A 144179-nucleotide genomic window follows, 5' to 3' on the forward strand; every position below is an offset into this window, starting at 1 on the left:
TTTGAACAAGAAAGATGTATCTGCTTCCTCTCCAAGCCACTCCCCACCCTCGTTCAGCTCGGCGATGCCTGTCCATTGACATAGTGTCTGGAATACTTTCCAGTACTACCTTTTTATGTAGCATAGTTGAGACGTCTTGCGTTACAAAAATTTGTCATCTTCAACCCCCAGCCTTGACGTACAGATCGACAGAAAAGCGAGTTAATGTTCCATTGTCATCCAGTTGTAATCTATGATTAGCACTTCAGTTGTCTAGCTCATTTTGAAATTAGTTTATAATCAGTTGCAAAACTGGTATTCAACAAACAGAAAGGCATGAAAGTGACCTAATAAATTATAGCATAATGCTTGTGCCCAACCACTGCTCACATACACTGAAAACAGCCCAACGGAGTCAGGAGTAGTAATGTGGCAGCTGTCTTTGGCTAGCCCACCTGACATTTTTACATACTCGATCACAGTAGTATCACTATGCTCACGAGACAAAGTAGCAAAGTGTAGGGTGTACAGGTTTTTATTCACTACTGCTGGAAAAGGCGAAGAGGCCAATTTCACTCGGCAAGGAGACTCTTACAACTAAGGTCTCGCCAAGTTTTTCAGCTTTGGAGAAATGTCTCGCACTGGAAGATGAATGTACAGAGAAAGAGTAATACGTTAAAAAAATTTCATGGTCGCTGCCTTGATGCGAGGCAGTAATTCTAGCTTTTTTACTACCTCTCGTATCCTTGTCGGCCACAGAATCCCTACTGATGGGGATCTAGCAGGGTACACGAGAAATGTTTTCCCTTCATAACAGAAATTGAATCAACGATGGACTAAGCTTGCCCTCTGTGAAAACTTTTTTTTAGTGTCAAATGCAGATAGTAGAGATGAGGAAGCTCTGCTTTGCTGAAAAGGCCCCCATTTCTTCCTCACTAGTGCTGGGGAGCTTTTTGGCACAAAATGTGTCAGCGTTACTGTTCTTTGTTTCCGAAATTGCGAGTCTGTAAGCGGAAACGGCCGACAGCGCTGGGCGTGCTGCTGTATTTGCAGTAATATTCGCCGAGGCTGTGTTTTAGCGGCCGGCGCGTCCATCTCTACCCGCCCGTCCTCTTTGCTGCACTCTTTCGTCGTCCGCTTCCGCCCGTGCGCCGCCTCAACTTATTTCGCTGCGCCACAAGTGTGTAATGGCGTGCGCTGCCGCTCTGAGTAACTTGCGCTGCATCCACGGCTCGGCTTGGCGTCAGCTACCTGCGAAGCATGCCACGGCGCTCCTCTGTGAAAACCAGCGCTTACTCCTGGCTGCAACTCGCCGAGAGAGCGATGCATCGCTCATCACCTCCCGACTGCTGCTGTTCACTGAATACGTACCAAATTTTCTTTCGTACTTTCCTCATTTAAGACAAAATCAAATGTGTACAACGTAGGTCACCTGCCTGAGAGTCATTCTTCTATTTGACAATGCGGACTGAATTAAATTATCTGCTCCTCCCTCCCCCCCCCCCCTGCCGGCCGGAGTGGCCGAGCGGTTCTAGGCGCTACAGTCCGGAACCGTGCGACCGCTACGGTCGCAGGTTCGAATCCTGCCTCGGGCATGGATGTGTGTGATGTCCGTAGGTTTATCAGGTTAAAGTAGTTCTAAGTTCTAGGGGACTAATGAACTCAGCAGTTAAGTACCATAGTGCTCAGAGCCATTTGAACCATTTGAACCCACACCCCCGTTTCCGAGCCTTCAAGCAATTACTCAGTTCTAACTCAGGCGATACATCCAACAGCATGGGACTACAGCAGGGGATTGATATTCAAATTCCCGAATATGTGCGGCAAATATTTTACTGCAACTGCATTTGTCCTTAACCTGGACATGCAGGAGTTGGACAAAAATATGGAAAGATCGCGAGAAATTCATGCTTGAACATAAATACAGATGCCAGGAAGGCCTGACCGTTGCGCTGTTGTATCTGAACACGAACGGCGCCCTGTCCAAAGTCATCAATACGTCGCAGGTGTCAGTCGTGGACAAAACATTGTCCTGTGTACGGTACTGCAGTGCCTGTGTTGTTAAAAAGAGCGATGCAATGATCTACATCCACATTTATACTCCGCAAGCCACCCAACAGGGTGTGGCGGAGGGCACTTTACGTGCCACGGTCATTACCTCCCTACATACATGCATGTTCGAAGGAACGGGCAAAGTGGCGCCAATAGCCGTTACGAAATACACTCCTGGAAATTGAAATAAGAACACCGTGAATTCATTGTCCCAGGAATGGGAAACTTTATTGACACATTCCTGGGGTCAGATACATCACATGATCACACTGACAGAACCACAGGCACATAGACACGGGCAACAGAGCATGCACAATGTCGGCACTAGTACAGTGTATATCCACCTTTCGCAGCAATGCAGGCTGCTATTCTCCCATGGAGACGATCGTAGAGATGCTGGATGTAGTCCTGTGGAACAGCTTGCCATGCCATTTCCACCTGGCGCCTCAGTTGGACCAGCGTTCGTGCTGGACGTGCAGACCGCGTGAGACGAAGCTTCATCCAGTCCCAAACATGCTCAATGGGGGACAGATCCGGAGATCTTGCTGGCCAGGGTAGTTGACTTACACCTTCTGGAGCACGTTGGGTGGCACGGGATACAAGCGGACGTGCATTGTCCTGTTGGAACAGCAAGTTCCCTTGCCGGTCTAGGAATGGTAGAACGATGGGTTCGATGACGGTTTGGATGTACCGTGCACTATTCAGTGTCCCCTCGACGATCACCAGTGGTGTACGGCCAGTGTAGGAGATCGCTCCCCACACCATGATGCCGGGTGTTGGCCCTGTGTGCCTCGGTCGTATGCAGTCCTGATTGTGGCGCTCACCTGCACGGCGCCAAACACGCATACGACCATCATTGGCACCAAGGCAGAAGCGACTCTCATCGCTGAAGACGACACGTCTCCATTCGTCCCTCCATTCACGCCTGTCGCGACACCACTGGAGGCGGGCTGCACGATGTTGGGGCGTGAGCGGAAGACGGCCTAACGGTGTGCAGGACCGTAGCCCAGCTTCATGGAGACGGTTGCGAATGGTCCTCGCCGATACCCCAGGAGCAACAGTGTCCCTAATTTGCTGGGAAGCGGCGGTGCGGTCCCCTACGGCACTGCGTAGGATCCTACGATCTTGGCGTGCATCCGTGCGTCGCTGCGGTCCGGTCCCAGGTCGACGGGCACGTGCACCTTCCGACGACCACTGGCGACAACATCGATGTACTGTGGAGACCTCACGCCCCACGTGTTGAGCAATTCGGCGGTACGTCCACCCGGCCTCCCACATGCCCACTATACGCCCGCGCTCAAAGTCCGTCAACTGCACATACGGTTCACGTCCACGCTGTCGCGGCATGCTACCAGTGTTAAAGACTGCGATGGAGCTCCGTATGCCACGGCAAACTGGCTGACACTGACGGCGGCGGTGCACAAATGCTGCGCAGCTAGCGCCATTCGACGGCCAACACCGCGGTTCCTGGCGTGTCCGCTGTGCCGTGCGTGTGATCATTGCTTGTACAGCCCTCTCGCAGTGTCCGGAGCAAGTATGGTGGGTCTGACACACCGGTGTCAATGTGTTCTTTTTTCCATTTCCAGGAGTGTACATGCGCTGTATTCGCAGTGGCGAATACGAACAACCATTAGCTGTATAAGGAAATGACGGCAGTGAAAATCAGTGCCGGAGGAGGCCTCGAAGTTGGATTTCTCATTTTACTCAGGCGGTTGTCTTAACCGGTTTGGCTCTCCGTACACGACCAGAACCCAACAACCTGGGAACGAAGACATAATGAAGCCTGGGGTCTTCTAATGAGTCATGCACGGACGTTTCATGTTAGTGTAATAAACCGAAACAGTCGCTACCGTCGTTTCGATGTATTTTATTATATTGCAATCTGTTTCGGTGACTCAACACAACATCTTTAGCTTGTAACGTGTGGTGGAATTGTGCATGTGTTGTGTGAGTTTTCAGCAAGATTACAATAAAATTAGTTACTCATTATTAATGTAACATTATATTTTATTTAATCACTGCTTTTCTCGGCTAATTAACGATATTTTGTTAAAGAAATCTCCACCTGGGAACGTGTAGCATTGTTATCTGTCAAGCACCAAGTTCATTCACAAAAGTAATCATTTCTAACCAACAAACAAGCTAAATCCATGATAAGTAATCTGAACTAAACAAGATTAACGATTTTTTGTAATTTCAGTGACATTATTTAAAAGACTGTTTGCCAGTTGCAGACCATTTATCAAAACTAAGGCTGCTGTTATCTCGAGGAGTCAACATTTTCCTTCAACCAAAATTAACAGTTTTGTCACACAATACCACACTTACACAACACTACTGTAGTTTCCTGTCGATATATTTCATAAAAGTTGTTACGAAATTGCCAGGCTTCATACATCAGCGGTTAAGAATTTATATCAAGTAAGATGCTGTTTGCATTCGTAGAAGTTCCATGTATTCACAGTGTAACTGGAATTTATTACTTCAGGGTTGGTCATCGGCCATCAGTACACAATTATTATTGCAAACATAACCAACAACATTTAAGTCTGTATAGAAAATCAATTTAAAACTGCCTCTGCAATATTTCACTAAGACGGCGGCTAACATAAGACGATTGCTTATTGTTGTGCTCCAGACTGTTTTACTCGTAATAAATAAAATACATTAAATCTTTCCTCACCTTCATTACATGCATTAATATTTGAAAATATTTCCCAATGTTACAAGACACATTAATATACCCCATTTACCAATAAACTGCGCTGTAGATCAATAGCGCTAATGTCTGCACACTTTGCTATCTGAGCAGAAAACTTAACATTTATATAGGCTGGGAATTACAACTAAATAAAACTCCAGACAAACCAGCTTCATTTCAATGACACATAGACTCGGTTAGCCACATAACAATATATTAGTGCAGTTTCTTACAGACCTCTGTGTTACGAGACATCAATCACATCCTATGACAACAATAGTTCGAACGAGAAGAAGAAGGATTTTTCTACAGAATCATAGATAACAAAAGATTAAGATATTTCATAATATTTTTACATGGGTATTGTCTGAGATTCAACTTTTTACAGAATATTAAATTATGTCGTTGACAATAATTATTTACTGTTTTATTAACGGTGAAGTTCTTTTAATTAGTATTACGAGAATAGTATCAAAATTCAGTCATACTCCTCATACAATGCTGCCGTGAATTTTATTTTGAATAAAATATAGGCATGGACTGACGCTGAGGGGTTGAAGTGCAACAGCATACACTATCCCACCACTGGCCAACATCTATGAACAGATTCAGTTGGTAGTTAATGGTTACATACACCACATCACTTTTACAGTATTCTACAGAAACTAGTTCATAGTTGTTAATCACTGATGTGGTCGTGTATACGATCGGAGTTCAACCCCCCCCCCCCTTTCACCAGTGTGTCAGTTAATGCCTAAAAGATGAAAAGATGGTGTGCAGAATCATCCAAGCTGGTTGCAATATAATAAAATACGTTAAAAAGACGTCTGCAGGTGTTTCATTATATCACATAAGTTAACGGCCGAAGTCCCACAGACCATCAATCGCAAGGATAAACAGAAAAAAATTCATATAAGGGTTATTGTAGTCGTGTGTGAATTCGAAAGTGTGCAAATTGTTGGTGCTTGTATGGTGGATGTCCCGTAAGCAGAGGAGCTTAAATGTCTGGTGCTTCAGGAGGCATCGTACCGAATATCTATGCCGCACATAGGGAAAGCAGAAGAACATCACCCGCTAAGTCACAGTGAGGACGAAATAGTGTGTTGTGTGATCGTGACAGGTGGTCATTGATGAAGACCAAAAGTAAGAGGACAACATTTGCCAGTGACCGCAGAACTGAATGTCGCACTCGCGGACATTGTTTGCAACACGAAGGGAGTTCCAGAAGCAGGGAATTTCGAGGCAGTCTGGAGTTCGAAAGCCACTCATGAGTGATGCAACTGCCCGCAACGGGACAACATTCTGCCGAAGCCATAAAACCTGGGAAATGCAGTAACTTCAGAATGTCATTTGGTTCTACGAATCTTATTTTACACTGTTTCCGACTTCGCGTTTACGACCGACGAGTGGAACACGGCGGGAGTTCGGCGACGATTTGGGCAGCCATTTCGTGACATTCCATGGACTCTATTGGTACTCTGCAAGACCGCATTACTGCCAAGGATTATGTGGCCATTTTGGCTGATCGTGTCCACCGGTTTGTTCCCCGTTGGTCATGTTGTGTTCCAAGACGTAAGGCCCCTGTTCACACAACTCGCATCGCCCAGGAACAGTTTTGTGAGAGCGAGGATGAATTGTCACATCTCGATGACATGAAGCTCTTTTGAATGCCAATGGGTCTCCACACTGTATTAGGCACGATCATGTGTTCTTGGTGTTTCCGTATTTCAGTCCAATCCCTGTTCATCTCATTGCGTACTTGGATAAATACACTCCTGGAAATGGAAAAAAGAACACATTGACACCGGTGTGTCAGACCCACCATACTTGCTCCGGACACTGCGAGAGCGCTGTACAAGCAATGATCACACGCACGGCACAGCGGACACACCAGGAACCGCGGTGTTGGCCGTCGAATGACGCTAGCTGCGCAGCATTTGTGCACCGCCGCCGACAGTGTCAGCCAGTTTGCCGTGGCATACGGAGCTCCATCGCAGTCTTTAACACTGGTAGCATGCCGCGACAGCGTGGACGTGAACCGTATGTGCAGTTGACGGACTTTGAGCGAGGGCGTATAGTGGGCATGCGGGAGGCCGGGTGGACGTACCGCCGAATTGCTCAACACGTGGGGCGTGAGGTCTCCACAGTACATCGATGTTGTCGCCAGTGGTCGGCGGAAGGTGCACGTGCCCGTCGACCTGGGACCGGACCGCAGCGACGCACGGATGCATGCCAAGACCGTAGGATCCTACACAGTGCCGTAGGGGACCGCACCGCCACTTCCCAGCAAATTAGGGACACTGTTGCTCCTGGGGTATCGGTGAGGACCATTCGCAACCGTCTCCATGAAGCTGGGCTACGGTCCCGCACACCGTCAGGCCGTCTTCCGCTCACGCCCCAACATCGTGCAGCCCGCCTCCAGTGGTGTCGCGACAGGCGTGAATGGAGGGACGAATGGAGACGTGTCGTCTTCAGCGATGCGAGTCGCTTCTGCCTTGGTGCCAATGATGGTCGTATGCGTGTTTGGCGCCGTGCTGGTGAGCGCCACAATCAGGACTGCATACGGCCGGGGCACACAGGGCCAATACCCGGCATCATGGTGTGGGGAGCGATCTCCTACACTGGCCGTACACCACTGGTGATCTTCGAGGGGACACTGAATAGTGCACGGTACATCCAAACCGTCATCGAACCCATCGTTCTACCATTCCTAGACCGGCAAGGGAACTTGCTGTTCCAACAGGACAATGCACGTCCGCATGTATCCCGTGCCACCCAACGTGCTCTAGAAGGTGTAAGTCAACTACCCTGGCCAGCAAGATCTCCGGATCTGTCCCCCATTGAGCATGTTTGGGACTGGATGAAGCGTCGTCTCACCCGGTCTGCACGTCCAGCACGAACGCTGGTCCAACTGAGGCGCCAGGTGGAAATGGCATGGCAAGCCGTTCCACAGGACTACATCCAGCATCTCTACGATCGTCTCCATGGGAGAATAGCAGCCTGCATTGCTGCGAAAGGTGGATATACACTGTACTAGTGCCGACATTGTGCATGCTCTGTTGCCTGTGTCTATGTGCCTGTGGTTCTGTCAGTGTGATCATGTGATGTATCTGACCCCAGGAATGTGTCAATAAAGTTTCCCCTTCCTGGGACAATGAATTCACGGTGTTCTTATTTCAATTTCCAGGAGTGTACTTCTCAACACGATGGCTCTGAGCACTGAGCGACCTAACTTCTGAGGTCATCAGTGGCCTAGATCTTAGAACTAATTAAACCTAACTAACCTAAAGACATCACACACATCCATGCCCGAGCAGGATTCGAACCTGCGACCGTAGTGGTCACGCGGTTCCAGACTGAAGCGCCTAGAACCGCACGGCCACGCCAGCCGGCTACAGTTTCACAAAGTGTCTGCAAGATGGGTGCCACGGCAGATGACTCCTGAAATGAGAGAACGACGTGTTGATGCTTGTGAAGAACTTTTTCGGTGCTTTGAACGAGAAGGAGATGGCTTTCTTGGAGGAATCGTTACTGGAGACGAAACCTGGGTTCACTTCCACCAACGGGAAATGAAGAGAGCGAGCAAGGAATGGCGCCATTCCTCATCACCAAAGCCAAAGTAGTTTCGAACAGAACCATCAGCAGCGAAGGTTATGCTGACTCTTTTTTGGGACGAAAAAGGCATTTTGGAGCATTACATGCCTAGGGGGACCACTGTCATCAGTGCATCTTACAGAGATCTCCTAAAAAAATCATCTGCTGCCTGCAATCAAATCAAAGTGATGTGGATTGCTGTCAGAAGGTGTCCTTTCGCAACATGACAATGCAAGGCCTCACACTGCCCGGACAACAGTTGCAACCATCACAGACCTGCATTTTGAGTGTCTTCCTCATCCACCATTCTCACCAGACCTTGCCCCAAGTGATTTCCATATGTTTGGATTACTCAAAGACGCAATGGGAGGAAAGAAGTTCCGTTCTGATGAAGAGGTAACCCACGTGGTGCATGAGTGGTTGCGCGGACTACCAAGATATATTTTACAGCTCAAAATAGTCCAAATGGCTCTGAGCACTACGGGACTGAACATCTGTGGTCAGCAGTCCCCTAGAACTACTTAAACGTAACTAACCTAAGGACATCGCATATATCCATGCCCGAGGCAGGATTCGAACCTGCGACCGTAGCGGTCACGCGGTTCCAGACTGAAGCGCCTAGAGCCGCACTGCCATACCGGCCGGCCGATATCTAAAGTTAAAGTTCTCAGAGTTATTGTTAATTCCAAAGAATAAAAGTGTCTTAGAGTTTTCGTAAATAATTTTGAATTTGTTCCAAGTTGCACTATATACCCTTATTCGTTCTATCACCCAAATATCTTCAAGCTACAAGTAACAACCGCAAAATACTGGGCATTGCACTTAAAATATATATATATTAACAATATTACAAGCACTGCGCCACGTATTACGCAATCTTAAATATGAATGTTCTATTATCAACTGTTTTCTTTTAAATCGTTTGGCCTTGTGTAACATAAGAGTATTACGTAAGTCAGAAAATGACATAAGCCAAAGACCGACTACGGCAATGTCGACTCCACTGTACATGGCGGCCGGTCTGATACTGTCACCTTGCCGTCAACGAGGACACTGACACAGCCTGGTACTTCTTTCCAAAGCGTTTCAGCCTACTCCATGGCGGCGTATCAATCTCGTACTAGAACAAATTCAGAACAGATAAATACACGGTTTATTCCCCATTTGTGCCGGCCGGAGTGGCCGAGCGGTTCTAGGCGCTTCAGTCTGGAAACGCGCGACCGATACGGTCGTAGGTTCGAATCCTGCCTCGGACATGGATGTGTGAGATGTCTTTGGTTAGTTAGGTTTAAGTAGTTCTGAGTTCTAGGGGACTGATGACCTCAGGTGTTTGTGAAGTATTACAGACGTAGTACTAGAGGTGAAGATGTTATGGGAATTTATTTGGTTAAGAGCATTACCTGCGAAATGCAAGGTTCTGTGATCGAGTACCGACGCGTTTCACCGTTTTAATGGGCCAGCATGTTAAAAAAGCTCACTGCACGTATTCTGCAATTGAAGTAACGTCATTCACCGACTAATCCAGTATGTGTGCAGGAGAAAACTGTTCATTATTGCAGCGAACCGTTTGCGCAGGGTAAAGTAGCCAGTGCGGGAAAAATGTCCATCGCATATTGTTTGCTTCAAACTATGCTGTTGTCACAGGAGCTCTAATTTATAAAACCACTGTCGTCAGTGAGTTTGACAGAGGAAGGTTGTTCGGCTATTTTATTAGTGAAGACTTTTCTGATTTTCAGTTCTCTTATGTAAGGTAAATTATCTGTACTATTCTCGTTGCACCACTCATACGTAGTATGAAATTTTTTTACCATGTAAATGTGTAAACAATGTGAATTTCGACGTTGTGTCCGATAGGGAATTGCGGCCACACTACTCGTCTGGAAAAGTTATCGAAGTGTTTAGGTCAATATGAGTCCGTAGCATCCATATTTCGTGCATAACATTACAGATCATTTTCACTTCACAACCCTTTCATATACAAAGCTACCATCCGTCAGTCTATCCCTTTGTGATGATTTTCAGTTAATTTGTATTATTTAAATCATCTCTTCCTTGTCATATTTAGCCCAATATCAAAATCCGGTTGAAAACGGTCTGATGCATCCGCATGGTACGAACATTGTGTCGGTATTAGGGCACTAAGATTACTAGAAAATATGTCCAGAAATCAGGACAACAAACATGGGATATTTTGCGATGGCACGGGCCACATGACCCCAGTAGGTAGGGAAATGTGACCTCGGAGTAAGACTTCAGAACAGGGCACATATAAGAGACGATCAGAAGATTTCCGTTTGAGAGCGTTGCTCCAAGGTATACGCACCGTAGCGCGACTTCGATGCAGGTATATAATAACGACATGTAGGCAAGGAGCTAGTGTGTCACTCGTGTCCCCTCAATGTGCGTACGGTAAATTTGGAAACGTGGACTGTGTCGACTTTATTACCAAATGCGTCCAACAAACGGGAACAACGTGCTGCCATTGTGTTATTGGCTGCCGATGGGCAGTCAACGGAAGACACCCATCGGAGAACGAAGAATGTGTATGCGGCATCATACCTGTCGATAACCAGCATTGTGGAATGGTTTCCCAAGCCCCATCAATTTGACAAAAGGCGCGGGGCGATCTGGGAGGTCGAATTATGCCAACTCATGTGGCAGACATTCGAGCATCCGCCCTATTGTCGTGATTTCTCCCCATGCGGCTATTGCAACTTCGGTCTCTTGATAAAGACCTTGGGGTGCCGATGATGTGCAGCAGACAGTTACAGACTTCTTCACGCAGCAGGACACGGTGCTTTACCTACAGGTGTCTTAAACCAGATACATAAGTGAGACGATTGCATTAATGATCACGGCGATTTTGCTTGATCGACATATCGATTCTGAATTTCGGGAGCTTGTTGATCGTCCCACATAATTGCTATGTATTATTTTTTTCCTCTTCCCGCTGGAAATACTTAGCGTGGTATCCTGTGAAATGTAGATTCAAAATGTTGAAGAGAGAAGCTTCTACCAGTAACTATGGTTTGGTGAAAATTCAATTTCCTTTACAGTGGCACGTTCACCCTACCTTGTGTATCGGTTAAAATTCCAAGCTCGTTGTGAATTAAATGTTTGGGCGAGGCTTTGAGTTTACAGCGCACGAGCTGGCGTAAAAGCACGCGTCTGAAATAGTAGGAAAGAAACGCTATTTTCAGGACAATAGAGCAGAGACGCCGCTCGCTGCGAAATCGTCGAGAGCTGTTGCGTCGCTGGCGGAGGCAGCGTGGGAAAGGGGGGAGGGAGGAAACTCGCGAAACGTGACGTGAATCGAAATGGAGACAGGCTGGGCGGTTAATTCGCCGCCTCATTGTGTAAGTGGCTCTGCCGCTTGGAGTCCCGGCTAAGCTCTGCATAGAGGTTTCCGCCACTGATCGCTGTATAATGCACGCTCATGCATACTTACCGGGCGTCCGCCTGAATATGCAGATCGGCCCGCTGTTATCTTTGCGTTCCTGAGTCCGAGTCCCAGCGCGCGGACCGCCTGACATTTTGCCTCGGCGTTCCACCTGCACGGACACATGACTTATGCTTCCCTTCTCCGACCTTGATAATTGCAGGCGGAAGGGCTGCCAAGACAACGGCGTTCCGGTGTCAAGAGAAATGGCGCGTGGAAATTTTCAGCTACACTTGCTGAAACTAAGTTTGTAAATGCAGCTCATGTTGGAATGAACTGTGCTTTTAAGGAACAATTCCTCACCGGCCGGATGGTCTGTTACCATCAGTGGATGGCGGCCTGTGGATCGCCAGTTCAGATCCAACCACAAGCAATTATTTGTTATTTAACTGATACGGTTACTCAGCGTGTTCATCCAATGGACAGGCCAGCGTGTGCAATAACAATACTGAGCGAAGTTCTCGTCGGTGAAGTATGAAAGATGTTACGCAACATCCACCAAGAATCACTGACGAGAAAACGACGAAGAAACAGACCGAAGGAAGGAAGACAAGAAAAAGAGTCGTCAGCGCGGTTGGCTGCCATGTAGGAGTCCCTGATTCGACTCCCGGAACAACCAGGGATTTTTCCTTGTTAGGAGGACTATAACGCTGAAAACTACGCCTCGTGCTGCTAATGGAGGAACTATTCGACAGAGTAGTAGTGGCACCCGACGGCGCACAATGGGCCAGAATCCTGGAAACCTGGACAAAACTACAGAATCTGCTCCACTGTTGTAAAAATGGGTGCAATGGGATATCTGACCCTTCTGGTAACATTTTTAGTGAAAAATGAGAAATTCAAAATTGCAGATCCAATATTGTGAAATGAATCTGGAAAAAATTAAAGCAGTCCACATAAATGTTTCCGGTGAACATTAATAGGCCGGCCGAAGTGGCCGTGCGGTTAAAGGCGCTACAGTCTGGAACCGCAAGACCGCTACGGTCGCAGGTTCGAATCCTGCCTCGGGCATGGATGTTTGTGATGTCCTTAGGTTAGTTAGGTTTAACTAGTTCTAAGTTCTAGGGGACTAATGACCTCAGTAGTTGAGTCCCATAGTGCTCAGAGCCATTTGAACCATTTGAACATTAATAATTTTAACGGTAAACTTTGTTACAAAACTAAATCTACTTTCAGTTTTCGTTACTAATATACATTTTTATTACAAAAATGTATATTAGTTACAAAAACCGAAAGTTTTGTAAGTCCTCTTAATCTTCTTCCTCTTGAGCTTCCCCTGTTCTTCATCTTCATTCCCTTCTTGCGTCCTCGTCGACATCCTCACCATCCGATTCCTTGTAAACCAATGCAGCAAGTATCAAGAATGCAACAGCTTCCGATGACAAAGCTTTCACTTTCCTCATAGACGGTTTCCGCAAAGAAGATATCCGCTGAAGTAAAATGTAACTTAACAAGATTAAATTTATGAAGGAAATATTGTTGTTGTTGTGGTCTTCGGTCGAGAGACTGGTTTGATGCAGCTCTCCATGTTACTCTAGCCTGTGCAAGCTTCTTCATCTCCCCGTACCTACTGCAACCTACATCCTCCTGAATCTGTTTAGTGTATTCATATGTTGGTCTCCCTCTACGATTTTTACCCTCCGCGCTTTCCTCCAATACTAAACTGGTGATCCATTGATGCCTCAGAATGTGACCTATCAACCGATACCGTCTTCTAGTCAAGTTGTGCAACAAATTTCTCTTCTCCCGAATTCTGTTCAATACCTTCTCATTAGTTATGTGATCTACCCATCTAATCTTCAGCATTTTTGTGTAGCACCACATTTCGAAAGCTTCTATTCTCTTCTTGTCTAAACTACTTATCGTCCACGTTTCGCTTCCGTACATGGCTACACTACATACATATACTTTCAGAAAAGACTTCCTGGTACTTAAATCTATACCCGATGTTAACAAATTTCTCTTCTTCAGAAACGATTTCCTTGCAATTGCCAGTTTACATTTTACATCCTCTCTACTTCGACTATCATCAGTTAATTTTGCTCCCCAAATAGCAAAACTCATTTACTACTTTAAGCGTCTCATTTTCTAATCTAATGCCCTCAGTATCACCCGATTTTATTCGACTACATTCCATTATCCTCGTTTTGCTTTTGTTGATGTTCATCTTATATCCACCTTTCGAGACATGCTCATGGATGTGAAATTAAAAAAAAAATGGTTCAAATGGCTCTGAGCACTATGGGACTTAACATCTATGGTCATCAGTCCCCTAGAACTTAGAACTACTTAAACCTAACTAACCTAAGGACGGCACACAACACCCAGCCATCACGAGGCAGAGAAAATCCCTGACCCCGCCGGGAATTGAACCCGGGAACCCGGGCGTGGGAAGCGAGAACGCTACCGCACGACCACGAGATGCGGGCGATATGAAATTACATAATTATTATATTAAGAGTGCGTTTTATATTTTTAATATATTTAAAATATACAATTAGTTCAGAAATTATGATTTTATTTTATTATGACAGATGGCCACTTGTTTGGACTTCTGCAGTACTTGTTACGCCTACCCGCTACTTGTTAGCAGCAGACACAGTGGCTGCTCCAAAGACTGAGACGGCGTGGAGTTTTACAATTATTTATTAAACTTTCTTTACAAGTTCTCCCTCGTCGTCGCTTCCCACACATGCGGATCCCTCCGCCTGGCTGCTGCTGTGTAGCTTCTCCGATAATCCGCGCAATGCATGCCGCCGATCGTAGCCCTAGGTCACCAGTGCTCCGCTGAAGTCAGGATGCCCTGTGGCTGAGATGAACTCGTCGCCGCTCGGCGGCCGCGTCGCCGTGAGTTCAGCTGCCGACGCCTGCTGCACCGGCGGCTGGAAAGGCGCCAGTCGTGATGTCTGCGAGGTCCCGTCATGGGCGGCCCAAGCGGCGCGGCCGGGTTGCGTGAAGTCCGGGCGTCAGTCCCTGGCAGCGCCTGTGACCAAGACCGCGCTGTGGCCGGTCCTGCTGGAAGTTCTCGCTGTAGTTAGTCAGCCACGGTGCCGACCGAACTCGGGCCGCCCCCAGAGCCGTAGTTGACATCTGGCGGCGAACGGATGACTCCTGCGAGCTGGAACAAACTTCCGAAATCGTCACCTACGAAGATTGAACATTCGGACACGGACCACTTCTGTCCTCAGATCCGAACTGCTTCCCAATGGCTTCTGTCTATTGCTGCCTATATCCGGCAGGAGGACGTTTTTTACCCTCAGTGGTAGCTTTTTGTTATTACTCCCGCAGTATATTGCAGTGCAACTTAGCGTACTGGCCTCACTTCCCCTTACTCAGCAGTCTCCAGGCTTCGCTCGGCGCTCGGACTGCGTGCGTCCTTAGCCGTTGGTAGACTGCAACTGTCAGCAAGGCTACCTGTGCCACGCTTACTTAGCAACGCCTCGATCGCCGGCTGCCTCTGTTTTGCCATTCTCCACTGCGTGAAGCAACGGTTACTACATGTGGCCGCAACAATTTTGTAATAGCTTATTGCCAGTGTTACAGAAATAACAGTTGTGTGATTATATGTGCAGATATATTTTATTCGTATTTTAGTAAAATTCTCAGTTCTGTTTTTCATTGTAAATAACGGCACTCCACAACAGTCGCTTAAAAAATGACTCAGCCGGAGTTGCGGCTTGTAGGTGGGTTTTAAGGCTGATTCTCGAAGATAATGGTTCATACTTAGGGATGGAATGAGAAAGAAAGTGGAATGTCGTGAAGTCTTAAACTTGTCTCTTTTTTTCGCTCTCGGTTTGCCGTTCTTTTTCTTGGACCATGCACTCCAATGAACGAGTAATTAAGAAATTCGAATTGATAATTAACGATTAGATAATGAAAGAAGTGTTGGTAATAAAGTAAACACGTTCTGGGACAGCCTCCATTTGAAAAATTCGGTCTAATTACATTGAAGAAAAATATTTCATCCGAACGAAGTTTAATCCCTCGAAGAAACAGCTGGCTGCTTATAAGACCGGCGGTCAATAATGCCGACATTAGCCAACGAAGCTTCTTGACTCCAAACTGGTTACTTTTTCGGGATGGTGACCAATGTGCAGCGGTCGTTTATGGTCACTGTGGCCAGAACGGCGGTGTTTAATTATTTCACATATATCATGGACTGACAGTAACTGTAGTAAAATTTTTACTAATGATATGTCGTCTCAACGAAGTCGTTTTACGTTTCAGTTTAAGTTCAACGTGTTACGGAGCCATAACTATTATAAAGAACTACTTTAACTGACTGAATCTTTCACTCTGAAGTGGAGGGTGAGTAGTTTCCAAATTTACTGGAAGATCAAAACGGTTTTTCGGAAAGTAATTCGAATTCATAAATTCTTACCAACTTAGCTCTTTGCGCCAGTACATTTCTCACACCTTATTTCACAGAAGTTCTCCTGCGTACTTTATAGGGCTCTGCGAAAACAGCGGACATTCCGCTGCCGGGTGAAAATTTCGTTCTGGGTGCAGTTCCCTAGGTTGCTGGGCAAGACTTTTCTCCCCATCATACTTTCTTAGTAAAGTTAGTTCAATAAGGTTATGCAGAATAACAACTGTGAATTTGGGAAAGTGTGCGACAGGTTCTATCGGAAGCTAAGCTCGAAGGGGGTTCGCGATTCGTGCATACGTAGCTTAGTCGGTATTAGCACAGCTCGCAGGATAAGTAACAATTTCGAGTCTCTCTTCGACTGCTTTGGCGTTCTGGTCATTTTCTGCTTGACTATATCACGTATCATCAAATGAACGGGCACTTCCTGGATTTACAAAAAAAGGTCTCGTTAGGGATTAGCAGAATAATAAAGTATTGTTAGTGGTTATCTAAATGGTTGACATGTGCTGGCGGTACTAGTTTTCAAGGTATATAGGGACCATTTCCGAGTAAATCATTAACTTCATCTACGTTCAAATCTATACTTCGAAGCCACCTCATCGTGTGTGTCGGAGGGTACCTCTAATATCAATATCTCCTCCTCTGTTTCCCTGTTCCATTCGCGAATGGCGCGTGGGAAGAACTTTTTTCAGTAAAGTTCTTTATGAGCAGTAATAACCCTGATATGTTCGTCCTGATTATTTCGCAAGAGCCATGTGCGAGGAATAAATATGTTGCCAGTAAATTTTGTGAAGTTATGATCACAAAATTTTCACAGAATCTCTCTCTGCGCTGCGCAACGCTTTTAACATCTGCCACTGGTAATTACTGAAAATTTCAGTACCGCTCTCGTGAAGAGTAAACAGTCTCGTGACGAAACAAATCACTGCTTGACTGGTTTTGTCTGTCTGCTGTGCTAAACCTACTTGTTCCTGTTAGAAGTAGTTTGTCATGTAGTGAAACTGAAGTAGTTCATTCCTGTGGGATAGTACGCCCGGTAGAGCTTTTTCTTAGCGATCGGAATAAAATAATAATTTGAGTCTTTTACCGACCTCCTAACTCAGATGATAAAATTGTTGAAAGGTTCAAAGTAAACTTGAGTCTAATTTGAATCAATTACAGTTGGTGGTAACTTCATTTTCCCCTTGATATGTAGGCAAAAAATACATGTTTAAATCCGGAGGTACGCACAAAAAGTCATCCGAAACTGTGCTAAATGCTTTTTCTAAAAATTATTTCGAGCAGTTAGTTCATGAGCCCAGTCCAACTATCATGGCTGTGAAAACACCCTTGACCTCTTACGAACAAATAATCCTGAGCTAATAACGAGCATTAAAATGGATACAGCGATTACTGAACACATGGCTGTCGTAGGGAGACTGCACGCCGTAACTTCCTAAACTTTCTGAAAATATTGGAAAAATTTACCTCTTCGAAAAAGTAGGCAAAAATTCGATTGAGAGACAATCCCCACACATTAAAAATTAACAATGTAAGTGCGGACCAGATGTGGCTTGAATTCAGAGAAATAGTGTCGACAGAGGTTGAGAGATGAATACCAAATAAATATCAGACGATGGAGCTGATCCCCCATGATATACAAAACAGGTTACAACATCGTTACAGAAACAACGGAAAAATCATGCCAAATTTAAACGAACGTAAAATCCCCAAGATCGTCGTTAATTTTCAGAAACTCGAAATTTAGAGCGGACTTCCTAGACATTCAGGTTCTATTTATAGTATGATACAGCAAAGCATAATCAATGTTTTCTATGCATGATAGCAAAGAAAATACTATCGATGACAGAGCTACAAAATCAGAGTTAGTAAACACGGTTTTCCGAAATTCCTTCACCAAAGATGACGAATTAAACATTGCAGAATTCGAATAAAGAACAACAGCCAACGTCAGTAACTTAGAAGTAGATCCCTTAATAGAAACAAGTGTTTCGGTCCAGAGTGCGTAACAATTAGCTGCCTTTTAGAGAATACTGATGTAATAGCTCCATACGTAACAATTACTTACAATCGCTCGCTCGACGTAAGATCCGTACCCAAAGACTGGAAGGTTCCACAGGTTACGCCAGCATTCAAAAAAGGCAAGAAGAGGAATCCACTAAATTACTGGCCAATACCATTAACGTCGATATGCAGCAGGATCTTGGATCATCGATTATGTTCCAACCTCATGAACTGGCTCGAAGAGAACGACCTATGGGCAGATTGTGGACACATATTTAGAAAACATCATTCCTGTGAAACACTACTAGCTCTTTACTCACACAAAGCGGTGAGTGCTACCTACAAAGGATTTCATATCGATTCCGTATTTCTAAAGCACCAGAAGGGTTTTGACGCGGTACCTCACATGCAGCTTCTAATGTAATTGCTTGTTTAATTAAAATCGTCTAAATTATGAGACAATCTGAGCAGCCATCTAAGGTTGTTTGCAGATGATGCTGTCGTTTATCGTCTATTAAAGTCATCAGAAGATCAAAAACAATTACAAAACGATTTAGATAATTTATCAGTGCGGTGTAGAACTTGGCAATTGACGATAAATAATGAGAAGTATAACGACATACACATGAACGCTAAAAGAAATCCGTTATACGTCGGTTACACGAGAAATCAGTCAAATGTAAAAGCCGTAAGTTCCACTAAATACCTAGGAATTACATTTACGAACAACTAAAATTGGAAAGAACACATAGAAAATAATAAGTATTTTGCTAGGCCATCGTCCGCAGCAAGCACAGAAATATTTGTTTTTTGAATAAAACTGCCTTTTCCTTGATGCGCCGGCCGGAGTGGCCGTGCGGTTCTAGGCGCTGCAGTCTGGAGCCGAGCGACCGCTCCAGTCGCAGGTTCGAATCCTGACTCGGGCATTGATGTGTGTGATATCCTTAGGTTAGTTAGGTTTAATTAGTTCTAAGTTCTAGGCGACTGATGACCTTAGAAGTTAAGTCGCATAGTGCTCAGAGCCATTTGAACCATTTGAATCTTAATGCACTGTAATTTATTTCTCCCGAACGCGTTTCGATTTTTTTTCTCTAAAGCACCTTCAGTGAGATCTAGAACGATACAGCTTTTGTTTTGATATTTGTTAATTGTATATTATCAAAGATTTCACGTCGATTTTTTTATGTAAATGAGTATTACGTAGCAGGAAGGCTTCATAGAACGGAGAATAATCTCGTCTCACAACGTATATGCCTCACTGACATGCAAGATACACTCTATATTAACAACTGCTGTCTGAATATCACTGCCAATGAAAAGGCCATGCATCGGGGATCAACAGAATACTGTTCTATCAGATCTCGTAACAACGTAACTGCAATCAGAAGCTATCGTGCTACTTGAACTTGAATGTTTAAGGAAGGTACCATTCAACGGCGAACTACTCTTGATTACATTAGAAAGTAACTGAATGTAATTTAAATTTAGTAATCACATGAGAGAAAGAATTTAAACATGAACTGGCCACACGATTTATGTCAAATATACCTCACTGTCAAAAGTACATTAAATGTGCGTGTTGTTCTTAGATTGGTTCAAATGGCTCTGAGCACTATGGGACTCAACTTCTGAGGTCATCAGTCCCCTAGAACTTAGAACTACTTAAACCTAACTAACCTAAGGACATCACACACATCCATGCCCGAGGCAGGATTCGAACCTGCGACCGTAGCGGTCGCGCAGTTATAGACTGTAGCGCCTAGAACCGCTCGGCCAACCTGGCCGGCTGTTGTTCTCAGAAAATTTACTTGTATCTTAGATGGGCTGCCACCAGTATTTTGAAATTAAACTGAAATTCAAGCTCATAAAATAAGCAGTTCACCACACAATAATGATAGCATAGTCAAGCTGCAGTGGTTCTGATATTCGCTGAACTGCTATGGCATCCTAAACCTCTGTTCAGCGTATATACCCACATTTAGCATACCATGTGGTGCTGCCACCCACCACAAGGAGAACATGAAAAGTAATCGTCATTAATCAATTCAAATACACTCACTAGTCTGCTGTTTTCCTTAGCTATGACTGAAAATTAATGAAGAACGTTCGCTACTGATTTTTGCCCACTGAGAACTGTCTCCCTAACATAGTGCCAAACACGTGGATACAAAGTAAGTACAAAGGAAACGATCACAAATTCGAGAAATGATACCGGGGAATTATTTCATGTCATCCTATCCATGCAATAATTGTTTCTTCAAATACTTTAACATAGTTACAGCGGTTTCTCTTTAGTTAGTCTCCCTTACCAACAGGGATGTAAACCATTATTTATCTCTTGAGTCAGAACTAAATGTTAAAACTGATCCTGTTAGACTATTCCGATTAATTTTTTGACATATAACAATTATTAGTGGTTGGTAATAGACCGTAAAACTTTGAAATTTTAAAGCTAAAGGCTCCTTTACGTTTGAGAAGGGGATCAAGTGAAAGCGGTAGACAGGCACAAGCATTTCTGCAAAGTGTTAGGAGCCTGGTTAGGAACAAAGACCTCCCACAAAAAAAGCAAACAAGTAATACATAGAAGTTCCTACATCCCAGTGCTGACCTACGCATCTGAAACATGGGTAATGAAGGAAAGAGATGTAAGATGATTATAGGCGTTTGATATGAAATTCCTCAGAAGTAGGAGAGGAGTAAGAAGGAGAGATAGGATGAGACGTGAAAGGGTAAGAGAAATAGTGAAAGAGGAGCTAATGCAGAACAAGACAGAAACATCAAGGCTAAAACGGTGTGGGAACAAAGAGAATAGAACACAAGAGGAATGAAATGGAGATGCGAAGGAAATAACCAAGAGGAAGACAAAGGGACGGATGGCTGAAGGGTGTGTAGGAGAGTGTTGGAAAAAGAGGCGAGGGCTGGGTCAGAGTGAACACAAAAATATGGTGGATTCAAATGGTTCAAATGGCTATGAGCACCATGGGACTTAAATTTCAGGTCATCAGTCCCCTAGAACTTAGAACTACTTACACCTAACTAACCTAAGGATATCACACACATGTATGCCCGAGGCAGGATTCGAACCTGCCACCGTTGCGGTCGCGCAGTTCCTGATGAAGCGCCTAGAACCGCTCTGACACAGCAGCCGGCTACATGGTGGGAAAACAGGTCTAGACGGCCAGGCCTATGTTTCAAGTATATCCAGCCTGTGTCTTGAATGTGTTCAAGATAAATGATGATTCTCTTCACAAGTAGTAATGGTCTTGGCCTCTCTATCGACTAGTTATTTCGTGGTCATGACACATCTAACAACGAGAGATTTATGGAAAATTTTTCAGATTCCAGTCATTTCTGTATCAGCAGCTGGAACATTAAAATGGTTTTCGTAGGCTTTTATGCTCCTGGGCCATTTCGATACGTTAAACAAAATATTCTCATCACTTCCACGTCCTAAACATTACTGGTGCCAATGGAACTGACAGAATATATACCACTGAGAGATATACTCTCATATTTCTGCAATGAGACACTGATGAACGCCGTTATCCGTGGGGACATATCTTCGCTGCTTTGATTGCTGCTATCTCAGGTTCTTATTTCGTAGATATGTCCCAAAGGGTCTTACACTAGAACCAATTATTTTTATTGTAAATTAGAAACTTGTAGGGCTTAAGGAGCACCGAAAACTGTAAAAAAATGTTTCCAGCCTGCAAGCCTTTATCTACTGGCTATTGTCCCTCCATGAAACATGCAGCTAACGTCGTTAAATTATATGTCGTTACCGTTGCTTGAACTGTATCGTTAGGCACATATTCGTCTTTTTTTCTTCTTCCTTGTCGTGAATATTCTTAACACACATGTGTTGATTTCTCCCATATCCGGTCCTAACCTTCTTCACTCTCGGTATTATCTTTTCTGGGAGAAGAGGAACCCCTACAAAAATTCACGTGTGCAAAGAAATAAACGAAACAGAACTCCTTCTCGTATCACAGAACGACTATCAAGTGTGAGCTAAAGAACAGGCTGCGAAGTCATACAAGTAAAAATCGAGGACTCTTACATCTCGTGGAATGCACACTAAATAACATTTGTTCAAACTTATAATGATACGAAAATTGATATGCCACTGGAAGGATAGTACATTGGAGTTATGTGAGTATCTTGGAAAATAATCGGATGTGTATGAAACGAATTTCACTTCATAAACCGCAGTGTATTAGAAATAACAAAAACCAAATTTCGAATTTTGTACTCGATTCTCTCGTCTTCTGCACTGGTATAAAATTCCTACGTTTGAAGTTACACTTCAACTGATTCACCATCGTCATGACTCAATGACTCTAATGAGAGGATGTAGCTTGCATTTGTAATGAAGCAGAAATTGTTTATTTATTTTAGCACACAATCAGCGACTCCATTAAAGTGGAAATGATTATCTGTGAATAGATGGAGATTTCATTAATACAGACGCCAGTGCTTAATTTATGAGGACACCACACTGTATACACTCCCATTAGAGTCATTTGTAGTCAGCATATATACTTAAAACACATGTCATACCGCGTGGATACCGTCCATTACATGTGGAAGAAGGAATCTATTTCCTATTTGGTGGCCAAACAATTACTCAGGTACTTCCAGTCAACATTGCAGTAAGCCTGTTTCTATCTTACATGCTGCAGAAATGAAGAATGTATCGAAATATTACTCGCAATCTAAGTGTGACGGTATACGAGTAGTGATAGGGCATGCGTATCTCAAATCATGACTGAAATAATACAGACCCAAAACATATTATTTACTCCACAGCGAGTACCACTTCATTTTTATTGACCTCTCACTTATACAATTAATACTGCTCAAATAATTTTCTTAAAATGAAACTAAATACTCGCTAAAACTCTGATGAACCTTTTTTGTTTGTTTCTTAATTTATTTTTTGAAGTTGATCTTCGTACAGGGAATCGGATGTTAGTAACCATTATTTTCTGTTTTAATAACATCATATTAAACACCATAAGCAGTCACTTGAGTTTCAAACTCAAATATCTCATTTTGAAGTACATAAGGGCTACAACATCAAGATTGATGCTCCCTCGGATGCTGCTATATAAATGATAGAATTTACTGTTTGCAGTTGTTAGGTGAGGTCTAACGAGCAACATCATTATCGCACACATTCACTATGACAGCACATTATTTCTTGTATTTGTGCATTACCAATGAGTGAGTCTTCTATTTGCTGTACCCGACTTCCACATACATTGCTGTACGTATAATCTCATCAGAATATCAAGTAAAGGTTATTTATTGTGTAATTTATGCAGTTAGCTGTTATTCTTCGTTAATATCATGAATAAACAAACAAATAAGTGTGGATAACACAAAAAAGAAATTGTGGCATGGAGCAGGAGTTAAAAGCGGTAAAAATTATTTCAGCCAGTATAAAAATGATGTTACTTTGATAATGGTGCAGGCTCAAGATAGTTGTTTTCTGATATGCAGGAAGCGAGTATTAATGTGAAACGGAAAACACTGCATCCCCCCATGTTTTGCTCTCCACGTTAATGCTTCGTGCAAAACAAGAGCGCTAACGTCCTTTTGAAAACACTTTTATTCGTTAGCACACGTCAAGCATTGTATTATCATCGCAGGCCATTGTAGCAGCAGCGGGCAGCGGCGGCAGCGGCAGCAGCAGCAGCAGCAGCAGAATTCGCGCTTTCAGGGCGCAGCGGATGCATGGGACCACGTTCCAACTTGGAATTGCAATTCCGGCTGCGGCTAGTTTTATGAGACTCAGCAGCGCCAATCGACGGCGCATAAAAGCGGCTTTGTAGCCGTGAATGCACAGAGCCGCGGGGCCGGACGCCGCCCCGCTCGCGCCAGCTCCTCCCCCCTCCTTTTCCTCCGCCTCCCCCCCCCCCCTTCCCAATCATCCAAGCCATCCTCCCCTCTCACACCCTTCTACATCCCATCCCATCAGACGCGGCCACCGCAGCGGTACTCAATGGTGGCTGCACTGCGCGACCCATTGTTGCCACCTGCAGCGCTCACACAGCGGGGAGTTCCCGGCTTTGCGTCCTCTTCCTGTAGAGGCGCGAGGTGGGCAGACAGCGGAGGTTACATCAGAGCATTCGTTCTGTTCCACAGTTCTAGATGTGTTCGTTCAGTGGTTAACAAAGAAATGAATTTCTATAAACTCTCAGTAACACTTGGCTGAACGTATCCATTGTGCGTACAAAGGAGAACCTACTATTCGTTGAGAAAAATCGACTGAAATTGGGAAATTTACGTACATATTTCCGAAAAACTGGCGGCACACCTGCCTGTGGAAGGTTAATGAAAGAATCCACCTAATTCCTACCGCTGGTCAAGTGAAGTTGTGAAAAGCCACCAAATGTCAGCTTCCCATAAATTATGGAAAATACTAAAACTCAACTACTTGGTTTGTATAATTATAATCGACGAAATTGTCTGCTACACTAACAGTACACAGATATATAGTTTCTTTGCACTATATTCCATGTAGTAGCAAACCGATTCACACACAAAGTACTCCCTACCAAAAGTATAATAATGTTAATATGCAAACGACATTATCCCTACAGTAACTATCATGATTTCCCTCAAATAATCAAAATGCTGAACTAAAGTTCTGCCTCGAAGTACATCCTAATAGCTCAACCTAAAGGACTCTTCCTCCAGGTCTCAAGTGACCCATCGGGACCATCCGACCGCCGTGTCATTTTCACTGAGGATGTGGACAGGAGGGGCGAGTGGTCAGCGCACCACTCTCCCGGGCGTTATGATGGGTTTTCTTTGACTGGAGCCGCTACTATTCGGTCGAGTAGCTCCTCAATTGGCGCCACGAGGCTGCGTGCAACCCGAAAAATGGCAAAAGCGCATGGCGGCCTGGATGGTCACCCATTCAAGTACCGGCCACGCCCGACAACCCGACAGCGCTTAACTTTGGTGACCTGATGGGAAACGGTGTATCCACTGCAGTAAGGTTCAACCTAAAGAGTGCCCGAAAGACAGACCTGCTCTTCCAAAGTCTCGGTGGAAGTGTGTCTCAGATCGGACGTGGTAGAACTGCCCTACTGTCTCAATCAGGGAGAGGACATCCACCAAAAAGGACCACGGTATCCACTGAAATATAGTTGACCAATCATCTGTTCTGACAGTACCGTTAGTGCCCTCTACCTTTCCTCCTAAACTACAACTAGATGTAAAACGTGCCATAGCAGACTGGAGGTACCATCCAACGCTATGAAACTCACATTCACTTGTCTCCCTTATGTATACTACTTTAAATTATAAGTAAACGATACAGGAAATGCACAGGTCCTAAAATATCATGTAAACCCTGCGAATAAAGTCACTATCTTCCTTCCTTAAGGCTTACTATCACCGCATGTGCGTAGCTAGTTGCAACACAAAACCTGAACTAGTGCAGCATGAAACTACAGGAAATGGATTTGACGAATTCGTCTCAAAGATAGCATCATACCCAAAAAACTTCATAAAGAAATAACATAATCTCCCCAGACACTGCAGACCACTGTTGGAGACACTCTTGGTGCGAACAGACCTCGGAAGGCCCAACGGTACCGCCTCAGCTGATAGGCGTCGCTGGATGCGGATATGAAGGGGCATGTAGTCAGCACGCCATTTTCCCGGCCGTTGTCAGTTTTCATGAATGGAGCTGTTACTTCTCAGTCGTGAAGGTTCTCAACTGGCCTGACTGCACCCCGCTTGCTAATAGCACTCGGCAGCCTTGGATGGCAACCCATCCAAGAGCTAGCCAAGCCCGACAGCGCTTAACTTCGATGATCTGGCGCTGTCTCACTGTCGGAGAGGTATATAAATATCACTGACTCCACCGTTTCCTTCAGGTATGTAGCTGAAGACACCCACTGGTGATCAAATACTGTAGAGTTACTAAACTATGGGGACGTTAATTGCTTTATTTCATCCATGTTCCCGAAAGGTCCTGAGTGGCTTAACGTGCCAATCGAGGTGTGGTAGGATGCTTCATTGTTCGTCAGACCTCGAATGTACTACGTGTGGAGCCCTGTGATGATTGTTGTCATCGTGATAATACAGAAGAAGAGGAACACTTTGCCGGAGAGGATGTTCAATTGAACGTCCCGGTTGATATCCGCCGAAATCTGAATGGATGGATGCAAGTGATGGTACGAAAAACCCCTCCAAAGCATTGCAGAACCGCAGCTTTTGCACAGCGCAGGTTAAAAATCTCATTGGTCCATTATTGCACTCGACGCCTTGCATCACTTGGAAAAAATTCGGATCACACTACACGCCGCCCGTCCCGTTGTGTCAAGTTTGGTCCACTGATGATATGCAGCCCAATGTTCCGCTGTGAGCAGTGCCCTTCCGTGAGGTACTCGCCAGCAAATGTTCACTGCATGTGGTCACCATCGCAAAATTCGCTCGGAAATTGACTGACAGGGACTTACTGTCACTAACAGCAGCAACTGCAGTCGGATTCAAAATCAACTGGCCTTGGCAAGGCGCGATAGTAGTCTTCAATCCCTGATAGGTGGCATCTCTTTACGTCAGCTGCTTTCCGTATCACATTTTTGTGCCTTGATTCCATACAACCACCGATAGCAAACATAACATTGCACAGTCATAACTCACATCGGCGGTGATGCGTTCCGTGACCACCTGGTACCAGTTCGGCACTCTCTAGAGTTCTGCAATGCGATTAGTGTGCCCCTTTAAGGGGAGCCGGAGGTGGTCAAATCCAAAAAATTACCATTTTTTTTGCTACCGAAAACTAATTGGAACATTCCTCTTTAATGTAAACTTTGAATTATTGTTCTACTCGCTCTAGAAGTGGAGTTATTACCACTTTCCCCCACGCCTGCAGAGGAAATGGGCGGCCGCTGAATGCGTCTAACACCCTCTCGTGACTTCCTGGCGAACTGCTTGGGATTTTCTCGGCCTGTTACGCATACAACGCCTTATGTTACGCATACCGCGAATGTGCAAGGGTTGGCCACATTGTTTTATGTGACAAATATTACCCGTATTTCCTTACAGCTTACTCCTATTTTCCTCAGAATTTCGAACATCTTGCTCCATTTAATATTGTCGTACACTTTTGTTCTGGTTACGATGCCACGTTTTAGTAACCGTGTATATAAGAAGAGGAAGAACGTAGGGAAACGAAAATTAACAGTAATACCACTACAATGAATAAGAGCGCGGAACATCGTCTCTTTGCTGTTTACCGTTTCGAATTAGTTCAGTGTTGTGCCTGTTGTTGGTAGTATTATACTTCTTGTGTAAAGCGGGTACTATGCAGTATGTACAAGAATCAGGAGGGAACAATAAAACCAATTTTTCATGACTTAGTACTTCCAGAACTGTTACACAAATGTCTACACGGAAAGACGCAGAATCCTAATGAGAGCGTAAACAATTTGATTTGGAAAGTGATTCCTAAAAGAGTGTTTGTAAGCATAAATACACTGCACTTTGGCATTTATGATGCAATAGCAACCTACAACCAAGGGAACAGTGTGAAGTGTGAAGTTCCGAAGGCATTATGATTTACAGCTGGGGTGAACACTGTACGAGCACTAAGAAATATTGACAGAGAAAGGATAAGAGGAGCAGAAAGAAGAGAAAGGCATATGAAGTATGATGGAACAACAGGCCAGAAAAGAAGACAGAAGAGGAAGCTTTTGGAGGATGAAGAAGAAGACCCTGATAATTGATCCTATAGTGCAGGAATGAATTGAGAAACTTTGATAGCCATTTCCCGTAAATTATAATTTTTCGAATATAAGGAACATTTACTCAAAATCCACTCAAGCTAGAGAGATGAAATTTTTATACAGCACTCCTAGTGGTCAAACTTACATTGTAACACAGCCATTTGGCAATATGTTCAGTAGTTTCATTTCAGTTTAATTATAAAGCAATTATTTGTAAAAAAAATTGGGTCATTAATAAAAAAAATAATTGCAAGGAAACTAGAAAAGATACTCCAAAATCCCTCTTTCATAACTGCAATACTAAACCACTCTATATGTAAAAATTTCAAATTTTTCTATTTGGTAGTTTATTCATAAATGTTCCTCAAACTTAATGATTTTAACATGGGCAGCATAGGCACCTCCGGCTCCCCTTAAGGGCAGCGTCCTACTCTCAGGTGACAAAAGTTGTAGTAGCACAGTGATTTGCATGTATATAGATGGCGGTAGTACCGCCTGTACAAGGTATACACCGGCAGTGCATTTGCGATGCTGTCTTTTGTACTCAAGTGATTGATGTGGAAACGTCTCTCCGACTTTCAGTGCAGAATAGTAGTTGGAGACAGACACATGGAACATTCCATTTCGGGAATCGTTAGGGAATTCGTTATGCCGAGATCCATAGTATGAAGAATCTGTCAAGAATGCCACATTTTAAGCATTAGCTTTTCACCAAGGAGAGCTCAGTGACCAACGGCGTTCATTTAGCAACCAAGAACAGCGGCGATTGCGTAGAGCTGTCAGTGTTAATAAGACAAGCAACACTGCGTGAAATAACCGCAGAAATCATTGTCGGACGTACGACGAATGTATCCATTAGGCCAGTGCAGGGAAATTCGGCTTTATTGGCTTTGGTAGCAGACGACGGACGAGAGTGCCTTTGCTAGCAGTTCAAGATGGGCTGCCGCGGCTCTCCTGGGCCCGTGACCATATCAGCTGGGCCCTAGACGACTGGAAAACCATGGCCTGCTCGGATGAGTTCCTGTTTCAGATGTTAAGAACTGATGGTAGCGATAGAATATGGCACAGGCCGTACGAAGCCATGGACCCAAATTGTCAACAAGGTACTGTACAAGCTGGTGGTCGCTTCATAATGGTATGATCTGTGTTTACGTGGAGTGGACTGGATCCTCTGGTCAAATTGAACTTATCATTGACTGGAAATGTTAATGTTCCGCTACCTGGAAACCATTTGCAGCCATTCATACCCCCGGATTCCTAAACAACGATGGAATTTTTGTGGGTGACAATTCGCCATGTCACTGGGCCACAGTTGTTCACGATTTGTTCGAAGACAATTCGGGACGGTTCGAGCGAATGAATTGGCCAACCAGATCACCTATTACGAATCCCATCGGAAGTTTATGGGACGCAACTGAGAGATCAATTCGTGCACAAAATTCTGCTCTGGCCAAACTTTCGCAGATATGGATGGCTATAGAAGAAACATGGCTCAGTATTTCTGTAGGGGACTTCAACGACTTTTTGAGTCCATACCACGTGAAGCGGCTGCACCACAACGGGCAAAAGGAGGTCCAAGTCAGTGTAATTTGTGTGGTGAGCTCACCATTTAATCTTAGCAACCAAACTAATTCGATATGTTGATTAAGAATTTTGCCAAGCGACCTATGCAATGTGTGCTTAGTGCTTCTTTTTCTGGTATGACACTTCCTTCACGAGAAGAGGGGTGGTGGACTGTTACGTAACGGTATTTGTAGTGCATGGTGTCTTCCTGTGACATTTATGCCATAGTGTGTGTCAAGATTTAAGAGGGCATGAGGAAAAGTTGTACCTCAGAAATATTTGTGCGATGATTTTGGCGCTTTTTACGTACAGCAAACGTTACTAGCATTCTACATATTTATTATTCATTTCTACATCTCTGCTGCCTTCTCACTCTAGAGAGCTCCGACGTGTAGCGTGGAACATGGTGGTGTGTTACGCAACTATATCGGCGTGTGAAGGACAGCCTGCTGTAATCGAGTTCCGAATTGGAAGAGTTCGTCCACACATGGAACACCCTCTCCTTTAGCAAGATAACGCCAGACCACACACGAGAGCCCCACTGCAACATGCGCAACAATCCGCCGCCTTGAGTGTATTGTTCTCGATCATCTTCCATACAATCCCGACTTGGCTCCATCCGATTTTTGTCTGTTTCCGAAACGTAAAGAACACCTTCAAAGACGTCACTTCGATAGTGATGAAGCGTTGCAAGCAGAGGTGAGATTGTGTCTTTGAGAAATGAGTATCTAGAGATGAAGAATAAAGAGATAAGATGTTAATAAGGACTGTTTTATTTAAAACGTTTTAAGCGATTTCACATAAATGATTCGAGGCCATTCGTTTTCAGCACGCCCTTGTAATATCAGTACAGAACTGCAGTCACTACTCTGTGTCAGAAGAAATAATCAGGTTACGTCTTCCACAATGAGAGACGGACTGGACCTAGAGGGTGGAAAAGTTTCGAAACCAGTCATTCTCGCTTAAATACGGCAGATCGTGGGAACTCCTATACAGAACTGGTGGAAATTTTTATAACTACCGGTGACGATAATTAAAAATTAACACATTAAAACACCAAGCTGACTATGTAAGTTAATGCAGACAAGACCGTGTTACGTTCGTATGCAGTATTATAGTTGGAGTCATGAACGATGGCGGTCGAGTGTAGCCTTGTTCTGCGCATTTACGTCACGCATTCTCCGACAGCCAACTGTGTTTCAGTAGTGTCCCGAGAGCACCACTGCGAATGTCGTAGCCTATGGGAGCATTAAACGTGATCGTAGAGAATTACTTAGTGAATTTTTATTCCACTTCTACATAAGCAAGCGAAAGATGTAATTTTCAGGATAAAAGCTTTTTTGAAGCGCAAACCTCGTGTACGCACGTACGGCAACTACCGCTTGGAGCCGCGAACGATGAAATCCCCCGCAGGGCATCGACCTGCACGAACCACCATCGTTCGTGAATCGGTCAGAAGTGGTGTGCTGCATGTCACTATCGTGTCGATTAAATAGCTGGGCGTAACGTTGCAAAGCGAAGCGATATGAAATAGAACGAGCTCGCAAGGACGGCAGCGGGGAAACCGAATGGCCGACATTGGTTTATTCGAAGACTGGGAAAGTTTAGCTCATCTACAGAGGAGACGGCGTGCGTTCCATTCATGAGTACTGCTGGAGATTTTGGAACACCACTCACGTCAGCTCGAAGGAAGACATCAAAGCATGGCGTGCTGCTTGAGTTGTTACCGGTAGATTCGCTCAACACGTGAGTGTTTCGGTGATGTTTCATGAATTCAAAAGGGAGACCCTGAAGGGAAGATGCCTTTCTTTTCACAAAAGACTAGTTTAGAAAACAGACATTTGCCACTGACGGCAAAACGGTTCTACTGCCGGCAGCTTACATTTCGCTCAAGGACCACGAAGACATGATAGAGGAAATTGGGGATCGTGAGCAGGCATACGGACAGTCTGACTCCCTTAGTTCTATTTCCAACTGGAAAAGGAAAGGAAGTGAATTGTAATCAACATGTCTCCTTCTGTCATACAACGTGCGGTGACCTGTGGAGTATGTGAATAGAGGCAGATACTAGAATGCTTACTGATACTGACATTTCACAGTTGCAAAATTATTCATTAAAAATAAGTTTTGTAATAGAACTAATGAATTAGGTTAACGTAGCGATTAGATATGGAGACAGCAAATGTCTGATGAAAATGTGCCTTAGATACACCAGTGAGAAACTTTTGGGTGTGGTCACAGGAACTTGAGCCCAGTCCTCAGTGATGTGAATTTGTAACTGACTGCGGAACGTATCAGTGATATTTTTTGTGGTTGAAATTGATATAAATATCAAAATTTCCTCAGGCAGCTTTTGATTAGATACTGATTGATTGTCAAGAAAATACAGTAGTATCAGGTACAGCATACGGTGTCGTCCGAAGATCGTGGTGTCAAAGCAAGGTTGGTAACTTGCAACACAACCACAGCTGCATAGGCGAATGAGCGATATACCTGTAGCCACGCCCTGAAACGTTTCTCTACATCGTCGTAACGGCTCTTTCACTTAAAGCCGAGCACAGGATAGTGCAGCCCAGTCCGCGCTCATCGAGTAACACGACTGCGTCATCTTCTAATAGGCCAGAGGTGTGTATTCGTACAAGGCAGAGTACTACGTTAAAGTCATTGTTAAAAGTACTCTGAGTGGGAGTATTGTGTTTGGTCTGTAACAAGCGACACGCTAACATTCAGAGACAGTTGTAAAGACTCATGACATTCCTGTGGAAATGGATTGTACTAAGTTGATTAATTCTTCTTATCCATGTTGTAATAACTAATGTTTTATGTGTTATATTAACCACTCGATCTCCTCCTAGAGCAAACCAAGAAGCCTCCGCTTTCCCAAGGAGTGTATTTTCGACCGGTACAACACAGTAGTTGCGATGCTCGATATTCTGATTGGACATCACAGTTGTGACACTGACTAACGGATTTTTGCTGGGTCTTACACTGCACTGGTTTTATCACATCGACAGATATGTTTTTGTTACATATCTCTGTTGGAAAAATAAATAAGCTGGCTTCCATTTTTTGTTAAATTAAGAACTGTGAGCGTTTTTGTAGTAACAGTAGTAGTGATACCCGATGAACAAACTTTGTTTCATTGTTGTAAATAGCTGTGTTAGATGTCATGTCCTGGATAGAATAATTCATATCAAGAGAATGAGACTTTAGAAGGCATGTGGTAAGCAGTGATTTGTTTGGACGAGCTGCTGACGTTAAGGTGGACTTGCATGTGAATGGAATACCCAACCAGCGTCCTCACTACATGGAACGTGCTGGGTAACGTGATTTGCGATTGCAGCGCTCTCCAACGGCATCCGCCAGCTATATGTGATTCGAAAATCACGCATTTCTTTTATGAAAGGGACGTGTGTAAAATTCCTACATTGATTCTTTTGAAAGGTACACTTTCTCCCTTGTCCATATTCTATTCAAGTTTTTCTGACTGTGGTATAAATAAATAAAAACTTCAATAGTTGCGAGCATGTAACACGATAACGAAAATTACTTATCAAGTCAGTAAGGACATCAGCTTATGAAAGTTCACAAAATCTAAAGAAACATTTGAGAGACCGGACTTACATCCATATAACATCGAATACTGCAGAAAATATTTCTGTTAAATTAATAAGAAAGTCTTACAATCTTTTGTAGAAAGCGAAGGTGAAAAAAATTTGAAAATAGATTTTGGGTACAGCTAGACACGAACTGACTACACATTACTTCGTAACTCTGCGCTTCTGCCCACTACACTACACTGAACATCGGAAAATATGACCTTGTATTTTTTGCTACGATTTTCTGAAGACTTTAATGGCCAGTAATTTATTAACTAAAACTTAATGGCTGGAAATCCTACCAAAAACAACGATTCTTGATGACTCCTCAATGTGACGTTGCCATAAAACGGCATAATGGTAGTTTTAATACGAAAACAACTAAATATGAAAATTCATTAACCATCAATATGACATTTCTCATCTTTTATTACACGTCGTATCAGATTCACAATGTGTTGGTGCTCCGAAACAGCATATATTCACAGGACGTTAGGTTACAATACAAGTTAAATCAAAACGATAGAGATGAGAAAAAGTAAGTTATGTGTTTGTTATGTCAAAAGTAATCGCCATATTTGTTAATAAATTTATCCCACTGCAAGAAAAATATCTTCGTGGACATGCATTTGCGACTGCCTACGGAACAATGACTGTACTCCGGCGTGCACCTTTGAGACCGATACAAATCTATGGCTACGAATGCCGTTCTTTAGTGCTCCAAAACCATGTAAATCACATGGGGAGGGATGTGGACTGTATGGAGAATGTGTAAGGATATCCCAGCAAAGCTGCTGCAGCGTAGTCTAAATAACTTTGGCAGCACGTGCGACCGCCCATAGTTTCGGCGGGAAGCCCTCACACATCCTCTAGACTCTCCCAATCGCTCCCAAATGTGATTTTCATGTCGTTGGAGACTTGAAAGAAGGCATTTTTGGCCACCGATTTGCTTCGGACATAGAAGTTGATACCTGGGTGTAATCATGGTTTCGTAGATAACACCAAACGTTCTTTCCATGAAGGTATTGAGTGGCTTGTATTAACAGATATGGCGATTAATTATGAACTGGAAATGGAAATGCCGTGTGGCTAGGGCCTCCGTCGGTTAGACCGCTTGCCTGTTGCAAGTCTTTCCGGTTGACGCCACTTCGGCGACTTGCGTGTCGATGGGGAAGAAATGGTGATGATAAGGACAACATAACACGCAGTCCCTTAGTGGAGAAAATCTCCGACCCAGCCGGGAATCGAACCCGGACCGTTAGGTATGACATTCCGTCGCCCTGACCACTCAGCTACCAGGGGCGGACATTTTTGAGAATATAATCTATTTACTTACTTCCATCCTTCCCATCTCTCTCGCTTTCATTTGACTTTCCATATTAAAGTCAGCAGCTGCCGATTTCAACTGAATACGACGAAATCCAGTGTGCGGCATCTCAAGTTCAGACGTGAGATAAATTCAATGTGGAGCCTCTCAGGTTCAGATCGAGACGTGAGATAGCAATCTTTCGAGACACTTTGCTGAAATATAGCAGACTTATGTTGTGTTACATCCACATCTACATGATTACTCTGCAAGTCACATTTAAGTGCTTGGCAGAGGGTTCATCGAACCACATTCATACTATATCTCTACCATTCCACTCCCGAACAACGCGCGGGAAAAAACGAACACCTAAACCTTTCTCTTCGAGCTCTGATTTATCTTATTTTAGTTTGATGATCATTCCTACCTATGTAGGCTGGGCTCAACAAAATATTTTCGCATTCGGAAGAGAAAGATGGTGACTGAAATTTCGTAAATAGATCTGAACGCGACGAAAATCGTCTTTGCTTTAATGACTTCCATCCCAACTCGCGTATCATATCTGCCACACTCTCTCCCCTATTACGTGCTAATACAAAACGAGCTGCCCTTTTTTGCACCCTTTCGATGTCCTCCGTCAATCCCACCTGGTAAGGATCCCACACCGCGCAGCAATATTCCAACAGAGGACGAACGAGTGTAGTGTAAGCTGTCTCTTTAGTGGACTTGTAGCATCTTCTAAGCGTCCTGTGAATGAAATGCAACCTTTGGCTCGCCTTCCCCACAATATTATCTATATGGTCTTTCCAACTGAAGTTGTTCGTAATTTTTACACCCAAGTACTTAGTTGAACTGACAGCCTTGAGAATTGTACTATTTATCGAGTAATCGAATTCCAACGGATTTCTTTTGGAACTCATGTGGATCACCTCACACTTTTCGTTATTTAGCGTCAACTGCCACCTGTCACACCATACAGCAATCTTTTCTAAATCGCTTTGCAACTGATACGAGCGGTAAACCCTCCTCAGTGTGAAGTAACAGGAAGTGACGTTGCAAAACTTCATACAGATCAACGTAAGTGTCAGTGAACTCGTTCTCCATGAGGACAGCCGTAGGGTTTACTCAGTTTTTCCATCATAGCCAAAAGCATCTTTATCTGAAGGACAAAATATGGAGTCGGTAGATGGAGATGCTGTAATGTTTCGTGGCAGAAAGAATTTCACATTATTTTCACATTTCAGAGAAATCGCTATATTAGCTACTAATGCCAGTTTCGTCCACTAATTTCTTATACCCGAGAACGAAAAAGTGAAAGCGGTCGCTAAGCTCTTATTTGATGTTGATAGATGCGAAGTAGAGCATTTTCCTACACAAACAACTCACTGTTTGCTAGACTGTACATAATTTTCTAGGTGCTCTTCCTCGTACTGAAAGGAGTATAGCGATGAGTTTCGCGGCGGAAGTAGCTGGCTAGCTACCTAGCTACCTCGGTGCGGCAGCCGCCAGCAGAAGGGCACGGGTGCTGAACTGCGCCTAGTCGCTTCGCGCATTATTCCGGCGCGCCACGGCCGTGATTTACTGCTCTTCCCACCCATACCTGGGCTGGCGGCAGCCGCCAGGTGGAGAACACCGACTTAATTAATTACTTTTAATTCAGGATTTATAGGACAGTCCGGCGCAAAGTAATGTCTCCGCTCGGAAGCGCGGCGGAGGCGGCAGCGGAGGTGCATTCTCGCCAGCAGGAAGTCGTAAGAAACACGCTGCGTATTTCACCGCCTCGTTGTTGGGTGCTCCCTTAGTGCCAAGGCACGGAAGGTAGACGGAAAGAGACGCCTGCTGTCTCTGCGTGTATGTGTGTGTGTGTGCGTGTGTGTGGGTGGGGGTGAGATGCTACCCTAGCAGCGTTTCTGGCTTTCTTCCGACTCCCCCTCTCTCTCTCTCGACAGCAGCAATTCTACCTTAGTATACTCCTTTACGAATAGGAGGCCGCATTCACAAGTGAACGAGTGATCTATGTATTTGTGTATCTGTGTGCATGTGTGTGCGCTTGTGCGTGCGGACTCATGCGAGACTGTGCCTGGTTTTGCAGGTGCGTAGAAGGATGTGTGTGCGTCCGTCTACAGTGTCTCTGTGTGTGCGTGAGGGAGGAGGGAGAACGTGCGTTTGTGTGTGTGAGTGTGTGGGTGCCTAATTTCCTGCTCCAACCCCATCCCACTGTGCCCCACTTTCTTCCTCACATCTACCCCAGCACCCAGTTTGCCTTTCGTTATCGTCCGCGCTTTCGCCTCGCGCAACCGGCTATACTGCCGCTCCTCTTCTCCGTTTACACTCCCACCCCACATTCTTTCGCGGGCCCGCACAACCTGCGGCGGAAGATGAATTGTGCGAGATAGCGCCAGCGACGAGAGGAAGATTCGACCTCGCGACCAGGGAGATAATTTTGTCCGCAAGAATTTACAACATCCTGCGGAGTTCTGCTCTCCATGCACTCAGCACCCTCGCATTCAGCACACCGACCTGTTTTCAGTACTATCTCCCATCTACATACGAAGAAGCACGTGGGTGTCTTGTTCCTAAACGGTAAAGAGAACCGTGTACAGCTGAGCTAGTGGCCAATGATATGCAACTTGAAATACAATGATTACCCAGAACGTTATGATCACGGTCCACGCAGCGTTGGATGAGCATGGAGGCATTACAGGCACATGACGTGGTAACGAAAGTATGTAAACTGAGCAGACACGAACGGGTGTAGCGAAGATATGGTCTGCAAATTGCAAAATCCATTGAGATAAGCGACACAGGGCAGATTATTATTACCAAGATCCTGTAAACCAGTATCTCGAAAATGACTATTCTGGTCGAATGTTCACGTGTTACTGTCTTGAGCACCTACGGAAAGAGGTAGAAGACAATAAAACCACCACTAGGACTGGTGGCCGAGCGGTTCTAGGCACTTCAGTCCGGAACCTGTGACTGCTAGGGTCGCAGGTCCGAATCCTGCCTCGGACACGGACGTGTGTGATGTCCTTAGGTTCGTTAGGTTCAAGTAGTTCTAAGTTCTAGCGGACTGATGACCTCAGATGTCAATTACCGTAGTTCTCAGAGCCATCTGAACCATTTGAACCACCACTAGGCGCTAAATGCTTCGACGTCCACGACTCTTCTTAGAACGTGGGGTTCGAAGGCTTATCTGCTCTGTAATGTAAGACAGATGGAGATTGGTGCCATCTCTGCTGAAAGAGCACGCACAAGTGTTTCGGAGCAGGCCGTTCATCTTACATCATTGAACATGGAGCTTCGAAGCAAACTAGCCCTACGTGTTCATATGTTGAGCCAATGATGCCTTCAATTATGATTGGAGTGGGCGCAGGACCATCGGGATTCGACCGTCGATGCATAGCCCTTCTGGTGCACACTACGTCGACGGTCTTTTCCACAAACGCTGTCATCCAAGTGAACGGTGGCACGCCACTCCTAGGACGCAGGCTGATGGGAGCAGTTTAATGCTGTGGGAGACATTCTCCTGCACTTTCGTGGGACCTGTGTAACAATCGAGGACACGCTGACGGCTGCGAACCACCTTCATCCCTTCATGCTTCATGTCTTCCACGATGACGGTATCATCTTTCAGCAGTATAATTGTCTGTGTCTCGGAGCCAGAATGGTGCTACAATGGTTTGAGGTGTATTTTGGTGAACTCAAGTTAATGTCTCGGCGACCAAATTTCTCTGATGTGAACACTGTGGAACCCATCTGGGTCGCTGTTGGGCGCCATTAATGCGTACGCATATTAGCAGCCCGTTTTTTACGGGTAATTACATGACCTGTGCGTAGAATATAATGCAACGAACCTCAAAAAACCTAGTAACAATCTGTCTGATCCCTGATTAGCAGAATGAGTGATGTATTTCGTTCCACAGACGGACAAACAAGGTAGTAAGCAGGTGGTCAAATGCTCTGGCTTATCAGCTTACCAAAGAAGCCTTACACGATATACACAGAACACACTTACTGCCACAGGGGATCACAGTCATAATCTTTTATCGCACTTTCCACTCTCGGGTCGTGTAACTTTGATCAAATCTCTAGGCGTACTTCATCGAATTATTATGTAACTGTTTGTGATTTTCTGATGGATGGGAGTAGAACTAGTTTCTTTTTACGCAATTGGTGTTTCGACTCCTCTGCAGAATTCTTCTTTAGGTGTTCCGCCTAGCTGAACACAGTCGAAGACAGTGTCGCGTTCATTTATGAAACGCTGTTTTCCGGCATGCTTTCTAAATAAATGTCGTTATTGAGTAATATTTTCCTGGGTGCTCTTGGTGGCCCATCGTAATTGAACAGGCAGCGCAACAAGAAAAATTGAACAGACGGAGTGTCTATTAAAAACGTTATTGTCGTGCTGCGGATATGGTTTTTTGGTAGTTGTTTATAAGGGAGCTTCCTGGTAGTTGTTAATATTCCTCACAGCCCGTGGCTTCATAATTACGTTCTTGAAGGCGAAGAGTCATGCAGCTGAAAGTCTGTTAAAATGAAATTCGTTACTAGGAATGTCAACCCTTCTCGGTCTCTTCTTCTTCTGCGAACCCAGTGTTAAGCCTTATGTAATGATTCGCTCTTACCATTTCTTTCTCGGCCTCCTACAATCCCTCTTTCAATAGAATCGCCTTCAGTCGCTTGTCGATGGATTTTCTCGGGTAACATACGCTTACCCTCTGTAATCAATTCTGCCTTAGTTGGATTGTTTTTTCAGTTAGTGGCTTTACCCCGATTTCTTTCGTTAATTCTTCATTTCTTATTTTGTATTCTCTTTTGCAGCCATGCACTGACCTAAGGAATTTAATTTCTGATGTTCTTTGTTATATTAGATATTTTTATCTTTATGTCCAACTTCCTGCACCATATAGCACACTGGGTAGTGGGTTTGTCTTCTTGTTTCACCCTTCAATGTTTTTCTGATAGTGTCACATGTAAGTTGATGGCTATTAATTTTCTTATTTAAGTCTTTCCCTTCTTCAAAAATTGTCACATTTTAGGTTCATAGTCGGTAAATTTGAGATGCGTTCCCAATTTGGAAACTCGTCTTTTTTAATGATTTGTTTCAGTGTGAGAAAATAGTCGGCACAGTATCTTCCTTTACGGAAACCTGCTTGCTGTTCTAACGAAACTGAATCAGAGATGTTTCGAAGACTTCCAATTGTTATTTTAATGTAGGTCGTTAAAAAAACATTCAGAAGTCTGATTCCCCTGAAATTATTTGTGTTATTACTGTCCCCGTTTTTAAGAAGTGAAATAACTGTAGTGCTTATTCATTCATGTGGTATTCCACCCGTACGCGAACATTCAGAGACGGAGTGTTCTGATTTCTAAGACTTATCTTCCATAAATATTTCACTCCTTGGCTGGTAATAGCACGTTCTTGAAATAAAGAGTTCTCTTCCCCTGTCGTTGTATTACTGCAAATTTCACACTTTTTTTAAACTGAATGTTGCGTACGTGTTATTCAATATGTTGTTTTACTTTCCTTCCAGTTCGCCTTTATAAAGTTTGTGTAGCCACACGTCAGTCACTTCACAGACTGCTGCGAAGTGGAGGTGATCAGTTGCGTCAGTTTTGTGCCGGAAAAAGTATTTTATTTTATTCTGAACTAAAATGTGGTTTTTACTCCATCTTTCGAAGAATTCTGTTTATACGGTCAGTAACTTTGGAAACTAACGGAGCTGTGTTCATTTTACTAGCGTAAATCATAATATTTCGTTTGAGCACTCTGTCTATGGATATGGCTTTATAGCTGTTGCCATTTAGTGACTCCTTTAAGAGGTTCAGTGACTACTGTCACTGATACGGACGTCACGCGAAGATAGTGTTGTGCGGGAAAATTCATGTGACAGAATTGAACTAACCAGTGACACCGGAATTTCATGAAGAAGATACCATCAAGATGTAACTAAAAGGTCGTATGACACGGTCTAACAACCTAGAAGGTTTCACATTCAATCTCAATGGCCACGGAAGCTTGCACACATGTAGCACATCTGATGATGAGCTGAGAAGCTGGAAGGAAGGATTGAAGCGAAGATCGTAGCACATATACACGGAGGAAGCTTCGGATAAATAAAATATTATGCAAATCCTGTATGTTAGTCACTTTCCCTTTGTGCTTCACACTGTTCCCAAATAATCCCGCAATTTCGATAGAACCTGTCACACCATCAGATAGGAAAAGGACAACAGCTCATTATTTTTAAAGCCACTTCCGGTCAAAAACATGCCACCTAGAGTTTATCGGGATTTCGTGCCCGAATCTTATATTAAAACATTGTTTCAAATTTCTCCGTTCAGACTCTGGGGGTTACTGAAAATGACTTCCTACAATCCTTCTTAGAACTCTTTTTTTTTTTTTGTTACAGCAGTTACGGAGAATACCATAGCATCATTGTCAGTACGTTTCCAGTAAAGCGGCAGCATACCGCTCCACTTGCAGCCGAGAACTGGCGGTTCCGAGTGTACTTCTAACACTGTTCTTTTAATCAATGGCTATAACGTTCCTCTACAGATTAACGAAGACATTTGTTGCATTATTGATGCAACCACTATTGTAATCTGTGGTTTCTCGGCGGTATTAGCTCCATGAACACCTAAGACATGCTATCATTCCGTCACATATCTCAGTATGTGATCTGCAACGCTCTTTCTCACAGGAAACACATCAGTAAAGTTGAAGCCTTGGTTCTGCATATCTTAACTTCCGGATGCCTAGCTTGATGGCGCAAATGATAAATGTGCTACATTTCCCGGCGCATTCGTGCACATGGGAACTGTGTGATTATTATTCGTTTCTGTAAGGAAATGTCTGCCGAGAGTTTTTTTAAATAGAATCAGGAGATAATTCATGAAACCTGACACCGTTTTGGGGAGGGAGGAAAAGGGAATGTGGAAACTGGGGAGGGAGTGGGGAGGTTCAAATAGTTCAAATGGCTCTGAGCACTATGGGACATAACTTTCTGAGGTCATCAGTCCCCTAAAACGTAGAACTAATTAAACTTAACTAACCTGAGGACATCACACACATCCATGCCCGAGCAGAATTCGAACCTGCGACCGTAGCGGTCGCGCGGTTCCAGACTGTAGCGCCTAGAACTGCTCGGCCAACCCGGCCGGCGGAATGGGGAGGGTGGGTGGGGGGTGATAATTAAAGGTTACAGAAAAATACAAGTTCATTGTTCCAACAGAGGACGCGAAGGCAATTTGCTGCCCAGTTTTCTTGCTGCTCGTAGGATTGTTTCGTTTGTAAATCACTACGAAAGCATTCTGCCAGATATAGCAAAGGTAAGAAGAAAATGTTGTTCACAGTAAGACGTAGAATCTCGTTGCTATGGTCTTAAGAGTTTGCCTTTGTGGACTATACTCAGCTTGCAAACATGGTGAAAGCAAGTTAGATTCACACTGACTAACTCATAAGAAAGGGACCTTTACAGAGCTGTGATGCGAAATGGGTAGCTAAGTGAAGAAATTATCCCTGAAATTTACCAGAACTGAGTGGACAGCAAGAACCTGCGGGTCACGTAATACAGAATATCAAAAGAAAAGCAACGCTTTTCTATAGTGATTCCTTTAGTACAAAATCACAGAAGTATCGCGGAAACGCTAACACAACTACAGATGCTTGAGGGTCACGGTACGTTACACTTCTGAGCGGATAAGTTTCCAGAAGAGTGGGCGAACACACAGCAGTCTCCCACGTCAGTCTGACGAAACGAGCGGGACCACAAAACCAGCGAAACCAGAGCTGACACGCAGGGTTGTTACCGACCGTATTCCTTCCCACGCACCATTCCCAGAGGAACAGCGAACGATATTGCCTACCGCGCCTCTGGCGAGACACGTCTGCTGCCTGCGCTGAAGCCTAGGCTCGTATATGGACTGACTCCTGTACGCAACAGCTGACACGTTACAAGAGGAAATTAGCTGAAGACACAAGTACAATATTCTACACTATCGCTGGGTTGCTAGAAGTGTGAACTCTCCCGTAAATTCTGTCACTAGATATATTTAAGTTCGTTAAATCAACTCTTAAAAAAACACATAACACTTTGCTGTCTATAATACTTTAATTTTCTACCGGTTTCGGTTCTGAACCATCAACAACGGCTAAAAGTTATCACAGATGTATGACATGTCATACATGCTTTGACATAAGTTACCACAGACGACATGGTTATGATGGCAGAGAGTGCAAGAGAGATGGAAAATGTCAGATGATCTGACCACAAAATTAGAAGAATATGGAATGAAGATTAACAAGAATAAAATGAAAAGCATGGTAATGGGAGGAAAGAGGAGAAAATGCCACATGAAAATAGGGGGAGAGGAAATAGAGCAAGTGAATAACTTCAATTACTTGGGAAGTGTAATAATGGATGATACGTATTGCTCAACAGAAATCAGGAAAAGAATTGCAATGGCAAAAAGAAGGATTCAAGAGGAAACTGAAATTACTTTGTGGCCACTAAACAAAGATCTGAGGAGAAGACTTGCCAAATGTTACATCTGGAACGTTGCACTATATGGTGCGGAGACCTGGACATTGAGGAAGGAAGATGAAAAGAAGATTGGAGGCACTAGAGATGTGGATATGGAGAAAAATGGAAAAAGTGAAATGGGACGACCGGGTAAGGAATGAAGAAGTATTAGGGTTGGAAAAGAAAGAAACATACTGAAAGCTATCAGAAAGAGAAAACGGAAATGGATTGGACGTTGTTTGAGGAGGGACTGTTTATTGAAGGACGGAATAGAAGGAATGGTGGAGGGAAAAAGGGGAAGAGGAAAAAGAAGATATCAAATGCTGGACAATATAAAAGGAGACAAATATTCAGAAATGAAAAGACTGTCTATGGACAGACAAAAGTCGAAGAGGGTGAACCCACGACAAGACCTGCCGTAAGGCATAATATCATACTACTACCAGAGAAAACCAAGTTGCTAAGAAACAGAAACTGTGACAAGATTAAAACATTATGGGACATTAATTTGCCATCACGTGACAAGATTAAAATATGATGGAACATTAACGTGTCAGAGCAGTCGAGGATAGGAGCCAGGAACATCATCGATGAACCAGATTGCCGCGCAGGATTAGCCGAGCGGTCTAGGGCGCTGCAGTCCTGGGCTGTGTGGCTGGTCCCGGCGGAGGTTCGGAATCTCCCTCGGGCATGGGTGTGTGTGTTTGTTCTTAAGATAATTTAGGTTTAGTAGTGTGTAAGCTTAGGGACTGATGTCCTTAGCAGTTAAGTCCCGTAAGATTTCACACACATTTGAACATTTTTTTCATGAACCCGATTAAAACAAGTAAGCAAATCAGCTATCGCCGAGCGCTGCCTGGAAAATAATCATGGAATAAAATACGATAATTGTGCTAGAAACGTCAGTCCTCTCATGTAGCGTAATTAAGAAGTCTGTCGTAGATGTAAAGAGGTTTGTAATTAAGAAGTCTGTAGTAGATGTAAAGAGGTTTAAATCTAAATAACTCTTGGGGCCCCACACTGATTTTATTAAAATCTTACTCGCCATGACACCCACCAGAAATGGAAAACGTTGAGAGAAAATTTACGGTTCACGGAATATCGGTACCAGCTCTGAAAAACAAAATAGCGACAAAAGGCGAGGTGGATGTCGGCAGTCAAACTTGTCTATAAATAGCGGCGCGAGGCCAGCACTAGTTCACAGTCTGTATTTGGAGGGCAGACAGCGAGTGTATAAGAGCAAAATTCGCAGCATCTGAAAAAGATGATCGTCCAAATATTGTGCATAAAATGGAGGCTACTCCCCGCTGAACTCATGAAAAAAGATTATTTATAAGTAAAATAAAAAGTAATGCTGATTACGACGATAAATTTTTATGTCTTGTACTTTTGTCTTTAAGAAATCATTTTTGACCCCATCGGAGCCTCCTGTAACAGCTGCATCAGGTGGAAAGGCTAAAACAATGGTCATCGGCGTGATTTCCCAGAGTCCTTTTACTGTAACTGTAACAAAATGATTTTGTTTAAGTTATTTGCAATATTTGTTTTACAGCATAAATAGGATAACAGAAACGAAATGGTGACGTGTCAAAACAAATGTCAGTTTCATCGCTCACAAAATCGAGACAAAAGCATTCACTGAAAATAAACTTTTGAAGACATCGCGTACACGGACAGAAAATTGAATTTAAAATGATGGCATCAAATTCCGATCAAAATCGTATGTACAGTTCTCAAGGTGTGTTCCCTCCACATTACTTTTTTGTAGTTGAGTTAAACACACCTTCAGTCAGCTGTTCTTGAACCTTACAGCAATATTTACAACTATAAAAGGATATGTGACTTTTGTGGGCCTCTTTGGCAACTTCTGTCATTCGCTGCTCTGCTCACTCGATACGCTTTTCGTTCGTCTTTCATCCGAAACTGTTGGTCCGACCTCAAGTTCGAGCAAGTTCATAATCTACATCTACATCTACATCTATACTCCGCGAGCCACCTTACGGTGTGTGGCGGAGGGTACTTATTGTACCACTATCTGATCCCCCCTTCCCTGTTCCATTCACGAATTGTGCGTGGGAAGAACGACTGCTTGTAAGTCTCCGTATTTGCTCTAATTTCTCGGATCTTTTCGTTGTGATCATTACGCGAGATATATGTGGGCGGTAGTAATATGTTGCCCATCTCTTCCCGGAATGTGCTCTCTCGTAATTTCGATAATAAACCTCTCCGTATTGCGTAACGCCTTTCTTGAAGTGTCCGCCACTGGAGCTTGTTCAGCATCTCCGTAACGCTCTCGCGCTGACTAAATGTCCCCATGACGAATCGCGCTGCTTTTCGCTGGATCATGTCTATCTCTTCTATTAATCCAACCTGGTAAGGGTCCCATACTGATGAGCAATACTCAAGAATCGGACGAACAAGCGTTTTGTAAGCTACTTCTTTCGTCGATGAGTCACATTTTCTTAGAATTCTTCCTATGAATCTCAACCTGGCGCCTGCTTTTCCCACTATTTGTTTTATGTGATCATTCCACTTCAGATCGCTCCGGATAGTAACTCCTAAGTATTTTACGGTCGTTACCGCTTCCAATGATTTACCACCTATGGCATAATCGTACTGGAATGGATTTCTGCCCCTATGCGTGCGCATTATATTACATTTATCTACGTTTAGGGAAAGCTGCCAGCTGTCGCACCATGCATTAATCCTCTGCAGGTCCTCCTGGAGTACGTACGAGTCTTCTGATGTTGCTACTTTCTTGTAGACAACCGTGTCATCTGCAAATAGCCTCACGGAGCTACCGATGTTGTCAACTAAGTCATTTATGTATATTGTAAACAATAAAGGTCCTATCACGCTTCCCTGCGGTACTCCCGAAATTACCTCTACATCTGCAGATTTTGAACCGTTAAGAATGACATGTTGTGTTCTTTCTTCTAGGAAATCCTGAATCCAATCACAAACCTGGTCCGATGTTCCGTAAGCTCGTATTTTTTTCACTAAACGTAAGTGCGGAACCGTATCAAATGCCTTCCTGAAGTCCAGGAATACGGCATCAATCTGCTCGCCAGTGTCTACGGCACTGTGAATTTCTTGGGCAAATAGGGCGAGCTGAGTTTCACATGATCTCTGTTTGCGGAATCCATGTTGGTTATGATGAAGGAGATTTGTATTATCTAAGAACGTCATAATACGAGAACACAAAACATGTTCCATTATTCTACAACAGATTGACGTAAGCGAAATAGGCCTATAATTATTCGCATCTGATTTATGACCCTTCTTGAAAATGGGAACGACCTGCGCTTTCTTCCAGTCGCTAGGTACTTTACGTTCTTCCAGCGATCTACGATAAATTGCTGATAGAAAGGGGGCAAGTTCTTTAGCATAATCACTGTAGAATCTTAAGGGTATCTCGTCTGGTCCGGATGCTTTTCCGCTACTAAGTGATAGCAGTTGTTTTTCAATTCCGATATCGTTTATTTCAATATTTTCCATTTTGGCGTCCGTGCGACGGCTGAAGTCAGGGACCGTGTTACGATTTTCCGCAGTGAAACAGTGTCGGAACACTGAATTCAGTATTTCTGCCTTTCTTCGGTCGTCCTCTGTTTCGGTGCCATCGTGGTCAACGAGTGACTGAATAGGGGATTTAGATCCGCTTACCGATTTTACATATGACCAAAACTTTTTAGGGTTCTTGTTTAGATTGTTTGCCAATGTTTTATGTTAGAATTCGTTGAATGCTTCTCTCATTGCTCTCTTTACGCTCTTTTTCGCTTCGTTCAGCTTTTCCTTATCAGCTATGATTCGACTACTCTTAAACCTATGATGAAGCTTTCTTTGTTTCCGTAGTACCTTTCGTACATGATTGTTATACCACGGTGGATCTTTCCCCTCGCTTTGGACCTTAGTCGGTACGAACTTATCTAAGGCGTACTGGACGATGTTTCTGAATTTTTTCCATTTTTGTTCCACATCCTCTTCCTCAGAAATGAACGTTTGATGGTGGTCACTCAGATATTCTGCGATTTGTGCCCTATCACTCTTGTTAAGCAAATATATTTTCCTTCCTTTCTTGGCATTTCTTATTACACTTGTAGTCATTGATGCAACCACTGACTTACGATCACTGATACCCTCTTCTACATTCACGGAGTCGAAAAGTTCCGGTCTATTTGTTGCTATGAGGTCTAAAACGTTAGCTTCACGAGTTGGTTCTCTAACTATCTGCTCGAAGTAATTCTCGGACAAGGCAGTCAGGATAATGTCACAAGTGTCTCTGTCCCTGGCTCCAGTTCTGATTGTGTGACTATCCCATTCTATACCTGGTAGATTGAAGTCTCCCCCTATTACAATAGTATGATCACGAAACTTCTTCACGACGTTCTGCAGGTTCTCTCTGAGGAGCTCAACTACTACGGTTGCTGATGCAGGTGGTCTATAGAAGCATCCGACTATCATATCTGACCCACCTTTGATACTTAACTTAACCCAGATTATTTCACATTCGCATTCGCTAATAACTTCACTGGATATTATTGAATTCTTTACTGCTATAAATACTCCTCCACCATTGGCGTTTATCCTATCCTTGCGGTATATATTCCATTCTGTGTCTAGGATTTCGTTACTGTTCACTTCCGGTTTTAACCAACTTTCCGTTCCTAATACTATATGCGCACTATTTCCTTCAATAAGAGATACTAATTCAGGAACCTTGCCCTGGATACTCCTGCAGTTTACCAATATTACGTTAACTTTTCCTGTTTTTGGTCTCTGAGGACGGACGTTCTTTATCAACGATGATAATGTCCTCTCTGGTAAGCCGTCAGGTATTTTATCGTTTCGCCCAAGGGGGGGTCCCTCTAACCTAAAAAACCCCCGTGTGCACGCCACGCGTACTCTGCTACCCTAGTAGCTGCTTCCGGTGTGTAGTGCACGCCTGACCTGTCTAGGGGGGCCCTACAGTTCTCCACCCAATAACGGAGGTCGATGAATTTGCAACCATTATAGTCGCAGAGTCGTCTGAGCCTCTGGTTTAGACCCTCCACACGGCTCCAAACCAGAGGACCGCGATCGACTCTGGGCACTATGCTGCAGATATTAAGCTCAGCTTGCACTCCGCGTGCGATGCTGGTTGTCTTCACCAAATCAGCCAGCCGCCGGAAGGAACCAAGGATGGCCTCAGAACCCAAGCGGCAGGCGTCATTCGTTCCGACATGTGCTACTATCTGCAGCCGGTCACACCCAGTGCGTTCAATAGCTGCCGGAAGGGCCTCCTCCACATTACGGGCGAGACCCCCCGGCAAGCACACCGAGTGCACACTGGCATTCTTTCCCGACCTACCCGCTATTTTCCTGAGGGGCTCCATAACCCGCCTAACGTTGGAGCTCCCTATAACTAATAGGCCCGCCCTCTGTGACTGTCGGGACCTTGCCGGAGAATCGGCCACTGGCCCAACAGGCGAGGCATCCTGTGGTGGCTCGGGAACGATGTCATCACCACTAATTTCCATAAGCCCTGTTTGGCCGTCTTTCAAATTACATGTCAATTATTTTTTTCCCGAAGTGAATGATTTTCGGAGGCACGTATTTTAACAGATCGCTTTGTAATTCGTTAACGAAGTTTCCAGGGGACTTGGAATAAATGTTACAGAAAAGTAGAGACCCCAGATAACATTTTAAGCCGAAAACAGATAATCGTTTTTTTTTTTTAAGTTTTCGGAGAGAACTGCCCTTTAGTCAGTCGCTCCGAGAAATGCTGAAAGATTTGTTGCCCAAATAAAATAGTAAAAGAAGCTGACACACACGATGCATAAACACTAAGAGATTCTTATACTGCAGAGTAAATATCCAAAAGTGACCGTTACTTGACCGTGTGCGAATTACATTAAAAATCTCATATTGCAATATACTTGTATTAAATTCTTGTTCACATTCCTCAGTCAATCTTGTCTTGATCTAAATGCTGCCATCTCTCTCGCATAACCACACAAATTAGCCACCCAGAAAAGCATGATTAGGTATTCTTGCCGCTAGGAGAACCTCATCTGTGTCAATGTTCTGGCTTCCATGGCGTTCTGTTTCCATAACTCAGCAATATCTTTGTTTTAAAAGCGATGCTGCTCACTCACTAAGTCACCCCGCACAATTCACAGAGACCTCAAAACACAAAATACCTGCGCCTGGCATTTTCATTTTGAATACCAGCACACGAGTACAAGAGGCGAAATAGTGTTACCTGATGTTCCCTCTCACCACATTCCAAAGATTACTCATGGAGTATAGATGTACCAACGGATAGAAGCTCCGTGCACAAGAGGTGCGAATATGTTCCTGTTTATTTAAAAGAATCTGACTGAAAAGGATGTTACCAGCTGCTCCATTCTACCTTCCTCTGCACCTTTAAAAACGTTCCCAAAGATTTTGGCATGCAAAAATATTCGCCGTTTTTTTTAAACATGCAATTCACATAAAACTCCCACAAACTCTGCTAACAGTTAATCATTCACACCCACTAGTTCATCGCTTTAAGCCGCTCGTGCCTATCCTCTCCCAGTTGCCCTTTCTCAGTCACTCATTCAGCCCAAGTCATTGTCATTACCTTTTTGTGTCTCTCTGTCATTATCTCCTGTGTCGCAGCTACAGTCGCCACCGTTCTGTCATTCGACTACAATCTACTCTTATTACTCCCGCCTCATACCATCTCCCTCACTCATTTCCTAGCACTGTTCATTCACTGTCAACTATTTCTCTCACCTTACCGTTGTTCCTATCGCTCCTTCTATAACTACCTTCCAGTATTTGTTACTTTTCTGTCTCTTTGCCACTGCCACTGTCTTCTTCGCTCTCTGCATAAAAAAGCCGAATTTGTTCGCACGCCAGAGTTTTAGGGGGAACTCTTAAAGCTGCAGAGGAAGCTAGAATGAGACAGCAGGTACCCCATTTTTTAGTCAGAGTGTTTTAAATACACGGGAATATATCCGTATTCTCTTGCTCCAATAGAAGCATTTTGCCACTGCTTCTGTTAGTTTCCCAGTTGCTGCAGAGCATGTAACTCATACTGAAAGGAATGTATTGATACTAAAATTTAGATAGTTTACGTATATGAAATTGAAGTAACACAGAACTTAGGAACATATCGTTAAAATTTCAGCCATTTGCTGTGCATAGCCGTCTTGGAACCCACGAATCGGATATTTAAAAAAAAAAATAAAAAAGGCACAACCTGTTTTGGTTTTTTTTTCAGGAACCGCCCGTGAACTAAGCGAACCTCCGTAAGTCCCGCCTAGCGCACTGTAGACCACATCAAATGCAAAAAGAACCAACCGGTTTCCTTCATTTGCCTAAGCCAGAGGAAGTTCGTAGTATTCATAAAAAATGGCTCTGAGCACTATGGGACGTAACATCTGAGGTCATGAGTCCCCTAAAACATAGAACTAAGTAAACGTAACTAACCTAAGGACATCACACAAATCTATGCCCGAGGCAGGATTCGAACCTGAGACCGTAGCGGTCGCTCGGTTCCAGACTGTAGCGCCTAGAACAGCACGGCCACTCCGGCCGGCCACACACATCCACGCCCGAGGTAGGATTCGAACCTGCGACCGTAGCGGTTGCGGGATTCCAGACTGAAGCGCCTAGAACCACTCGGCCACAGTGGCCGGCTGTAGTATTCATACTTTGACCCTTTACTGAAGGATACCTGTTTGTGTATACAAACGGTCACTAGGCCAAGATCTATCAAAAACATTTGGTCCTACCTTTTACGACCAACAGAAGCTGAGGTATGGACGTACTGATTCATCAACGTAGCTACGTGCAACATCATCGTGAATCCCGACAGAGGAGGCCTTCTCTGGGTTTTTATACCTTTTTAGCTGCGCCAAAATTCATGCTCTGCGCCACCTTCAGATTCTGCTATGTTCTTGCGCCCGTGCATTGTACTCTCCCAGTTTACGACGAAGATGCTTCAGCTAGGTGACAGATACCCCGGTGCCCTTTCTTGCTGCGACCAGCGGATTGCTGTTCCCGCAGACTGGAGCTGCGTCATTATGTACACTCTGTGGAAGCGGCAGCCCCGGCTGACGCAGCCATTAGGCTAGCGGTAGCAGGTAGCTGCGCGCCCATTTGCATATTGCTGCAGCCGCGCCTCTTAATTGCCACGGCACGGCCGGCGCGTGCGTGTGACCGGCGCGCGAGGCCACGGCGGGCGGTCCAGGGCGAGTGAATGCGGTTTGCGGCCTCCCCTAAATCACTCGCATGTGGCCGCCGCGCCTCCTCCACTTCATAAATTAGCCGCGATCCGCCAGCAAGTGGTCGCTCCGTACCCCCACCCTGCGTTATCACGTGTGGCGCCCGCCGCGTCCCGCATAAATATTGGGCTTTGCCCGAGTTCCGTGGATAAAGGCAAGTTAATACGCCCCCTGCCGCTTCGTGGAAACGGGTGTATACGCCTCCCTTTGTGCATGAAAGTCTTATCTCTCTTATCCGGCTGCGGTACGATCACCTCTTTTGAGGAGTACATGTCTGAAACCAGTTCACCAGGCAACACAATATGCAGGGGTTTGACAAAATTATGGAAGCATCAAGAGAAAGGAATGCTAGAACAGAAACTAATGTATAAACATGCCCTTTCGCGGCCATTGTCACAGTCAATGATATTTTTCTGGGTTTGTGACCGCATTGTCAATACGTAAAACTACCGACGTTTCGGCCACTATTGCAAGTGACCTTCTTCAGTGTGTTTTTGTTTACACCCTGTAGAAGGTCACTTGTAACAGTGACCGAAACGTTGGTAGTTTTACATATTGACAATGCGGTCACAAGCTCAGTTTTACTTCGTTGACTGAGAGACTAACGTGACGATGTAATGACAAATGGTTCTTGGCTCTGAGCACTGTGGGGCTTAACATCTGAGGTCATCAGTCCCCTAGAACTCAGAATTATTAAACCTAACCAACCTAAGCACATCACCCTCATCCATGCCCGAGGCGACCGTAGAATGTCGGGGCATAGCGATATGCATATATACAAATGGCGGTAGTATCCCATATATTACGTGGTAGTAAAGTATACACAGGGTATAAAATAGCGTTGCAGCGGCGGAGCTGTCATTTGTACTCAAGTGATTCTTGAGAAAAGGTGGCCGCACGATGCGGATTAACAGACTTTGAAAGCGGAAAAATATTTGGAGCTACACGAATGGGTCATTCCATTTCAGAAATCGTTATGGAACTTAATGTTCAAAGTTACACAGTGTCAAGAGTGTGCTAAGAGTACTAAATTTCAGGTATTACCTCTCACCACGGACAAAGCATTGCCGACGGCATTCATTTAACGTCCGAGAGCAACGGCGACTGCTTGGAGTTGTCAGTGGTAATAGACAAATAAGACTGCATGAAATAATAGCAGAAATCAACATGGAACGTGCGACGAACGTTTACCGTAGGACAGTGCAGCTAAATTTGGCATTAACGGGCTGTGGCAGCAGAAGAGCGACGCATATGCCTTTCTAACAACATGACATTGCCTGTAGTGGCTCTCGTGGGTTCGCGACCATATCGGTTGGGTCCTAGATGACTGGAGAACCATGGCCTGGTCAAATGAGTGTCGATTTCAGCTGGTAATAGCTGATGGTAGGGTTCGAGTGTGATCCTAATTTGTCAACAACGCACAATGCAAACAGGTGATGACTCCCTAATGGTGTGGACTGTTTACTGGGAATGGACTGGATCCTTTGGTCCAGCTGAACCTATTATTGTCTGTAAATGGTTGCTTTCGGCTACTTGGAGACCATCTGTCACCGTTCATTGTCTGCCTGTTCCCACACAACGATGGAATTTTTATGGATGATAATGCGCGGTGTCATCGGGCCAAAATTTTTCGCGGTTGATCTGAAGAACATTCCGGTCAGCTCGAGAGAACGATCTGCGAACCCAGATCGCCCGACATGAATCCCATCGCACATGTATGAAACACAATCGATAGGTCATTTCGTTAAAATATCCTATACCGGGGGCCCTTTCGTAATTATGGACGGCTACAGAAGCAGTATAGCTTGGTATTTCTACAGGGAGGTACTCTACGACTTCTGTCACGTCGGTGTAAATGCAGATGCTAGCCAAACCTGCAAGCTGCACTTTTGTATTAGACAACAAACTTCATCTGTGCAATGTCCTCGGTACGTTGCAAATGTAGCCCTGGTCAGAACGGAGATCTGTTTAGCTGCTGGTGCATTATGTCCGTATGTACACACACGGGGAAAGCGTAAAAAGGTCATCCGCAAAATCAAAGGCGGACGTAAATTTCTATTGAGTGATCGTACAATATGATTAATGAAGACGATTTTGACGTAAAATGATGCGACAGCTACAAAAATAAATAAATAAAATAAACCACGAAGGAATCTCCAGAAGGAGGGAACTACAGGGCGAGCTGAAATTCCAAAACAGTTAATCAGTGATGGTAATGTCCGTGCCTGAAAAAAGTGGGGCCAAAGCTATAAAACGGGGGACATGGAGCAATGGACGACAGTGATTGGTCGGATGAGGCTTCTTCCGTAGTGTTCCCAACTTCTAGCCGAGATTACGACCCAAGAGTGATATATTGCGAGGAGGGGCGGGGAGGAGGAGGAGGATTGTTCAGTGATAATTTGAGCAACCATAGCGTGGTATCCTGTGGGCCTCATGGTTACACCGCTAGGTTGCATTACTGCCAAGGATTATGTGGCCATTTTATCTGATCAAGTCCACCCCATGTTACAATGGTTGCTTCCTAATGGTGATGTTGTGTTCCAAGATGACAGGGCTCTGTTAATGTGCAAGACCAGTTTTGTGAGCATGAGGGTGAACTGTCCCATATCCCCTGCTGATCCTTAGTAGTCTATTCTTGGTTGATGGGTCAGTGATCACTTTCCACCTCTATCACTGAAATTTACATTATTTTGTAGGAGAATGGTATAAGATTCCCTTTAAGATCATCCTGGAGACAAATTTATCCTTTCCGATATGACTGGAAACTGTTTTTAATGCCAGCAGATTTTCTACACCGTGTTGGGAACGGTATTGTGTCGTGTATTCGGTGTTTCCATATTTTTGTCCATTTATCTATTTACAGCCTTAGACAAGCAGGTGAATGTAGTACACCTCGACTTTCAAGAAGTATTTGACTAGCTACCACATCAACACCAGCTGCCAAAAGTACAATTACAAAGGGTACCAAACGAAATCTAAGGCTTGAGGGTTTCCTGGTAAGTTGGACAGAGAGTCACTAGCAGATGTAGAGGCAACTACATGACTGGAGGACAGCATTAAATAGTAGTAGCAGCGTTTTTGCCTATGACTCGCTATGTGAACGGAACAGCGGGAATACCCAGTCGGACCCTGATAGGATTTCAAATCTATGTAAAAGACAAATTTCCTTTCCGTGTTCGGAAGTTACGCACGTAGAGAAACGCTAAAATGTAATATCTTATTACCACACTTGTTATGTCAAGGTTCACATACCTCCGTCATGACAGTGCTGTACCACGAGTGGCCCATGTCACACGTCGCGGGGGCTACAACGAGGAACACCCCCACTAGGGCTCCGACTACTGTCTTGACGACAAGCGGCATTATCATCGCTCCAAGAGGACGCAGTCTGCTAGCTCCGTCATGATTAGGAGGTGCCTCAACATGGTCGGCACTTGGTTACGGATAGTCAGTTCCCCAACGGCGAGCTCTCTGGGCTTTACACCAACCATTGCCACGTTTCCTCAACCAGAAACTCTACTTGAATCCTCCCGTGACCTGTTGTTCGACGCCAGTCTAGATGTCTCGGATCACTGCCTTCGACATCACGTGGAGCTGCCAACGGTTGTTCTCGAGCTATGCCGAGACTTGGCCTCCACAGCACGAACCTCCGGGTATTTGGTATTTTTGCCCGACACGGTATCTGTGTAATTAGAGACCACCAGTTCCTCGTGAACACGTACTTAGGCTTTAGTAGTTGTGATACAGTTTCAGTGGTTGGCAGTCCAATAGACTAACATAATTCAGCTACTTCCAAGGCAGAAGCTTAATTGTGATCTACTTTCTGTTTTTGGGTAATTACTCTCCGAAGAACTGAAGTTTAATGTTTATCTCAAAAAATTTGCTTTTCATTGTTACCTGTGCTTCACTTTCTCTTCGTTAAACTTTACGTGGTCAACTGAAACAATATAAGTGCAACACAACTGGGAAAATCATATAGATTTGTAACAATTGGTGTTGATATGAACTACAGTGAGAACATAGGCACAATACAACAAAGCAGGTGGCAGGTCTACCTTCTTGGCTATGATACTGGAAAATGCACTCAATCTACAAGGGTACTTGTTTATAAAATATTTGTACGACACATCCCGAGATATTCCCTTTCTAATTAGAAGTACAGGACATTTAAAAAGAAGGGCATCACAAATGATCACAGTTTTCTTTCAGTAACAGGATCTAATCACGTAAATACTGAAAAATTTGAACCGTAAGTAACTGGCACATGGAAGTCAGCTATCGGATGAAAATGTTACAAAATTTCATGAACCAATACGGAGAAATCAAGGAATTTACTGAACCACTACATGTATCGCTCTCGTAGAGACAGGAAAAATAAAATTTGATTAGTTACACCATGAACGGAGTCCTTCGTGGATTCCTTTCTCCCGCACTGCATTCGTGGGAAGAAAACATAACAGTGAAAAGTACCCTCTGTCATCCACGTCTCTTCGATTTGCAGAATGTATGTGCTGCTGTAAAACACTCACTGATGAACGCGAGCTATAGTAAAACCTTCTTAATAGTGCCATGAAACGTATTCCTAAGTTATTAGCAACAAATGAAAATTTGTGTTCGAGCAGGATTCGAACCCGGATACCTCTCTTTACGTGATGGTTCGCCTTAACAGCATGGAGTATCCGAGAACGCTTCACAAGCAGACCCAATCTGGTATATGTCACAGTATCTGCTACCCAAAGTGACCGCAAAATTACGTGAGTCCCGCATAGGGAAAGAGTTACGCATCAGACTGCCTTAGGTCGATGAAAATTAAAAAAAAAAAAAAACGTGCGGGCATGTTACCAGAGGTCTTTCGGTCGTGTACATTAATAAATTAAGTTCGGCCTCACACAGCATGGTGTGACTGCAACTCCAAACGCGGCTGTCCACAACCACGAGGCAGTTGTAGGAACAGGAAAAAACAGTATTTGTCAAACGCCGAACAGCTACTGTCCTCGTGTTTGTTTTCTTCGTACAACATAACCGGAAGACAACATTTGGATAACGTCGGGCGGGAAATATCATCAGGAAACAAGAAGAAACACGAACTGTGACTTTGTAGTCGAAGGAATCGGTAATGCACACAGCATTGGGTGGCGAGGATTCCGAAGCACTGCTGCCCGAATGAGAGAACGTCGTCGACCAAAGTCAACTACTGGAGCGCGTGACGGCTACATAGTGGAACAGACAAAATGCGATCCACGTCGAACAGTAGCTGCAGTTGCAACGGCATTCAACAGGACTCCAAAACTAGCAGTCTAATGCTCCGCAGAGCCATTGGTGTACTCTCTTTGGAGGACGTCCAGTATGTTGTATTCTGTTGGCACCAGCACATCAGAGGAACCGTTTGCGATGGTGCTCTTCTCGAATGAGAGCAGATTCAGTCTGAATAATGTTTCTGGGCTTAACCTCATACGGCGAAAGGTGGGAACACGTAGCACGCCTAGGAAGAATGTCGAACGTAATGGTTTTTGTGGTCCAGGTGTTATGGTGTGGGGAGGTATAATGTTGCATGGACGTGCTGTACTCCAAATCTTCGAACATGGTACACTACCGGTCAACGTTATTATGGCAATCTACTCATTTCCCAGATTCTTTTTATTCAGGACTGCATTCACCCCCGATTTCACTTTTATGCACGACGACGCGAGACCACGTCGAACGGAGCAGGGGAGGAGCTCTTCAAACGAGAGGATATTCGGGGAATGGACTGGTCTGCCCGTTCTTCCGACGTACTATTGAGCACGTTTGGGATGCATTGGAAAGATGTATTCCAGCACGCTCACCCCCAGCAACGATCATCGAGCAGTCGTCAACGGCGCTAGTGGAGGAATGGGAAGCCATGCCACAAGAACTGCTGACCACCATTGCTGCTAGACCAGCTGGAGAGCTTCTTGCAGACAATGTACTGCTGCCTTGGTGATCACGCAGCCTATTAAGATGTCGAGAGGAGAAACATAAATGACTATGATTTCAGTGTAGTTATTTATTTAAATAAAAGTATCGCTTATGTTGGTCTCCTTGGTAATTTCTTTCAGTTTTCTTCTGTATATACTGTAGCAGTATGAATGGTCGGTGGAGTATCATCGAGCTATGTTATTTGACTGTGACATATCATGTGAAAGTTACTTTTGTCCTTCAGTTTTACTCACTGAGGTACTTTCCTTACCGTGTAACTGTGTGCAACACCACCAGGTCGTGTTTCGACGCTTAAGTTCGAATGGTTCAAATGGCTTTAAGTACTATAAGACTTAACATCTGAGGTCATCAGTCCCCTAGAACTACTTAAACCTTACTAACCTAAGGACATCACAAACATCCATGTCCGATGCAGGATTCGAATCTGTGACCGTAGCAGTAGCGCAGTTCCGGACTGAAGCGCCTAGAACCACTCGGCCACAGCGGCCGGCTGCTTAAGTACACCATTGAAGTAAATGAGGCAGGCGTTTATCCACACTAAGCGTCTCGCATTGCCTAAAAGTTAACTTAGAGCGTACCCTGTACGAGAAACGCACCCCTAGAATCCAGTTAGCAAAAAAAAGCGACACTGCCCAAGAGCAGAGGTATAGCGTGTGCCTACGATAGATAATAATTGGTCAACCCTACCTACCGTCAAACCCGAGTTGCTTCACCTTGCCAACCACTTGCCATGAACACCGTAGTTTCCGCAGTGAAAGATTTTGCGAGATTCTCCTACATCTATGTCTGTGTCTCCATACATACTGTGGAAGCTACTGTAGGGATGCTGGGGCAGGGTATCTTATACCTGTTCCATACGCAAATGGAGCGAGTGAAAGACGACTGTCTATATGACTCCCTACGAGGTCTAACGTTTTACCTAATCTACGTGGTCCTTATGCAAAATGTGCGTTGTCGGTGATAGGATCGTTCTGCAGTCAGCTACAAATATCTGTTCCCTAAATAATCTCAGTAGTGTTTCTTGAAAAGAACGCCGCCTACCCTTCAAGAATTTCCATTCGAGTTTACGAAGCATACTTGAGTGTTGATCAAACCTATCTTTAAAAAAAAACCAAAAAAAAAGCCGCCCGGTGTGGCCGAGCGGTTCTAGGCGCTTCTGTCAGGAACCGCGAGACCGCTACGGTCACAGTTTCGAATCCTGCCTCGGGCATGGATGTGTGTAATGTCCTTAGGTTAGTTAGGTTTAAGTAGTTCTAGAGGACTGATGACCTCAGATGTTAAGTCCCATAGTGCTCAGAGCCATTTGAACCATTTTTTTCTTTTAATCTAGCAGTACACTTCTGAATTGTTTCGATGTCTTCCTTTATATCGTTCGGGTTGGGATCCAAAATAGTCGAGCAGAACTCACGGATAAGAGTTTTCTGTGTTGATTTGTTTATAAATTAGCTACGCCTTCTTTCAATAAAATCGAGTTAATCATTCTTCTACCCTAACACCGACCTAACCTGCTATTTCCATTTCCAGTCGCTTTGCAACGTTAAGCCTACATGTTCAATCGATGTGACGGTCAAGCAACTCGCCACTAGCACTGTATTGGGAGATTACGTGATTGCTTTACCTGTTCACCTGCATGAAATATTTTTCTACATTTAGCGCAAGCTGCCATTCGTCACACCGAATATACATTCTGAGTCATCTTGTATTCTTCTGCAGTCATTCAACGACGATACTTGCCCTTATACCACAGCATCATCAGCATACTGTCGCAGATTGCTGCTCACCCTGTTCCTCAGATCATATGTGTATGCAGAGAACAAGAGCAGTCCTTCCACACTTCCTTCTCTCAGCGTTTGACGGTTAGCCCCGTAATACTGTTACACATTAAATCTACTGTGTTCTTCTGCTCTCACTACTCGCAAGACCAGAGACTGAATAATCTGCGGACAAACTAAGGGTTGACACTGTGCTCTTTTGACAAGCTCATCGCACCAAACCACAAGGAACGTTGAGTACTATCAAGTCCTGCCACGTGAAGCAATTTCTAGGCACTAACCCCCGATCGACAAGTGAGTGGAAGGACGGGATGGGGGGGAGGGGAGAGTAGTAGAGCGCCCAGATGGTTCAAATGGCTCTAAGCACTATGGGAAAATATCTGAGGTCATCAGCCCCCTAGACTCAGAACTAGTTACACCTAACTAACCTAAGGACAACACACACATCCATGCCCGAGGCAGGATCGAACCTGTGACCTTAGCAGCAGCGCGGTTCCGGACTGAAGCGCCTAGAACCGCTCGGCCTTAGCGGCGGCAGAGCTCCCACACATCTTGCGAGATATCCACCTTGCACAAGTATTACATATTTTTAAAAGTGTTACTGTAAGAAAGGGGAGTTTATTTAATTTTCAAATTATATGGAAAGAGAGTACCATCATTTGTGGTAGTGAGTAGTGAGAAAAGATAACATCAGCCATTCGATTAAGGAGTGCTGTTTTCTTCTGTTGCTGAGTCAGTCTGTATTCCAGTTTATTAAGCTCGTTTATATGTGGCAGAGCAAAGGGTGGGAGACAGAAGCTGCTCTTTTGTGTCATCTCAGATCTTAAGGAAATACTGAGTTGCTTTAAGAATATTTTGCCTTCTCCTAGGGTTTATGTCTAGGATCATAAGGGTGTTTGGGACGTAAGAGACAATAAGCAATGTTCTAAAACAACGCAAAATATATTACCAGTTTTAGAAGTACTTGCCACTGAACTGACTTCCTCTTGTAAAATAAAATTTATTGATGTAACTGACTCATTTGCAAACAAAAAAGAAGGGCTAGCTATTTGTGAGCGTAGTGATTTATGATGTTTACAGTTATGTTACATGCTTTATCATCACTCCAACTCTTGAGTTAATAATCGAAATACACCATTGATTTATAAGATTGTACAGCAATGCGTTACGATTTAAAAATTTAAACACTGTGCAATGTTACATCGTATCATGGAAAATAGTTTATCCCTTAAGCTCCACATGTTTTCTTTTTATTTGAGAATTGCGTGAAGGGCATGTATTGCTGTTATTAGAAGACACACAGGCTGATAAAATCCAACATATTTTATCAAATTTATTGTTTTGTAACCAACTCATAGGCCTTAAAGAAATAAAAAGTATATGATCTGAAATAGAGGTAGATGGCCTGAAGTGACCTAACCCGGTCATTGATGGTATTCTTCTTGTGCCTGTATTTACCCGAGTCGCAACGTATTCTTTATGGGGAGGCTCCTGTCATCATCCTTGGTAACTTGATGGTGAGGACGCGTTACGCCCATTTTTGCTGTTAGAATAAGTCTCTAATAATCACACGAGGTACTCGGCAGTCCACAGACATTCTTACGGATGAACAGGATGCCTTCTGTCCCGTAATTGCATTGTGGCTCCACTGAGTATTCCAGCCTGTACTTCAGTATGGAATAAGAGCATAGTAGCCACGGATAGAGTATGCATTTACGACTGATTCCAAATCTTTAGGGATTGAAAGGAAACAGTTGAATAAGCAGTTCATGCAAACAAACTGTGACAGCAAATAACCTCCAATAAGCGTAGCATAAGAATCCGACGAGCGGGACTGACATTGATATCAGAGGAAAAAGGAAATAGCAGCAGAGTGTTAAGGGCGTCATTCACAAAGATTTGTATCAAACGAAAGATCATGTAACATATACCCTCCTGGTGCCGCTTGTTCTCTGTGAAACGGAGACCTGCTTCTAGAGTCCTAAATCGGCCGGCCGCGGTGGCCGTGCGGTTCTGGGCGCTTCAGTCCGGAACCGCGGGACTGCTACGGTCGCAGGTTCGAATCCTGCCTCGGGCGAGTGTCTGCAGCTCGTGGTCGTGCGGTAGCGTTCTCGCTTCCCGCGCCCGGGTTGCCGGGTTCGATTCCCGGCGGGGTCAGGGATTTTCTCTGCCTCGTGATGACTGGGTGTTGTGTGATGTCCTTAGGTTAGTTAGGTTTAAGTAGTTCTAAGTTCTAGGGGACTGATGACCATAGATGTTAAGTCCCATAGTGCTCAGAGCCATTTGGTAGGAACCTGCCTCGGGCATGGATGTGTGTGATGTCCTTAGGTTCGTTAGGTTTAAGTAGTTCTAAGTTCTAGGGGACCCCCCATGAACCATGGACCTTGCCGTTGGTGGGGAGGCTTGCGTGCCTCAGCGATACAGATAGCCGTACCGTAGGTGCAACCACAACGGAGGGGTATCTGTTGAGAGGCCAGACAAACATGTGGTTTCTGAAGAGGGGCGGCAGCCTTTTCAGTAGTTGCAGGGGCAACAGTCTGGATGATTGACTGATCTGGCCTTGTAACATTACCCAAAACAGCCTTGCTGTGCTGGTACTGCGAACGGCTGAAAGCAAGGGGAAACTACAGCCGTAATTTTTCCCGAGGGCATGCAGCTTTACTGTATGATTACATGATGATGGCGTCCTCTTGGGTAAAATATTCCGGAGGTAAAATAGTCCCCCATTCGGATCTCCGGGCGGGGACTACTCAAGAGGATGTCGTTATCAGGAGAAAGAAAACTGGCGTTCTACGGATCGAAGCGTGGAATGTCAGATCCCTTAATCGGGCAGGTAGGTTAGAAAATTTAAAAAGGGAAATGGATAGGTTGAAGTTAGATATAGTGGGAATTAGTGAAGTTCGGTGGCAGGAGGAACAAGACTTCTGGTCATGTGACTACAGGGTTATAAACACAAAATCAAATAGCGGTAATGCAGGAGTAGGTTTAATAATGAATAGGAAAATAGGAATGCGGGTAAGCTACTACAAACAGCATAGTGAACGCATTATTGTGGCCAAGATAGATACGAAGCCCACGCCTACTACAGTAGTACAAGTTTATATGCCAACTAGCTCTGCAGATGACGAAGAAATTGAAGAAATGTATGATGAAATAAAAGAAATTATTCAGATTGTGAAGGGAGACGGAAATTTAATAGTCATGGGTGACTGGAATTCGAGTGTAGGAAAAGGGAGAGAAGGAAACATAGTAGGTGAATATGGATTGGGGGACAGAAATGAAAGAGGAAGCCGCCTGGTCGAATTTTGCACAGAGCACAACATAATCATAACTAACACTTGGTTTAAGAATCATGAAAGAAGGTTGTATACATGGAAGAACCCTGGAGATACTAAAAGGTATCAGATAGATTATATAATGGTAAGACAGAGGTTTAGGAACCAGGTTTTAAATTCGTAGACATTTCCAGGGGCAGATGTGGACTCTGACCACAATCTATTGGTTATGACCTGTAGATTAAAACTGAAGAAACTGCAAAAAGGTGGGAATTTAAGGAGATGGGACCTGGATAAACTAAAAGAACCAGAGGTTGTACAGAGATTCAGGGAGAGCATAAGGGAGCAATTGACAGGAATGGGGGAAATAAATTCAGTAGAAGAAGAATGGGTAGCTTTGAGGGATGAAGTAGTGAAGGCAGCAGAGGATCAAGTAGGTAAAAAGACGAGGGCTAGTAGAAATCCTTGGGTACCAGAAGAAATATTGAATTTAATTGATGAAAGGAGAAAATATAAAAATGCAGTAAGTGAAACAGGCAAAAAGGAATACAAACGTCTCAAAAATGAGATCGACAGGAAGTGCAAAATGGCTAAGCAGGGATGGCTAGAGGACAAGTGTAAGGATGTAGAGGCCTATCTCACTAAGGGTAAGATAGATACCGCCTACAAGAAAATTAAAGAGACCTTTGGAGATAAGAGAACGACTTGTATGAATATCAAGAGCTCAGATGGAAACCCAGTTCTAAGCAAAGAAGGGAAAGCAGAAAGGTAGAAGGAGTATATAGAGGGTCTATGCAAGGGCGATGTACTTGAGGACAATATTATGGAAATGGAAGAGGATGTAGATGTAGATGAAATGGGAGATATGATACTGCGTGAAGAGTTTGACAGAGCACTGAAAGACCTGAGTCGAAACAAGGCCCCCGGAGTAGACAATATTCCATTGGAACTACTGACGGCCGTGGGAGAGCCAGTCCTGACAAAACTCTACCATCTGGTGAGCAAGATGTATGAAACAGGCGAAATACCCTCAGACTTCAAGAAGAATATAATAATTCCAATCCCAAAGAAAGCAGGTGTTGACAGATGTGAAAATTACCGAACTATCAGCTTAATAAGTCACAGCTGCAAAATACTAACACGAATTCTTTACAGACGAATGGAAAAACTAGTAGAAGCCAACCTCGAGGAAGATCAGTTTGGATTCCGTAGAAACACTGGAACACGTGAGGCAATGCTGACCTTACGACTTATCTTAGGAGAAAGATTAAGGAAAGGCAAACCTACGTTTCTAGCATTTGTAGACTTAGAGAAAGCTTTTGACAATGTTGACTGGAATACTCTCTTTCAAATTCTAAAGGTGGCAGGGGTAAAATACAGGGAGCGAAAGGCTATTTACAATTTGTACAGAAACCCGATGGCAGTTATAAGAGTCGAGGGACATGAAAGGGAAGCAGTGGTTGGGAAGGGAGTAAGACAGGGTTGTAGCCTCTCCCCGATGTTGTTCAATCTGTATATTGAGCAAGCAGTAAAGGAAACAAAAGAAAAATTCGGAGTAGGTATTAAAATTCATGGAGAAGAAATAAAAACTTTGAGGTTCGCCGATGACATTGTAATTCTGTCAGAGACAGCAAAGGACTTGGAAGAGCAGTTGAATGGAATGGACAGTGTCTTGAAAGGAGGATATAAGATGAACATCAACAAAAGCAAAACAAGGATAATGGAATGTAGTCGAATTAAGTCGGGTGATGCTGAGGGAATTAGATTAGGAAATGAGGCACTTAAAGTAGTAAAGGAGTTTTGCTATTTGGGGAGCAAAATAACTGATGATGGTCGAAGTAGAGAGGATATAAAATGTAGGCTGGCAATGGCAAGGAAAGGGTTTCTGAAGAAGAGAAATTTGTTAACATCCAGTATTGATTTAAGCGTCAGGAAGTCATTTCTGAAAGTATTCGTATGGAGTGTAGCCATGTATGGAAGTGAAACATGGACGATAAATAGTTTGGACAAGAAGAGAATAGAAGCTTTCGAAATGTGGTGCTACAGAAGAATGCTGAAGATTAGATGGGTAGATCACATAACTAATGAGGAAGTATTGAATAGGATTGGGGAGAAGAGAAGTTTGTGGCACAACTTGACCAGAAGAAGGGATCGGTTGGTAGGACATGTTCTGAGGCATCAAGGGATCACCAATTTAGTATTGGAGGGCAGCGTGGAGGGTAAAAATCGTAGAGGGAGACCAAGAGATGAATACACTAAGCAGATTCAGAAGGATGTAGGTTGCAGTAGGTACTGGGAGATGAAAAAGCTTGCACAGGATAGAGTAGCATGGAGAGCTGCATCAAACCAGTCTCAGGACTGAAGACCACAACAACAACAACAAATTCTAGGGGACTGATGACCTAAGATGTTAAGTCCCATAGTGCTCAGAGCCATTTGAACCATTTTTTAGAGTCCTAAACAAATCGTAAACCCAGGGATCAGCTTCCTCTCGTACATGCAGGAGTAATTAACCTGGACCATACCTTTAATCACTTCTTTTATGAGCAAGCTACGAACAGAAATTGAAGACAGTTGGTGATATTTCATCCCTACATAAATCAGAGTGGCGGACCGGCTCAAATAAATAACCACGTCAACTGAAGTACTCAGTTACAGATACAAGATGCTCACTTGATCATTTAACGTAATGACACTTCCTTTTGGATCTTTCATTTCCAGCTCGTGAGAGTACAGTGGGTTATTGTAAGACTCGATCCTTTCTATCAAACATCCCAACAATCTGGAAGTAAGGCAGAGGGAATCCCAAGTATAAATGTCTTGTCAACAGGAGAAGATCGTACGAATGACTTATTGAGCTGCACAAAGAACTGAGGGCAAGCACGAGAGAGCTACTGCTAAATAAAGAACCCCACCCCCACACCCTACTCTTTCAAGAATCGAACGTCCCTAAATAAAAGAGCTTTAAAATTTTTATAACTTTACCAGATAGTTTATGGGTTAAATATTTGACGTTAAGCATATAGAAGAATCATTGTTCAAGTAATTATATTGATTTTATTAGTTTAGGTTTATTCTCTGGTGAGCATAATCTAGATAATTTGGGGTTCGTTTTGATAAAAACTAGTTACGCACTCATGTTTCTGACGTCATAATCTCCTGAACTAAGTGTTGTACAACGACATAATTTTGCAATTACATTCAGTGGTATAAGTGGATACTACGGTTAAAGTTAGTCATGCCTATGGAAGACGTTTAAGTAGTCTGGTCGTCGGAAATTGGCAGTCCTCCCTAAATGTCTAGAACTTCGGCTCTCAGCAACTAAGTCGTTGTGGTTGCAGCTGTCACTGAAGAACATCTTGAACTCTCCAGGCAGTCCAAAAAATGAGAGCCTAGGATTTTATTTACAGCTTCAAATCTATAATAAAATAATATACATAGTAATCTAGCGCTACATTTATGGTCGCATCAGTTCCTGAAGAACCATTCTGGAACGTTATGATTCCATTCGTACAGTTATCTAATGGCAAACGTTGTCTTGGATGCGTATCCCAGCACGTAAAAGCTTTCAAGTTCCAAGGAAATCCGGTATCCATAGAGATACAATAGTTGACGATAAGCACTAATTTTCAATGCAGCTGGGTGTCCACCTCCGTAACTGAGTTCTCAGCACGGCTTACTGTAGTGTGGCGAACCTGGGTTCGATTCCCGGGACTGCCTAATCAGATGACTGATATGGGTTGCACTCAGCCTCTGGAAGCCAATTTGGGAGCCACTAGACCTATTAGTAGCGGTTACCAGGCCAAGAAACACGACAACTACTGGGAGAGCGGTGTGCTAAACACATGCCCTTCTATAGTGCATCCAGTGAGGACATTGGGAGAGGATGACACGGCGATCGGTCGGACTTTATTGACTCGTCAGGCCCAAAAATTTGGGAGCTTTCCCTTTTTCACGTTAATTCAGCTAGGTACTTCTTTATCGATTTATCATCCTTACTAAAATGTAAATGTCGTGTGACTAGGGCCTCCCCTCGGGTTGACTGTTCGCGGGATGCTAGTCTTTCGATTTGATGCGACTTCGGCGACTTGCGTGCCGATGGGGATGAAATAACGATGATTAGGACAACACAACACCCACTCCCTGAGCGGAGAAAATCTCGGACCCTGCCGGGAATCGAACTAGGGCCCCTAGGAGTGATATTCTGTCGAGCTGACCACTGAGCTACTGGGGGTGGACATCATCAATACATGTATCATCTTTCACCATCCTTCTCTTCATACATAAAACCGAAACCATAATTTACACACTCTTTAATTACTAAACTTTATAAATTTATTTTAGCTTCAGTCACTTCGTTCTATTCAAAATAAAGAATAGACTTTGAGAGTTTTATACCAACACGTTGAGCTTCTGACATCGCAAACTGCTCCATACTTGCATGAAGTTATCTGGGCAATAAAAGCACGCACTGATGGACACTGCTAGGGATTTCATTGGCGCAAGAGACACATATCACCAAGGATATGACTTTTCAAAAGACATCATAGTTTTCAATGACTGTATAAATCATGGTCGATGGCGATCGTGTTTTTGACAATGCCAGCTGCTCGTGCTTGCGAAGCGTTAGAAAAATTATTAAACAAACATCGGCCGAATAACCCGAGACAGAAACCAACAGGCAATTTGTCATCAAGTGGAACACTGCATAAGCTAAAAAATGGAGAAGGGAGTGCATACAGACTAAGTCAGTAGATGTAACGCACATGTACAGAAAACTAATAATTAGTTTCAGAAAAACTGGACGATTTATTCAATAGAGCTTCACAAATTGAGCAAGTCAGCAACGCTTTGGTCCATCCCTTATACAGGCAGTTATTCGGTTTAGCGTTGATTGATAGAGTCGTTGGGTATCATCCTGAGGGATATCGCGCCACATTCTATCTGTAGGATTTGGCAGACACGAATACAAGCAGTAGAAACTTAAGCCGTGTGCGGGTGCATATTATCTTGCTGACATGTAAGCCCAGGATGGCTTGTTGTAAAGAGCCACACAAAGGGGCGTAATATATCGTCGACGTATCGCTGTGCTGTACGGGTGCGGCGGATGACAACCCAAGGGGTTCTGCTACGTAATAAAATCTCACCTCTCATCACCACTCCTTGTTGTCGGCGCGTATGGCGGGTTTCAGTTGTGTCCAGTGGGTCTCCAGAGACGTCTTCACAAGTCACAGGGTTCTCTACTAGAAGCAGAACTCGTCACCAAAGACTATTCTACTCCGGTCAAAAGAGATTATAGGTCCCAATCGCCAGAGAAGACGTGTCTGGAGAAGTCTCGGACAGCGGTGGGATACCAACCTGTCTGCCCCCCGCCATACGGCCCAACCAACAGGAGTGAGAGTCTGCGGTGGCGTTTCTGTCCGTGGCTGGACCTCTGTGGTTGTCATCCGCGGCACTCTTAGAGGACGTCGGTACATCGACGATGTTCTGCGCCCCGTTTTGTTGCCATTCACGTTAAGCCATTCTGGGAAAGGTGGGAAATCTCAGAAAGAAAATATCCGCCAGCACGCGATGTTTTGCTTGTCCTCGTATTTGGCAAACTCTATTTTTGCAAGCAAGTTCGCCGGATCGCGCCCTTATTGAGCATATTTGGACGATTATGATCACGGCCCTCCTGTCATATCAGGTTTTTGACGATGTAACACTCCAATTAGAAAGAATGTGGCGCGATATCCCTCAGAACGACATCCCACAACTTTACCAATCAATGCCAAGGCGAATAACTGCTTGCTTAAGGACCAGAGATGAACTAACTCGTTATTCGCTTGCTCAGTTTGTGTAGCTCTTTCTCTTTAATAAATCATCCAGTCTTTATGAAATCGTAATCATTCGTTAATAAAATATTCCCGGGTTTCAAGCCGCGTCAAGTGGTTTACTGCCCACCAGCTTTTGGCAGAGATCTCCTCTGCCATTGTCAAGTGGATGAATGCCGTGTGATTGTCATTGCCGTGGTTATATGGCCGCGCCGTCGCTCATGACGTCGCTGCTGCTCGGTCCCGCATCATATATGATAATGTTTTGGCCACCACGAGACCGCCGGGCCCGCTTCAACTCCCTCAACACCGGATCCCACGCTGTACTCAGCTGCAATCCACCGTCTCTATCGAAGGTTTTGTCAGAAATTCTAATCTCTATGATCTCGTTTATCACGCTATCCCAGAAGCCATTAGTCCATTTAATAATAGACGTCTCATCGAATGCAGTTCGGTGTCCGTTTTCCAGAGCATGTTCTGCTACAGCTGACTTTTCGGGATAGCGCAGACGGGAACACCTTTCATGGTCTATGCGGCGCTGTTCAACAGTACGAACAGTCTCGCCGACATAGAACTGCCCACATCCACATGGTACCTTGTAAATTACTGGCGTTCTGAGGCCTACATCGTCTATCGTCTGTGTCCTCGGTGGCTCAGATGGATAGAGCGTCTGCCTTGTAAGCAGGAGATCCCGGGTTCGACTCCCGGTCGGGGAACACATTTTCATCTGTCCCCGTTGACGTATTGTCAACGCCTGTAAGCAGCTAAGGATGTTCATTTCATTGTAATATATATTACGTATGTAACTGTTTGACAATGTTACTTATAATCCGTCTTGATTGCAAAATGTTTATTCATATGACCGGTTTCGGTTCCTCTAGAACCATCTTCAGATCTGATATTTCGGTTACAGGAGTAACCCGTCCAAACACAGCAACTTTCACATGCTGCGTCACATGTAACTCTTTAAATTGTTCGTAATTGTATTTCCTAGGTAATTAGTGTAACTGAAAACCTTTAGATTTGTGTGATTTACCGTGTAAACGAAATTTAGCGGATTCCTGTTAGTACTCATGTTTATTTCCTCACATTTCATTACTTCGATTCAATTGTCACGTTTCGCACCATACAGATATCTTCTCTATATAACTTTGCAGTTTGTTTTGATCTTCCGACAACATTACTAGACAGTAAAGGACAGCGTCGTCTGCAATTAATCGAAGATGGCTGCTCACATTGTTTCCTGCGTTATTTGTATAAATGAGAAACAGCAGAGAGCCTACAAAACTTTTTCGGAGAACACCGGATATCACCGGCCGCTGTGGCCGAGCGGTTATAGGCTCTTCAATCCAGAACCGCATTGTTGCTACGGTCGCAGGTTCGAATCCTACCTCGTACATGGATGTGTGTGATGTCCTTAGGTTACCCCGCATCTCGTGGTCGTGCGGTAGCGTTCTCGCTTCCCACGCCCGGGTTCCCGGGTTCGATTCCCGGCGGGGTCAAGGATTTTCTCTGCCTCGTGATGGCTGGGTGTTGTGTGCTGTCGTTAGGTTAGTTAGGTTTAAGTAGTTATAAATACTAGGGGACTGATGACCATAGATGTTAAGTCCCATAGTGCTCAGAGCCATTTGAACCATTTTTTTTTTTGTCCTTAGGTTAGTTAGGTAGTTCAAGTCTAGGGACTGATGACCTCAGATGTTAAGTCCCATAATGCTTAGAGCCATTTGAACACCGGATATCACTTCTGCTTTACGCAATGACTTTCCGACAATTGCTATGAACTCTAAGCTTCCTGACAAGAAACCAAGAATCCAGTTGCACACCTGAAATGATAGTGCATAGCATCCCAGTTTGACTATAAGCCGTTTGTGAGGAGCAGTATCAATGGCCTTTACAGAAGAAGAAATACGGAATCAGATTGAGATCTCCTGTCAGTAACACTCATTACTTTGTTACAATAAAGAGCTACTTGTGTTTCACAAGAACGATATTTTCTGAGTCAGTGTTGACTGAGTGTCAAGTGATGCGCACAAATTGTGTTATATCCCACTTGTGAAGACCATGTATACAGTCTCTCATATGGAAGTTTCTCTACTGTGTTACTGGACTTTTTTTCCAGAAAAACGTGTGACGTTTGCAAATTTATTGAAAGACTCATTTTATCGGGACATTTTATTGACGCCAAGGAATGTAATAAACTGCAGTACTAGTGATTGTTGTAACTGACTAATGGAAGCTTTCATTTCTTTTACTCTTTATAGGAATTTTCTCGCTTTGTAGAAGTGAGAGAACTTTGAAAGCCTTCTGAACGATGGTGAAAGCACGCGGATCGCCAGGGACCGATGAGTCTGCTGTCTCCCCTACAGGCAATTCGCAGAACGCCTGCCGAGGCAGAGGCGAGGGTCAACAGCCCACTGGCCATCGGCCATACATTTGCGGTACTCCGCTGGGACGTCCATCTTTGGTCTAAATGAACACAGATAGGATCCCCTGTGGCGCGAACTCCAGCTGAAAATGTTTCACAACCTGGAAAGTTTACTCTGAAGACTTGTACGTTAACGTCAGTAAACATTCTGCTTTTAAGTCCGACTGCAGATGCGACGTATTCCCTTTTGTAGTCCTATCGGTTTTCAATTAACATTACAACAATCACTGCGAACGTCATGATTACAATTAACACACTTGTGCGATTATTAGCATCCTTTCTCATGATCCCTGTGTCAGATTTGTCATGGTCTTATTGTATTAAAGTTGCTACTCTTTTTCAGTTGTTTTTTCAAGAATTTCATCGGAATCAATATAAATACTTGTGGGTTGTGTCTCATTTAGTTGTCACAAATTTCGCCATTATTTTGGAAGGCACCTTAACGTTATTGCAACACCTGCTAAGCTTACCTTGTTGCTTTTAAAAACAAGGCACGCTGCAGCTTGCTTTCTGGGCATGTGGTTTTAGTCCCAAAGTGTGTACCAAGTTGATCCTATTATTATGCTGTGAGCGCAAGCGAAATTGTGTAAACCAGTTTACAGGGATCAGTAGCTGCGAAATTGCGTAGGTAGTGTTGCTTGAATGAGTAGATGTTGATGGGAGTGGTCAGTACATTTAGTCTATGTGTAAATGTAAGAAATCCCAGCTAAGCTGGAAGGCTGTTTCATGATTTATTGCTTGTACTAGAGCTCATTTGTATAAGATATTTTCATTTGAAACTGTTGTATTTTAGGACGAGAGCCAGTGTATCTTGAATTGATGTGTTGTTGTTGTTGTTGTTGGGCCAAGTGTTAACAGTACTAGGTATGAGTTTAATTTAAATTCAGTTATCATTGTGCTAAAGTAATTTTATACGCTTGTTGCAATGTTTTTGTGCCCTGGCTTGAGGAACTGCAATTGGACTACCTATTAAGTTCAGTTGTATTGTTACATTGCTAACTGCCAAAAAAGTAATTTTTATGTTTAATAAAATTCTGTGTGAAAGTAAGCCATGCCTGCACAACCCCACAGTCTGAAACATGCTTCCACCAAATCATACACTATACATCTTTCAAATAAATCCTACTACTTCTCTAATCTCGTACACTGTTTGCGAGACAATTGACGCTCTAGACCAAAAAAAAAAAAAAATCACAGGTCTTATTTTTTCATTGCTCTCCTCGGAAATCTTAAATTCTACAGTAAATATTTGTTATCATAGCATTTTAATATTAGTTTGATGTTCTTTGGTAGAATTCAGCATTCTGTTCCACTATACGGTCATACAAATGGTGTAAGGCACTAGATAAATAATTTAATTTATTTAGTACGGTGTGGTGTAATGGTATGTGTGTTACATATTCTAAAACTCTTATAGTGGCTGGGATGCTCATGAAAACGTGACAGTAATAATCATACATATCACTTTACATGTGTATACGTCGTAACAGATAAACCATAACTCAAAAATCATCCTTACACCAGTGTTCCTACATGGCCTGATCGATAAGCAACATACAATACGAAATCCAACAAACTGAGGTGAAAGTGTGTGATGGGCTACTTCTCACTAATTACTGGACATTACTTGTACCACTGCACTAGTTAACAAATTTAAACTATTTTATCTGCAACTTTTTTGCAAATGGGTGGATTTACCTAATTTTGGCGTGCTGAATACACTGGTAGAATCAGTTTTTCTCCATGACGTCACATTTACTAGACACACAGCAGAATAAAAGATGGTAATAGCTAAAAATGACACAATTAAGTCAAAAAACAATACACATTCAGAACGTTTGAAATGAATACTATTTTGTATGTATATATGGGCATGATACCAATAATAGATCCAAACTAGTTTAGAAGATATTTTCACCTTTAATCATCTTTGGTTGTTGATGACGGAGGTCTTCTATTGTTTGCCATTTCATCACTCTTCCTAACAAGACCCCAGCAGTAGTCAACCATCATCGAAGGGTTCCAATGGGCTTGGTAACGGTGTTTCATGGTAAGAATGTCCTGGTGAAACCGTTAACAATGCTCATCGCTTACGTCTCCAAGATTTTCCGGGAAGAAATCAATGTGAGAATGTAAAAAGTGAACTTTAAGTGACATTCTACACCCCATGTTCTTGTAGTTGTCCAACAGAGCATTCACAATGGTAACATAGTTTTTATCTCTTCTGTTACCCAAAAAGCCCTTCACAATCGTTTTAAAAGAAGACCAAGCAGCTAATGGGATATATGTGAGTTTGGTATCAAAGGTTGGATCTTTCAGGAGTTTCCTTATTGTTGGTCCAACAAATATACCCTCTTTCAGCTTTGCCTCACTTAATTTGGGAAACTTTACTTTTAAGTGATTTAAGGCCTCACCTTCTTTACCCAGAGCTTTTACAAAGTTCTTGATAAGGCCGAAATGGTATATGAAGGGAAGGCAAACTGATTTTATCGGGCTCAACCAACAGGGTATTGTTCACACTTACGTTTCCAGGAGCATCTGAAATCCTTATAGGTCATTCCTTGACTGTATTGAGGTTCCTGGCGTCACGGCTGTGCCAAAGGCACAAAAAGCAGCAATATTTCGTGACTCCAGCCTGTAAATCTGTAAGCAGTGCAACAAGTTTTAAATCACAGCAAAGCTGCCATTCCTGATCCTTACATTTGATTGCCTCTAGATGCAAAAAGCGAAACAATGAATACGAAAAATAAAAAAAAACCTTTAAAAACTCAAAAAAGGTACGTTCTAGAACATTTGGAAAGGTACATTCAGAATCTACACACCAAAATGCATTCTAGCTGATGTATTGCATCCCAGACGCAAACTGCCTCATGACTAGTGCTATCATCATGTTAATTGTGTTGTGTAAGTGTATGACATGTGTATAAATGTAGCCCTGCAAATTCGTGGTCCTTAGGATCTTTAGCGAGAAGAGGGTATTTGACTGACAATTATCAACAGCTTGTACATTTCGTACATGATCGTGTGTACTATAGTGTTAGAATATAAGTGGCACTTACGACATTGTCCTTGTCTTTTATTGTTGTACATGAAAATTAAGTAGAATTACGTGCACTCGCCCACATTTTATACTTAGAATGACTACATTTAACGTAACTAATGTACTTTAGTAATTCACCACAAATGCTTTACAACCATTTTACATGTGAAATTCATATAGCCCTTTCTCGCTAAATATTCTAAGGATCATTGGTCTGCATGGCTACATTTACATATGTTCTTTGTATCTTTATAACATATTTCACATTTCGATGGTGTCACAAGTGAATGTCCAAGTTGTTGTAGGACCACCCGAGCGCTGCTTTAAATGTGATTTGTGCGTTTGTGGTGTTAATCTGTATCAATGTAACGCATATAAAGTGATATTCATGATGATTACTGCCGTGCTTTGAAGCTGCTATAAATATTTACGGATAGATAAAAAGTACCATCGTGCCACAACGTAACAGATACATTTAATGTTGACAGTGAACAGGAACTACGACGTCTTTTGCAAATGTTATCTCATCTATAAACCCCATCCGTGCTGAAGTTAATATTTCCTATCAGATGAAAATTAGAATGTGCCAGGGAGACGTCAACTCGAAGAGAACAGTTGTCAGTAATGCATAAAATGTACCCTCCGAAAACGTGTAATAATTACGCTTAGAAACATCCCGAAATAACCGTTCACTTCCAGTTATCAGCAGCTTTATATATTTGGTAAAAGTTGTGACCACCTTCACGATCTGGTCTCTCATTAGAGTTACTCATTCTATTTGTTTTAAAATACAGTTCACTGAACTCTCCCGATAAATCTTCCATTTCATTACTGCCTTGATTTTGTCAAAGCCTTACCTTGACGAGATTTGCTACAAACCCTTCAAAGGAAATCAATGGTAGAATAGACTAAACCACCAAAAAAACTAACACTGCCTGTCTACAGAAGAAGGAGAGAGACCAGTTCATAAAACGCCTTGCAGTTCTTCGTCGTTTACGGCAGCCATTACACGGCAGTTAGCGTTTGGTAACGGAAACTGAATGTGTAGTAAAAGTCGGAGGAACACAAAGGCTGCGCTGAAATAGCAAATAATGTAAAACAGTTTTGATGGGAATACATTTGTGCCCTGTCATACACATTTCCATATTCATTACCGAGTCAATGTGGTGGACGATTTGATTCTGAAATAAGTCTCATGGATTGTAATGGACGAGCATCGCGTGCTGATGTCAGCCAACAAAGAGGTCTCCATACGGAAATATGGCATGGCGAGGAAGGAAAATATAAGGAACGCTCGCAGGAGCAAAGTGTCCATGTTAACAGAGTTCTTAGCGGATGCAAATAAAATCCGAACAAGAAAATACGCCAGCAACCAATGTTATTGACAAACAATTTGCGGTTATATTTGCAAGAGATTTCTTTCACGGTAGCACCATTGTAGGACATATCAGATGAACGTTTTATTCCTCTCGTCACGACATGGAGTCGTCGCGTTACTGGAACGGATTTTGTGCCTGCATTTATGATACTTTCATGTTATTGCTGTTGCACATGCGAGAAAAAAGAGTATTACCAGTGCTTTATATTGATGTCTGTGGTACGGTCTCGATACTTGAAAACGAAGGATTCCTTTGCATGTTATTGGAAAATCTGGATGATATTGTGCAAACATTTTACGCTTCCGGATATTTCTCCCTGGTTCCTCGTGTGGTATAGAAATACGGATAGCACCGACAGAGTTTCCTGCGCTTATGAAAAGGCACGAAGGGAAGATAGACACCTGCACTCGACAGACAGATGATATAGGTGACTACTACCTCTTAGTGACTTACCAGTACTGGAGTAAAATTTAAAATCACGTGAAAGTGATTCGTCTTGAATGAAGCTTTCTTTCCGTATTTGATATATTGTGCATATTATAGAATCGTAAGAGTTATTAACCTACGCACATATGCTCCCAGTAAAATATTATCAGTAGTTTCATAACCTCCTGTCGCTACGATCCTCTTCAGCCATTTCAAATACAATTCTGCGTTTTTAAACAGTGAAACACGTAGCCGAATTAATTGTCTGTATCAAAGGAAAGACAGGAGCTGACAATGAATACGTATTTTGACAAATTTTACATATCAACAGGGAAACATGAGACAACACAAGGCGTGGAATCTATTCTTACGGTTTAAAATGATTGATAACTACGGCAAATACACAGTCTTCGGGCTCATTGCCATTTTGTAGAAGTGGTTAAAATACGAGTGCTGTATTTCACTTTTGTACACTACTACACTCATTCATTCAATCTGATCGTCCTTTAGCTTTCTTTTAGAATCCAATAAGAATTTTCTTCGTTAATTTACAACCCATTTACTAGAGTAAATGTCCTGCATGTCTCTAGTTCGATTAAACTGCAGGCACAGTTACGACTTCCCTCCAGTGCACCCCTAATCCATTTATTTTCTTGCCTGTCCCATTAATTTTCAACCTGCCTCTTCACGGCATACCAAGCGTTTTCATTTTTTTGGTCGCTTTCCGAAATCAAAATCCATTTATAAATGCCACAAATGAAGCCTAGTAATTACAGTGAAAGTAATTTTTCCATTTCAGGCACACAGCAAATTAAGTTTTGACTCCTCCGTTTATTTGATCAAAAGAATGTAAAGCTATTTTTCTCTTCTATTTGTTTCTTTTTCTGAAAGTTCAGTGTTGCCTTTTACTCTCCTGCATACAAACACTCATCAACGGATTGTATGACGTCACTTTTAAGTTGTGCCATTTTTCGTTGTGCAAGAGTGATACATTACTTTATTTTTGTTATAATTGGTCTTGAGGGCTATTTCTAAGCTAGTACTATTTTGTTTCCCCATTCGCTGTTGTTTACTTGAACTAGAGGAAAATATTGTAGTTTCAGCAGGAAAACAAAGATGATTCAGCTATGACCAGTGAACAACTATTCTTTTTTTCACTTTGAATGATTGCGTTGCCAACAAAATTCTGTGCAGCCGCTGAGAATATATTTGGTGTAATGAACTGTCACTGAAGAACTCCTCTTCCGTATACAAATTTCTCACAGTTCTCGTATGGTGTAATGGAAGCTAGATCATTGGCATATATATATTTCCAGGATGCTAACCTAAGCTGAATCAGTGACGTTTCTCCCATGGCTGCTAGTAAAGATATGGTTCAAACAGCATTAAAGACTTCGTCATAACCTATGAATGATGAACAAATTGAAATTAATGCTCTCAGGTCAGATCAATGGTTTCATTCAACACTGCAAATGTTACTCTGTCGTACATGTACTTCCAAAGCCAGCCTGCGGGATATAAGTCACTAGTTTTTTCAATGACGTTGATGATACCTTTAGCGAATGTCTGGTAACATTATAGGAAAGTGATTAGTATATATTTTGAATATCTTGTGGAAAATAACAATTACGGTAATATACATGTAGAGGAAATTTACTGGTACCTGCCCAGAATGTTTACCGGACTAGACTGTGTTCGGCGTTGTTCCAAGAATGGTTAATATGGAAAACATTCACTTGTCCCACGGACATCTTGAAAAGCTCGTTCGGCACTATGAAGATGTGGGTACGTACTTTGCCCTATTTAAAGCGTAAACCACACCGCCGTTATAAACACACCAAAAGAATGAGTGCATTGTACAGTTCAGTATTTTTTGAATAAACGCCTCAGGTGTATTTGTACCACATGCTGCTCCAGGTGTCATCTCTTAAAGCCCCTCCCCCCCCCCCCCCACAGCCCCCACCGCATCTCCCAATGCTTTAACTGCTGTTTTGGGACGCCCACTACGTGAATCATCTACAAGCTACAAGGGAAGTGTGATCACGTTCGAACATCTCCATCAGTTTTTGGACCTTTACAATCCTTGACTGTTTAAGTGGAGTGATCTGAGGTCGCCTTCATGGTACACTTAAGTCCCTTTGAAGCAAATTCCAGTGAGTTGATAGTAAGACGGTTTCCCAGGTGGGAGAGAATTTATCCTTCCTACATTTGCCCTAGAGGTAGTGGGAATCTTACGGTAAGCCTGAATAGTGTGTGTAAGCGTCCAGTCTGTCACTTACTCGATATGTATAACTGGTAACTTTTTGAGTGAGTGTGTAGAGCTAGTGAAAGTGGAGAAGCGAAGACAAAAAAATAAACTCTCAACAAACCTATGTAGGCTGGCTACGAGTACAAGGAAATGACGACAGTATATCCATTCGAACGAGAGCACACAATATACGTGTACTTTATAAAGACAGCGAGCGAGGGTCACAACAGTGGTTAGCACACTGGACTAGGATTCGGGAGGACGAAGGTTCAAACCTGCGTCCGGATATCCTGATGTAGGTTTTCCGCGATTTCTCTAAATCGCTTCAGGCAAGTGCCATCATGGTGTTTTTGCAAAGCCACTGCGGATTTCCTTCCCCGTCCATCCCTAACCCGAGCTTGTGCTCCGTCTCTAATGAACTCCTTGTTGACGGGGCGTTAAACACTAATCTCCTCCTCCTCCTCTTCCTCCTTCTCCTTCACAAACACATACAGCAAAGGTATTCCTCACATAAATTCGCCTTAATTTACTGAGAAAAATGTATTGTCCTGACTAAAACCTAGTTTGGTTTTTACCCTCGTTCTCTCTGCGGGATACCGACAAATATTCGCATTTCTTTCGTGGTTTCTTATCTACACGTTCCGTGAACCATAGCTGCGATCAGTTTACGGTTTTAATGCAAGTTATCAGTGAATATATGGCTACAACTTGAGTATTCACATTAATTTTTCTAAGACGGTTTATACTTAGTAAGAAGTCGTTTTATCGGTTTCCCTCCATCACCTCATGCTCATCCCCCTTGCCCCCTTCGCCCCCTGCCCCTTCACACACATACAACACACACACACACACACACACACGAATTCGAGTTTCGGTCCGGTACACGGAAAGCACTTTGATACTTCAAAGTGCTTTCCGTACCACACTGATGCTAAGTGATGGACACTGCAAATTGTTTCTCCTTCTAGTATTATGTCTTCGAATGTTAATGTTATTTTCAAACTGCCATTGCTATTTCGTTTGTTTGGTCACACACACAAATACTTCTGTCCACATATTTGTAAATAAATGGTATTGGGGCTGCAGTGTGTCGGGCTTCACATCAAGAAATGCATAGTGCTGGTAACTGTGTAGGACTCAGCGGAAACCAGTTGTTGCCACCGAGGGAATAATTAAAAAAATTGCGAACAGACGATGCTCACAGACTTCAGTGAAAATCGGACATAAAATACTGCCACTGATGATCTCTTGCATCAATAAAATGAAACGCCAGAATGAGATTTTCACTCTGCAGCGGAGTGCGCACTGATATGAAACTTCCTGGCAGATTAAAACTGTGTACCGGACCGAAACTCGAATTCGGAACCTTTGCCTTTCGCGGGCAAGTGCTCTCTTGGTAGAGGACTTGCCCGCGAAAGGTAAGGTCCCGAGTTAGATCTCGTTCCGGAACACAGTTATAACCTGCCAGGAAGTTTCAAAATGAAGCGCGTTTGGTCACAGGTATACGCACATTCTTGTAGTTGCATAGAAAGATTTGAAATACCCTCAGTGCCTTTGCTTGTAACAGAGAAGATGAGCATTTAACACCTTGTCGACGAAGAGATCTGTAGAAATGGCACACATGCTCGGACAGTGGTAGGACGGAGAACGACATCAGTCGTTCCCTTGCCAGCGGACCATATCAAGAGTAACCTGAATCCATTCGGTGATAAAACTTTAATCTAGATGGCCGGTCAGTTAACTCAAACGCTGTCTTCCCGAATAAGTTTCCAATGCGTTACCATAAAGCTACCTCGCCCCATGACACAATTCATAAAGCTGCTGTGGGGCTGTTGTCAGTAAGATCATACCTCGACGTATTGAACTGTCAAAAAATACAGTACGTCGTCTGAGTAGTGAAACCGTTATATAGCAAATTCATTTCCCTTCATTTATTTCGCTGCCACCAATTTTGAAGTCGTGTTTAGCGCTAATCCAATTTATGATACTCCTCGCTACACGCTTTACTCCCTCAATCCGTATTCCTTACTCATTAGACTGTTCATTCCGTTCAACACGACCTTACACAGACGATTGAAAGGATATCAGTAAACCTTATGCTATCAGTTCACCCTGAACATTTTCTCTTGAAAACTTTTTTTTCAATTCTACCACTACTTTTTTCGATGTAAAGATTGAACAATAGAGGCGAAGGAGCGCATTCCTGCCTTACTCTGTTCCCTACCCGAGAGCCGGGCAGGGTAGCCGCGCGGTCTTTGGCGCCTTGCCACGGTTTATGCGGTTCCCTCCGTCGGAGGTTCCAGTCCTCCCTCGGGTATGAGTGTGTGTGTTTTCGTCAGCGTAAGTTAGTTTAAGTTAGATTAGGTAGTGTGTAAATCTAGGAACCGATAAATCTCAGCAGCTTGGTTCCATACGAAGTTACCACAAATTTCCAGCCAGAGCACAAAGTTCTTGGTTTTCCATTCTTATTCTTCACTCTCGGTTCTTGTACATACTGTATATTATCCTTTTTCCTCTGCAGCTTACTCCTATATTTCTAGGAATGTCTTGCATGCTGTACGGTGCGGAACACTTTTTCTAGGCCTTCTGTATTCATATATCTTTTAATTTTTTTGGTCTTGGTTCCATTATCGATCGTAACGTCCAAACTACCTCCATGGTGCCCTTACCTTTCCGAATGCCAAACTCATCCTCAGCTCTCCCAATAGCTCCTCCACTTTTTTTTAAATTTCAGTTTCTCTGTATATTATTCTTGTCAGCAACTTGGACACATGAAGTGTTAAGCTGATTTTACAATGGTCTTCGCACTTACCTGTCCTTTCTATTGCAGGGTTGTGTAAATGATACTCTTCCCAAAGTTCGATTGTATGTCTCTAGTCTCACATATTTAGCATACCAACTTCTATGATCGATTGGTAACCACTTTGCAGAACGACTTCGGATGTTCAAATTTAATACTATAGAGGGTGTTCCGAAACTATGCGTTCAAATTAATACAGGATGTGGAGAACATCGAAACAAATATATTTAGTAATTGTACATTTTGTCCCTGACGGCAATTTTTGATGTTAGGAACAATTTAGACAGAAGGGAGTTTAGCATGATAATTACAGCTGTGGCGTTCAAAGGAACTGGACGAATGCGCGACCATTGGTCTGTATGTACGCAGTACATCGTTGGACCATTGAATGTCGCGATCGTTGGAAGATTCCTGGCATGTCTGCTATGCTACCAGCAACGACGGTATTTCCAGCAACGAGGTCCTCTCCTTTTTCTTTTTTTTTTCACAATGCTTTCACACAACAGTTGCTTCATGTGCCCACAGGGGAAGAAATCCAAAGATGTGAGGTCAGGTGACCTGGGTGACCTAGCCACAGAGTCGCCTAGGCCAATCCATTGATTCCAGAAGGTGGCTCTCAGATGAATCCTCACAGCAATGCGGAAATGGGTTAACGCCCCATCGTACTAGAATATGTTCTTTGTCCAACATTCAGACGTATATCCTCGTGCAGTTCTGGAAACATATGTTTAACGAAGGTGCGATGTCTCAGCCCGTTGATGCGGAATGAAGAATTTGTGTGGAATTAACTGCCACCGAGAATGTCGGCCCACATTTTAATACTGAATCGCTGTTGATGAGCATGACATCAAGTGCCTCGCGGATTCACATGTGACCAAACATGCGATTTGTGTATGCAGATCAATTTAGAAAGTCAGTACATATTCTGAGCCAGCGACACCGACACAACAGCTTGTGTGAGCACCATTAACAAAAGTCCCCTGACATTACAAGTTAACATCAGATACCATATGTTCCTTGTCGAAATTCCCGTTATAAACTTCTAGGACTTATAGACGGTATTCAGAACATAATATTTTGAATAGGAACCAATTTCCGGAAACTTATTGTTTCTGTGCTACAGACGTCTGAAAACATGTTTGCTAGGTAGGTAGAGACCTCTATAGTCATTGAGGTGGTGGTGGTGGGGGGGGGGGGGGGGGAGGAGGTTACGTCGGGGGGTGAGGTTACGTCGGATCGTATTATGTCATTTGACGTTTATCTTACCTCTCTGACGTTGTTATAGCCTCACTCATGAGAGTGTTAGAGCAACATGGTTGAGTACACGTTTGCACAATAACCGACATGATTCTTCAGAACGGCAAAGCTCACGGCAATGTAAGAGCAGCTCGGCTTCATCAAGATCGGTCTCCACGTCCTACTCCATCGCAGACCCTTTTCTCCATAATTAGGCGACGGTTTCAAGAAAGGATACCTTCACCGTCAGAAGGCGTGACTGTGGTGCTCGAAGGAGATGCCGCACATCCGAATTCTAGGATGCCGTACTGCATAACGTTAAACAGAATCTGTCAACTAGTATACTAGCAATTTCTTTGGCTTTTAATGAACTGAAAAACAAGTGAAGTGCTAGGTGACGCCTCATCTACTATTAAGAAATGTGGTCTCGTTACCAGCATGATTTCAAATCGTTGTAGCACGGAAATGGTAAGTTTCCGTACATTGGTTCCGATTCAAAATATCATGCACTTATTCCTGTCGACAAGTCCTAGACGTCAGGTCTTCTCTAACTCCTGTATTATTTTGAAGTAATAGTTTGGTAACACCCTGTATATACTTTTAAATCTACATCTACATTTATACTCCGCAAGCCACCCAAGGTGTGTGGCGGAGGACACTTTACTTGCTCGAATCTCTCTAATTTTACATTCGTTATCTCCTCGGGAGGTATAGGTAGGGGGAAGCGATATATTCGATACTTCAACCAGAAACGCAACCTGTCGAAACCTGGACAGCAAGCTACACCGCAATGCAGAGCACCTGTCTTACAGAGTCTGCCACTTGAGTTTCCTAAACATCTCCGTGATGCTATCACGCTTACCGAATAGCTCTGTGACGAAACGCGCCGCTCTTCTTTGGATCTTCTCTATCTCCTCTGTCAACCCGACCTGGTACGGATCCCACAGTGATGAGCAATACTCAAGTATAGGTCGAACGAGTGTTTTGTAAGCCACCTCCTTTGTTGATAGACTACATTTTCTAAGGACTCTCCCAATGAATCACAACCTGGCACCCGCCTTTCCAACAGTTAATTATATATGATCATTCCACTTCAAATCGTACCGTATGCGTACTCGCAGATATTTTACAGAAGTGACTGCTACCAGTGCTTTTTCCGCTATTATGTAATCATACCATAAAGGATCCTTCTTTATATGTATTCGCAATACATTACATTAGTCTATGCTAAGGGTAAGTTGCCACTTCCTGCACCAAGTGCCTATCCGCTTCAGATCTTCCTGCATTTCGCTGCAATTTTCTAATGCTGCAACTTCTCTGTATGCTACAGCATCATCTGCGAAAAGCCGCATGGAACTTCCGACAGTGCTTTCCGCATTATCTGATGGCTCGGTTAAATTCTGTCTCCCGTTTTCCATAACGACTCTAATTTCTCCTTCTATAATGTAATCGAACAGTTCATCTCGCTCACTGAGGCATTCAGAGTACTACTTCACCCTGCCAGCTCAATGCCTTCAACCGAGAAATTCTTCTTGCACTCTTGAAGCTGCCGCCTTTACTTCTGATATCACCGAAAGTTGTTTTTCTTTACTTCAGTCTATGGTCATGAGGTGTGTGTACTGTGAGACCTTCAGGACACACACCATCAGATTATTTGACTTGTCGCTCTAACAAAGTAGGCGAGTGTCAGCCATATGTCTCGTGGTCTTATTGTGGCGTGTTTATCTTCTGCCGTTAGGTCAGACAGAGAAATGCCACTTGCACGATTAGAGTAGCAGATTGACGGTGACCAATTTGTTCTGGATGCTATATACAATTGACAATCTGAAGTTCCTTTGGTATTGGTACGTTAATCTTATTCTCACATATATCTCTGATACTTGACAAAAGTGTCTATACATTTATCTTCATAGCTATGTACAGGAATATGGTTATCTTACTAGGCGCAGACTGAAACTTGACTATAGACTGGTACAGACTAATGTAGAACTCGTACAGACTAATGCATACTGGCGCAGACTGAATCAGACTAATGCAGACTGACTAATCGGAGATCTGTACACTTGTCATAATACCTCGTGCGTTCATGTATCACTGTGCGAGTGTGATCCGCGAGGAGAAAGGTTCTACGTTAGCAGAAATCTCATTGGCTGCATTACATATTAATATGCGGATCGGTGGAAGCAGAATTTGGTCCGTCTCTATGGCAGCGCCATCTCGTAGTGCAGAGACGGAAGAGCGCTGCGCCTGCGCTGTTGTGGTTAGCGGGGCGCGCTCAAGTGGGATTGTTGTGTACACGCTGACTACGCGGAACTATGTACACAACAGGTCACAAATTTTTTGTAATGACACAAAATTTGTGGCCGTAGACGTGAAGTAAAGGAAATTTCTTCTACATTCGGGTCACTGTTCATTTTGCGACTGTGTCACAACTTCTAAAAATTGTTTTGACTTTTCTAAATGCTGAATCTGTCCTTCCGTCAACCATTCCTTATTCGGTTTGTACACATTTTTCGTTCAACCAGTTCGCTCTAGCTTCCCTGCGTTACCCGAGTGACTTCCTTCAGCTGTGGCAACCGTGACAGCGCAGTGGAAGAGACTGATCTCGCAGGCGGCGAACCAAAGATTGAGCGAAGGCAGCCCTAGCGCTAGCTAGAGTCTGGGGGCAAGTCGCATCGGCGCGCCGGGCACGTCGCTACGTCGCCCCTCCCGGCGGCGCACAATGAGCACGTCGCGAATTTACATGCGGCTCCCGCTGGCTGCGCCACTCCGTTAAGCAGACAATGCGCCGGGAATTTCGACATATTTAGCACGGCCGCGGCCGGGCCCAGGAGGCGGATCCCCGAGTGTGGGGGTGCACAATGGGCCGACGCAGCCGCCCCGCCGATGCCGTCCCCGCCGCCGCCGACGCCGCCCCCGGCGCACGTCCCTGCCGCCGTACGTACCGCGGCGGAGCCCCACTAAGCCGGGTAGCGTTTTAACGGCGCTGCATTTTATTTTAAAAGCCTGCCCGGCCCTTTCTCTTTTGCGCGCCGCCGAAAAAGTCCTCGCCCCCACGCGCTCGCGAGCCATCGTGGCGTGAATGCTATTTTACGGAGAGACCCTTAGCGAGCAAAGGGAGGAGAGTGCCATCTGAAATCTCAAACACGGGAAGGACAATGGACGACGTAAAAGACAGGTTTACTTGTGAATATTTCATGTATGAAATTATTCATGTGGGTAGGTTCTACGGCACCCGTGTCGTGAAGATGTAAGGCTATGGTATCCCTGGAATAAAGAAGGATGTTGACAACTCAGCATGCACAGTAGCCACTGCATATATACACTTTAGCCCCTTACATATATTTTGCTGTGTAGTAGTATTATTCGATGAAATATTATGAAATAAAAGCATGGGACCTTAAAGTGTTCATATAATAATTTATTACATCAAGATCGCCTAGTTACAGTCACGTTACCGTATCAGCATTAGATTACGGCCTTCAGATACGATGAATACTCCATAAGCTGTTCGTCACGATGTACCGGGTGATCAAAAAGTCAGTATCAGTTTTAAAACTGAATAAATCACGGAGTAATCTTGATAGAGAGGTACAAATTGACACACATGCTTGGAATGACATGGGGTTTTATTAGAACCAAAAGAAAACCAAAAAATGTCCGACAGATGGCGCTTCATCTGATCAGAATAGCAGTAATTAGCATAACGAAGCAAGACAAAGCAAAGATGATGTTCTTTACAGGAAATGCTCAATATGTCCACCATCATTGCTCAACAATATCTGTCGTCGAGGAATAATGTTGTGAACAGCACTGTAAAGCATGTCCGGAGTTATGGTGAGACATTGGCGTCGGATGTTGTCTTTCAGCATCCCTAGAGATGTCGGTCGATCATGATACACTTGCGACTTCAGGTAACGCCAAAGCCAATAATCGCACGGACTGAGGTCTGGGGACCTGCTAGGCCAAGCATGACGAAAGTGGTGGCTGAGCACGCGATCACCACCAAACGACGCGCGCAAGAGATCTTTCACGCGTCTAGCAATAGGAGGTGTTTTTTTTTTTTTTTTGTTCTAATAAAACCCCCATGTCATTTCAACAAGTGTGTCAATTTTTACCTCTCTATCTTCATTATTCCGTGGTTTATTAAGTTTTCAGTTTTATACTGACTCTTTGATCACCCGGTATATGCATACTAAACTAATTTCCATCCTAACAGACCTAGGCCCAACGGTACCGACGGACCACCGTGTGGTCCTAAGCCCAGAATCGTCTCGGGATACGCATAAGGAAGCGCATGTTGTCAGCACAACTCTCTCCCGGACGTCGTCAGTTTTCGTGATTGTAGCCGCTACTTCCTAATCAGGTAGTTTCTCACAAGGCCTGAGGGGGCCCCCTTACGAACAGCGCTCGGTAGACGGGACAGTCACCCATCCAACTGCTAGTCAAACCCTACAGAGGGGAACGCCGGTGATCGGAGGGGAACAGGTGTTACTACTGCGGCAAGGCCGTTGGCGTGTACGCATACTAAACGTTACGAAAACTATATACTATATGTGCCGTCAAAATATGCATCATAGCGTCACATGGAAAATGGGACTAGGACTGAAATAAGTACGCATATGACAGCATGCTATATATACACGTTCCAAAACACCCCACACAAAACTGGCTTCCTTCTGGGGCTCTGTTGGTGACAAGAAAGATATAGTGAATTATTTGGATAGCCCGTGGACGAGAAACCATTAGCAGACGCAACAGAAGCACCGTCGTAGCGTCAGTCATGCAGTACACGTTCGAAGTACGTATGTTACAGACTTTCTCCTGCTTACACCGGCCGGGGTGGCCGAGCGGTTCTAGGCTCTACAGTCTGGAACCGCGCGACCGCTACGATCGCAGGTTCCAATCCTGCCTCGGACATGGATGTTTGTGATATCCTTAGGTTAGTTAGGTTTAAGTAGTTCTAAGTTCTATGGGACTGATGACCACAGAAGTTAAGTTCCATAGTGCTCAGAGCGATTTGAACCATGTTTTCTCCTGCTTACACAAATGGAGCAAATTGTTTGGTCCTTTTTTGCAGTTGATATGGTCCGCAGTAGGCCTGATACAATTTTTGGTACATCCATTTTAGTTCATGGCACCTTCAAATACATTCCCTTTTTTATTTTATTTTTATTTTCATCTTTTTTTACAGTATCATCGTACGAAAACCGAGCCACGGTTTACAAGACCGCCACGCACAGAAAATGGCTGAAGTTTTTCGACATACTCGTACAATCCCGATCTCGGACAACCTTGAAAATTTTATTGACATGTGTTTCCGTTTCCGAGATACAGAGGTTCAGAAATACCTTACATGCACCCGCAAAATTTGCTATTAATGCCCTGTGTGAGGCGAAATAGTAGTTTATAAAAAGACTTAGCAAGGAGAAATATGCTGTAAGAGTATCTCTGATGACAACAACAGATTCCTGAGAAACTCCTGTTCTAGCAGCGCGGAACATGAAATTTTTTTTGTGCACGTAAAATCCAGTCTGAATTGTAAAATTAGTTTCGCGTTATTTCAATTTTAAATAAACCATTAAAATTTTACTGACTCATAAAGCTGCTTCTCTTTCACACCATCTTGTTTCTGTACAAATCGTAAATAGCCTTCCTCTTCCTGTATTTTACCCCTGCCACCTTCAGAAATTGAAAGAGTGCGTTCTACTCAACTTTGTCAAAAGCTTTCTGTAAGTCTGAAAATGCTAGAAACTTGTGTTTGCCTTTCCTTAATCTATCTTCTAACATAAGTCGTAGGATCAGTATTGCCTCGCGTCTTCCAACATTTCTACAGAGTGCTAACTGATCTACCCCGAGGTCGGCTTCTACCAGTTTTTCCATTCGTCTGCAAAGAATTCGTGTGGGTATTTAATCTGTCTTATACATCTTGCTCATGGGATGGTAAAGTTATGTCATGGCTGGTTCTTCCGAGGCTATCAGTGGTTCTAATGGTATATTGTCTAGTCCCAGGGTCTTGTTTCAACTTAGTTCTTTCAGTGCTCTGTCAAATTCTTCACGCAGTATCGTATCTCCCATTTCATCCTCATCTACGTCCTCTTCCATTTCCATAATATTGCCGTCAACTACATCGCCATTGTATAGATCCTTTATATACTCCATCCACCTTCTGCGTTCCCTTCCTTGCTTAGAACTCGTTTTCCATCTGAGCTCTTGATATTCATACAAGCGGTCCTCTTCTCTCCAAAGGTCTCTCTAATATTCAACTTGGCAGTATCCATCTTACCCCTAGTGATATATGCCTCTACATCTTTGCATTTGCCCTGTAGCCATCCCTACTTAGCCAATTTTCACTTGCTGTCCATCTCATTTTTTAATTGTTTGTATTGCTTTTTGCCAGCTTCATTTACTGCATTTTTATATTTTCTCCTTTCGTCAATTAAAATCAACATCTGTTCTGTTTCCAAGGGTTTCTCTGGAATGAAGACCACAACAACAACAACAACAAACCTCTCCTCATATGAGTGACATGCCCAGCTGTGGCACTTAAAAGTAGATAAACAGTGGAAAAATGTTCCTGTCGGACTACATAAAAGCCGAATATTTTCCTGTTTAAACGGCTCTGACCAGACGAATATGCTCTCATTTAGAAGGATCTGACCAGCTGCTTCAATCTTCTTTCCTCAGAACCTTTCAAAATGTTCCCAAAAATTTTCACATGGGAATTATTTGCGCTTTTTATGCCGAGAGTGTTGGAGACATTAGTAGTTAGAAAGAGATGGAAAATTAATATCTACTATAAGACAGTAGGTATTGGTTGTGGTATAACAAGAGCGAAGGAGACGATGGCATTATGAGAGAAAGAGAAGGGCCACAGTGACAGTGGAATATAGTTGACAGAACGGTAGGCCTCGTAGGAGAAAAGTGAAACGGATAGAGGCAGTGGATGAGGTATACAGAGAAGGAAATGGTGGAAGCGGGTGAGATATTTACGCAGTGCTTGTAGAAGAGACAGACACGAGAGGTGGTGAGGGGTAGGGATGGAGTTGTGGTTTGGAAAGGGGGGGGAGGGATAGGGGGGAAGGGCAATAGTGGTTCAAATGGCTCTGAGCACTATGGGACTTAACTTCTGAGGTCATCAGTCCCTTAGAACCTAGAACTACTTAAACCTAACTAAACTAAGGACATCACACACATCTATGCCCGAGGCAGGATTCGAACCTGCATCCATAAGGTTGCGCGGTTCGAGACTGCAGCGCCTTTAACCGCTCGACCACCTCGGCTGGCTAGGGCAATAGCATTTGTATGACCACCTTATAAAGGTGATACCTTAAAAAATCGAAAGCTTTAAATGAAAGGCTATAAATATTTTGAAAACAAGCTAAATTTTGAAAACAAACTAAATTTTGAAAACAAGCTAAATTTTGAAAACAAGCTAAAAGCACATTATTGTCGAAGCATACAATCATATCATATTTTGTCTTTTTCTAAAACGTGAGTATTGCTCTGTATCCGATGTAACCTTTGTGTAACCTTTGTGTAATAAATTATGGTATGAAGTATTATGCGTTTCATGGGTTTCAACTTGACAGTGCCGGAAATCAAAAACTATATGCAAAATTTATTCTCAGTAGCTAGTTCTTTATTCTGCCGCAACAGGTTTCAGACCTACAACTCCCTAAAAAGCTGTCTTGTGTTGGAAACAAGAGGAAAGGAACTGGCATCCGATTTGCAAACAGTTTGTTGCTCCTGTCGGCAAACATAATACCATATTACGTAATCATACTGTCTTATGGTGATATTAAACGGTTATGAGCAGGAAATGAACGTACTCTTGGTGTAAGGAGCGATTGAACAATGGAAAAACGTTGTGTGGAGTGACGAATCACGGTACACAATGTCGGGATCTGATAGCAGGGGGTATGGTGAACGCCCGGTGAACGTTATCTGCCAGCGTGTGTAGTGCCAACAGCAAAATTCGGAGGCGATAATGTTCTGGTGCGGTCGTGTTTTTCATGGAGGGGACTCGCACCCCTTGTTGTTTTGAGTGGCACTATCACAGCACAGGCCTACGTTTAGTTTTAAGTACTATCTTGCTTCCCACTGTTGAAGAGCAATTCGGAGATGGCGATTGTATCTTTCAACACGATCGAGCGCCTGTTCATAGAGCACGGCCTTTGACAGAGTGGTTACACGACAATAACTTCCCTGTAATGTACTGGCCTGCACAGAGTCCTGACGTAAGTCTTACAGAATACCTTTGGAATGTTTTGGAACGCCGACTTCGTGCCAGGCCTCACCGACCGACATCAATACCTCTGCCATTCACCAAGAAACCTTCCAGCGCCTGATTGAACGTATGTCTGTCATCAAGGCTAAGGGTGTCCCAACACCGTACTGAATTCCAGCATTAGCTCTGGAGGGCGCCACAAACTTGTAAATCGTGCAGGTTTGCCTTTCTTTGTCTTCTAAGTTAAGTTGTGGGGTCAGTATTACTCTCATATTTTAACATTTCTGCCGAAATTTGTGTTCCCAAGGTCGATTTCTACCAGATTTCCAAACTTACGTAAGCAATTCTCGTGTGCGATTTCGTCGGCTTTCCCGGTATAATCATCTTCATAGCCTTCACGGTTCTGTTACCGGCTCTTAAAACAATCATGATTGAGTATTTCGGCGATCGATCTGTCCCCCACATTCTACAAAATACTGGTGCTGCTGAGTCCCGCTTTCAGTGGAACTCAACAGCAGCTGCGTTCTACTGAAGATGGCGGACATATGTGCCGTCGAAATATGGAATCATATTGATTCTAGTATTCGGCAGCAAACTCGAGGAGACTGTCAAATCCTGTGCTACATGCATTTACTGTGGTCATATTCTTGTGCTGAAGATGTGTAGTAAATTCATCGCTGAAATAGAAGGAGTTGGTCACGAGCAGATCTTTAGGACTCCTCTTACACTGGATCTTTTATAGCACCTATAACTCTTACGGGTGCTAGCAATTTGTTGAAAATATTTATTCCTGAATAGTGTATACTCTTTTGGGGACAAAATAAGTGATTTTTAAATCATTGTGGAAACCATTATTATACGTAGTACTTATTCCATAGGATGAGTTGTTGATATTAAAAAGAAATATATTATTTATAACAAATCGCGTTAAGGAATAAACATATTGGGAAGCCGCAGCTAATGTCCACGGTTCTCTAAGAGGCTTCTGTCGGACGTTCTTGAGAACATGCCACAAATAATTTGTATCACACGCTTCTGGACTCGAAAAACCATGACCTAGCGTCATGAACTACCCAGAAAATGATCCAGTATGAAATTAAGGAATCAGAGAAAGGAAAGTGTGTTAGTACTTGTTTTAAACTCTGTATATCCTACTTCTGACAACATCCATGTTATAAAAAGCGATTTGTTTAGCAGCTCCCGCAGTTCTATGGTATGATACTTCCAACTAAATTTGTCGGGAAATTTCATTCGCAAGAATTTAAGCCTGTCAACGTTTTCTACATGATTGCCTCAATTATGCTCTCTGAAGTTCATGACATGATGTTCTTTTTAATTTTACGTAGCGATATTCGTGTAATTTGTGTTTCTTATGTGGTCGAGGGTAGGCGGATACGTGCTTATATTGCAACTTGCGTCTCCATAATGTTACTTGAATAATTTCCTAAACTGCTTACTTAAGTGCAAAAACGTTAGAGATTAAAGTAATTAGATATACCCAAGACCTACAGTTGCAGTCACTTACGTTGGTTCCTTCTTTTTCAGGTATGTACAACATTTTCTTCTTTGGTGCCTGGAGAATTTGGTGATACATGGTAAGCAGAAAAAACTAATTTAAATTAGGAAATATTCCACTGTGAACCATATTTGTCACACACTGCAGGTTGTTAGCTATACAGTGGCAAATATTACTTTCTACCAGCTATTTTCAGATTTCTCTTACACTAGAGACGTAAGCCTTCACCACTTTCAAACTGGTATCGTCAAGAAGTTAAGCCTTTCATGTCATTGAAACGTATGTGTGCCACAATAGGTTATCAGAGGAACAGTGGGAATTCTGTGTATGTTATTGCTAGGTATCAATGTTACAATTCTTAAGCCTGTCAAAGGTTTGCAGTGGTGGTTGTGACTTCAAGTTTCGTTGTTGACCCCTATGCTCCTATGCGCTCCGTATTGTCACATCTAATTAGTTTGCGCCCCTCACACAGGCAGCCAGATCAACCGATGTACAAAGCGGGCTGCTGTCGCGTGTTCTCGGACAATTCGTGTAAACATATTGCACGCCCGTATTGACGTTTGTCGCCTCACAAATGGCGTACATGTTGAGTACATGTAATGTTGGTTAAAAACTTGGAAACATGTACGCTCCAGTGATATACTTCCGTATGTCTTGTAATTTCTGCAAAGTAATCAACTGAAAACTTTAAGGTCATTGTGAAGAACCACTTATGTTCCACCCCGAAAGGTGTTGTAAAACAGAACGGTGGAAATTTTTTTGTCCCTTCTGACTAAGACATTAATTAAAATAATGATACTTTAATGTTTTTTACTCCCAAAAAAAGCGGTGGTGAAGGGTCAAAAGCAGGCCTGCCACGTTCTGAGCTCACGTATGCAAACTCAGGCTGAAGTATTTATAAGTTCGACAGTGACGAATGACACAGTGGAATCGGTGAAATAAAGACACTACGTCCATCAGTCACAGCTTTTTTATTAAATATTTCTAAGACACACAATAAGATTTTCAGATGAGCTCACTAAAAAGTGAGTTCAGAGGGTAGTATGAATCGGTCTGAAATTCTTTAAGTGGAATCTTCATTTGATTAATTAATTTAAATGAACGGGAAACCATGGCAACAAAACTCTTTGAGGAAATTAGCAGAATCGTGTTTACTTATCACTGCAAGTGAAGTGGTTTACTGCACTTACACAGTGAAATTAAAAACAAGGAAACTAATCATGTGACGAGGTAAGATAAAATGTACTGTAATGATTACAGTAGCAGGATACCACTTAAGATTAATAAGAGAATGCGAATAGAGGGGGAGCGACGGAGAACAACTTTCAGAAACCACTGAAAAGTTTAAACTGTTTATATAAAATGTGTTTAGAAATATAGCCCGAATGAGTGTACTTGGAAGGAGTATAAAATGTCAAATGAAATAAATTGGGTTCAGGAAAACTTGTTGCTGACCTTAAGCTACTGAGTAACGAACAAGAAAAGTCTAAAAATGGAAGAAGAAATAGATTTGCAGAATAAAATTCTAAAATACACTCCTGGAAATTGAAACAAGAACACCGTGAATTCATTGTCCCAGGAAGGGGAAACTTTACTGACACATTCTTGGGGTCAGATACATCACATGATCACACTGACAGAACCACAGGCACATAGACACAGGCAACAGAGCATGCACAATGTCGGCACTAGTACAGTGTATATCCACCTTTCGCAGCAATGCAGGCTGCTATTCTCCCATGGAGACGATCGTAGAGATGCTGGATGTAGTCCTGTGGAACGGCTTGCCATGCCATTTCCACCTGGCGCCTCAGTTAGACCAGCGTTCATGCTGGACGTGCAGACCGCGTGAGACGACGCTCCATCCTGTCCCAAACATGCTCAATGGGGGACAGATCCGGAGATCTTGCTGGCCAGGGTAGTTGACTTACACCTTCTAGAGCACGTTGGGTGGCACGGGATACATGCGGACGTGCATTGTCCTGTTGGAACAGCAAGTTCCCTTGCCGGTCTAGGAATGGTAGAACGATGGGTTCGATGACGGTTTGGATGTACCGTGCACTATTCAGTGTCCCCTCGACGATCACCAGTGGTGTACGGCCAGTGTAGGAGATCGCTCCCCACACCATGATGCCGGGTGTTGGCCCTGTGTGCCTCGGTCGTATGCAGTCCTGATTGTGGCGCTCACCTGCACGGCGCCAAACACGCATACGACCATCATTGGCACCAAGGCAGAAGCGACTCTCATCGCTGAAGACGACACGTCTCCATTCGTCCCTCCATTCACGCCTGTCGCGACACCACTGGAGGCGGGCTGCACGATGTTGGGGCGTGAGCGGAAGACGGCCTAACGGTGTGCGGGACCGTAGCCCAGCTTCATGGAGACGGTTGCGAATGGTCCTCGCCGATACCCCAGGAGCAACAGTGTCCCTAATTTGCTGGGAAGTGGCGGTGCGGTCCCCTACGGCACTGCGTAGGATCCTACGGTCTTGGCGTGCATCCGTGCGTCGCTGCGGTCCGGTCCCAGGTCGACGGGCACGTGCACCTTCCGCCGACCACTGGCGACAACATCGATGTACTGTGGAGACCTCACGCCTCATGTGTTGAGCAATTCGGCGGTACGTCCACCCGGCCTCCCGCATGCCCACTATACGCCCTCGCTCAAAGTCCGTCAACTGCACATACGGTTCACGTCCACGCTGTCGCGGCATGCTACCAGTGTTAAAGACTGCGATGGAGCTCCGTATGCCACGGCAATTTGGCTGACACTGACGGCAGCGGTGCACAAATGCTGCGCAGCTAGCGCCATTCGACGGCCAACACCGCGGTTCCTGGTGTGTCCGCTGTGCCGTGCGTGTGATCATTGCTTGTACAGCCCTCTCGCAGTGTCCGGAGCAAGTATGGTGGGTCTGACACACCGGTGTCAATGTGTTCTTTTTTCCATTTCCAGGAGTGTATATACTGCAGCTGCTGCAAACAAACAGCTATGAATAGAATAATAGAAGAAATATATGCTGTACTTGGGAAAAGGACATGAAAGCAACGGGCTACCAATGCTTCATAATTAAGATAAAGTAATGGGGTAGTGACTGTTCAAGATCCTAGAAACAAGTGCAGACCTGAAGAAGATGTGTTATGTTTTGCAGAGCATATATCATAACTGCAGCACAAAAAGCGTAGCAATATTATGTCGAAACTATTTGCACAAAAATTGGTATTAGAAAAGAATTTAGGTTTTATTATAATCGAATGTGGCCACTGTACCGTAATTATCTTTTCCCGAACTTCCGACTGGTCTAAATAAGAGATTTTCATCCACATGAAACCGAGCCGAATAGGCACTGATGGGTTTTCGAGATATTGCCTAACAAGTTGGATCGACCAAAGTGCAGCATAAATTATCGGAAAAAGCATACAGTAAACATGCGACGTTAAGAGATAACAAGGGAGAACGTTTGTCACTGTAAAGAGAAGACGGTTTAGATTTTGTGAGATTCATGTGGTTGGACGTTTCGGCAGTACATTTTGGTCTTGAGGGAATGTTGAAATTTGAGCCGTTATTGATTCGGTTTTATATGTCAACACCCACTCTTACTCACGATTCTGAATGTTCGTCCACACTCTCGGATATAGTGGCCTACATTAACAAGGGCCACATTGCCTGACAAAGTGTGTGCAGCTTGACAATCACTACATACGCTTCAAATTATTTCTATGAGTTTTTGGACGCCTTGAAACCGTGTAACCTGCTAATGTCACAGTCTTCCAGATATGTCACGCAAAATCTCAGGTACCTCAAACTTTTGATCCGTGGGTGTATTACTGCAGCGCTGCATCTACATTTCAAGCGACACTACCAACACGGCAAAGGCGACTACCCTCCCGCCCTCACGCTAATATGAACGTGTGGATTACCTGTTTGGCTAATATTGACTTGGAACGTGTAATGGCTATCACAGTGGTTCTCAACCCGGACGTAATTATCCCCTGAAGGGTAAATGTCAATTGTGTTTCGGCCACGAAACTAAATTATTTTTAAAAGACAAATACTGTTATCACTATTTCGTAAGATCAAACATTGATCACATAAGATCTCCCTACCCCCCCCTTCTTCCCCATTTTTTAAAATCCTAGCAAGTGGTGGAGGCTACAACTTGTGAAACCAATGTGTGAACGACATCTTTCTCACATTGTCCACCGACTACACATGAATTTGTAAAATGCATCAATGATAGGAAAATTTAGACGTATGCATCACATATGCTCAAATATCTCATGGAATTGCCTTCCAGAAATTGACAAGAAATTACTTCATTATTCGTGACAATAAACGAAGTAATTGACAACACATCATAACAGTAACTGTTTAATGGCTATAACGCTGCGTAGGGCCGGCGATGTATTGTTATTTTTATTACTATTATTTTTATCAGTACTAGTAGTAGTAGTAGTGGCAGATGTAGTTAGAAAAAGTGTTCGCTGCCTGAAGACTTCCAATACCTGCTAGTTCACAAGTATAGAGTTAAGCAATCAAGGGATTTACAAACAGTAGACTTAAGTATAGTTCACACTTTTAAATTTGGTTGACTTTAATTGGGACGACGTATGTGGGTGCAGAAAATGAGCTAGGGTGAGATGGGGTGCTGAAGAAGCACGATTTGCAGCAAATGTCTCCCTCAACGTGGATGGAATTGTTTCATCATTCTGTAAAAAAGAAAATTGTTAACAAGCAGTGCAAATTCCCTCGTTGACTCATTACTTCGTGGTTTAATAAAACACTTACAAAAACTAAATTTCACTTTTCTTTCCTCGTTTTACATTTTTATTGTTTCATTCAAAAATGAAAGTGTTCAAAGAAAATTCATTTTATTTGGAAACTTTACTTAGTAACTAATTTTGGTGGAAAGGGGTGGGAGAGGGTTACAGTATTTGATAGCAGTGATGGGAATGGTCTCAGAAGGACTGGGAACAACCTACGCACTGCGAGTTCCGAAAGAGTCAGTAGCAGTAAAATTCGACCGAAATTTCCTAAACCATACTGTCAAAAACGTAGATGAAATTGAGTAAATGAATGCGTAGATCGCCAGAATAATGGCTCAAATGGTTAAAATGGCTCTGAGCACTATGGGACTTAACAGCTGTGGTCATCAGTCCCCTAGAACTTAGAACTAACCTAAAGACATCACACACATCCATGCCCGAGGCAGGATTCGAACCTGCGACCGTAGCAGTCGCGCGGTTCAGGACTGCGCGCCTAGAACCGCGAGACCACCGCGGCCGGCGCCAGAATAATACATAGATCAAAGTCGCACAATGAATTAATGAAATTTGGTGTGGTATATCGCCAGAAACAGTGTGCTTTTTACTCCCCTTGCCACGCTCTTCTACAGACATCTTAAACGGGTACTCATTAACGATTAAAAAACGTAATGGACAAGCACTTAAATTCCGAAGATACACAGAGTACTAGAGTCACTGAAAAATAGAAAGCACCTCCTTGCTACTTTTGGGTAATTGACGTATGTGATGGGTCGGACACAAACTAAATTCTGCAACGAGTTTAAAAGTTATTACCTTCATTTCTGTCTCAACTGGACACATACAGCATAATTTGCAAACTGTTTTGATGATTCTTTTCTACTGACATTATTAATATCATCAGCAATGGACATAAATTAACGAAATCAGGTACTAGCCATTTCCTCCAAAGAACATACGGTCGCTTTGGAGCGCTACAAATACCCCGTCGGCTATATGGAATCATCGAGAAAGATGACCCGACACGGAGGCGTTACAGAATGCCAGAGAGAATGTATCATGTTTAGACTGAAAGGGGGAGGTGCAGAACGTTGAAAGTTGCACAAATTATTCGTAAAATATTCCCGAGCAGAGCCGCTAGTGAAAACAGGGAGACGGATATTTAGTTGCCTTGTTATTTTTTTGTAATTTACGTGAGGATATCTATGCAGGCTTTTAAGGGAAGGACTAATACTGAATCAAATACAGATGAATATGTGCAGATCCAGTTCCGCTACGTTCGCTGCCCAGCGTGCTAGTACCAGTTATTAGTAAATCAACGGATATAGTCCAACGGTGTGGGTATTGCATTATGCTTATTTCTCAAACTTTTAAAAGTTTTCATATTGCTTGTATTTCTCTCACTATTACCACTTACATGTTGGAGGAGGGAACATGATTAGGTGACACTGTCCAATACGAAAATGATTCCATTGTTGCGGTAAATCCGTAACAATGGAATCAATTTTGTATTGGACAGTGACGATCTATTTACTGAATTAGGCCAGACATGTGGTATCGTCACCAGCAGCTTTTGAGAACACATTGATTAGACGAACAGTTTTGAAAACTTTCTGGTAAACAGCGATCAATTGTAAAATTGTGCTTTACAAAAATCTTCATCTTACAAATCACATTCATTGGTGACCGATTTCAGTACAATGGCGGGTCATCTTCAGACCGTACTCCAAAGCTAATGTGCGGAAACGGATCCACGGAGCAGGCTCTGCAGAAGTCACCACTTGCTGTCAACTGCTAAACAGCAGACAGCAACATCTGAAGATTTCTGCAGTTCCTGCTCCATTGTTCTGTCTCCACGCATCAGCTTTGGAGTACGGTCGACAGATGATCCACCTCCACTGAAACCAATCAGCGATAAATGTGATTTGCGTGACCTAGATTGTTTTTAAGAGCTAGTAGACAAATAGTAAGTAAGAGCATATAATTATAAATGATTATTACTTGGGGGTCAATTAAACGATTATTCTGAAAGAACAACGAGGGTGTAGGGAACTGGGATTGGACCAAATGGTTCAAATGGCTCTGAGCACTATGGGACTTAACATTTGAGGTCATCAGTCCCCTTGACTAAGAACTACTTAAACCTAAGGACATCCCACACATCCATGCCCGAGGCAGGATTCAAATTTGTGACCGTAGCAGCAGCGCGGTTCCGGACTCAAGCGCCTAGAACCACTCGGCCACAGTGGCCGGCGATTGGACTGAGACACAATAGTACAAAGGCTAGGATTCCAGACTGAATCACCACAAAGAATCACGTAATTAATGCACAGTCGCATAATTAGAGAATATAGGATTAATTTTATTCCCATATACTGCTCAAAGAAGCAGAGACGAAGGCAGATGTCTGTATCCATCGTTACTTGATGTATAAACGGTTTCTGTCATTTCGTTAACTATTTGGAAAAGTCCTCAATGGCAGTAATTCACTATTGCTTTTGAGATTCGTTCAGCACAAGAATGGAGATTTGAAAACGGGGCTATATTCTATACACGACGTTGAAATCATTAAGCAAACATATTTAACACGAAAGCGAGTTCACAATGCTGAAGGCACATGGCTCTCTACATGTGGTGTGATGGTTCAGGTTCGGACAAAACTGGCACTACCGAACCACGCTCCCGCACAAACGTAACTGTATTCGCTATAATAAAGAAACCCAAAATGTATCCCTAATATTGAAAGAGAGGAGATAGCAAATTTCTACCAATGAAACCAACGTACTGTAATACCCGTATCCTCTCTGTAACGAGCCATCACACAGGAGCATGACCACCCTCTTAATTATTCAGCGATGAAGTACCTAGTGGTGCATCTCGCCGAAACGGTTCCAGTTTCAAACCTCGGTGGTGGGCAGAGAAGTCCATTGCCTACGATCATCTACATCACGACAAAATCTGAATATATCGTTCATATTTGACTCTGCTCTCAACATTCGTTCTCTGCTAAATCATCCCAGTACCTTGCCATACGTTAACACAATACATGCTAACCGTAGTTGACGGAAAAAAATCTGAATTTCAGATACGCATATATCCACTCTCTCATGATAAAATGTAATATGAATAGGAACAGGAAATGATTTTTATTGAAAAAATAAATGTACTGATTTGTCTGTCCCGTCTCCATAAACTACTGATAACTCGAATAGATAACTTGCATTATGAAAACCAGAACGGCAAGTACAACAGAGGCGTCGTGAATGCGATTGTGGAACTATTCTGTGTGAAACCACGCCTTAAACGTAGTTGCCCGATTTGGTTTGTATCAATGCTGTCTTTCCTAATGTTTCTGCAAAGAATGCTATAGGATGCACAGCCATGTAAGACGGTGTAGGCCCGCCCGGTTGGCCGCGCTTTTCCGGGCGGGAAGGAGCGCCTGGTCCCCGGCACGAATCCGCCCGGCGGACTTGTGTCGAGGTCCGGTGAACCGGCCAGTCTGCGGATGGTTCTTAGGCGGTTTTCCAGCTGCCTCGGCGAATACGGGCTGGTTCCCCTTATTCCGCCTCAGGTACACTATGTCGGCGATTGCTGCGCAAACAACTTCTCCACGTACGCGTACACCACCATTGCTCTACCACGCAGACATAGGGGTTACATTCGTCTGGTGTGAGACGTTCCCTGGGTGGTCCACCGGGGGCCGAACCGCACAGTATCCCTGGGTTCGGTGTGGGGTGGCGGAGGGGTGAAGTGGACTGTGGTAGTCGCGGCGGGCACGGAGCCTCTTCGCCGTTTCTAGGTCCTCGGTTAACATACAGTACATTACAATACAAGACGGTGTATAAACAATTGCCGTAAAAAGACCCGAACCAACAGGGATCACAGATAAATATGACGCCATGTCAGTAACAATAGGTTTCAAAGTCAATAGGAATTGTTCTTGTCGCGTATAGGGGCCAATCTCAACCAGTTTACGAGCGATATCGGGTAGTGCTCCGCATGCATTGCACCTCGCCAAAGGCTCCTGCTTACGGCGGCACCTGCAGCTGTACTTCGTTAATGTGACGAACAACCGGACTGTAGGTGACTTGGAGACTCAGTTCAAACCATGCAAGAGGTTGCAAGAGGTGAACAGTTCTAGGAACGTAACTGCCAAAATCATCTCTATCCTTAGACTGTGATTTCGTGAAAGTACGTCTTGTAATCAGAACAACTCATGAGCCAATAATCAGTCGTGTAACGCAGTCTGACTTCGAGAATAAAGAAGGGCTAGTCACAACAGCACCCACTTACAATAAATAGCGCTGCCATGGAATGGTAGACATAGATTGCATACGTGAATACCAAATACTGTAAAATCACTCATAACATCCAATCAAAACTATAATGTACTTATATTCATCTTAAAGTGAAACGCAGTGTCATGCATAGAATATGATATTTGTTAGCATCAATAGGGAAAAGCTCTATACTGACTAATTTAGATGTCAGTACTGTGTGTACCCAAACTTTATCCTTCACCGATATCCAAGTTTTGCTCACGTGATATTCACGAAAGTATAGAGAAACCTAAAGTACAGGAGAGAACGACAGAACTCAGTACATAATTCTTCGGATTGAATGTTTCTTACGCCGTAAAGTAACCAGCTTCCAACTTATGAAAAGGTCAAGGAATCTGCCTCTGTAATATCTTATAACTGGGTACTAGACCTCCTGCTTGGTTCATCACCTGTTAAGCACACAAAATAACAGAAAAATAAGTGCGATACGAGTATTATACGAACAAAGTGACTCAGAACCCTACTGATCTCAACATGTCTCCAATCTGTTCTGCCACCACTTAACTACCACACTTCTCGCTACACGATGTGCAACAAAAGTACAATTTCACGACATTGGAAAGCAAAGCCCAGCTGACCATTAAGCTCTCTCATTTGCCGGAAGCATGGCAGAACTCAGCCAAAGGTGTACACGCTACCCGCAGGGTGTCAGCGCAAAGAGTGTCATTATCAGTACTGGTTGCTAAATATGTTTGCAAAATTTACAAATATAAGTTCGTGAATTAAAGAAACAAATCTAGAAAGATTTTAAATGCTGTTTAACTCCCATCTTTCAAAGTAAAGTACGCCAAAGGTCCAATGGGGCGCTTAACCTGCAGTATGTGGAAGGTAATTTCAGCCCATCACTGTTCCTTTCATGGTGGTTTTTCTCATACTATGACCTTGGGCAAGCATTTATGGTATCACATTAAACAAGGTGTTTGTTCAGCATTATCGGTGGCCAGTGGTTGGTCTTCCTTGTATATTTCATGATGAGAATGCTGTGGACACTTCAGTCTTCGAAAATGAACATCCGTGTTCTCAAGGCTGCATCCATATGGTCCTGATTTGACGAATTCTCAGGGTCACTATCGTCGCTGGGTTGGTCGGCTGTATCAGTAGATGTTAATGGCATAGAAAATGTTTGGTAGCGCTGGCAACAGTGGATGAAACATATATCAGTATCCCCACAAATCTGTAGCCCTGCGTGACCTGATCATCAATTAGTGGATTCAGCTGGGTATAGCACTCTGAAAAAACTTGTGGAACCTCTTGCTCGTCGTACTGAAGCCACTGTCAAGCCGAGAGGTGATTGTACGCAACATTGGCATGATGTCTTTTGAGAGTTACTAATTTTTCTCTTCAGTGTGCATATCTTAGGTACATAAAAGTTCTCTACCTCCGATTAAATTCGACGTTTGACACTTACTAGATGAAAGCATCATGTTCCATAGAAATTGAGTTCGAAGACGTGTCATTGTGGACAGCTTCTTACAACCTAGCAGTTGGCATGGGAGAACTAGTTGGACATGCATGGTTTAGGCAGGCGTCGTGAAACATCTTGGCCGACCGCTGTGGTCGCTGTGGTCGAGCGGTTATAGGTACTTCAGTCCGGAACCGCGCGACTGCTACGGTCGCAGGTTCGAATGCTGCCTCGGGCATGGATGTGTGGATGTCCTTAGGTTAGTTAGGTTTAAGCAGTTCTAAGTTCTAGCGGACTAATGACCTCCGATGTTAAGTCCCATAGTGCTCAGAGCCATTTGAGCTGTACATTTTTCGTCTCCTAATACATGTATCCATTCTCGCTGAAGATCTGACACGGTTTCAGCCCCGTTGATTACATCTGTCGTGAATGCAATGGGGACTGAAGATTCTCTAAATCTGCGGAATGTTTTTGTAATTGTTTGTCGTGCCAGAATAATTTACTTCCGTGGTTTAATGTGAGCCGCTACATTCTGCTGCAGTCAGAATTCAAAGATTATACATGAATTAAGAACGCACCGATGAATTATGTACGTGTCAGTACGGCTGACTGTCGAAACTGAACTGCCAAGCTGGCAAAGCAAGAAGTGACACAACGAAATTGATGTCCGTTTATTCTGGCTTATGTGTTCCCCTTTCAGTACCTGAGGCTAGAAAAGGTAACCCTTTTCTTTAACGGTCAGAGAAAGAGACGGAGAGAGAGAGAGAGAGAGAGAGAGAGAGAGAGAGAGAGAGAGAGAGGGACAGAGAGAGAGAGAGTGGAAGATGAAAAAATGTATTATTCTCTTCTTTCTCCTGATCACCAACGCACCTTCGTCGTTCACGTGTCACCCACACACCCAGAATATGCTCACGACGTATCACGGCGCAGTACCTACGTGTTAAACAGTTGGGTTTAACCATTAACTCACGAGATGGCTTTGCTGTAACATGTGCTACCCGAACTGTTACACTATTGAATTTTACATTCTGAAAAATCGTTATATCTCTGTAGCAAGTAAATGTTCGCGTAAAACTAAATTCTATGGTTTAATTTTGCACATAAAAACTGCACTCGATTTGTACAAAAAGAAAGTCTGCAAAATTGACGTTCAGTGCTGGGAACAGCCTTTCTCTTTACACCACTCAGAAAACATTTTATTTTAGCTAACACTTCAAATACTTTATTAGGGGATCAAGAAGTTATCCATCACAAATACCCTGAAGTTCTTCCTCTGAATGATCGTCTTGTTTGCTAGCGGAACTGTGATCACTGGTTATCGTAAAATTGTCGTATTTTTCGAATATTTTTTGATCAATATCGCTGACCATTTTTTCCATCCACAGACTAACAATTACATCAAACTTAGGGTCATTAAGCCCGCATCTCGTGGTCGTGCGGTAGCGTTCTCGCTTCCCACGCCCGGGTTCCCGGGTTCGATTCCCGGCGGGGTCAGGGATTTTCTCTGCCTCGTGATGGCTGGGTGTTGTGTGCTGTCCTTAGGTTAGTTAGGTTTAAGTAGTTCTAAGTTCTAGGGGACTGATGACCATAGATGTTAAGTCCCATAGTGCCCAGAGCCATTTAGGGTCATTAAGGGTGACATGTTTTCGCGCTAGCACGTTTTGTACTATACTGAAGAAAACAGGTGTGTAGTTCACGAGGTGCCGTCTAGGAGATCCAAACACGTGTCAGTAACATGTGTGAACAACAAAAAAGGTAGTGATAACACGACCGACAGTAAAACATTGTAGGGTTTGCGATTTAAGGAATTTAACCGGAGTATACAAGCATACGTAGGAGTGAGAGTGCGAAAATTTTCGCGCGGTCTGAGAGACCACAACTCGAGACTGAGGTTTGAGCTATATTGCATCGCATTACGTTTTTTGTGAAGGCCAATTATTCATAAATATTACAATGGTTCTTATATGATGTACGTTTTTTAGTGTAGTCGGCGACGTGAATATTTTGGTTATACTGTAAGTTACACAAGTAGCCCCTTTATATATTTGGTGTGAACTACGAGTGATGTACACAGAGTGAGGAATGACGGTAGAAGTCAACACGCCCACACTTCTGGACACACACACACACACACACACACACACACACACACACACACACACACACACACACACATACCGGGACGACAGACGACAGACGAGCAGCCGTACGAATATTGCCCTATCGCGTCTGTCTGGAGACCACTGGAACACATGCAATCTCGACAGATACTATCGGTCTCGGGGCGGGCCACACCGGGGCGCGCTACTCTTACGTATTCCAGATCTCCATGCATTATGCATGGAATGTGTGAGAGGCCGCAGCGCAGGCCGCCTCTTTCCGACAATGACGTGCGCCGGAGACGGTGATTTTTCTTGCCTTAGTCTCCGTCGACCAGGCAATTTGCGTGTCTGTGAGGGTGGGCGGAGAATAATGTCGTCAGCGGCCTCCCGCCCGCGCACAGCCGGCTGTGTGGCGACTGGCTTCCACTTCAACGGCGCCGACGTTTGAAGTCGCGTCGGCGGGGCGCGTAATAATCCATCTCCCTCGAGCGCCGAGAATACTCGCCGTGCTAGCGTGATATACGTCACAGTGTGATGAAAAGCGAGCTGCCAGAAGTTCCCAAAGAAACGTTCCGCAACATAGCTCCTAACGATTGGCTGTCGCCATGTTCTCTGTAAGTAAACAGAAAATTTGCTTGTGAGAGGAATTTTGTATGGTTTATCGCTCCAATTGAAAGGGTCCTTGTTTTACTGATATTCAGACGTGGTGCAAGGCGCTTTTCTGTGCCCCATGTTTCGTGTCCAAGACCTGGCGATATCATAGGACGCTATAAGGACTCGGATGACAACAACAAAGAAGAGACATTTTAGCAGAATAGCTGCCATTTATTTACTCGCTGCCTGGATTCAGGATTTCGCAGGACACCTATTACAAAGAAAAATTACAAATAACGTACAGGGTGTAATATTGCTATTGGTGACTGAGGAAAACTTACTGAACAACATTACATTGGTGTTAAATACATTTGCAGATTAATACGAGGTTTGGAACATAAATACTGGAAACTATTTATACACAAAAGAGTTACATGTTTTCACCTTTTGCTGTCCTTCAAAGTAGTCACCAGAGTTGTATAGAACCCGTTGATAGCGATGTGGAAGTTGTAGTACACCGTTAGCAGAGCCTGTTCTGTTGATGGTGCGAATGGAGCGGTGTACTGTGTCGAATCTCTGAAGCAGGTCTGAAGCGAATGCCACGAATTGGTTCCTTCGTCTTCGGAATCAAATTAAAGTCACAAGAACTTAAGTCCTGGGGGTATGGTGGATGGTACAATACTTCCCAGTACCACCGAACAGAACAGCTACAGCGTGCGCTGTATGCGCCCGCGCATTGTTGTGCAAAGTGATGGGTGGGGTGCGCAGAAAGTGTCGCCGCTTCTTTCGTAAATCTGTTTGCAGGTGATGCTCCAAAAACGAACAGTAATACCGTGTATTGAACGTCTGCCTTGGAGGAACGTAACGCGTTAGGATAAAACCATCACAGTCGTATACGAGACTCACCATAACATTCACCATACTGGGGTCCTGACGGCAGAACGTCAGTGCGCTGTATTACTGTTCGTTTTTGGAGCATTACTTGCGAAGAGGTTTGCTAAAGACGCGGCGAAACTTTCTGCGCAACCCACCCATCATTTTACATAAGAATGCGCTAGCGCATACAGTCCGACAGGAGGCACATGCACAAGCGCCCCTTTCCTTTATGCACTATACCAAAGCACGTTGCTCATTCCCCCAACTGTACTGCCCCCCTCCTCCTTAGCTTTTGTCCTTTCAGGTGCTTCTTCGGTAGTGGTGCGCCGGCCGAGGTGGCCGAGCGGTTCTAGGCGCTACAGCCTGTAACCGCGCGACCGCTACGGTCGCAGATTCGAATCCTGCCTCGGGCAGGGATGCGTGTGATGTCCTTAGGTTAGTTAGGTTTAAGCAGTTCTAAGTTCTAGGGGACTGATGACCTCAGAAGTTAAGTCCCATAGAGCTCAGAGCCATTTGAACCATATTTTTGGTAGTGGTGCCGAAGACACCGTGGCCAGGCCTCACATTTGACCGCTGCCCACTCTGCCTCCACGTTCCACCTGCTGAGCAAGGGGATGCCTACTTGTCATACCACCCCCCCCCCCCCCGGCACCTTCATTCCTCTTTGTCTGTGGTTTCTTACTTTTTAGCTGACTTCCGGTGTTATTGTTATTATTTCTTTCTCCACCCCTTTTTAATACAGGCTTTTGCATGCCTTGTTCGACTGTAATGCTCATGTTGGCTCCGCCGGAAGGGTGGCCTTTCTGTTGTACCTATGTTTTTACAAACAAAGATGTTCTGTTTACATAACCATAACCCCTTCAGTAATGGGAAGGGGAGGTTTCGTGGCCAGACCTCGGGTTTTAAATTAAGCCTTATTACCACAACTAATGGATGTATGATCGTTATATACAAGACAAAGCATAAACAGGTTAGCTTTATTATCTGATCGATGTCATTGTCAAATAATCTGAGTGCTTGGTGCCTTGCTACTCATTTTCCGGTGTGGACAGTGTGTCAACAAATATACTACGGACTGGCTTTGTGAACGCTTTAAACACCGACACTGCAGAAATTACAGCCGTCCCTGTTACACACCGTAATTATCCAGTTTAGAGTTGCAGAAAGAGTTGTCCTGCAGAGATGGCTAACCGCTAAAAGAATGATACCTCTGATGAATGGCATGTAGATGAATAGGTTGTGGTTAGTGACATCTACCATGAAGCTAATAAAAGTGACCACTGGATTCAGTGTGTTTCTTGTTCACGATGGTCACATGAATTTTGTTCAACATTCAGTAATAAACGTAGTTACTGTTCTGAGAGAAGGACGTGGTTAAGCTTGAACAAAACCAACAGCTCATTAGAAAAGCCAATGTGCCAGATTTATAATAAACTGATGAAATTTTTTGGACTAAAATATGTAATAGTATGACTCTGTATTCATTACTACGTACTTTAAATTAAAAAAAATGTTACATTTTTCTTGATATATAGCTGTTTTTGTACGGTCCATCTTTCCCAGTACACTGGTCCATCTCAGCCATATATGCGGTGGGCCACTCATGTATATTTTCTTTTTATCATATCTCATTATCTTTAATTGTAGTGCTTCAATAACATATTGTAATTGTGTTAGTATGACACACTATACGAACATGATGTCACAAGTCAAGATAAGGTGGAAAACACACAAATTTCATGCTGAAGAAGGAAAGTGGCCCAACTGTCCCTAAATATACGCTCAACTAACCCTAAATATACACCTATGAGATGAAACATTATGACCACCTGTTTAATAGCTTATTCTTTGAGGCGTAGCGCCGTATAACGATCCTGCCTTGGTGGCGGTTAAGGGAGATGTGCCTCAGAACTGGATAGCTACAGATGGTGACGCGAGACTGGACGCGCTCGTTGTTTATGTATCAGCCGATAGAGGACAGTACTGGATAGGAGGACTGTGATTTTAGTTTCGATTGTGCCCACCAGAGTGCACTTGAATGTATTTCATAAACTGTTTTAGTATTTTCATAAAGTGTTATTATGTCTTTTGTCTTTATGTATATGCAAATGTTGTAAAAGTGTTTTAGTACTAAGAATGATGAGTGAGTGTGCTTTAAGGTTAATATGGAGATAATTGTTTAACGAGTTATGTAGTAGGATGTAGTGTGGGAACATTTAGAAGAAGTATGGATATGGACAAAAAGGATTTTTGTAGAATAGATTTGTAAAGTAAGTTTATGGTAACGGGAAAGTTAATTCAGGTATAAATAACAATAGTCAATAACTCTATACATAAACAAAACTTCAGCATATTAGATAATTACGTCGGTAATAGGTGCAGTCGTTAGGTTTACTATTTTACGATTGGTTATTGATGAAAAGCGCGGACTGACGCGGGAGAATGTTGTTTTGCTATTGGCTGTTGAGTAAACTGACCAATGATAAAGCAATATTCTACGCGCGCCATTCTCTGCTGGTAGAGAAGACTTACAGTATTCTAGAGAAGAGTCGGAGCCTAGCCATAAACAGTTCGGACATGAGTAGTAGTAGTTCCGAGGGAAATGATAAGTTGCCGGATCTAGCAGTGTTTCATACATCAAAAGTGTTGGAAAGTGACGGCATAATTACTCCGACGTGTGTGTAGAAATTTCGGAATTTTGGATCGGTGGCTAAAAAGTGTGACTGCATTTGGTACCGACAGACTTAATATTTGGCGAGCATTATCAATCGAAAACAATCAGTATTTTTGTAGCTATTACGTTTTCGGAAAATGCAACACCATAAACGTGAGTGAAAAGGATTATGAGTGACAGTGTGACTGCATTTGGTACCGACAGACTTAATATTTGGCGAGCATTATCAATCAAAAACAACCAGTATTTTTGTAGCTATTACGTTTTCGGAAAATGCAACACCATAAACGTGAGTGAAAAGGATTATGAGTGACAGTGATAAGACTAGCACGGGCTTGGCAGTGATACTTGTTCTCCTAAGTTTCAGAATATATTAATTGAGGACAAAATTTCCTAACTTTCATTCATATGAAAACTTTTTCCCGAAACGTAAATTAGTGAATTTAGTTGCAGCCTTGTTCACGTCGAAGTGCAGTAGGTTTCACTCGGCTTCCCTACTGAAGATCTGCTGAGACAATGTTCACAGGTAGGTGCAGGTTCGTCGTAAAGGGACGGAAAGAACCGCGCCGCCACATCTTCCAATTTTCAAACACAGTACAACAGAGATTCTCCTTGGCATGGATTCTAAAAGTCGTTAACAGGATTACAGAAGTATGTAGTACCAGATGTCTAGAAAGAGGTCAAGAAATTCCCGAAAATTATGAGATGATGGTTTACAGGCACGCAGCTGGAGCTCGATATGTGTCTCATTGGGTATAGATCGGGCATATTTGTTGGCCAAGACATGAATGTGAGTTCACTGTAATTCACCCCAAATTACTGTAGCATGATTCTCACATTTTAACAGGGACAGTTATCCTGTCATCGCCGTAGGGGTGAGACTTCAAGCATGAAGCGGTGCAGGTGGTCCCCAGTAATGTTCCTATGATTGACTGCAGCCATGACGTGCAAATGACGACAAGCAAAGGTCAGTAGAGATTCGCTCGTCTGTGGAAAGATCTATGTGCTAAGCATACAACTACTACCACCGTCATAACGTTGCAAAAGACTTTGCTGGTAACCCTAGAAAATTCTGGTATTACGCAGAATTGCTAAGTGGGTTTAAGGCTTCTGTCCAATTACTTGTTGACCAGCCTGGTGCGGCAGTTTAAGACAGCAAAACGAAAGCTGAAGTTCCAAATTTCACGTTTAAGAAATACTTCACGCAGGGAAATCGAACAAACATACCATCGTCTGAAGATTTCACCGACGCCCGTATGGACGACATGGTAATAAGTATCCTTCGCGTAATGAAACAAGAGCTGAAAACAAATAAGGCACCAGGTCCGGATGGAATCCTTGTTCGGTTTTTCAAACGGTGCTCAACAGTATTGGCCACTTATCAAGCCTGCATTTATAGTTAATCTGTCGCCCAACGCAAAATTCCAAGGCACTGCAAAAAAACTGCAAGTGACTCCTGTATATAAGAAGGGCAGTGAACCCGCAAAATTGCACACCAATAACCGGAACATCGGTTGGCTACAGGATCGTTAAACACATTCTCAGTTCTAATGTAATAAATTTTCTTGAGACCGAGAATCTTACGTCCACTAACCAGCATTGTTTTAGAAAACATCGCTGGTGTGAAACTCTGCTTACTTTTTTCTCTCATCATATACTGCGAACTATAGATGAAGGACGACAGGGAGATTCCGTTTTTCTAGATGTCCGGAAAGCGTTTGACATGATATCCCATTGCAGGCTGTTAAAGAAGTGTATGGAATAGGTTTACAGCTATGTGGATGGCTCGAAAACTTTTTAAGTTATAGAACCCAGTATCTTCCCATCGACAGCGAGTATTCATGAGAGACGAGGTGGTGGTGGTGGTTAGTGTTTAACGTCCCGTCGACAACGAGGTCATTAGAGACGGAGCGCAAGCTCGGGTTAGGGAAGGATTGGGAAGGAAATCGGCCGTGCCCTTTCAAAGGAACCATCCCGGCATTTGCCTGAAACGATTTAGGGAAATCACGGAAAACCTAAATCAGGGTGGCTGGAGACGGGATTGAACAGTCGTCCTCCCGAATGCGAGTCCAGTGTTGGGAGACGAGGGTATCGTCAGGGGTGCCCCAGGAAAGTGTGATAGGACCGCTGTTACTCTCTATACACATAAATGATTTGGCGGACCGGGTAAGCAGCAATTTGCAGTTGTTTGATGATGATGCTGTGATGTACAGTAAGGTGTCAAGGTTGAGTGACTGTAGGAGGGTATGAGATGACTTAGAAAAAATTTATAGTCGGTGTGATGATGGTAGCTAGCTTTAAACTTAGAAAAATGTAAGTTAATGCTGACGAGTAGGAAATAAAAAAGAACCGTAATGTTCGGATTCAGCGTTTGTACTGCTCGACACGTTTAAATATCTAGGCGTAAAGCTGCAAAGCGATATGATATGGACCGAGTATGTGAAAACTGTGGTACGGAAGACCAATGGTCAACTTCGGTTTATTGGGAGAGTTCTAGAAAAGTGTGGGTCGTCTGTAAAGGAGACTGTACATAAGACGTTAATGCGACCTGTTTTTGAATGCTGATCGAGTATTTGGGATCCGTACCAGGTCGGATGAAAGGAAGACACCGAAGGAATTCAGTGTCGAGCTGCTAGACTTGTTATCGGTAGGTTCGAACAGCATTGTTACGGAGGCGCTTCAGGAACTCAAACGGGTATCTCTGGAGGGGACATTCTTATCGCGCAGCACTATTGAAAACAATTTAAGGAACCAGCATTTTAAGTTGACTGCAGAGCAATTCTACTGCTTCTAACAAACATTGCGCTTAAGGACCACGAAGATAAAATACGAGAAATTAGGGCTCAAACGGAGGTATATTGATACTTATTTTTCCCTCTCTTTTTGCGAGAGGAACAGGAAAGGAAATGACTAGTAGTGGTCCGGGGTAGGCTTCACCACTATCCTTACGGTGGATTGCGGAGTAGATGTGGATGTAGATGCCCTCGATAACCACCACAGATCCCAGGGAAAACAAACTAAATGTACCACATAGCATAATTCTGCCCTCACCGACTTGCATGTGTCACGCGGTGTATGTTTCGTGAAGCCACTCGCCTGGATGACGGCATGTAATGGCCCAACCATCGACCTGGTCTAACAAGAATTACAATTCATTTGACAAGCGACATGTTTCTACTGACCCACGGTGAAAACTCAGTGATGCTGTGACCACAGCAATCATAACTGACGATTTCGTTGGGACAACACGGGAACAAGTAGGGGTCGTGTGGTGTGCAGGTCCATGCTCAACAACGGCGTTTCAACGGTATGCTCGAAACACTTGTGCCCGCAGCAGCATTGTACTCTGTCGTCAGATCTGCCACAGATCGCTGCCTGTCTTGGATTACACAGTGGCGGGTAGCGGGGGGGGGGGGGGGGGGGGGGGGGTTGTCCAAATGGTTCAAATGGCTCTGAGCACTATGGGACTTAACATCTGTGGTCATCAGTCCCCTAGAACTTAGAACTACTTAAACCTATCTAACCTAAGGACATCACACACATCCATGCCCGAGGCAGGATTCGAACCTGCGACCGTAGCAGCCGCGCGGTACCGGACTGCGCGCCTAGAACCGCTAGACCACCGCGGCCGGCTAGGGGGGGGGGGGGATACTCCGAAATCTACATTTTGTGATGAGACGTGGTCGTACAATACCATACGGCCTACTCGTTATTTCACTATCCTTCAACTGTTTTCCGTAGGTGCTCACGACAGTACTACACCAACAGCCGACCAGCTTCACCTTCCCAGAGATTCTCGTTTCCAGCTGCAGAGTTACAAAACTGTGTCCTTTGCCAAAAGCACTTACATAAGTGGATTCCCACACATCGTTCATCAGCGGTGGAGTGCTGTTTTCGCGACTGCAAATATGTCATGCGTTTGCAATACACCCCTTGAAAGCAATTTTAGATACAGCAGGGATATCCAGTTCCTGCTCGTGGAACAACATTGAATTGGCTTAGAAGCTTCCGTGCAACTGCCAGTGCATCGAATCGAAAGTCAACCGGCCCTTGGAAAACCCTCCAAACTTTCGAGAACATCTAAAGTGTTTGTAGCTGTTTACCGGTAAGCCCTCGTCGTTCGTTTCGAAAACTTGGTTCCAACAAAGCGGCACAACATGCCACACATCCCTCAAGATCTTGCAAGTTCTCCATGAAGCATTTAGTAACCGCATAGTTTCCAAAGGTGCTTGTGTCGATTGGACGCATTGCTCGTCAGATTTAACCGTGTCATATATTTACCTATGAGATCATTAGAAGGCGAGAGTTTACTCCGATCGGCCGAGAAGCTCGCAACAGTTAAAGGACTGAATTCACGATGAAATTTGCAGAATACCTCTAGCAGTTGCGAAAGATGGTTTTAAAAACTGTGTGGAACGCCTCGAGCATTGTGTAGCCGCGAATGGTCGCCATATGTCCGATGTACTATTTCATAAGTAAACTTGAATAAATGTTGTACCTTGTGTAAAACGTTTGACTTTTTTCGCGATTAGTTTGTGTGTTATTCATATTGGAAATCGTCAAATCATTCTGAAACACACTGTATATCGAATAAATAAAAGTTTAAATAAGGGCTTAACAAAATGTTATTCCCCGAACTTTCTGAAAAAACAAATTCGTTAACCACCCTGAAATTTTCATCAGCCTCTGAGTCCAGGCTTGCGTAAATATTACTAACATGAACAGCCAGAAAAGAAGAAAGTCTTGTAAAACAAAGAGCCTAAGATTACTTATCTCACATTGTTAATTGCAGGGCCAGTACAACAATAATATATGATCCAGGACTAGTATAAGTAGATTACCACAGAAAATCCAAATGATGTCTAAAGATAAAATATTATAATTCTCATCGAGGACGAAACAACAGCGATGAACCATATTTACCCGTAAATACAAGTAAATAACTATGTGAGATAAAAATACAGTCTTGGTTGCGGAGGATTTTATTTTCAAATTCCAGTGACATGTTTCGCCTGGGGTAGACATCATCAGGTTATCTGCAAACAATTGTAAGGGAACGTCCTGACCCCATCTTGTGCAAGAACGGGAAAAGTTTTTATGCAAACTGAAGAAGCTGATCATAGCACACACCATCCATAAAAATAATTACGCGATGTGAATTCACCGGCAAAGTGCGGGTAACATATCAAAAAGTTGAAAATCCGTAATGTCTGTCAAGTAGATTCCTGAAAAGTAAGCGGAACGCTGAAATATTGCAGCGAAACAATCTTAAGTTCTGATAAAGTGGAATTAATAAAATTTGAAAACGGCAGCTGAAGAGACCGTGAAAATGAATAACGAAAAATCCTTTACGCGTTGCCATGCGTAAAGGACTCTGCACAAATTAGGAAGCATTGCTGGAAAGATACAGAATGCGGTAGAGTATGGTAATCGGACATCGAGTGCAAGTAGTGCAGTAGAATGAGAGGGATGGAGTTGACAAGTCTATTCGTGGTCCATTGCGCATTCATATGTAGAACATGAAATAGCCTTATAATTCAAAATCTACATAATTTCTAAAATTTTAGAATCCACTTGACAGGCATTGGGTGTTTTCAACTTTTTGATTTCGTAATCGTATTTTGCCGATGTATTCGCATCGTGTAATTGTTTTTCTGGACGGTGTGCGCCGTGACCAGTTTCTGTAAGTACGCACAAAAAGCTTTCCCGTAGAGAGCTTTCTTGCACAAGGTGGGGTCAGGACGTTTCCATGTACCGATTTTGTATTTTTTACATTGTAAATAGTCAGAAGATGCTTGCCATAGGCGAAGCACATCATTGAAATTTGAAAATAAAAACCTCCGCAAGCGAAACTATATTTTGATCTCAAATCTTATATTGTGGAGCATCAGCCGCAACGAATAGAAGAACTTTTAAATAATTGCGCATTGCCAATATTTATTACTTTGGGAATATCATAACGAATTGTAATGTAATGTTTTATGCGAGTGCAGACTTTCTCGGCGAATTTCATATATGAAGTCTTCTTCATGGGTTGCCAGCCGAGTAGCAGCGTTGCATCTGACAGCGCCGCAGTGAACACATTACGAATGTACGCTTGGGTCAGACCAACAAATCTGCTGTGGCGGAACGTAGTATTAACGAGAAGCACACCTTCGATTTCGAGGACACGAAGAAAATATGCAGTACAAACGGTTTTTGGGACTCAGTAATCAAAGAGTCCTTAGAAATGCGGCTACACGACAACCTAATCAACCGCGACAGTGGCTACCATCTCAGCACAGCCTGGGAGCCTGCAATCAGGAAAATCAGAGAAGAACGTTCCGTTCCACCAAGGGCCGCGGACGGAGCGGACAGATACGGACATCGGGACTCGAACCCCGCGCACGCGTCCCCCCCTTCACGGCGCCAACCACCGGCCGATCCAGGCGCATCGGGCGATTCCGCGGGCGCGTGATTGGCCGGCCGCGGGAAGCGGAGAGCGGTCCTGCAGAGATATAAACCCGCGATCGACGATATCTCGGCACTTCGCCTGAAGATGATGGAGACGCATTCCACCGAAATGTTGCTACGAGACGACGATGCAACTCGGCTGGCAACCCGTGAAGACTTCATATTTGTAATGTAATGTTTTCGAGGAACTCTGTTAACGCAGTATAGCTCTGAAATGGGACAGTCTTGCACACGATTTATGAGTTATGGACTGGAAGGAAATAAACAGTGGTGATACAGTATTTTGCTTTGTATGAGAATAAGCAGAGACAGGTTTTGTGATTGAGAACAGGGCGGGCAACTTCGGAGCGGGGCGACCATTCCACTCGATTTATCATCTCACGCCGCATCGTACACTACGGGAGGCATCGGTGAGAAGGAGAGGGGTAGGGGTGACCGGGGGTGGCGGGGTGGGGTGGGTTACCAGCTTGCCACCCTGTCTCTGCCCTCCACTCTCCTCTGCCCCCCCCCCCTCTCTGCCCCATCGTCCCTCTCACCCTCCTACGATGTATCAGTGACGTCAGTATAAAGGCAACCAGTCCTGGGCAGTGCACATCATTTGCGTTGTAGCCGGCGAGCCTGCCGCCCCTTCTTATACTGCAGCCCCACACCTCTCGGCATTACTGAGACGCCAGAAGCTACACTCTCGTGTATATTTACGGGCGCGGCCTTGTCGTTCGGACCATCAGTCATGGCCTGATTTATGGGATATCGGTGCAGCGCCTCGTACTTCAACCCTTCCTCGGCCGGTATTGTTGCAGGCGTCGGGGCAGACCGCGTCTCGCAGCGGGGGAGGAGGGGATCGCCCAGAAAGGACGGCAAAAAAGAACACGTTGCCGCTGTCAGCGTACTTTGTGGCGACTTACAAAGAGGCCTTTGTCCCGGCCGGCGCGGCCTGCTCCAGATCTGTATTGGCGTCGGAAATGATACCGAGATATTTCCTTCCTCTGATGCCGGCCGTGTTCCTGCCACACGATATCGGCCCGCTGTCTTTGTAGGCCTATTGTGTGTGCGTGTGTGTGTGTGTGTGTGTGTGTTTTCATTATTTTCCTGCCCTCTGTCTGACATAGTGACCCCACGGACTTCCTAATATGTTCTGCAGTCTTATCAACTTGGGTTTGCAAATGAAAAGACTTCCCCGGAATGCCATTTACATACAGCACGTATTAGAGGAGCTGGTAGCAGCAGCCACGTTTCCTGCTGCTGGACAGACAACTACGCCACTGCTGGCACTGAGTCCTTTTGCAAGTAAAGATATTTCATACTTGTGATATGTATGCATAGTCGAATAAACAGCAGTGCAGCTCTCTGAGATTTGCTTTAACCCCTACAACAAAATATGGTTCAAATGGCTCTGAGCACTACGGGACTTAACTTCTGAGGTCATCAGTCCCCTAGAACTTAGAACTACTTAAACCTAACTAACCTAAGGACATCACACACATCCATGCCCGAGGCAGGATTCGAAGCTGCGACCGTAGCGGTCGCGCGGTTCCAGACTGTAGCGTCTAGAACCGCTCGGCCACCCCGGCCGGCACAACAAACTATCATTAACGATTGAACATAATGACCGATCTTCTCATGTCGAGAAATGAGAAGGAGGGATCTTTTACACTTTGTAAAGAAACTTTCTACAGCCAAGAAAACAAAAACACTTCTTTACTTTCGACAACAGTTTTTGACACACTTTGCAGCCATCTTCGGCTCCTCAAGAGTTTTTGTTACAAAGCTTTTTCATTGTGAGATGGATTCTCATGCCAAATTGTAATGTTAGTGGTTAAAATGTAGCACACTATACAAAGGTTTGTCAGAAATAAAACATTTCAAACCAAAAAAGCACCTTTTGCACATGGTCGTGTCCGTATATGTCGCGCTCACGTATGACTGTTAAGTCTTTTGATTGTAAACGTTTTATTCTGAGAAACCTTTGTATAATTTGCTACATTTTATCCACTAATATGACAAATTCAAATCAGATTCCAACTCACAATGAACACGTTTTGTAGGAAAAATTCTTGAAGACCAGAAAATGACAACTGAGTCTGTCGAAGCTGTTTGTAGAAAATAAAGAACTATTTATGCATCTTGAGTATATTGGTCTTGTATCCAGTAATTTTAGCGTAACTTCGTCAAGCCTTATATCATACATGAGCCTTAGGAAGTCATTCCTGAAAAATTTTGTTTTTAAATATAGCGTTTATGAAAGTAAATCATGGACAGATAATTTTGAAATATGCTGCTAGGCAAAAATGCTGCAGATTGCTAGAGTTTATCGAATAACCAGTAACTAATAACCGACAGTGCATCGGAATGCAAACAGCTTTATTACACAAAGTGATGAAAGGAATGGTTAGGTTGTTAGGAAATACACAAAGGCGTTAAGGAATAGTAAAAAAGCTAGTTAAATTGGTTGTAAAAGTTGTCCAGCTGTCACTATTCCTAGCAAGGCTTAACACACAAGCCCGTGTAGTATCCTGCTCTGCCAGTTTATAGAATGAACTGGTACCTCTGAAGATTGTTTCCAGAAAAAAAAAACGGATACCAGCGACATCAGATAAAGATAATTCTGCCCCCAAATAAATAAGAATACTAGGAAAACCAAAACGAGAAGGTCTTCTTTCCGTATAAAGGAAAAATTTCATTAATGATTTCTAGAATCACGATAAAGTATGGGTAACTATGAAATAGCTTGTCGTTGTGGTTAATGACACACAGAAATACCACGCGTGATATGGTACGAACCAACAAACACCAATGGCACGCATGCGTTCTATAGCCAACATATGTGCGATTATTAACGCTGTATTTTGCGCCACCTATTCATAGATTTCGGAAAAGTTAAGATACTGGCGACAGGTTCATTCTATTTTGCCAAAGAACGTTGCGAAAATATAACTGTCAAGGTGCCTGCTCAACCAATACTTCCGCCTCGACAAATCACGTCTGCGGTCTGATGGAAATCTTTTGTTCTGAATCTTCGCCATATGGCTTTCCGACAGCCGCCACTAATTTTAACGACTAAGCACTTAAGTGATAACTTTGCGCACTGAAGATATGCACACAACATTTTTAGTTTTCGCACGATTTTCCGGGAGCATATTAAAGACACTATATCATTTTTCAGTTTTATAGTTTTTTTTTGTAACTCTGCATTAATATACTACATGCAGTGCACTTTTGACCCCTTCAGAAACTTCAATTGTAAGTAGGTTTTAATTCACCATGTCCGCTACAAGAAACCTACCATAGCAATCACTTTGTATGACCATCTTTTCAGAGAAGGTTGCGGGTCTCGGCTGTTCATTACAAATGGCTTGGTTCAAATGGCTCTGAGCACTATGGGACTTAACTTCTGAGGTCATCGGTCCCCTAGAATTTAGAACTACTTAAACCTAACTAACCTAAAGACATCACACACATCCACGCCCAGGGCAGGATTCGAACATGCGACCGTAGCGGTTCATTACAGAATGTCAATTCAAACACCTTTCAGCCGTCTATTTTCCAAACGGTTATTTTACTGGGCTGCCAGATTCTGCTATTTACTACGCCGTCTTCAGGTCCCCTGATCGACTTGTAGGAAGATCCCAACCTCGGTTCCGGTCAAGATAGGGTCGGCAGATGATGGTTGAAGTGATAGCTATATCAAACAGAAATGTACAGATATCAATCTTTGAAGTATGGCCCCTATTTTGACCGAAACCGAGCTTGAAATGTTCCCACATGTCGGTAAGGGGGCCTGAACATGGCAAGATTTCATGACTCGACGTAAAAGGGAAGTACCCAATAGGTTACGATGAGTGAGTTTACGAGTGTCAAAATATGTGATATAAATGGTCGCATGTCGTGTCTCCATTGACATACGACCTCAAAAATTTTGCACTGCGGAGGGTCCACAGAACCTAATATGTGACATGCATTTGGACCTGAAACGTCTAGTCGTTCCTGTGAGACGAAGAGACAGACGAACAAATGGACAACAGACTGAGACACGGAACCGATGAAAGTACACATTATCGTCCAATGCTGGGTAAGAGTTACGCTACGAAAAAAGAATGTATTGCTTTCGTGCTTTGCGTAAAGAACCCTTCATGGCTGATAGATCCTGCCTGGTAGCTTGCCAAGCTATTCGCTCGACCGTCGCAAGGAATTCCAGGAGAGTTGCATGAACTACCATAAAATGGGAACTCGCTAAAGCCTCAGCATACGAACGTTCTGTCACGTTCACCTCCAGCGATTAATTCTTTACATATTGTCCCCACTGTAAACAAAGTCGTTTGGTCTTGGTAGTGATAAGTCAAAGTATTTCACGTTTACCGATCGATCTAAAAGGTTTCATACATTAAAATCTCTAGAACTTTACAGCTCGCAATGAAATGTTTTGCAACAGCTGCTCATAATACCTGAAAATTTTCGAACGAAACTAAAATAATCTGATAATGGAATAAATATTTCCACCAAAGAACTACATATGAACATGAAGAAGTAAAATTATACGTCACACAAGCTCTCTTCTTCTAACGAAACGTTTCGCAAATATATTATGAAGCAATCCTCTTTACGTGGAGGTAATTCAAATTTGAGATCCGCTTAACAGAACACATTGTGTGTCAATTAGTATTCTGGACACGCCACTTGCGCGAAACAAGATTACCACTCTCATTCAACAGAAGCACTAATTTCACTGCCATTGTTCCCCGCAGTCGGCTTTTCCAGTTTAACAACAATGGATTTAAGCACGTTGAAATACGTGCAATGTAGACAGAAGCTAATGCGCACTTGTGACGGCGGAAGCAGGTAGCCATTCAAAAATTTATCCTGTTTCGCTTGGGAAACGTTGGTAATTAATCATAGCAGGCGTTATCGTAGAACCCAAAATTTGCGCTCTCGTGCGGAACATGGCGGGCTGTGAATCGGCACGCCTCAAATGCCAACGCAACGGGAACGCGTGGCAACGAAATTGAAGAAGAGGTATGAAAGTCTTTCACTTTTTATTATTTATAAAAAAATGTCAAAAGAAAATTTGGATTATTGGTGGGAAAATGCTCATACGTAGATTGACATGAGCAGCACACTTGTACCTTACAATTTCCGTCGGTACAATGCTGCTTCATTGGTAAACAAGTCAATGAAGAGATATAACTACTTTTCATTTATGTGACGCGATTGATGTTGGGACACCTGTGTACGTGGCCTGAATGCGTGTCGCCAATCGCCAGGTGTTGATTCAGTATCGAGTACACGGTAAAATAATAAAGATCAGATATAGTGTTTCCAGTGTATGTGAATTTACTTTGAATCATAAGAGCAAATGTTGGTACTTACTATCATACAGCCCAGGAAAAAAAATGCTGTTCTAGTTTTATCGTTCTTGTAAAGACGAAGCTGATATAGTAACGTCTCTGGAACATATTTTTTGTGCGGCAGTAGTTCATATTTTAAGCGTTGGCAATGATTTAAGCAGGTACATTAGACTTAATTTTAGCATCGAAGTTTCAAAGTAAACATGCAGGGTGGAATAGAACTCTGCCAGCAAATTTCGGAGCTTTTCAGCCACATTTTCTGGGTATTTTGGAATAAGTAAGTCTGGCATGGCTTAAATTACCGACCGCATACACCTGGGTCATAACTGATTATTTTCCTGGACACACAAAATCTGTCGACAACGTGTTGGCCACTTTTCAACTCGACTTTTAGTGAAGGGCTTAACACATTCTTCACAATAGCTTCAGCCTTCGTGCAGTTGCATTCTTTTTCATGCTTATTTGGCTCTGGGAACATTTCCCACTTAAGGAAAAGTCTGCACTCCTAAGACTTGAATGACATGTTGAAAAACTGTGGTAAACCAATGTACCTTTGGCTGCACGAATGAGCCAGCTCTAGACTTTTCAAAGAATGGAGTGATCTCTGAGCCAGTAGCCGGGCGTTTTGAACAATTTTTGTGCTTTTTTCGTGTTTAAATGTCAGACCCACCCATATCTGCAATCGCAATGTTGATTGGAAAAACAGTGCAGATTGCTTGAGAATCGTGAATTTCTCTTTTTAACGATGGATATTTGTTTCGCAATCGTTATCAAATATGCGCTTACGTTTCGTCATTTTGCATCAGGAAACAAGAAATACGCACTTGTTATTGGAGCTCTAGGACGCTAAACCGAGCAATTATTAGCGCGCTTAGAGTTAAGATAGGTAAGAGAGAGAAATATATTATGATGAGTTGAAGAATCTTAACAAATACGGATGATACAAATTTATTTACGTCGATGTACTGCTGTATCGAGATGTTACGTTTGCAGCAGGGGCGCGTGGAGTGACAAACGCACTGGTAGAATTCATAGAGTACAAATATCTGTGGTGTTGGTATTCAGATACGCAGAACGAGAATTCTGTCCGCAGCATCTCCGACAGCTCAAGTCACGTGCTTTCGGGACGGCACATTTTAGCCCGTATAGGGCTTGGTGTATTTTGAGCGTCATTACTTCGCTGCTACAGACTGCTCGCATTCAGAAGTACCGTAAAACTTTGTATACGCAATTTACAGATATCTTAACATTTTGATAGCAGGAACTGGAGTTGGCCTAAAGATGTGAAAAACAATGGTATCGTGCTTTTTCAACACAATATCACAGCTCAGATTCCACTTTCGTTACTTTTTTCTGTAACGGGATAAGAAGTGACACCCAACAATATATTTTTTAGTTTTCTGTTACAGTGATTCATATTGTTGAACTTCTGTTCTGATTAAACACAATCACAGAGTATAAAGCGTCAAAGTGTCACGAAAAAACGACGCACTTGGAACTGTGAAATTGTTACAGTAAATATGGTAAGTGATTTTCTCCACAAGCTTGTCTATTATTACTTATATTTTTATTTATTTACCCTTCCGCTTTATATTGACAAGTAAAACATCTCTTTTTCGCCATCTCATCAGAAAAGTAAACCCTTACACTACGCACAAAAAAATAAAAAGTACAAGAAAAACGCTCGAATTTTGGAGTAACAAAAGAAGTGACAGCCAACAATATTCTTTTAGGTTTTTATTGCACTGATTCATACTTTCGTATCCGTCTTAATTGATAACGCTATAGCGACACTGTATGGGGAACTGCCTCATACAGAAATACTTAGATACACGCAAGGGTTTGACCTGCATAAATTGGAGAAACTGTATCAGACTATCATGTGCAAATTCTATCTGGATACGAACATAGCACCAGTATGCATACTCGAACTGGCACTTTACTCAAAAACCAGCGCTCTCTTCGTAAACATTACATAAAATTGCAGAAATTATCTTTACGATATAAGATTTTGTAATAACGTGTTTCGATATTTTCAACATACAAAGTGCCTCTTATCAATATGATATTTACAATTATACTGTTGTTGTATAGACCTATAAAACGTAACTGATTCACCTTCAACATACTTCTCTTTACATGCGTAACAACGACAATACTGTACCGGAGCTGTTACTAAAACTCAATCGTGCCGACGTGATGTAAAACAAGACGAATACGTGCAATACTCTAGTTTCGCTGTTGCTGCAAATTGCACACATGCAGCATCATTTACGAATCATCTGACTAGCTCAGTTTGATGCTGAGAACATGAGCAGTGGTCTATGGTTCCAATGGCTCTGAGCACTATGGGACTCAACTTCTGAGGTCATTAGTCCGCTAGAACTTAGAACTAGTTAAACCTAACTAACCTAAGGACATCACACACATCCATGCCCGAGGCAGGATTCGAACCTGCGACCGTAGCGGTCTCTCGGTTCCAGACTGCAGCGCCTAGAACCGCACGGCCACTTCGGCTGGCAGTAGTCTATGTTCACTCCATACATATATATAATCACTCTATTGCGTAAAACTGTCTGGCTGACGGAGCGGCAGCACAGTGCCTACGATACTCGATTGTCGGCGCCTCATCATTGTTCTCAATAAAGAAGTATGTAAATCATGTATAAATCTATGTTTCCCAAACTGTGTTGCGTGGGACAATGCGGTTTCGTGGGAAGTGAACAATTGCACCGCGATAAATTATTAACAACATCGCGGTTTCTTTTTTTACATTATGACGATACTAATTTCTTTTTTAAACTTTCATTTGGATTTCTATGCCATTGGTCATGATTCAGAACAGAAGGAGTCACGGACTGAAACAAGTTTCGCTCAATTTTTTTAATCTTCGAGGTAAACAAGGTGTTCCGTGAAAGTACCAGGATTTTCAGTGTTCCTTCAGAAGAAAAGCTTGGCAACACCTGGTGTATAGGACGGAATGAAAGCTTGTTTACCGGTGGTTTTTTGTAATAAAAAACGAACGATACTAACTACGTGCCACTCGTCATTTAGTGAATTTTAAGCAAGATCTATTAAAATGCATTTATTTCCAGTCAGTCAGATTTCTCCATACATAAACAAAGTTCAAACTTACGACGAACAGTTCTATAAAAGGATCCCAAAGGTGCCCGTGGGCGCCCTCTGAACTGAGACAAACCCAGGGAAACCCGAAACTGTGGCAGCCCTACGTATAAGGATCCGTAACCTTCGTGACTGAGTAATTTCATTTCGTTTGATATGTTACTGCATTTATTAAATATAACATATTTGTGTAGTAAACACTTTTTCCAGTAAGTCACGGAAGTTCCTGTTGCCAACAGTAACATTCATATTACTTTTGCCCACCAGCGTGAACTCCACTCGATACTCTCGGATATCATTTTTGAGTAACGTTAATAGTACTTTAACAGTGATACACAGCAGTACGCATAGATTTAGAGATTAACAAATGGCTACTCTTACTTGAGTTCACTAAATGCAACGGAGGAGCAGTCCATCGAAGCTATGTTGAGCTGCTCCCGTAGTGACCACAATCACATCACAGAACTTTCGCATCTGGGTATAGACGCCAACAGGAAACCAGATCCTTCCGTGGGAGACTAGTTGTATATTACAGTCTTTTCCAGAATTGTGAAAATATTTTGAGGATTACCTAGCACTTGCATGGGTGACTTCGAATCTGCCAGTTGGTGTTAGTTGCGGGGTGCACTCAGTTCTTTGAGACCAGTTGAGGAGGAACTAGATTGAAAAGTAGCTTGTCTGGTGAAGAAAGCTGACGGCGGCTGCCAGAGTGATGTGATGACTATACGCCCCTCTATATCAACATGTAGTGATGCCTATCGGCAGAGGATGACACGGTGGCCTGTCGTTATAGTTGGGACCGGAGGCCTCGTCTGATTCAGAGAAAGCGTTTTGACAGAAATGTAAGTACTTCGTGCTGCAAACCGATTGCAGTAGAACCTCGCTAATCTGTCCCCTTCGGAACTGGGAGCATGGTCGGATTATAAGAGGAGCACTTTTATTTGCCCGTAAAATCACAATACAAGGTGCAACATTAATTTTCAACTGGAAATAACACCTGAAATAGTTTTACATATTAAAACAGTATCACAACGAAAAGGAAACGTCGCTACACTACGAAAACTTATACAAAATTGTACTGTACAGTAAGACCTGCACTATAAAACACGTCTGTATCTTATGGTGCGATACTGATACTGCGAATGAAAGTTTAAGAGCTGTACATGCCTTCGTAAAGAAATGCACTGACACACAACCGACTCACTTTGTGCAGCTGAAGTTCTTGTAGGGAGCATTTTGTAGTTTAAATCAGACTGATGAAAGTTATGCACTTTATCAGGGAACATCTTAAGCTCTTTAACTATGTTTTCAAATTTCGGAAAAAATCCATTCGCAGCTGTTTCGCCAACAGACAGCTTCTCGCTGGAATTACGTTTCGAATGCCGTGCCGTCTTTTCACCGGTACAGCGAACTTTCACTGACTGTAAATTGTTCATTTTCATTGCCTTCGTCTAATTTTTGTTACAAAATAGTTGCCTTTTCTTTTAATATTGCTCCAGATGACGGAGTTCTTTTTCTTCTCTGCTACTCAAACCACACTCATAAGGCATTGTCTAAACGCTTTTAGGGTTCTTCTAGTATATTTTCAGTTCTTTCTTATTATCAGTCCTCATTTTGTGACTTTCAGGAGTTTTCCCAATATTTCTTCAGTGCTTAACAGTTGTTACGCCAACCCTTACCTCACTTGCAATGTTTTGAAGGGACTCGCCTTCGCCTAACCTTACAAGTACTTCAGTGAGAGCGTCACATGATTACGTTTAGTTAACGCCGTAAGTTAGTTTTACACGCTTTATTATGCAAGAAGGACAATGTCAGGAATTCATAAAACGTGTTTGTGTGCAGGATAACACTTATTGATCGAGTTAGAAACAAGTTATCCCATATGTCTCCTCGGAGTCTTTTGCGACGGCATATATGAATAAAATATTCTCAGTTTTCAATCCGCATCAGTTCGAATCAAATAATCGAGCTTTCGATGTCCAGTCAGTGAACAAACGACGATGGCGGAGATAGCCATTGAAAGATCGATGATTTTATTCGAACTAACTTTGCTTGAAAACCGAGAAAGTTTTACTCAAGTTATTCCATAATAAAACTGATCCAACTGCCGCAACTATCACGGCAAACTGAAAAATGTAGGTTTTTTTCTGAATTAGTGGAGTGAACTGAAACAGTAATCATATGTGATTCTCGAGAAGAAGACTAGAATCTGATGTCAATGAAGAAGCCCCTTTCCTTATTCTCAACGCTGGAGAACTGCTGCGTTTAAAATTTGCAGAGGAACTAACCTATCATTTAGATTTAACGCAAGTAAAATTTGTTGTTTGGAAGGCAGGAGATAAGTTGTGGTTTTTTTGAAAACAAAAAAACAACGCCGATTAAGAACGTTTATTTTATCAAAGGAGGTGTCATTTTTTACCAATGGAGGTGATGATCGGAAGCTCTTCAGTACGTCTGAGGGTACTACTTGTAGATTAAAAGACATTATTATTAACATAATGTCAGTGAACCAATTAATTAAAGAACAAATCAAGTTCATTAATTTAATGTTGCAATAAAGTAATTAGCGATACAATTTTTATTTGTCAAACAGTGATCTGGAGCCGTTACTACATGGTCAAGTCGCTGAATGCAGGCCGGTAGAGAGCATCGCATGGCGGCTCGGACGGCTGCCCACCCAACTGCCACCCACGCCTTCTTTCTGTAACAGTCCGTTATCTTGAATTTCTTTCCTTTTATTATTTAGTTGACTGCATAACAAGCTAACGCCAAGCAGTCCAAATTGATTTTCTTTGAAATGGAATATATGAAATGGCAGAGAGCAGGGACCTCCGGTATTTCAATTGTCTTCTACAAACAGTGAGAAAACGGTGGTGCATGCACAGTATGGAAAACATATCTCTAAGCCACACACTCACAAAACAGATACCAGCCATTCAGTACCGTCTCTTCAAGAGTGATTAAACACGGAGTAATACCTCCCGATAGTATTTTATGCAGTGATGGTCAGAATAATTGTCATATAGAATAATCTTAGTCGGCATTAAACAGATTATTTTCTCTAAGATCTCTTACTATTCTTTTGTTGCGGAACTTTAGGTATGAAGACACAAGGAAATGTTATTTCAGCGCTCATCAAGCCGCTTTCGTTTTGAACAGACCTATCCTCACGTTATTATACGAGCAATTTTGGACGAAAGAATTTTACTGTGACTGCACGATCTGTGACGGGTGATAATAATAAATTGTATTGTCATTGAGAATTAAGCCAATAATGGTGAACCGTTCTCTATACAAAAATTAATACAACGTGTACTACCTGGAATTTTTGTTGCTTCGTGATCATGCTGTATAGGACCTGCTACTTCGGATCATTATTTGGAAATTGTTTTCAAACAAAAGATTCAAACAAAAATACAATATATATCAATGCTGGGCATTAACTTGTAATGATATCTGGCATTGCACAGAGCATGACATTTTTTCAGTCATGGCTTACGTTAATATTGGCTCTTAATTTCAGAAATAAAAAAAAAACAGTAAAAAAGACATTCAGTTTAACTGTGAAGCAGATTTTCAAAGGTATAAAAACGTTCTATTAAAATGGTATCTAGCAAGCAAAATATGCGAAAAAACTAATAGCAGCTTCATTCTTAAACTTTGTTTTCATCTGTTAAGCCACATTTCTTAATATTTTGTAATTGCTACACACCAGGTGGAAGCTGTAGAACATGTTCATTTGATACTGCGTACGGAAGGTAGAACCCCTGAAGTAGAATTTTTGTTCAGAGGCTATGAGAACAGTATTCAGCGTGTCTTTTTCAATCTTGGAACGTCGTTTCCATCACGGAGACCAGCTATGAATTTGCTGGGAACGAGACCGTTTCGAGTTTATCTAGACAAGCATTACGTTCTGCATTTCATAACGTCCCGCCACCACATGAGGAGCTGCTCCATGGCTTCTGGGGGCCGGGAAGTGTGTCAGTCGGCTACGCTACGTGAGGTGAGCCCGTTTTTACGGCTCGCTTTTAGAGAGCACGTCCGCCGCCTTTACGACCTCAGGGACGGCCCTTGTTGCGTCTGCTCCCCCAAGTCGTTCCGATTTGCACGGCTCCATTGTGCGCCTTACGTAGTGGACACATAAACGTGGTTGCACTCCGATATTCATTGAATGAATGCCAAGTACCGGATGAAAAGCGAACTAACCAACTTAAAATCGGAGTTAACTGGTGGAGACAGCGAAGGTGGTGCATAGCTCAACAGTGAACAACTTATTCACTGTTTAAAAAATCTGCCCACTATGTGTTTTCTCTTGAAGCTCTTTACCCAAGCGTACATTTTTTTTATGTCTGCAGATAAGTACTTCAGCCTAGATCAATTTGAATCTGCTTACTGAATTCACATATTAGTCTCACCTTACAATCTCCCTCTCCCCACCCTCTCTCCCCACAAGAACTTCCATTCGCAACCAATTTAGGATACTCCACGACATCTCACGATGTTTGCGATTATCCTATCGCTTTTTTTGGTGCAATTATGCCATAAACCTTTTTTCCCCAAATAGATTCCGTACCTCTACATTAGTTGCTATTTACTTCAGCTTCCTCCTGTAGTACTACAATTCAATAGTTTCTTTACTCTTGCGTACATTTCACTCACGTTTACCTTTAAGGCTACACTCCAGTGAAGCACTTTCAGAAAATAGTAACTTTCAAAGTTATCGTACAGGGTATCATATGTCATTTTTTTCCTAGGCATTCGCTCTCTCTCTCTCTCTCTCTCTCTCTCTCTCTCTCTTTCTGAAGGGCTCGTAAGGTCCAAAGCTCAACGCTACCGACCGACCACCGTGACATCCTCAACCGATAGCCGTCACTGGATGCCGATACGGAGGGCAAGTTGTCAGCGCACTGCTCTCCTGGCCGTTGTCTGTTTTCGTGGCCGCCACTTCTCAGACAAGTAGCTCCTCAATTGGCCCTACACGGGCTGAATGCACCCTGCTTGCTAAGACCCAGACGGTCACCACTCAAGTGCTAGCCCACCCCGACAGCCCTTAACTTCAGTGATGTGACAAGAACCTATGTTAGCAACGCGGCAAAATGGTTGGCACTTTTTCAGCTGTGCCCATAAAACAAAACTCGTCTCCCTGTTTCAAAGTGACATTTGGAAGAATGGAGAGAGATACTGCAGGAAGAAAGACTATAAGAGCTGCTCGAGAATAGTGCATGGCTAACTCAATTGTTAAGAACACTGTCCAAAAAGATGGGTCCACGTTGAAGTTTTAGTGGTGCTCGCACTTTTCATGTCCCAGCCCATTTCAAAACAGTGCACCCTACTGTAATTCAGATGTGTTTGCTGCATCCATCCTATACTTCGGTAGATGAAGAGAAGAGTTTAGGGCCCGCATCTCGTGGTCGTGCGGTAGCGTTCTCGCTTCCCACGCCCAGGTTCCCGGGTTCGATTCCCGGCGGGGTCAGGGATTTTCTCTGCCTCGTGATGGCTGGGTGTTGTGTGCTGTTCTTAGGTTAGTTAGGTTTAAGTAGTTCTAAGTTCTAGGGGACTGATGACCATCGATGTTAAGTCCCATAGTGCTCAGAGCCATTTGAACCATTTTCTTTTTTTTTTTTTTTTGAAGAGTTTAGGCGGCATAATAAAGCAGATACGCAGTCATTTTTCTTGGTCCCGTGCGCATATCTAATATTACAGGAAAGCACCAGTATCGGTAAATAGTAACTTCCATCATACTCTCTACACTGGTCTGCAGTATAAATATCTTTGATTTTGTTTTTGTTTGGTAGCGTATGATGATCATCATGAGCAGTACCGTTAATTGACATCAGTATTAATGATTCATAAAATTATCACGGCTGCGTTTCACGACTAGTTTCGTTCGTTAGAACATCAGCAGATTGCTGAATTGTGAAAATGTTACAAGACGTCGAGCTGTCCTGTGTTACGCTAGGTTTTGCCTCTAACGTTGCATAAGACAACTAGAAATCAAGTGGTCTAACAGACAGACATTTCAAAACAACGTTGCTGTTTTCTTTTTTTTCGTTTTATTCCAGGTATCAAAGTTATCCGGATAAATACTTCTGAAATATTGGCATGTAACTACGGATTTCATAATAATAAATTATGTTGTCGACGAGTAAATAAAGGATATGACAAAAATTTAACTTGAAAACCTTTCAGACTAATGCTGAACCAGATATCGAGCTAGAATTTTACGTTTATTGAGTTAGAATTTTTATACTCACTATGACACGCTTTACGAAAACTTGACATTTGACGCTCATTAAAAAAAAAAAAAATATTAGAATATAGCTGAAACGAAGATTTGATGAAGGACTAGTTTTCCATTTTGGTTGAGGACTTTCCATATTCTTACTCTGTGCAGAGTAGCGATTAACAGCTGACACTGATATGCGTCAGACCACTACTGGTTTGGTATATCGCTTGTTACTCGCAACTGATTTAATGCCATTATTATCTGAGCTCTATTCCCATCAGTTAATGAATTAGTTAATGCCTGTAATTAACAGCACCAATGATTACCAGGAGAAAGCCATCTACGTCTCTATTACGATATGATATTGCAGTGTCAGTGTTTTGCATAAGTACAAGTCCACGCATGTTCGAAGGAACAGGCATTGTGGTGACTACAGCCGTTTAAAACACATGAAATGTATTCGTAGTTGCTAATATGAAAAGCCATCAGCTGTATAATGGAATGACGGGAATGACAATTCGTGCTAGACTCGCACTCGAACCCGGATTGCCCGCTCATTGTGGGCGGTCGCCTTACCGTTAGGCTATCGGAGACACTTCACGACTAGTCCCAAACTTCCATATGCCATCAACCTTGTGCCTACGACCCGCACTCGATCATCCTTATGTATATTCTCTTGCCGGTGTTGGCGAATAAATACGATTTGGCAGTGCGTGTATTATTCTTGAGTACGATGCAATGTTCCTTTGCATCTGTGTCCCAAGTAGCACGCACTGCGACGGCTACAGTCGTTATGAAATATATGAAATGTGTTCACAGTTGTTAATACGAACAAATGTCACCTGTTTAATGGAACGACGACAGTGCAAATTTGTGCCGGACCGGGACACGAACACGGATTTTCCGATTAGTTCAAAAATGATTCAAATGGCTCTGAGCACTATGGGACTCAACTGCTGAGGTCATTAGTCCCCTAGAACTTAGAACTAGTTAAACCTAACTAACCTAAGGACATCACAAACATCCATGCCCGAGGCAGGATTCGAACCTGCGACCGTAGCGGTCTTGCGGTTCCAGACTGCAGCGCCTTTAACCGCACGGCCACTTCGGCCGGCCTTTCCGATTAGTGGTTGCCCCACCATTGTTTCCATGTTTCCTTACACTAGTCCTTTTTGTTTCAGCTATCACAGTCGTGTATATCCTGTATATATTTTAGAAAGAACCAAAGAAAACTTAGACACCTGGAGACGTTATGCACAGTATATGATCTTTTTCTTTTTTTTAACTTGGTTAGCAAATTGCTGAAATAGCAGAGCACATGAAAAAGAAAAACAAATAAGACTACTGCAGATGCCGAGCCTTCTGTGAATAAACATGTGTAATGATAAAATTTTTGATGAAGAGAAAAACTAAGTTAAATGAATTAGGAAAACTTGCCAAGCCATGCTCCACATTGTCTCACCGCCATAACAACGTCCGTTCTATTGTTGGAAGGGGGATGGGCGGGTCGTCTTAATTTGCTTGGCGCCTTTCGTCGAGATTCCAGTTTTTGGGCTGGTTGGTGAAAATTGTGAACAGTTCGCGGAATGGCCCAACAATGTCGGTGTTGGCGCAGGGTGAGGTGTTGTACTTGGAGACGATGTCGCTCCGGAAGAGGTAGTTGACAGCCACGCCCCTGATCCATGCGATGGCGTGCCACTTAGATGATGACAAGTAGGTCGCGTCGGGATATATTAGCAAGGTTGGAGGGATGTGATGTGGGGGTACTCGGAGGTACAAAGCCACGATCTGCTGTACAAGGCTCCAGACAGCTGTTGCTGCCCCACACTCGAAACGGTAACCATATCTTCGACTTTGCCCTACAGACACAGTGGTGAGGCCCCCAGCGCGATACAGAGTAGTTTCTTAGTATAATTGCCGATGACGTCGCGGTGGTGTTAGTGGCGAGTAATGGTTGACGAATCCTATTCCAAACTGTAGGTCATGAAACTTGGAGGTTGAGTGCTCCAACGGGAGCTCGGAGTGGTACTGTTGAAAAAGTTGGTAGATGTCGCGGATGGTCGTCTTCCTGGTCTTGGGAATTCGCTGCACATGCAGCTGTATTCCAGGAAGAACCGGCCGTTGGGCGTACCTTAAGAGCTGTGAGTATTTGTTCAATAGAGGAGACGTGTTACAAACTAGCAAGCAAGTGCTGACAGATCCTCAAGTATATATTTTACATCCTAAAGTCTCAAACATGGCTGTGTGGTCAGCGACCGTTTATAAATTACAGCCCTCGCTCAAAAAATTTAAGTCATTTGACCAGGTTTCAAGACTTCTATGAGCGCCTTCATCAGAATTTACATATTCAAATTGGTATGTCACGTATAAAATAAACATTAAGCGAAAAAGCTTTAGTAATAATCCACGCATTTTACTTTAAAAATTGTGACTAAGGCTTTTTCATTTCATATTTATTTTATACGTGACATGCCAATTTGAATGTTTAATTTCTGAAGAAGGCACTCATAGAAGTATCAAAAGACTTAAATTTTGTGACCGACGGCTGTAACAGCTTTAACTTTCGTTTTAGATCCCATTTGTACCACTTTTTTTTTCCTTTTTGTGGTCTCCACTGACACCTCTGAAAGTTGGCTACCCTACCATCTCATCAATAACAGCTTCAGTATATGTATTCCACTGTCAGAGACATCCGAATGGTTTCCGCTTATGACGTTCGACCCTCTAGTTTCCGGAACGGGGACACGTTCCTCTGATTGATGCATTTATCCTTCTCCATCATCCTCTAAAGTTTGTACTTTCATCACTGAATCAACCAGTTTATTCATATACGAGGACTATTCGGAAAGTAAGAAACGATAGGTCGCGAAATGGAAACCACAGTGAAAATGCAAACTGTTTTATTTCCAACAGTTAGCTACAACTTCCCGCTACATATCCCCATACTCACCGATCCGACTTAGATGTTTGTCATAGCGTTGTACCAACTTTCCAATACCCTCGTTGTAAAGGCAGCCGCCAGTGTTTTCCGTCAATTCTCTACGCTGGCCTACAGTTCGTTGTCTGTGCCAAAATGTTGCCTTCATAGCCAGCGGTTCATGTGTGAGCAGAGATGAAACTCAGAGGGAGACAATTACGGGCTGTATTGTGGGTAATCAATCATTTTTAATTGAAAACGATGCAGAAGCATCTTCTTTGCCCCTGCTGAATGCGGATGAGAATTGTCTTGAAGAAGAAACCGCACGACAATTATATAATGTCGGCTGCATAGCTCAGGCGAAATTTCTCACCAGGCCCTCGTACTTGGCGGGAGACACTATTGTTCTAGATATCTTTATGTTCTCCCTGTGTGCTCGGAACTAAAAAGAACGTAACGTGATCGATGGGCATACTACAGACCCTGCCACACACACCTGTGCAAAAGTGAATCGGATTTTCACTGTGGTTTCAATTTCGCGACCTATTGATCCTTACTTTCCGAATAACCCTAGTATTTCCAGGCACCGGCACCTATAACTTTGACGCTTTGCTGTGTCGCTGCATGATGTCTCTGGACATTGGTTCCCATTAAAAATGTTATGTGCTTACTCCCCTCTAAAAGCCTTAGAAATTGGTAATAGAATTTCCGAATACCCTGTACTATCTTCCTATTGCCTGCCTCCAACTTGATACTGTGACGCACTGGCAGCACCTGGTCTACACCGCGTAAAAGCGCAGTACGTGAATGGCCCTTTGCAGAGAACTGTGGATCTGAGCCTAAAAACATACAAACAATAGCCCCATTATTATGGCATTTTTGAATAGATCTGTAACGCTTAACTCCCGTCTCAAGATGATCCCTTTACTGTGCCCAGAACTTCATATTAAGATTTAGCATCTAAATGAAATGTTCTACAAGTAACATCAGTTGAATTTATTATGTTCCTTAGTTTGAGCAAGAATCTCTTGCAATATAAGAATCAGTACTGTAGTTCCATCATACGAGGGCTATCCACAAAGTACATTACGTTTTGGAATTAAAAATAAATAATGTATTGGAATTTTTTTTATTATATACAGATGAAAGCCACGCTTTAATACTACTTTTATACATAGTTGCCATTTAAATTAAGGCACTTATCGTAGCGATGGACGAGCTTGGAAATTCCTTCGTCGTAAAATTCGGCCGCCTGCGCCTTCAACCACGTGGTTACCTCTTCTTGAAACTGTGCGTCGTCATCAAAACGCTGCATAGCCAACCACTTCTTCATTGCTGGGAATAAGTGGAAGTCGCTCGGTGCCAGGTCGGGACTGTACGGCGGATGAGGAAGCAACTGCCACTTAAAAGATTTGAGAACTTCACGAGTGGCATTTGCCGTGTGGGCCCGGGCGTTGTCGTGAATCAGCAAGATCTTTGAGCCCAACTTTCCCCTGCGCTTGTTTTGTATTGCTCTTCTGAGGTTGTGCAGAGTTTGGCAATACCTTTGAGAGTTTATTGTAGTGCCTCTTTCCAGGAAATCCACAAAAATCACACCTTTTCTCTCCCAAAAGACAGTCGCCATCACCTTTCTTGCCGACATTGTTTGCATGCATTTCTTGGGTTTTTGGGGGGAATTTGTGTGCCGCCATTGCATTGACTGCAATTTTGTCTCGCAGTTCACATGCTTAACCCATGTTTCGTCACCAGTAACGATGCGATCGAGAATTGAGTCGCCATCTTTCTCGTAAGCGTCCAAAAACGTTAACGCTGCAGCCATTCGCTGATTTTTTGTGAATCTCTGTCAAGATTTTTGGTATCCATCTTGCAAAAAACTTGTGGTAACCAAGCTTTTCGTTAATGATTTCGTGCAACAAACTTCGTGAAATTAGTGGAAAACTCATAGAGAGTTCCGTAATTGTGAAATTATGGTTTTCACGAACCGCGGCATCGACTTTTTCGACAAGTTCGGCAGTCACTATGCTGGGTCTTCCACTTCGCTCTTCGTCGTGAACGTTAGTTCGGCCGTTTTGAAATTTTATGACCCATTGACGCACTCCACCTTCAGTGATTATGTTGTCCCCATACACTTCACAAAGCTGCTGATAGATTTCTATCGGTGTACAGTTTTTTGCAGTCAGAAACCTTATTACAGCACGCACTTCACACTTCGCGGCAATTTCAATTCACGCTGACATTTCAAATTGTCACAGTAACTCAACGGAGTACAGCACGAACCTCTCACTAGCACGGCAGGATGCCGACTGAGCGGCGGAATGCCATGACACTAAGATGGCCGCACTGGCCCTGCCCTAACGGACACAAACGAAAACGTAATGTACTTTGTGGATAGCCCTCGTATTTCTAATTCGTCAGTCTCCATTGAAGTTTTGTAATTACAGTTTTGTCAATCGAAGATTAAGATTGGAATACTTTGTGTCATTATTTTTCTATCACTCTTGGCTATGATAGAGATGAAACACAATGCGATTCGTGAAAGCTGTGAATATTCTTCCAAGAGCTCCAGAAATCGGCTTTATAACTGAGCATATTTCAGCGGAGAATTAATTTCGAAGAAATGTCTCTCCTCCGAGAAATACCTAAGTTTCTCCGCAAACTGCATTCATCAACATCTCCCTCCCTCCGCCCACTTCGGCATCCTCCTTTAGAAAGGAAAAAAAAAAAAATTCGGAGCAAACTGCTGAGGAAATTTCTGCGGGCGGCGGGCAACTTTATAACGAGGAACGAAAATATTAGCAAGTAATATCCATTTGGACCCGGTATAATAATGCCATATTTCAGGTCTTTATGATGCCACTGTTTTCATTAAGCCCCGCCGGTATTCTGGAGGTGAGGCGGGGGCGGCCCGCTTAAAAGTCCCGAGTCCTGGCTGCCAGTTGCCGTTGTCAGAGCAGGCGCACCTCCTTTGAAGAGGGCGGCAGGACGGTGAAGGTGCACAGAAACCCAGGCCCCTTCCACGTGAAAAATAAATTGCAAGGAGCTCACCTAGGCAGGGCGTCGGCAGATGTTCAAGAGGCTTTTCGTAAATCGTCAGATCAGTAACAGTAAATGCTCGAAGTGACGGGAAATAATGAAATACATGTGTGTAAGGGAGGAACAACATAAATATCAAGGAGCCAGGCGAATGTGGTCCCCGGTACATTAACGTGACTTCAATAGAATGCTCCTGAAGCTACTGTAGCACTACTCTGACAGTTATACAGCTGACAAATGACATCACTGTCAGGGAAGACATCGATAGTGATGGCTGCAGGTGGTTAGCAGCTGTCAGCGTGTCTTCGATTACTACCACAGATCCCATGAAAGCTTCTATAGCATAATACTGTTCCCACCAAACTGCGTCCGTGGCGCGTTGCACGTTTCGAGCCTCCGTTCTCCTTGATGACGGCTTTTGAGGAGTCGACCATCGACCTACAGTAGTGTAGCAAAAATGTGATTCACTGGAAGAACCGACACGTTACCAATGATCGACTGTCGAATCCAGATGGTCCCGTGCCCACTGCAATCGTAACTGACGATGTCATTGGATCAACATGTGAGCACGTAGGGGTGGTCTCCTGTGGAGTTCTACGTTCAACAAACTACGATAAACGATGTGCTTCGAAACAGTTCCGCCTACATCAATGAAACGCCCGCTAAATCACGCAGGCCTAACAGGTAAGTAGGATTGTGGAAAGGGCCAAGAGAGTTGCGGTCGGATTCATTTCACAATTGTAATTTATTATCCTTTACTTCACAAATACACCTTTGAAAGAATTAAATTTGCTTTGCGGCTGAAGGCCTCCAAACAGATACGTTAGAATAAGTTCAATTTTGATAAGACATGACACACAGTTAAATTTTCGAATAAGAGAAATGTAAATATATGAGATCAGCATGCGGAGCGGCTGAAGGCAGCGGGATTAAATCTTAAAAATTTCAAATGTACTATGATGAATACTGAAGGCAGCAGGCCACAATCTTTTAAGATGCTAACAGGGCTGATGGCCTCCAAGGTGCACAGAAAGAGGTGAACAAACGCAATAACACGACTGAAGGCCGCAAAGTTAAATTCTGCATATTAAGGAAATATCTATTGCAACAATCGGTAAAACAATACATCGAGTTTAAAAATTTCCTTTTTGCAATACCAACGGCGGGAGGCCCGAAATAACTTGTAAATTCCTTCAGAGGAAATTACAATAACCTTTAAAGAGCAGAAGGCGATAATGTTTGGACTTAAAGGAAGCTCTGAGAGCATGTTTCCAGGGCTGAGGGCCCACAACTAACCTTGCCAAATTAAAAGTATAAGGTTCAATTAAATTACAGCAACATTAACACTGCCAAAAGGATAATTAAGAGAACGGCATTCAGGAGTCTCCAGTGGATCGATCTGCACTCGTTCACTCAGGCGGGACAGGTGGTGAGTCCAACTACACTTAATTCGTGTGAACCCAACCAAGTGACAGTCACGGACCGACCGACCAACCGCTTGCTTACCACGACGGAGTACACGAGAATTCAAAGCCCCAAAAAAATTACAGTTATGTATCCCAAAACAAACGCGTATGTGAACTGAGCTGCAAAAACTAAACACTATGTTGGTCAGCAATAACAGACTACGTTAGTGGCCATGGCAGGTAACCAGAACACTAACAGCCACAAAGCAGAAAATTCCCCTGGTGCACTTGACTATGGATAAATAATTGTGATCAATTCCACCTGACGGCGGCTATATCGAACACTTCATTCGTTGTTTCTCACAGGAAAACCTCCACAACAGCAACGCAGGAACCAACAACGTAATGCTTAAAACCACTCAACCTTCACGTCCTGGGTCGGCGAGTGACGATGCTCGTACCGATCGGACAGCTCCAGACAGACTCCGACACTGCGCAGAGACCGCCAGCAGGCCCAGTCGACTACGCCGGACGGAGATGTTTTCGGATCAACCGACCGACCAACAATCCATCAAAAGTCAAGCCCGGCTTAAGGGATGCGTGGCGGCAACGGTTGGGGGGCGATGTCCACGCAGGGCTCTCTGCTGCTGCCAGCCGGCGACTGGCTGGCTCGGGTTGCGCTCCAGACTCGTTGCAACTGACTGCTAGGGCCCAACTCACGACCCGAATTGCCGCCGTGAACTCTCCTCCTCGCAAGTTCCGACTCACTCCACGACAGATGACAACCGGGAAGTAATAGGGCCGAGCAGAGATCCTATCCGAGGGGATATATCGATACGCGCTACTAGCGCCGATGACGGTCAGGCAACATAGCAATTCAGTAACGCCAGTAATTAAATCAACGTGGTGAGATGGAAATACGTTAAAACAGGGTGTAAAACACCAAACGTTGGGACGGTGAGTCATGCACGGCTCAACCAACATCATGCTCTTTCGGCAGATATACCACAGGCACATCCTACTTTGCAAAACTGAAAAGCCACCGAATCAGACATTCTGTGAAGACTCCTGGATGTCTAGCTACTTAGCGCCTAGTGGTAGTTTCACTGTCCCGACAGTAGCACGTGAACATTCGACCAGCTAGGCGGTTTCCGAGATTCTCGTTCACAAGCTCTGCGTAATAATAACCTGCCCTTTGTCAAAGTCGCTTTTCGTAGTGGATTTCCCCACTTGCAGCACTTTGCTAGGGTGATCCCCCGCCCGTGTCAGCTCCACTTACATACTTTCATTACCGCGTCAGGTGTCTACAGCTCCACCAGGTGGCATCCAAGGTCCCTGTGCGCAGTGGTAATTATGTTTTGGCTTCTCACTGTATAAAATCATGATCAGACCAGCTGTACTATATGGGCCAGGAATATGAGGAATAGATAAGTGTACAGCGGGAAAAGTAAGATTTTTTAAATAAAATCCCGAGGAAGGTATTTGGAAAAAATTATGGGGTAGGAGAATGGCGAAGGAGAAAAAAATGTGAAACTCAAGGAGGCTGTGATTATCCCGGCTCGTCTGTAGAAAAGAGGAGGGATCGAGAGTGAGAGGAGCGTTGGAGAAGAAACCCAAAGGTCGAAGAACTTCGAGCGGACCGAAAGTAAGATAGAGAGACTAGGTGGCCAAGTATTTTCAGATACTTAGAGCCTGGGAAGCATATTCCAGGGACAAAACATTGTGGAGACGGCTGCTTGATGAGGCCAAAAACCGGCTGAGTTTTTTTTAGGGCCAAGAGATTAGAGCAGTACTATGTATCAATTGCCGAAGAATCAATATGTAGAATATTGATAATATTTAGACAAATTTCATAAATTTAAAAGTAGTTTCTACAAAAATAAAAATCGTAAAATAAGCATCTAGAACTACATCTATATTCTATAAGCCACTCTAAGGCTTGTGGCTGAGGTTACTTGTAACCACTCTCCCCCTATCTTCGCTCTTAGCTGAAACAGGCGATCGGACTTTGGTGACGAATGGGTAATAAGATATGGTTAATAGACAGAGAACGCTTCGTGCGGTACCTGACCGGGTAACCCAAACAGAAAAATTGTCTTTTTCCCTTACGAACTTTAACGTCATTCTTCGGTTTAAGTGAAAATGTTTCTTTGAAAGGATAATCGTAAGAGTAACGTCGTTTATTGAATTCCTACGTAGTACACTTCCTAACATTGGATTTACCCAGCCATATTCAAACACCGGCCGGGAGAAAAATATAACATCCTCAAGGACAAAGTCATTTTATTTATAAGTGAAGTGACACGTAGTTAGTCATCGTTAGAGTATAAGATAACATATTCACACAAATTAAACTCAAATAGCTGTAAAGGGTACCCAAACAGTCAGGTCAACGCACAGCAGGCGTGTATTCTCGCATGACAACCACCATCAATGTTCCGAATGGCATACAACGGTAGTTTGTCCCACGCATCTTGCACAGGTTTTTATTTTATTTTTTTATTGTTCTTGCAGGCCGTAGAGAACGAATAATTTCTCGATTCATCATGTCCCACAGGAGTTCAACTGGCGACAGACCTGGTGATATCGCTGACCAGGGCAGTTGTTGTATACCACGAAGAGTGAGTTCCGTCATAGCAACAGTATGTGGAGGTGCATTGGCCTGCTGAAAAAGGCCATCAATTTCTTGTCGAGGAAACGGCAGTAGTAAGGGTATATCGCTTGGGCAATTTAGTAGGCACTGCTTTCTTTAAACTGCTGAAACACCAAATGTGACCACGAGTTGTATGATGTCCCCCCCCCCCCCCCCCCCCCAACGATAAAGACTGGGATGGGACGTCGTGGATGATTGTACTCTGGAATAGGCACCTCACCAGCTCTACGCCATATACGTACACGCCCATCACATGCATACAGACAGAGCCTACTCTCATTAGTGAAGACGGCAGAGCATCATTCCATGTCCAGTCAACTCTTTCACAACACCGGAGTAGCCGTGCTTGGCCAGACTCAAGCGATCTGTATCCTGCTGCAAGAATACTGGCCGGCTGCGGTGGCCAAGCGGTTCTATGCGCTTCAGTCCGGAACTGCGCAGCTGCTACGGTCGCAGGTTCGAATCCTGCCTCGGGTATGGATGTGTTTGATGTACTTAGGTTAGTTAGGTTTAAGTAGTTCTAAGTTCTAGGGGACTGATGACCACTGATGTTAAGTCCCATAATGCTCAGAGCCATTTGAACCAAGAATACTGTCCTCAGTTGTCCCTGCACACACAGCAGGTGAAACATGGGCCCATATTTCGTTCAACGGAAGGAGTGCGCTATTCGGTTGTATATGGCCGTACCCTAGAATGAAAGCTGCAAACACTGTTCACCTAGGAACCGAGCAAAATTACGGTCTGCAATGTGCACAGACAGGCTACCTGAGCACCATATGATCGTGACAAATCAATCACTATCACTAAAACCACTCCGTATTAACGTATTATGTACTGGTACCCGTGAACACAATCCGTGTTGCCTTTTCTTCCTGACATTGTATTAGCAGTGAAATTTAATTTAGCATTCACACTTAGGTTTACTGTTTCTCTACTGATTTTCCAAATTAAGCTGTCATGTATAGCCGTTTACGGCAGCCTTAGTAATTGTTCCAATAATAATATAGCCCGCCAACAAACGCTGTTGATTAAAATGACGATACTGATTCTCCGATTTCGTTTTCTTGCGCGCACTCTCCGCGAACAAACCGATTAATAATTCATAGTTGCCAAACTCATAGTTTATGATCATTTGCAGACATTTCGTATTTCATGGTGCGACTCGACTGCATACGGATGTTCCACGTGAAAACAGAAAGACGCCTCCCATTACCTTGCATAAAAACACAGAACGATGGCGCTTGAAGATTAATGAATTCCGCAGGGCAGTGCAATGTGCTGCGAAAAGTGCGCTCTGCTGGTAATCAGTCATACAATCAGCAACGTCTTACAACTGTTTGACACAGTATACAGATTTTTACAAGAATGTTAGTGTTGGTAATGAGTCTAGCGTCACCCTCTGCAAGGCACTTAAGTGTGAATTGTAGAGTAACCAATAAGAAAAAATAGTAAGCTGATTCTCAATCTTAACTGAAAATTCTGCTGTTACTTGTCAGACGAGAAATAATGTTACGATAGAAAGCCGCAGTCCAAGGAAATATAAGATCGTAAAATAAGTTGTTATGAAGCAGGAGTCGCATGTTTATGTTGTCGGGGAATCAGTTGTCAAAACTAGCATTCGGATCATTTGCATCTGTAGTTTGTGAAACACAATGAAGCTTCCCGCAGAACGAACGTATTTTTGCATTATACATCAATGTTTTCTCTAAGATTTATTAAAATGGAATTTGAGCTCAGTACCTCTTCTTGCAGGAAATTTTAACGCGAGAACACAATTTAGGTTATTCCCTAAGTATGTTACAGTTTAATATTACATACGATTTTTATGTTGTTCAGGAATACGTTAAAATGAGAGTTTCTAACGTTGTTGTTAGACAACAGGCGTCAGTTGGACTTCCACATTTTTACCTAATATGTGCCCCCTGGCTGTCAAACTACGTCAGTCACAAATCTATATTAACACTGCATGCCATTTGCAAGACACGGATGTTAAAGAAACATCTGTTTTGAAATTTTCGCCTTGAACATAACATCAAAACAACGAATTATGGTTAAAAGCTGGTGCGTGGCCCACTGTACGCCTTCCATTGGAAAAGTATGTTAGTCCTGAGCAGGACATGGTAAATATTTAGCAGCAAAATTAGTTGTTGTTACTTTCATGTTTAAAACAAGCTGTGGGCGTCAAAAAAAAGTCTATACCAGTTTCTTTGGCACTTCAGTGTATTTACCATTTCTAACTATGGCTGAGGTAACCTTTGTTATTAACATCAGACACATATCCTCGCAGATGTTCAATTTAACACACACTTTATTTTCTGTGTATCTATGCTTAAATAACTGTGATACTGAGGCTTGCTCGGAAACGGCTGAGTGTCAGAACCACCTAGAGTAATCTGAGTCTCCTGTAAAAGAATTTAGCTGCAACAAATGAAAGTCTACAACCAGGAGTACTGTAAGACGGTCAGACGAGTTTGTGCATCAGAGAGTTTTAATATTATTTACTGCAGAAGGTAAAAGAACGCCTTTTCCATATCGCCTGATGTTTAATTACCACCACTAAAGCTTCCATAGCCTTTTCACTGGCAAGGGGTCAAGAAATTTAGTTACCAGGATTTAGTGTTACATTTACGTAGCGTATTTCATTTCTTCAACTATCTGGTTTTATCAAGAAGAAATACGATATGTCGAATTGTGTCACGGCAACATCGAATCAGATCATGACTTGAAGTTTCCCTAGATAACGACTCTCATCCATTAAAGACCCTTTTTAAAGAATGTCAGTAACATCTTTTACTGAGGTTTGACGCTCCTCTTAGCGTTTTTCCATGTTAGCGTTTTAAAATTTCTGTTTTCTTGAAACACTGTTTAGTTCTTTTTATTCACCTTGACTTGCTTTGGCACACACGTGCCACTTTCTGCGGGTTCAATTACATTTCTGTTAAGTACTATACTAAGTATATAATTATTTATCTGTTGTAGGCCTATGACTTACAATATGTGTATTCTGTTTCGTTTCTTTCGACTGCTCATCTGGAAATGACATTTGTAATGAAACTGTGTTTATATAGATGGGTTTTGTGCTCTTTCTGTGTCGTTTTTGACAACATGTCGTCTGCAAAGTAGTGATGAACCAAATTCTTTGTGCGTTTGTAGAGCACTATTCAGTGGAAAGCGTTTGTCAACGTTACTGTACTTATGCAATAGGACGGAAAATATAAGTACAGTAACATATATAACCACTCCCCACGAAATAGTGCTTCAAAATGCACCAAGAATTTTTATGGCTACTTTGCAGGTGACATACTGACAAAATCGACAAAAGAGGGCCGAAAAACACCATGTATAATAACACAGTTTCATTAGCAATGTAATTGTAGGTGAACAATCGAAACAAATAAAACAATAGGCAGATGTTATAATTATTAGGTCTGCAATAGAGAAATAACTGTATACCTCATATTGTGTGTTACAGAAATAATAATTTGTCCACAGAAGATGGCACATAGATATTGGGTGAAAAAAATGTACGTACTGTTGCATAAGACGTTTTTTCAAAACAATCGCAAGTCAGTAACGTCAACTATGAATAAGTAATAACGCGGTTCTCACATTAAGAAAGTAACATCATATCTTTAAATGAAGCCTGCTATTAGAATTAACAGTACGAACAGGCAATAAAAAACATCATGCACTCTAAGGCCAACGTAATTTACAAGTAACGTGTTACATTTGTGGATTTATTTTTTTTGGACACTAAACAGTGGAGGTATCAGCGCCGACGAATATTACAGCCATCGACATGACATGCAACGTAGCAAAAACTTAACGTTTCGTAAAGCGCGTAATTTCTTACAGTATTAGCCGATATATTTATGGTACGGTACGACCTACACATACAATAAGTAGGCAACGAAACCTCATACATTGCCCATAACGGCTGTATCGCCGTGGGATTCTTCTGAAAGACGAAACACAATTTTTTCGTTGAGTTGACTTGGTAGGAAATTAAAACTTATTATTGAAAACAAATGAGCGAATATAATTTTCTACGTAAAGTATAAGGAAAGACGCACTACACAGTACTCATGCCAGTAACGAAAACATTTACTCGTGCGTTCTCATTTCCAAAGCAATTTGACTTCCTGAAGAATTCTTTTGGCTTAGTATTAGTTCTTCACTCTGTTAAATTCTGATGCGAGCCTAGATCATCGTTGTCAAATCTAGGCACCGGAGATACTAATTCTAATGGTACGTTTGTCGATTTCCAGTTGACCTGATATTTTAGTTTTATCATCATCGTCGTCTTCAAGGATGAGGCTTTTAGGCCTGTTCTGTATCACAAGTTCACACCATCTCCTTAAGAAATATGCAACATTTATCTTTTTGGTTATATAGGACTGTTGCTTTAAATACCATATTATTAGACATACGCTGGACATGGTCTTCGCCTTTCAAACCGTATTTTTCAGTTATGATTGTAAAGTGTTCTACATCCAATTCTTCTCTAATATTTGTGTTTGCTTTGATGTCCAGCAACGAATATCTCGCTAAAAATCGCAGGAACATTATCTCTGATGATTCCATCTGATATAAGTGTCGAATATTCGCTACCAGACAGCAGCAAAGTCAGATCTACTACTTCGTAAAGTTTAATTAATGTTTCTATCCGAACGTTATGCTTTAATCTACGTTGTAAGATTTTTCAGAAATATCTGAATCTGGACAACTTTAGCTGTACATTATCTGACTTAAAAATTTAAAATTGTACCCAAGATATTAAAAATATCTTATAACAATTTGCAGTCTTGTGGGTTCCGGTCCTAGAAATGCAGTCACTTTCGATTTCTCTATCGAAATTCTCATTGTGTATTTAGCGGCAATTTGAATAAACATATGTATTACAGATTGAACCTTTTCTTCTAATTCACTCTATTGTAATCTAGTAATCAGCAGTTAACAGCGTCATGAAATGAAAATGATTACTTCCTAATGTGTCGTTTAATATTTTCAATCATTTATTAAAG

At 43.2% G+C, this 144179-nt stretch overlaps 1 non-coding gene across 1 annotated transcript; it reads left to right on the forward strand.

Annotated features, from left to right (window-relative positions):
- Nucleotides 1-68598: 68598 nt before the first annotated feature.
- On the forward strand, nt 68599-68672 carry Trnat-ugu. Its single transcript has one exon. It is a non-coding gene; the product is annotated as a tRNA-Thr (tRNA).
- The last annotated feature ends 75507 nt before the right edge of the window (nt 68673-144179 follow it).

This window comes from Schistocerca piceifrons, chromosome 7 (assembly GCF_021461385.2).
Source record: "Schistocerca piceifrons isolate TAMUIC-IGC-003096 chromosome 7, iqSchPice1.1, whole genome shotgun sequence".
NCBI classification, from domain to species: Eukaryota; Metazoa; Arthropoda; class Insecta; order Orthoptera; family Acrididae; genus Schistocerca; species Schistocerca piceifrons.